This window comes from Notechis scutatus, chromosome 5, assembly GCF_049901735.1.
Source record: "Notechis scutatus isolate UNSWTSFEM ecotype Mainland chromosome 5, rNotScu1.2, whole genome shotgun sequence".
Lineage (NCBI taxonomy): Eukaryota > Metazoa > Chordata > Lepidosauria > Squamata > Elapidae > Notechis > Notechis scutatus.
The window spans coordinates 55,522,476-55,639,461 of record NC_142013.1 but is presented as its reverse complement, the minus strand read 5'-3'; the positions used below and the strand labels follow the sequence as shown (position 1 = coordinate 55,639,461).

Here is a 116,986-nt window from a genome sequence, read left to right as displayed (position 1 = left end):
CATAGAAATGGTGCATGATTTTTTTTTTGCCTATTTTTATAACCCCTAGGTTCTAAAAACTTTATGTTTAGTAGAAATAAATGACATGTTGAGGTGATTTGTAGATTGGCATGATAATTCACATTCTATAAATTTAGAATGGGGAATTATATTAAACATATTTTTAGTGAACAAATTTTAAGTGCCACCTACTGAATTATAGTGGAATATAAACTATTCAGCTGTAGGGCGATCTCTTGGATAATGTTTCTAATTTTTGATGGAGCAGAATATTCCCACAAGGCTGATATTAAAGAATTAAAAGAAATAGAATAATTTATTTTCAGAACTCAGCCTGATTGAATAGACCAATATATCGTGACCAAATGATTTCAAGATTCATCGAGACTACAAATCTCAGCCAGCACGTTATAATTCTAACCCACCCAGAAAGTTCCAAGTTTGATAAGGCTGAAATGAAGAATGCTCACCTAGTTTTCACTGAAAGTGGCCTGCTGTCACTGAGTGATTTATTGCAACATTTGTTTGCACAGTATTTTTTTTTTTAGGGATGAATAAGTTTAGGGATGAATAAGTTTTTTTTAGGGATGAATAAGTTTAGGGATGAATAAGCAAATAAATAATATTCCTGGGCTGGAAACAATTCCAGTGTTACTATTATTCTCATTTTTCATATTGCCTTGAATCACTTTATGAATTGTAACAAAAATGGCAGAATCCATAATTCACTATAATTGCACAATGTACCCAGTAAATTTTTTTTTGCTTTACATTTTTCTGAATCCATCACTCATGACATCCAGACAGCCACATTTAAGCAAAATATAATGATCACCACAAAAACATTTGTCATAAAGAAGCTCAGACATTTCTATTAATTAGCAAATCTAAACAGATCCTTAATATGTAAACAAGAGTAGATAATTGTAATTCATATAACAGAAATTTAACATCTGGAGTGCCCTCCCTGGCTTATCATGTAAAGCTGTAGTTTCCAAACCTGAAATTCTGGTACCTACTGGCAAGATTAGAATTTCACAATAAATCAGGATTTACTTTTTCCTTTTCAATTCAACGCAGAAAATCAATTTTTCCATCAAACAAGACCAAAAATATTATTTCATTGGGTCTCTAAATTTTTTTCTAGTAGCTATTTGACTGCTATTGAAATTTCTAAGCTTTATTTCATGTAGAAGAAACGAAGAACATGATGGTGATGATATGATGATAATGATTCATTCTCTGAGGCAAGACCAAGTCCAATATTGTTGTCCCAAATCTATAATTAACAAGTATTTACAGCAAGTATATATTGTAAATACAAGCATCATTACATGACATCTGGAAGACAAGGGAGTTGGGAAGGTCTGACTTGTAAGACAACAAGTATTACGCAGGGGTGGGATTCAATTTTTTTAACAACCGGTTCTGTGGGCGTGGCTTAGTTGGTGGGCATGACTTGGTGGTCATGTTATTGGCTGGACGTGGCCAACTCAATATCACTCACACTGAGGCACGCATCTCCTCGCCTGGCCTCTCATGACTGTGAGGATGCTGCAACAGTCGTAAGTGTGAAAAATGGTCATAAGTCACTTTTTTTCAGTGCCATTGTAACTTTGAATGGTCACTCCACACAAGCAAAGTACCAGCAAAGGAGGGAAAAAAACTCCAGAGAAGTTCCTGAGACAGGAAGTCTAGTCCTGCCAAGAATGTAATAAGAGTTAACGGAGAGGCAGTTTCTGTAAGCAACACCAGAATGTTTCCTTCCTGCCTTCCTTACAGGATTAGGCCAGTAATTTCTTCTAACAACCGGTTCTCCGAACTGCTTAGAATGTTAACAACTGGTTCTAGCGAATAGGTGCGAACTGGTAGAATCCCACCCCTGGCATTACGTCAGTGCTCCTTCAATACCTCTCTGGTGTAAAAACAGGAATAAAAAAAAATTCATAAACAGTTAATATCAGGGGTGGGTTTCTACTGGTTCTGTCCACCTCTGTAGAACCGGTAGCTCTGAAGAGCAGGAGACATAGAACCGGTTCTATGTCTGCTGATGTTTTTGCCCACCTGCCCACCCGGGCTCTTACCTGATCTTTATTTCCTGATTTTTCAACTTCAGCTGCCGAAGGAGGCACAGCTACACAGGTGCTAATGATGTGCTAATGACGATTTACAGGCATGCAGCTCACAGCGGGCAGGGGGTAGTTAACCCTGTCATATCCCACCCCTGGTTAATATAAGTGAAGTTACATTATTGTTCTAATGTTAATTGTAGACTTGATGATAATCTTTAATTTTACAGAAATTTTACAGAAAATAAATATTTGGAAAAAAAAATCAAATCTCGTAAGCTCTTCTCATATCACTTACCCCAAACAGAAGAGATTTGCAGCTGGGCCTTACTTTTTAGCACATCGCTCAATTGATTTCTGAGTTAATCCTATTCTGATTGGAAACAACCCACTCATTTTAAAAATAAAAGCTCACAAAGAACCTTGACATATCACATTATTTTTCCTACCTAATATATAACTTTCTTTTCACTGCAGATTGATCCCTATCTTTTTATTTTCTCCTTGACCTTCTGGTTCCCTTTGCAATCTTCAGTTTATTTTCTTTCATTGAACAGTCAGTTATATGTCAACTAGAGACTTCATTAAGATGCTATTGAATACTTCTGGAGGATGATTTATTGCATTCTTGCTCTTTAAAGTGCTAAGCCTTTGAAGTGTTTGAAGGCAACTAGATTTTAGCAGAGCATATTAAGTGCTTAAGCTTACCGTGTTAGTCAAGTTTGTACAAAGGCCACAAGCTTCAAAAACAGGTAAATGTAAACAGCAAAAGGAATGGAAATGCAAACATACTTTCCACTTTAGACAGATGAAAAAAGGAACATGGCTTATTTGAACAATGATTCCAAAAAACTGAAATGTGTCAAAGCATAGAATCACCTACTGGCTCAAGTACACAACAATCTCTTTCACATAAATGGTTTGTTTCTAACTTAGATTTCTCTTGCAGTTGTTCTTTTCCCAATTTCTGTTTCCTTGTATGCTTCTTTCTTCAGTATTTGTTTAACTAGTCTATCCTGCTTCAATGTTCAGCTGTTCTATTTTGCCTGATTCACAACTTTGGTTCTTTTTCCTGGGTTCTGCTGTTTCTATTCAACTGAAACACAGTAGGAGAGAGAGAGAGAGAGAGAGAGGGAGGGAGGGAGGGAGGGAGGGAGGGAGAGAGAGAGAGAGAGAGAGAGAGAGAGAGAGAGAGAGAGAAGTTTTACACGCTTAATCTTTCCCATTAAATAAAAGCAGTTGAATCCTCTTGATTTAAGGATATCCAAGGAGATGAAGATCACAGTCCTTTGGGTAGACATATTCTAACTTGGAATGAAATCGTTTATGTTCTTGCCTTAAGAAATTTTTTTAATGTAATCTCTGTCTGATCGGTACCACCATCTGGTGGCAACCATGATCACTGCAGGAGCAATTGTCTTCCCTGTTTCTTACTACAGGTAGTCGTGGACTTGCAACAGATCATTTAGTAACCATTTGAAGTTAAAACAGCACCGACAAAAGCAACTTATGACCATTTTTCACAGCTACAATCTTTGCAACATCCCCATGATCATGTGATCAAAATTCAGATTCTTGCCAACTGGTTTACACTTATGACCGTTGCAGCATCCCAGGGGTATATCATCCTCTTTTGCAACCTTCTGACAAGCAAAGCCAATGGAGAATTGATTAGTAACTTATCAACTGTAGTGATTCGCTTAAGAACTTGGGCAAGAAATGTCATAAAACAGGGAAAAACTCACTTAACAAATGTCTCATTTAACAACATAAATTTTAGGCTGAATTGTGGTCATAAGTGGAGGATTATCTGTAGTTCCCACTTTTGCAGGGAAAACAAATTCTTTTAATCATTTTGCCTCTCAGCTTTTATCAAGGAATTTCCTAGGAGTATTCTTCCTTTTGTTCAGCCTTGTCTTCCTGTTCATTGTTCATATTTTCACTCAGAAAGCCAAGCCTATGTTTTATACTAATGTTGTTTATAAGAAGTTGGGAGTAGAGCAGTTTAGTTTCTCATAGGAACCCTTCTTGGGAGTGAGGAGGACAGATCATAGATGCATTACAGATGGTCTTAAATTAAGAGGAACTCTTGAGAGCAGACCTCTGAAAAGAAACTTGGGCACAATTTGATGGAGATATGAAATGGCAGTTGAGATGGGCTTAGATTGTTCTATCTTTTGAGACAGGTTGCTCTAACATCTGCAGTTATGAAGACCTTTGAAAGGCTAGTGCTGGCCCACCTGAAAACCATCATGGATCCACTATTAGAGCCCTTGCAATTTGTCTACTATTATTCTTCTCATCCTTCCTATTACCTATTTCCTTTTCTACTTATGACTATAGCTTTGTTGTTCGTATCTTTATTATTTATATTGTTTAGTTTCCTAGTATGATTTATGTTGATTTCTTATTTAGTATCCCATGACTATTACTAAGTGTTGTATCTTATGATTCATGATGAATGTATTTCAAAAACATGGCCATAGGTGTATATTATAGGCCACCCAATCAAGCAGAAAAAATAGATGTCCTTTTTGCCAGCCAACTAACAAACATATGCAGGAAACATACAACAATAGTAATGGGAGACTTCAATTATCCTGATATCAATTGGAAAACTAATTCTGCACCAAGTGAGAAATCAAATAAGTTCCTAACCAACCTAGCTGACAACTTTGTTGTCCAAAAGGTAGAGGGTGAAACTACAGGGACAGCCATACTGGACTTAATTCTTACAAACAGAGAAAAAGTGATAGAGGAAGTTGAAACTGCAGGAACCTTGGGTGAGAGTGACCATGTCATACTAGAATTCAACATAACACAAACACAAGCAATAGAACATAATGACACCAGAGTCTTGGATTTTAAAAGAGCTGATTTCAATACACTCAGAGAGAACCTGGGAAAGATTCCATGGATGAAAATCCTAAAGGGGAAAACAACTCAAGAATCTTGGGAAACTCTAAAAAGTATGATCATAGAAGCCCAGACCAGCACAATACCACTGAGAAAGAAAAACAAGAAATCCAAGAAGAAACCAGCATAGCTGCACAAAGATCTCTCTGGCAAATTGAAAGAAAAAAAGGACAAGTACAAAAAATGGAAAGAAGGACATACAACTAAGGCAGAATATCAGCAGATAGCCAGAATCTGCAAAGACGAAGTCAGGATAGCAAAGGCTCAGAACGAACAAAGACTTGCAACAAAAGTCAAAGATAATAAAAAAAGTTTCGTCCATCATATAAATAACAAGAAAAAAATCAAGGAAACAGGTCCACTAAAGCACCGGTCCCCGGACTGTTACTGGTCCATGGATAATTTTTTACTGGGCCGCAAAGCTTGGGCGCCGCCATCTTGTTTTGACGGCGCTTCCGGGTTTTCGGTTGGAAAGTGCTTCCGGGTTTTCAGTTGGAAAGCGGCGTTTGGGTGCTCGCGCCTTAATTTCGTCGAAGGGGGGGGGCAGCTTCAAACGAAGAGCCGTCCCGATGGCGGTGGAGTCTCGCATTACTCAGGTACTGGTCCATGGAAGAATAAATAATCGTGAAACCGGTCCCTGGTTCAAAAAAGGTTGGGGGCCACTGCACTAAAGAGAGAAGATGGCAAGGAAGTAACAGGCAACAGAGAGAAAGCAGAACTGCTTAACTCGTTCTTTGCATCCGTCTACATGCAAAAAGAAACTATAGCTCAACCCACCAAAAACATAACTGTAAAAGACAGACCAGAGATAAAAGTTAAAATAAGCAAAAACAATAGTAAGAGAACACCTGTCTGATCTTGATGAAAACAAATTACCAGGGCCTGATGGATTACATCCCAGAGTTTTAAAGGAGCTGGCAGAGGCCATCTCATATCTTTCAAAAATCCTGGAGCACCGGGGAACTACCAGAGGACTGGAAAAGAGCTGATATGGTTCCCATCTTCAAAAAAGGAGAAAAAAAACAGACCCAGGAAACTATAGACCAATCAGCCTAACATCAATACCCGGGAAGATACTGGAAAAGATAATAAAAAACTGATCTGCCACCATCTAGAAACAAGTAAAGTAATAACTAGCAGTCAGCACGGGTTTCTTAAAAACAGATCATGCCAAACCAATCTTATTTCATTCTTCAACACAGTGACTAAATTAGTAGACCGTGGACATAATATATTTAGATTTCAGCAAGGCATTTGACAAAGTAGACCATAACCTACTTCTTAGTAAGCTAGAAAAAAGTGGAATAGATAGCACCACCACTAGATGGACTCGCAACTGGCTGGCAAACCGTATTGGGTGAAACCAGGCTCAATAGCAGTAACTGTGAGAGGGATCTTGGAGTCTTAATGGACAACCAGCTAAATATGAGCCAGCAGTGTGCAGCAGCAGCCAAAAAAGCTAATGCAATCCTAAGTTGTATTAACAGAGGGATACAATCAAGATCAAGTGAGGTACTAATACCACTCTATAAAGCCTTAGTAAGACCACACCTAGAGTACTGCATCCAGTTTTGTTCACCACATTATAAAAAAGATGTTGAGACTAGAAAAAGTACAGAGAAGAGCAACCAGGATGATTAAGGGACTGGAGGCTAAAACATATAACGAACAGTTGCAGGAACTGGGCTTGACTAGTCTAGTAAAGAGAAGGACCAGGGGTGGGGCTGCCACAGGGAGGAAGGGGTCAAGCTATTTTCTAAAGCGCCTGTAGGCCAGACAAGGAATAATGGATGGAAACTGAACAAGGAGAGATTTAACCTGGAAATAAGGAGAAATTTTCTGACAGTGAGAACAATCAACCAATGGAATACCTTGCCCTTGGAAGTTGTGGGAGCGCCATCAGTTGAGACCTTCAAGAAGAGATTGGACTGCCATTTGTCAGAAATGGTGTAGGGTCTCCCGCTTGGGCGGGGGGTTGGACTAGATGACCTACAAGGTCCCTTCCAACTCTGATTATCTTTTATCTGTTATATATGATGATTATGATGATTATGATGATTTATCACTTAAATCTTTTATGTACACTGAGAGCTTATGCACCAAAGACAACTTCCTTGTGTGTTCAATCACACTTGGCCAATAAAGAATTTTATTCTGTTCTATTCTGATTTGTGGTTTTAGTCAAGAAGAATGTAGGTTGGCAAACCTGAGTTAAATTGGACACTGTTTGAAGACTTCTTAGTTGGAGAGTTGCTCAAAGTCCCTAAAGCACCAGAGGGCAAGTTCAGAAGAGAGAAATTGCTGAAGACAAAGAGATGGAAGTGCTATGTGATTCATCTACCCCAGTGATCCCCAACCTTTTTTACGCCGCGGCCCGGTACCGGCATCAGCTGGGCGCCGCGGCCCGGTACCGGCATCAGCTGGGCGCCGCCATCTTTTTTAATGAAAAAGTGCTTCCGGTGACCTCACCGGAAGCACTTTTTCATCAAAAAAGATGGCGGCGCGCCGCGCTTTCGGTGAAATGGCTTTTTCAGCCTATTTTTGGTAGAAATGGCTTTCTAAAAGATGGCGGCGCCCAGCAAGCCAGCGGCCCGGTAGGACTTGTTCCGCGGACCAGTCCCGGTCCGCGGAGCGGTGGTTGGGGACCCCTGATCTACCCAATACAAATGCTTCTAGTGGAATGAAGATGACAGAAGATCACAGGTTCCTAGCCTGAGGAATGCCAGCTGTCAACCTGACTCAGAGGAAAATTACCACCAATATCTATAGACATTTCCTTAACCTCAAATGAGGAAATATGTAAGGCATAGAAATAAAGGAATGCCTACATACAGTACAAATTCCATATTGTAGTACATGTGCAGCTAAAAATACATTTATATTACATGCTATTCAGGAATAAAAGAAAAATCATTTATATAGTCTCATCACTTTAAGCTGGGGAAAAGATAGTGAAAACCACCTTAGCTGATATGACTGTAAATTATGCTTGCAAAGCTTGGCTGTGAAATCAAAATAGATGAATAGATTCCAGCTGCTTAATAAAATTGAAAAAAAAAATCTGAAATAAATTTATACTGAGTTTTGATCAAATCCTCGGAATCCACAGAATCTCCTGTGATAAGTCAGATGGGAAATAGGTTGATTGGGCCATGTGATGTGAAGGTCACTAAATGGTTTCAGTGTGTATGGGGAGAAAAACATGGGAATTCAGATTCGGGTTTTCCCCAGAAGTGCCAACATGACTTCTCTAATAAATTCTTACTTTGATGGACTTTGTCTCGGAGTTCTGAATTGCATTGAATGTTTCCTTGGACTACTGACAATATGGGGAGAAAAGAATCCTGACTTCCTGACTCCACCTCTATCCCCCATTGTAATACAATGATTAGGTAAGACACATGTAAATAAATTTATATTTTCTTCCCGGGGAATCAGCTGTACCATCTACTTAAGATTTTGGTTTGGTAGTGGCAGTCAAATTTACTCAGAAGGGTGGGCCATAGTAATTAGGAAAGGAAACATTATATCATCCCAGGTACTTTAACCATTCTAGTCTTTAGGTTTTCTATCAATTTGAACTTTTCATTGTATGACATTAAGTAAGTATTGTCTCTTAGCAACCACCTAGTTTAACTTCCTGTAAGATGATCTGTACCCAATCTGGCCTGTCATGTTCTCCAATGATGTACTCATCACTGCTGTAATTTTTTTTAACCCTCTTTCAATTATATACATACAGTGTGTCAGTTGGTTACAATCTTTTGTGCTATCCTTTTCTTTAACATTACTCACAAGTCATATAAATTCTCACCTTATCAATCTAGCTTGTGCTTATGTAATATCAATTATTAAACATTCATTTGACTAAACTATTTTTCCATCATTTTATACAAGATATTCTAATTTTCATTATGATTTAATCTTATACATTCATCCAATGATTATATATTTTGTATTGTATTCTATATCAATCTATTAACTTTTATTGTAAGGCTTATTAATCTATTTCTTTACCATGTATTTTTATCTAACCATTGATAAAATAAATCCCATATCATATAAAATTGTTTATTTTCTTGTTCTCTAATTTCAAATGTCAATTTACTCATTTCGGCACAGTCCATGATTTTCTTAACAATTTCCTCCTGCATAGGTATTTTTTCATTTTTCCAATTCTTAGCAAATACAATTCTAGCTGCTGTTAAAACATTTACAATCAAATATTTCAATTCTTTACAATATATTTACAGTACAATTCCCAATAAAAAGATCTCTGGTTTAAAGTCTATGTGTTGTTTTGTCATTTTTTCCAACCATGTGTGGATTATAGTCCAATATCTTTTTGCATCCGAGCATGTCCACCACCTATGGTAATATGAGCCAGGTATCTGATGACATTTCCAACATTTATCCAACTTATTCTTGAACATCCTGGCAATTCTCGTTGGGGGTAAGTGCCACCTGTAAAACATCTTATACAAATTTTCTTTATATGCAGTTGACATTGTCATTTTATAATTTTGAGACCACAATTTTTGCCATTTATCTAAGTCAATCCCATATCCAAAATTTTCCCTCATGCAATCATTGTTTCTTTTACTTGTTCTTCCTCTACTTTAAACTCTAGCAAATGTCCATAAAGTTTTTTGATTACTTTTTCATCAGTACCTGTCAAAATTTTATCTAAATCAGTCAACTTATCATAGATACCTTCTGTTTTAACATCTTTATCAAATCTAGATTGTATTTTCAAATATGAAAACCAATTCATTTTTACACCTTGTTCTTCCAACACTTGCATAGATTTAAGTTCACCCTTTTCATTCAATATCTCACTATATCTAACTGTTTGTTCTATTTTATATATTATTGGATAGGAAAAAGCTTCAATAGTAGATAACCATAGTGGAATTTTTAAATAATATTGCTTTTTTATCTTCTCCCAGTTTAGAAACAATGCTTCTTGAATATAATGTCTTCTAAAATACCCAGTTTAGAAACAATGCTTCTTGAATATAATGTCTTCTAAAATACCCCTGCGTTTTAGTTCCCTTATACCAGAGGAAGGCATGCCACCCTAACAGCAAGTCATGTCCTAAATTCAAAAGTCTAGTATTCCTTAGTGTTATCCATTCCTTTACCCACATCAGACTCATTACTTGGTAGTATAATTCCCAATTGGGCAAAGCAAATCCTCCTCTTATTCTTGCATCTTGTAGCAATTTAAGTTTTATTCTCGCTTTCTTCCCCTGCCAAATGTATTTTAGCACTATTTTGTTTAAATCTTCAAAAAATTCTTTCCCTAATCTGATTGGAATTGTCTGGAATAAGTATAAGATTCTAGGCAATACATTCACCTTATAATTGTAGATATTCTCCCAATCAGTGATAATTGTAAATTTTCCCATTTTATCAAGTCTGTCGCAATCTGTTGTTTAAGATAATTATCCTCCTTAAGTGTGCTACATCTTGGTGTTATGTATATTCCTAAATACTTAATCTTATTTGTGACCTGGATCCCCAAAACTTCCTCCAATTCTTTCTTTTGTCTTACTAACATGTTCTTTGCTAAAATCTTTGTTTTATCTTTATTTATTTTCAAACCTGCTACTTTCCCATACTCTTCTATCTTTTCTATCAGTTTAGGTGCTGACTCCAATGGATCCTCTAATATAAATACCCGGTCATCTGCAAAAGCTTGTAATTTATACTCTTCTTTTTTAATTTTCATTCCTTTTATTTCTTTTTCTTCTCTGATGTTCCTATTCAGCACTTCTAGTGTTAACACAAACAACAGAGGCGACAGTGGACAGCCTTGTCTAGTTCCTTTTCTTATATCTATAAAGTCTGTTAACTCTCCATTTATCATAACTTTTGCAGTTTGTTTATGATATATCGTTTCTATGGCTTGAGTAAATTTTTTACCAAAGCCCATTTGGTCCAATTGTAACAGCATAAAATGCCAATTCACATTATCAAAGGCTTTTTGTGCATCTAAAAACATCAGAGCCATTTGTTTTTCGGGATGTGCCTCATAGTATTCCAGTGTATCTAAAATTATCCTCATATTATCTTTAATCTGTCCCTTTGGCAGAAATCCATTTTGATCAAAGTGAATAAAATTGTTTAAGTATCTTTTCAGTCTTTCTGCCAGAATTGAAGCAAAAATTTTATAGTCTGAATTTAATAGTGATATTGGTCTGTAGTTTTTAACTTGCTGTGGGTCTGTGTCCTCCTTCGGGACAAGTGTGATATATGCTTCAGACCATGTTTTGGGTATTCTCTTCTTTGTCATAGCTTCATTCATAACTTCTAATAAGTGAAGATTCAATGTTTCCTTTTTAATGTTTTGCTTTTTTTAAATGTTTTGCTTTTTAAAAGCTTCTGTTAATTCCATCATTGTTATATTACTCTCTAACATTATTTCAATATCTTTGGGTATCTGAGGCAAATTTGCTTCCTGTAAGTATTGTTGAATTCTTTCTTCCTGAACATTCTCTTGATGGTACAGTTTTCCATAATAATCTTGAATAATTTTTTTTCTTCTCCACATTTCCATAGCATACATGTCCTTGTTCATTTATCAATTGATTTATTCTTCTCGAGTCTCTTTCCTTTCTCAATTTATGTGCTAACCATCTGCCTGGTTTGTTTGCATCTTCAAAATAGTTCTGCTTAGCATTTTTAATTTTTTGTGCTATTTCTTCTTTTTCCATTAGCCCCATTTTATGTTTAGTTATGTCCATTTTAATTTTAATGTCCTTTTTTTGTGGAAATTTCTGTAGTTCTTTTTTCAACTTCTTGTAGTCATCTTCCAATATTTTAAAAGTTTTTTTTCTGTTTTATATTTCTTTTCCTTGTATAGTCCATTATCAAGCCTCTTGTATAAGCCTTCATCGTGTCCCAGAGGTTCTGTAATGATGTATCCTCTTTTGTGTTTTCTTTAAAGAAAAAAGTCAATTCTCTCTGAATTTTCTGTTTAAAGTCTTTTTCCTTTAATATCGTATTATTTAAAGTCCATCTAGATCTCCTTTTTTGTCCTTCCGTACAAGTGTCATTGGATTGTGATCTGCCCAGGTACTTGCTTCTATTTCAATGTCTTCTATGTTAGAAAGCAATTCTGTTGACATCCATATCATATCTATTCTAGACCATGATGCATGTCTATTTGAATAAAAGGTATATTGTTTATTTTCCACATTTCTCTCTCTCCATGCATCTTTTAAGTTTATCTCATCTACCATTTGAAAGAAGGATTTTGGCAATGTCTTTCTAGCTTTCTTTGCTGTTTTTTGTGTTTTATAGTCCAATTTGTCATGTTTATTATTCCATTAAAATCTCCCATCAGACAGATATTAGCATAGTCCAGTTCAATTATTTTCTTATGTAATTTCCTGTAAAAATCTTCTTGGTTATCATTTGGAGCATAACTTGCTATTAAAAGTATCTTTAGATTATTGTCCATTAACTCCACCATCAAAATCCTTCCGTCATCATCTGTATATATTTGTTCCGCAGGGATTGTATCTCTAATGTATAACACCACTCCTCTCTTTTTACACTGTGTCAACGCTGTAAATAATTTCCCTAATTTTTGTTGTTTCAATATATAATCATGTTGTTTTTTAATATGTACTTCTTGTAGACAGATTATATCAAATTTTAATTTCTCTAACTTATGAAATATTTTTCTTCTTTTAGTAGATGAATTAAGTCCATTTATATTAATTGTAATCAGTTTTCTCTCATCCATTTTAGACTTTATAAGATGGATTTGTTGCTCTAGTAGATTTTGGTTCTCGTTGCTCTCTGGGTACACCACCTACGGCTCCTTCTTCTTTTTCAATTACTGCTATACATTCCTCTTGAAATTCAATTAACGACTCTTCTTTCCTTGTATCTTCCTCCCTTCCTCTGAAATATTCCAGATAGAATAACTCAGCTTTTTCAACTGTATCAATTCTGTGTCTTTGTTCCTGCCAGGTAAACATGAGACCTTCTGGTATCAGCCATCTGTAATTTATTCCTCTCTTAAGTAACTCTTTGGTCAAGAATAAATATTCTCTTCTTATCTCTCTCACTCTTCTCGGTACCTGTTTCAGTACCATTATTTCTTTATCTTTGTACTTTAGTGTTTTTTCTCTTGCCGCCTGCAGTATTTGTGATTTAATTATTTTCTTAGTAAATCTGATATGAACTTCTCTTGGCAGTTTATTTCTCATTGCATATCTTGTATAGACATGAAAAACCTCGTCCATTCCATCCATCATCTTCTCTTTAGTTACCTCTAATGCTTCTGCCAGGAATTCTGTCATCATTTCAGCAAGGTTTTCACCCTTTTCTTCTTCTATATTTTGAAATCTAAGATAGAATTCTGATCTATCAATTTCCCATCCCAATGATTGCAGAGATCTGCCCTTATCTCTTTCCACTTCACTCAATCGGGTATCCATATCTCCAATCTTCTTATCTCTTTGTACATCTTGTTCTTCAATTTTCTTGATTCTGTCCTCGTATTGCATCATCTGTTGAATATTTTCAATTTCCTTATCTGTCTTTTCAGTTCTTTGTTCAATATTCTCCTTTCTCTTTTCAATATTATCTGTTTTTACTTGTATCTTTTGAATTCCTTACATAATCATCTGCAGTGTCACTTCTTTCTCCTTCTCTTGTTGTAACATCACCTGTATTGATCATTGTCCTCCAGATGGTGAGGAGAAAGAAGTTGGGATTGAAGAAGCTGAGGCTGGTATTTTTCTGCTCATCTTAGAATACTTAATAGGAAAATTGAGAAGAAAAAGCAAGAGCAGCCAACTGCCACTCCAATAAAAAATAAATAAAAGCAAAAAATAAAAATAAAAAAGAGAAGGGAAAATTTTTTCAGGCACTTGAATACCTTAATCCAATTGGTTGCAATTAAGTAGAAAAAAAGAAAAAAATGGAAAATGGAAAAAGGATGAAAAAATAAAAAAAATTAGGAAAAAATTTAAAAAGACAGAAATCTGTATATTCCCCTTGCTAAAAAGGTAGAACAAAGGGAGGAGGGAGGGGAAAAAAGTAGTCTTATTCCTGCATCGAAGGACTCAAGTCCAAATATGAAAATCCAACTGGGGGTGGGAGTAGAAAAAAAGAGAAAGAGAAAATGCAATTCTGTCAGTAAGCAAAGCACTGCCACTAAATGCTCAAGGCTCTTTACTAAATCAAAAAACAAAATTTCCAGTTCTCTTTTCAAGGTCACTTCAATTTTCTTTCTTCAATTTCCAATCCAGACTCCAGCTATCAGTAGTTCCACAGAAGAGCACCTGCAAACAATCTACATGCTCTTCCCACTATCTTTTCAATGAAAAGCACAGAGTCCTTGAATGTAACACCAAATGTATCAACAAGAAAGAAAGGAAAGGAAAACAATGTATCCAAGCCTCCAGGTGGCAGCACTACTTATTTCCCTTTCCCTTCCCCTCTAATATTAATACCAGGAATAAAAAAATAAAAAGAGTCTAAAATTATTAAAGAAAAGAAACAAGAGAAAAAAAAACTTTTCCAAAAAGTTATTTTGAAAGGAAAAAATTAAAATTAAAAAGGAAAGACCAGTCCAGTTTAAAAATTGAAAAGTTTTTACAAAAATCCAAAGTTCCAATAAAAAGAAAAAAAAACCTTCAGGTTTAATTTGTGCTTAATCTTGCTGCTTGAGCACTTTTATCTTCACTTTTAAATTTAATTTTTAGTCTTTTAGGGTATTCGCTCCAGAAAAAAATAAGTAGAAAATTATCTCACCAAACTGACACACTTTCTTTCCAGCTTTCTTCCATTCCGGAGCTGTCCCAGCTTCAGCAGCTTTAACGGCTGCCTCTCCGCCGCGGGAAAAAAGGGCTTCTCCTGGATCTACCAGGGACTTTGCGATGTCCCTGGGATCAACAGGATGTGCCCTCCTCAGTCACCATCTCTACGGGATGGTTTAGGTCCGCTGGGACCGTCCTGCTACAGAGATATCAGCAGCGATCTTAGAGCTTAAAGATCGCATGCTGTACCACCGTGATGCCAGCTCCGCCCTCCATCACTGCTGTAATTGAGTTCATCCACCTTCTTGCTGTTCTTCTCTTCTCCTGCATTGTAAAGAGCTCCATTGTGAAGAAACCCAATGGATTAAATATGTTGAGCTGTGAGCTAAATCAACTGGCATAAAACAATTAAAGGACATAAGTAAGTAAATAAGTAGTTTAATAGAGATAATACCACCCTGTCTTTTCAAAAATGCACTTATAAACAAGAATAAAATCATTCAAATACATCCAGGTAATTCTAAGGTTTCAGAGACAAATACATAAGGATTCTTGCGAATGTACTATCATGAAGGTATGAGTTTTACACAATTCAGTTGGATGTAGAGGCCATTTTTGCATAAACACAATGAGAAGGAAAGTCCCAGTAAGCCAATTGCAGATAAATCTCCCAAATGTATCAACTTTGGATGTCAACAATATCAACTAGAAATTTGGTTCAGTGTTTGTGAATTTACTTTATAATGTTTTCCAAACATGATTTAAAAAATATCTATGGGAGAGAATAAATACATCAGCTGCAGTAACTATTGAATATTACTTTAAAATCAATTTCCATTTTGATCAATTTCAAAAATCAAGCAGGATAATAGATATTATCATTCTGAAATGCCTTGAAAGTTCTGTTAATACAAGTTATTTGCTTGTAATTCACTAATCAGCTATATGAATAATCAAGTTCAATATTTAACTGTACAATGAGAAATATTAGTAACATTGGACAATAGAAAATGCTGAATATTCTTAACAGGAAGTATTGCATATTCAATAGTCAATTTTTTAACAAAAAGTAAACATGGCATAACAGGACAGACATCTGAGTCCACATTTTGCTCATTTTTAGTACATTCCAAAATAGTATCTAGAGTTAATTATTCCCTTCGCTTTTTGTCTTCAATCTATATATTCTCTTAAAACATGAGAGCAATCATGTAATAAAATATTTTGACAAAGTGAGGATAAAGGCACACTTTTCTTTGGCTCAGTTCTGCTATGTAGAATAGCTAGGAGAGCCTTTATATCACATTCCCTATATTAATGTGCAAAGTTAAGAGGGGAGCTGCGAAGAATCAAAATTCTGATGTCTAAAAACAACTGCAAGTTTTTCAGGAAATGCGATTTGCATGTAAATATTATTTCCAGGGATATCAGCAATCCAAATAAAGATGTGCAATGTTGCCTTTTATACAGCAGCTTTCTTCTCAGAGGGATCAAGTAGGATCTCCGCATTAACCTCTTTAAAAATAATTGTTTTAAATAAATCTCCTGACTAAAAGTCAATGCTCCTTAAACCTACAAAAGAATGGAAATATCAGAAAGTGAAAAACAAGAAATCTTATCAATTAAATTTATGTATTTATGTAAAGAAAGATATATAGATATTTAGGTTTCTCATATCAGGGCTTTAAAAGACCTGGGTGACCACTGGATAGGAACAGATATACAGGTAGTTCTTGATTTACAACCATTCATTTAGTGACTGTTTGTTACTACAGAACTGAAAAAAGTGACCATTTTTTCCCCACTTAAGACCCCATGGTCACATGACCAAAATTCAGATGCTTGGCAACTGGCATGTATTTATGACAGTTGCACTGTCCTGGGGTCATATGATCATTATTTGTAACCTCCCAACTTGGAATGGGTCAACTTGTCACAGCCAACTCTCTGCAGCCATCTCACCGCGGCCAACCCGGCATGGCCATCTCACTGCAGGGCAACTTGCCATGGGACAATTCCACACAGAATAATTCAATGCAACAAATGTTATCTGCCACTGTTTCGTCAATATTATTTCCATTGACCAAAATCAAAATAATGTAAAGGAAGCAGTCGCAGAGAACATTTATTGTGATGATTATCCTGCAGGGCTTGGTGAGTTGTCCTAGTCCTGTGATGGCGAACCTATGGCACACGTGCCACAGGTGGCATGCAGAGCCATTTGTGCCAGCACGCAAGCCACAGGCAAACTTACCTCACTGCTCACAGCTGATTTTTTAGCTGGTTTGAGGCCTTTTTTGGCTTCCCAGAGGCTTGAAAAAAGTCTCTACAGGATGAATAATAGGCCCATTTTGTCACTTCCTATAATCCTGGAAGTGACTAAATGGGCCTGTTCAGCCTGCAGAGGCTTTTTTCAAACATCTGGGAGGCCACAAAAGGCCTTAAACAAGCTGAAAATCAGCTGTGAGGTACAGTGCAGGTAAGGGGGGACAGAGCGGATTGCGTGCACATGCACAGGGGGCATGGGGGGGGGGGCACGCATTGTCTTCTGGGTGTTGGCATGTGAGCGCACGCATGCCAGCACGCATACAATTTTTGGCACAGGAGCCCAAAAAGGTTAGCCACCACTGTCCTAGCCTCTTCCCAGCTGGCTTCCAACAAACAAAGTCAATGGAAGAAGCCAGATTCAGTTAATGGCTACACGATTTAATTAATAACTGCAGTGATTTCCTTAACAGCGGTGGCAAAAAAGGTCATAAAATGGGGCAAAACTAATTGAATAATTGCTTTGCAGGAGAAATTTTGGGCTGAATTGTGATCGTAAGTTGCAAACTGGTGTCTAGAGCAGGGGTGTCCAACCTTGGCAACTTTAAGTCTTGTGGACTTCAGCTCCCAGAATCCCCAGCCAGCAAAGCTGGCTGAGGAATTCTGGGAGTTGAAGTCCACAAGTCTTAAAGTTGCCAAGGTTGGACACCCCTGCTCTAGAGCTTTGTACCTTGTACTATATACAGTAGGGCTACAATTGTCTTTTCTTAAGCAAAAGAGCACACAGAATAGAGAACACAACTCCAGAAATTTAAAACAAATATGGATATCTTTATAAAAATAGCATTACATGTAGAAAAGTTAAAATGATTTTAAAGAAATAGAAATGAAAGAAAAAAAATGAATTTATTTATAGGAAAACTGTAGCAAGTACTTTTTTAAAAAAAAAAAAAAAGTACAGCATTTTTACACCTCTTTTTGTAAAAGAGGTGGGAAATTTGTGGCTGAATACAATTCTTAGCAGGGCGCCCAGTATGGCCTCTGCTGAAGATATGTCGCAAGCTGTTCTGATTGAGAAACAGAATTCCAAATAACAAAAAGGGGGAAAAGTGGTAACAATGCTCTGTGAAAAGACACATAATACAAAATTAATGTTAAATAGGCCATAATTTTTTTTTAACCATGCAGAAACTTACAAAGTCTGGTCAAGACTACATTGAAGTTCCTTTCGTATAAGGCGGAGTAAAAACTGTAAAAATGTTTAAAAATAATTAAATGTAAAATATTATGAGCAACAAGAAGCAAACAACAACAAAAGAATTAACGACATCAATTCTTCATCTAAATAGTGATTTGATTAATGTTAAGAGAACACCAATTTTTCATTTCAATCTTTACAGAAAGGCATTTGACCACCTGGATGTGTGTGTGAAATTAAAAGGAAGCATTCAGAAAACAAACCTTGGGAACTTAGCAAGATTTAATGCAAAATAATAGCAATGAAGAAATAGAAGGAAATAGCATATTACACTGTAATGTCAGCTTTCCATTTTAGTATACGATTTCATATGACCTAACTGGCAAGATTTTATAAATCTTTCATTTAAATTTCAACACTGAATATATAGATGATTCCTGGTAACTCATTGATGTATGACATTTTAGGTTTATCTCCTTCTGACCAAAGTGGAGAAATTTAGAACAATCTTCAGAATTATTTCAATAAATCCAGTAAGAATAAAACTAGGGCCTAACAATGTAGCAGCGTAAAATCACTACCATGTGATTGTGAATGCAAATAGCTCTCCCCTGTGGAAATTTATTTCAGGCCATAAGGAAGAATTAGATTATCACAGTATTGTTTTAGTTGTTGTTGTTGGGTGTGCCTTCAAGCTAGTTTTTGCCTCCTAGAAATTGCCTGGATTAATCTCTGTGGTTTTCTTGGCAAGTTTTTCAAAAGCTGTTTGTCCTTGCCTGCTTCCTAGGGCTGGAGTGACTAACCCAAAGGTCATTCAGCTGGTTTTGTGCCTAAGGAGGGCCTAAAATTCATGGTCTCCTGGTTTCTAGACTATGCCTTAGCCACTACATCAAACTGGCTCTTATATTTTAGTACTGCAGGAATAATCTCTGTGATGCTATTTGAGGAACATATTTTTAAATATCCCTTTTTAATGATGTGTTCATTAATGTTACTGTTAGCTAACATACAAACTATGCTATGACATCTATTTGTGAAACTTATTTAAATAAATGTGTGGTAATATATTTTATTAATCATTTTATCATTTTCTGTAAGGCCTTTGTATAACTAGCAGTAAGTCTAGGAAGATGTGGGCATTCTTGGTGGGGGTAGGAGTATCTTTGCTCAGAGTGCCTCATTCTGTTTTGATTCTGCCAGTTTAGAAGGAACAGGAAAATGGGTGAAAGTTCAAGGTACACAGTTGTGCTTTCTCATGGGACTTTCCAAACTTTCCCATGAGACTTTCCGTGGCTGTATGATCTCATCCTAGCAAGGTAACATCTGGGACTTTCCAAGATTGTGTGTTCTCATGCTGGTGAAGTAATCTCCTGTTGAGGTCATTGTTTTCTGAATATGCATACTGTATATTTTGCTTGTGTTTTTTCTCAATAAATACTGCTACCTGAGTTCTCTCAGGGTTGGCATTTTCTCAGAGACAGTTCCCTGTGTCTCATTTCAAATGTCAATCCACCATAAATGGTGACCCCGACGTGATAGCTGGAAGGCTATACGTTTCCCGCATCCTATACTCATCGTCGCGGACGTCGACTGGGCCCTCATCTTCTTCGCTGGACGAAGATAGATTCTTTTCGTGAGTATGGGGGAGATCTCTCGAAGGCTCAGAAAGAGCACATCAGGGAATTGAGAGGGATCATTGGGAATAGTTTTGGGTTTGGAATTGGCAGTAGGGGTTGTGCTGTAGGAAAGAAAGAAATTGAGGACTTACTACAGTATGTTTGGAAAAATATTAAGTCATATCCAGAGGGAGGTAGTATTAAAGTAGAGTCCTGGAAAAAGATAGGGAAATTTTTGCACGAGGAACCTCGTGCCCCTTCTTCAATTTTGTTAACCTGGAGGGTGATTATGGATGCGTTAGCTACTTATGAACAACCGCTCCTAGCACCCCCCGAAGAAGGTTTGCCGCTTTACCATGCGGTACGTTTGTTGCCGCCGACGGCACCTCCAGATAAATCTGGGGGACTGTCCGGCGCTAGAAATACTTTGTCAGAGGATAAGAGTTTACCTTTAAGGGTTCAGGTGGATGCAGTTACTGCAGCTATTCAAGAAGCAAAGAATAGAGGGGAACTATCAGGAGATGATTTGGTGGAGTTTGGAGTAGAAGTTCAACTTAATCCAGTGGAAATTGTCATGGATGCTGCATTAAATCCGCAGCGGGAGTGGAAGCCTTTACAGCTCAGAATTTTGAGGGAAGTTAAGCAAGCAGCAAAAGAATATGGTGTTAGAACGCCATATACTCAGGCATTGTTAGAAGCAGTTGGTTATGGAAATAAAATGATTCGGCTGACTGGAAAGCTCTGTTGAATATGATTTTAACTCCAGCTCAATATTTGGTGTTAGATCAGAAATGGAGACAGCTGGCAGTCCAGAGGGGAACAGCAAATGTTACCCCAGATCAGCTTTACGGAGCTGGTAATTTTACAACAGTGGAACAACAGAGAGATGGTATGCCTGAGGAAGGGTTCATTCTTCTCCCACAAATAATTTTTCAAGCCATAGGGTCTCTCCCTGACGGCGAAGGTGGTGAGAAGACCTTTACTAACATCAAACAAGGGAACAATGAACCCTATGAAAATTTCATTAGCAGACTGAAATTGGCTATAGAAAGACAAATTGATAATCAATTCGCCCAGAAAGAGTTGCTTTTAAGTTAGCAGTAGAACAAGCTAACACAGATTGCAGAAAGATTTTAAATCCACTTATAGCAAGTGGAGAGCGAGAAATCGCGGATTTGATTAATGCATGTAGAAAGGTAGGGAGTCAGTCTTTTAACATGGAGACTTTAGCTCTGGCTTTACAAACAGGACATGCTCAAAAGGGGAATTGTTTCAATTGTGGGAAGCCTGGACATTTTAAAGCGCAATGTCGGGCTCCTGGAGGAGGTCAAAGTCAGCAGAATAAGAGATCAATGGGACAGGGTGTTCGTCCTAAATCAGTGTGCCCAAAATGTAAGAAAGGATACCATTGGGCATATCAGATGCTCCTACAGTTTTTACTGATGGAGGGAAAGTTTTTGGTGCTTGTGTTTGGAAAGATAAATCTGGAATTTGGCATACAAAAGTGACTTCAGAGCAGAAGTCTGCCCAGCAGGCAGAACTTGCTGCTGTAGTTTTGGCTTTTCAAAATTTTCACAATCAGGATTTTAATTTAATAGTGGATTCATTGTATGTGTATAATTTGTTACCCTTTGTAGCAGGTTCTTATTTGTCTCCTGGAATATCACCTGATATTTTAAGATTGCTTTTGCTGTTACAAGGATGTTTGGAGCAGCGTGTGAATGTGTGTTTTGTTGCTCAAATGCCACGCTCAAGACCATGTTGACTAAATTAAATAAAAAGGAGGGAAGCTCCTGGGGCTTCCGGCGATTCAAGATCAATTAAATCTAGCTTTGTATACTTTAAATTTTTTAAATTTGTCTGGTAACCCCCCTGCAAGCGCGGCCAGCAGGCATTTTTCTTCTCCTTCTACAGATGCGGTGAGACCTCGGGTGTTGGTGCGGTTCCTTCCGGATCCGGCATGGGTTCCTGCTGAGCTGATAACGTGGGGACGTGGTTATGCAGCAGTTGAACATCTTGGTCAAATTCGTTGGGTTCCTGGTCGGTGTGTTCGGCCTGATCATTCGCAGGCACCTGTGAAGGAAGTTTCGGAACAGCAGGATGGCGCATCTGTGGTTCCTGATCCTGTTGATTCTGCCTAATCTGTCCTGGGCTGCTCGGGTGCGGAGAGAGCAGCGACAGCATGTTCAGCGTGCCGGAGATTTGGGCGATGATTTGTGGACCGATAATAATTACATTAAAGATTTGCGCACAACTGCCAAAAACTTGAACATCACCAATTGTTGGTTGTGTATGCACCTTCCTGGGAGAGTGGGAGAAGGACTAACATTGCATGGAGTGCCTTTTGAGGAAAAAGATTTAATAAAGAATGCAACCTGGAGAAAACAGTTGTCTTGTGCTACAACAGAGCAATTCCAGATCCTAACCATGGGAGGTAATCTATGGACACAAATTTCTCGAGGTCTTATCCCGCCTTTGGGAATTGCTATGAACTATAGGGATATTCATATTTTAAATAATTTTACTGTTGTTATGTTTAATGATACTATAAAGAATATTAAGATGATTAATGTAGAAATGTCTGAAATTCGTAAAGTTACTTTGCAAAATCGATATGCTTTAGATATTATGTTAGCTGCCCAAGGAGGAGTTTGTGCTTTAATTCATTCACATTGCTGTGTTTTTATACATAATTATGAGCCAAACATTACAAAAACTGTTCAGGACATGGAAGATCGTATTGCTCAGCATCAATCTGGAGCTGATGGGTTTAATGCATCATTCTGGGACAGTCTGTGGTCCTGGCTTCCTGATGGATCATGGTTTCGCTCCTTATTGCAAGGGGTTGTTATTATTATTGCTATATGTATCTTATTATGTTGTTTTATTCAATGTATTCCTAATCTATTACAAATGTGTACCTCAGTCTTCCGGCGTGTGGGATCAGGTCATGAGGGAACTGTGTACTATGCCACTAAAACACCCCCTATCTTTGAATAAATAAAAAAGGAGGGAATGTGGTAATATATTTTATTAATCATTTTATCATTTTCTGTAAGGCCTTTGTATAACTAGCAGTAAGTCTAGGAAGATGTGGGCATTCTTGGTGGGGGTAGGAGTATCTTTGCTCAGAGTGCCTCATTCTGTTTTGATTCTGCCAGTTTAGAAGGAACAGGAAAATGGGTGAAAGTTCAAGGTACACAGTTGTGCTTTCTCATGGGACTTTCCAAACTTTCCCATGAGACTTTCCATGGCTGTATGATCTCATCCTAGCAAGGTAACATCTGGGACTTTCCAAGATTGTGTGTTCTCATGCTGGTGAAGTAATCTCCTGTTGAGGTCATTGTTTTCTGAATATGCATACTGTATATTTTGCTTGTGTTTTTTCTCAATAAATACTGCTACCTGAGTTCTCTCAGGGTTGGCATTTTCTCAGAGACAGTTCCCTGTGTCTCATTTCAAATGTCAATCCACCATAAAATGTACTCTATGTTTCCAGTAAAAATATTTTAACAAGCATATATTGTATAGAAACAGAAATACAATTAGCCCAGCATGTATCCAAATGCTCTTTTAGATAAAAGTGCCCACACTGCTTTTACAGAAGCATTAACAATTGATTATACCACATTTCAACAAATAAGGCAGCAGCACTACAGTACAGTATGACTTACCAGTAAGGCACAGGCATCTGCTATCATCAGCATGTAAAAGACATTGTTCCAACCAGATGAAGAAAGAAGACCAGCTAACAATGGTCCCAATGCTGCACCTAAAATACCATGCACATAAATTAAATACAGTGCAGGACCTGAGGCATATAATACTTCAGAATGAGCTTGAAAACTCACAGCTGGATGGATTTGCAAGCTGTTCTGAATGATAGAAAATTCAGCCCATTTTTCTTCCTATCCTCACTCATTTCCATGTGCAAATCAGAAGCGGAATCACAGAGCTGATGGTAAGCTAGTCCTCTTGTGACATTCACTTCACTGGGTTGTAATTAGTGTTATGGGAGTGCTAGCAGAACATCATTTTCAAGATTCACAGCTTGGGATCTTGTCGAACTTACCAACTTTTTATTAAAATATTAATGTACTAACATATTTACAGCTACAGTTGGCGCAGTGGTTAGAATGCAGTACTGCAGGCTACTTCTGCTGACTGCCGGCTGCCTGCAATTTGGCAGATCGAATCTCACCAGGCTCAAGGTTGACTCAGCCTTCCATCCTTACAAGTGGGTAAAATGAGGACCCAGATTGTTGGGGGCCATATGCTGACTCTGTAAAACCACTTAGAGAGGGCTGTAAAAGCACTGTGAAGCAGTATATAAGTCTAAGTGCTATTGCTATATTTGCATAAGAATTCCACCACTGCGCTGCATTGCACGTGTGTGTGTGTGTGTGTGTGTGTGTGTGTACCTTCAAGTCAGTCTTCATTCCTGGCAATTAAACATACAAAAATTATCTTGGCAACATTTTAGGAAATGGTTTGCCACTACCTTCTTCCTAGGGTTGGGAGAGAATGACTAACCCAAAGTCATTTGGCTGGTTTTGTATCTAAGTGGAACTAGAACTCACAGTCACCATTGAAAAAGGATGATGATTTATAACTGACACACACACAGACACAGGGTGCATCCCTACTGCAACCTTTTTATAAAGTAATTCTCACACTGGTAGAACATTCTCAAAATCTGGAGAGGACCAGGCTGGGAAAGGCTGATCAAGAGTTTCTTATCAAACTTTTCAACCTTTCGTTCTTGAGGATGATACCATACCATTCTTGATACCATACCATACCTATGGAGCCTGTTCCGTCAATGATGGCTGTAACAGTTGAGAGAGCTTTTGCATTTCCATGAAGACTTTTATGGGTACCCTTTAAAAACAAAATATTCAGATAGAAATAATTAAACACAGAGAAGAGAGACAGTGATAATCTTCATCTTACTTATATTGTAAATCTTTCTCAAATTATTTGATGTAACACTGAAAAAAATGTAATAATATTGCTACTGAATATTACTAATACACAATATATTTTCCTCCTCCTCTAGAAATTTTGTTCTTAATTTTTATATGTATTTATTAAAAATAATACAACAAAAATACTGTAGCAGATAATAATATGCTGCTTATAGAACAGAAAAGGACTCACCAAGTCAGCAGAGACAGCTGTCGTGATCAATGAGTATGGACCATTTACAAGAGCTCCACAGATGAGCAACATAACTTAAATTTAAAAATAAAAGTTGTATGTATTTAATATCATCAATAGTCAGCAGACGCAGAACCTGTTATTTAATTTTCATCCAACACTGGAAAACTCATACTAGTTTGCTATTGAAAGGAATAAGCACTAGGAAAATATATGAGTAAATTCTGCTAAATTCCATTTCTAATTTATTTGGAACCTGTAAACTATGCAAGGTGTGCCTATTGAAGCACATAAAGGAAACACATGGTGCAATCTTTTTAAATATAACTTTCTAAAGGAAGTATCACTAAGGCCGATGATGCTCATGCCAATTATTGTAATGAAAAGAAAATTTTTATTGCAGTCATTAAGCAGCAGAGCTATTTATAACACAGTACATAGTGACTTGTACTTTCACTTGGTTTATTTGTTAGGTTTTTATCCTCCCTTTATTACTTTATAAGTAACTCAAAGTGACAAACATATTTCTCCCTCCTCTTGTTTTTCCCACAACTGTAACAGCCCTGTGAAGCTAAGAGAGAGTGACTGGCTCAGAATCACCCAGCTGTCTTTCCTGCTTAAAAGAGGACTAAAATTCACTGCCTTGGTGTCTAACCCAGCCCCTTAGCTGCTGGATAATAATCAGTAGTTAATAAGCCATAGCCAATAACTATGGGCAATTAAACAACTGATAAATGTAAACATTGTAATGGTTTCCTGATACACTACTATCCACTAAAAAGCAGGGGTGTCAAACTCGATATCATTGAGGGCCGCATCAGGATTGTGTTTGACCTCAAGGAGCAGTGGTGGGATTCAATTTTTTTTACTACCGGTTCTGTGGGCTTGGTGGGCGTGGCAGGGGAAAGATACTGTAAAAACTCCAGTTAGAGGTGGTATTTGCCGGTTCTCCGAACTACTCAAAATTTCCGCTACCAGTTCTCTAGAACTGGTCAGAACCTGCTGAATACCACCTCTGCCAGGGAGCCATGGCAGGCATGGCCAGGGTGGGCATGGCCAGCTTGACATCACTTGTGTCAGGGGCGCCTGTGGTGGCCTGAGCACTCTGTAATGAAAACAGGCTCCCAAGTTCCATTTTTGGCTGCGATGGCTTCCTCAACCCTCTGCCAGCAAAAACGGAGCTCCATTTTCACTGGCAGAGGCACCATGGTCCTTTGCTGTTTCCAGGGCAGCCTCACAGGCCAATTCCGGCCCCCAGGCCTTGAGTTTGACACCCCTGCACTAAAGCAATGACCATAGTTAGAAAGAATCAGTATTGTTTCTTTCTTATTACCAAGCTAGAGAAATGGGAAATATTTTATTGAAGAAGAAAGCTATTTCTTTTCTTTTTACCATACATACAATCCAAGCTTCTATTCCAGTATTCTTAGACAATAAGTTGAGCATTGGTGAAGGAAGAGGAGGAGAAGAAGAGAGTAGGAAATGACAGTGATCTGGTGATGTTTTCAGCTGGGTTGGGCTACAATACTTGGGCTACAATACTTGATAAATGCTTGTGGGTAACACTCTGTTGGTTAGCAGACTTCCTTTATGAAAATAGGAGCTGTGAAAACTATTTTATTCTATCAGTTTGTTTGATTTAATTGTCTTTCCTTAGTTGTTGCAAAGCACGATCTGATGAGAAAAAAAACAAGGTATGGCCCAGATCATTGCTGTTGCTATGAGTATTACTGATCTGAAAAACAGAGATTCATGAATTATCCTACTCTTATGAGTGAATAAGGGAAACAGAAATGAAGTGAACGAAACAATATAATTATGAATTACAGTTTTAAAGCTGTATTCATTAGATATAAAATGAATGTCTCAATTTCCCCCACAAAACTGCCAACAAGTTTTGCAGATACACAGCTTGATGATTTCATCCCTTGAGAAAGTCAGCAAAAAAAGAAAGATGTAGAGAGGGCTGATGACATAACTTGAAGTGGTATCACTTAGAACATCAAGATCTAGTATCTCTAGTTTTAGAGAGCATTACATGGAATTATAGAATTTGCAAGAAAGTACATTATTATTGAATGTTAGACAATCCTTTTTATCAGTACCAGCAATACCAAAAATAATGAGTTTTGGTAGAGTCTTCATCACTGAATGGGTTAGCCATTTTTCTGAGTTGCTTTACCTGGTTCCATGCACTGAGTTGGCAGCTGAACTCAATGGCTAAATGGCCTTTCCCATCTATTATTAAGCATGTCATATCTCTTATTATTAATAATACTTATTCTTAGTATTATTAATATTCTTATTATCATTAATATTTCTCATTAATATTAATGATTAAAATAATTATTAGTTCTCCTTATTATGCTTATTATTAAACATATCATATCTCTTCTTCTTCTCTAGGAAGAATTGCCTGTTACACAGACAACCTAGCCCAGTCTTATGCTTTCCAATTGTAATCCAGAAAACATCTAGAGGGCACCTTATTGAGGACATTTTCATTGAAACACATCATTTGAAAATTATTTGTTTTCCGAATCTCTCCTTCAGAATAATTTATTTGGCCTTAACAGAAATTATCTCAGTGTGACCCAGACTGTTAATTTTAACCATAGAAATTCCAGTGTTAAGTAAGAATTGCAGTGGATTTATATTTAAACAACCCAAATGAAGGGGGTAGGGAGAAGGAAAAATAAAGCATAAAACTTACTTATTGTGGCCTCAAAACCCATTTTGCTGATTGCAGAAAATATATATAGCTAGGACAAATACAAGTAGCAGAGTTAGTTCAAATCATTCTGTAATAAATCAGTCTGTCTTGGCTACATGTCATTTATAAAATTAGCATTATTTTTCATTCTAGAATTCTATTTTCATTTGTCATTATTCAAAATTGCAGAAATGGGTTCTAGGGAAAGAAAAATGCTTAAATGCCCACAATACTAGGGTACAAAAATGCAACTCTCTTTCATTAAGCCTGCTTTTGTTTATACATTATAGCTCAAAGAGCCATCAATGCTTTCATCATTGTCATCATCATCTTCATCTTCTTCATCATCATCATCCACCATCTCATAACTTACAGTGGGTCCAGCTATCAACAGCATCATGCCACAAGTTGTAGCCCTTTTTTTGAGTCGGTCTGATATTACACCTGCTAAAATTCCACCTGTATAAAAAAAGAGAGGTGCAAAATGTAGCAACATTCTTTGTACATTCACAACTGAACAAAATAACACTATAAAAGTAATTTTTCCTTGGTTTTTAAGAAGTGCCCTTCAGTATATCATCCACAAAGCTATGATTACCATTAATTCTGCAGTGAAAAATCTCCTCTATTTACTCTTCAACTGACAACAATGAATATTTGTCTGTTTTTATCATCCTTTCCAATTCTAGCCCAGTCACCCACTTCATCTTTTCTACTGCCACATAGCAATACTGAGCAAAAATACCACTTCACACCAAGCTACTATAGATGTGGAAAAAATAAAAAAAATATCCTTCACTTCCGACCCTTACAAAATGGAAATGACTCACTTGCATCTCCATCATAACTTTGTTTATGTTGCATGCTTTATTCGCAAATATGATCAAAGACAGCTGAGCACTTCCTATGAGGATTAAATGGAAAACTCTTATATCATTTTTCCCTTGAAAATCTTGCTAGGATCAAGGAAGGATGAGGGTGCCTAAAAATGATGAACTAGAAAGAGCAGCAGCATTTCAAAAAATAATTTTATTATGTTTTGAAATACACCATAGCTGAGCCAGAAGTAAATAAATTCAGTTCTCATACACACTAAATAAATCATAAATAACCAGAGCTGGTTTCAAAGTGATGGGAGTTTCTGTACAGAAATCACATTGCTGAACCCTATAAACGTTCAATTTCTACTCTGTCAACAGTAGTATTTGTTCCATGACTTCAGTTGTCACTGTTTGCTCCCAAGCATATTTTTCTTATCTACTTGATATAATATGGTATGCCATTATATCTTTGCCAATCTTTTACTTAATATGGGAGGGATGATATTGTTATCGAATCCATTCATAGACTTTTCAGAACTATTTTTCTACATCAGTTTTGAATGCTGCAATTTCTATCCAATTTCTAAGAATATATCCCAAAGATGCCTACTTTTCTTGCCCCATATAAACTGTTATTAAATATCAGAACCACCACTCTCATCCAAAACTTCCGTCAGAACTGCCACCTCACACCTGTGCTCTGCTATCACTAGTCTGCCATGGACCCTGGGGGAAGGTGGAAGGGATGGAGAATGCTTGGGGAAAAGTAAAATTAATGGAGACAACGTTTCAAAGTCACTCTGCTATGTGAAGAATGCAATGGGAAGTGCCTAAGGGGGAAAGTTACACTTGGGGATTTGGCACACAAATTTCAGTTCTGGCTTTGCTCTACTGTATTTCACTTGACCTTTAGTAAACCTTTCTCAACAACTGGAGTCAAAGATTGTTCTTACTTAAAGGTTCAAGTTGAGGCAGGTCTGATAGCTCCGTTAAAGATACTCTCCAATAATTTTCTCAAGTCAGCAACCAAGCTTTAATTATCAGTATCTACTCCCTGTTTTAAAGTATTTCTTGTCTCTAATGTTTCAGAATTTGATTTAAAAATCCGAAGACTCATATATGTGTAAGTTTCAAAAATAATAAACAGGTCATAGTTGCACACTCACCAAAAATTCCTCCAACATCAAATAGGGTAGAAAGATCACCTGCCTTTTTGGCATCAAGATGCTCTACCAATGAAAAATAAAAATATATCAGTTAACAGTTTAAATATTTTCAAGTGCCATAATATTTCCCAAGAAAGTAGGTACAGCATGTCTAAATTACTTTTTTGGAACTATAATAAAGAGAAAAAAATTATTGGATCATTTGGAATCATATTGAACTTTTTGCATCCCGTCTTGTACCTAGTATTAAAGTAGAAGAATCTCATATCATCTCACATAATTGATATTAAGCTATATGAAAGGAAAAACCCCTCTGAGATAGAATTTAGTTTGTGATTTTTAGTGTATTTCTTCTTCTCTTAATAAAGGATTGTTCTATTTCAACATGAAGTATAAATAATGGATTCTATGTTTTATTCTTACAAATACTTTAAAAAATTAAGTTTCTTTCTCCTATAATTAGTTTCTCATAACTTTTACAAAATGCAAATGAATTAAAATAAAATACTAGACATCTCATACACCATTCGAACATTGTTTCAGAAATGCAGGTAGTCCTTGAGTTACGAATGTAATGGAGCCTGCCTATTCCATTTGTAGCCCAAGGATTCGCAGGAGTAAATCTTGTACAATGAACATGATCACTCCCTCTTTTCGGCCATACATTCGCTAATCGAATGTGCGGCTCGTTAAGTGAACATGAGATATCTCGGGATGGGGAAGGCTATGGGAGGCCTAGTAATGGAACAGGTCACCTACTTCAGACCACCCAAGGCCTCCCCTACCCACAGATACTTTCCCTCCCTTGGGTCCTCACAGCTGCTTCCTCCCCCAACTTGCCATGCCTGGTGACTTACATTATGAAGATCTGTCTCCTCTCCAGCCTCTCCTCTCCAGCTTGCTTCCTCCTTTCTCGTCAGTAAAGGGCTTGAAGAAGGCTTTGGTGATAAAAAAGGAGGAATGGAAGGCCCCGCATGACCCTCCAGACGTTCTTTCCTACCTCCAGAACCCTCTTCAAGCCGTTCGCTGGCAAAAAATGTGGACTGGAAGTCCCCACAAACAGCTTGAAAAAGGCTTCAGTTATGAAAAAGGAGGTGCGGAAGACTGTGTGCAGCCCTCCAGGCCTCCTTTCTCACTTTTCAAGCCATTTGTGTGGACTTCGAGTCCACATTTTTCACCGCTGAATGGCTTCAAGAGGACTCTGGAGGTGGGAAAGAAGGCCTAGAGGCTGCACAAGGCCTTCCACGCCTCCTTTTTCATCGCTAAAGCATTCTTCAAACCATTCACAAGCACTTCCAGTCCACATTTTTCACCACTGACCGACTTGAAGAGGGCTCTGGGGAGTGAGAAAGGAGGCCTGGAGGGCAGTGCACAGCCTTCCACGCCTCCTTTTCATCGCCAAAGCATTCTTCAAGTCTGCATTCCGGTCTGCATTTTTCGCTGCCGAAGTGCTTGATGGTGGGGGATAGGTTGGGTGAATATTGCAGAGCCTCTGCAGTCATTCATAAGAATGAACAACTGCCATGGTGCTGCAACATTCATAATTTTGGAACTTGTTCACAGACGCTAGGGAGCACTTATCATGTAACTTTGAACGTTTGCTAAGGGAACACTTATAACCTGGTGATTACCTGTATTTCCTCATCTAAACAGAGAAACCAAATGACTATTGGTTGGCAAAAAAACCAGTGGAAATAACTTTGGACTTCTTGCCAGCTGCCATATTGAGTTTCCTTTTGGGAAGCTGGCAGGGAGCTTTGGAAAAATTCCTTCCTTCCTTCCTTCCTTCCTTCCTTCCTTCCTTCCTTCCTTCCTTCCTTCCCATCCTTTTCTAGTTGGCAGGTAAATGGCTGTGGCTGGATAAGGGTGAGAGCAAGGGATTACAAGACTGGCTGGGAAACATATGTCCTAATTTTTGTCACACACACCTCAGTTTCCTGTATCTCTCTGTTTTTTCTTACTCCAATCGGCAATTGTTATGAGTAGATATTTAGCTGATGAAATCATTATAGAACATACACGTTTTTAGGAAATGGTAGTTTATATAATTGGATATAATCAAGCTTTTTGTTAACTTACAAAAATAACTTAATTCATCACATCTATTAAGTCCAATTCTGATAAATGTTTGCCTGTTATTATGCTTTTTAAAACCACCACTCCCAAAGGACTTAGTTGAGTAAAGTTGTGTCTCTAAATTTTTAATAGCATACTTGGAAAAAGTTTAACCATATTGAATTCTTTCTTAAATATGATTTGTGGCAATATTTTATATGACCAGCCTTCCATAATTCTTTATGTAAGGACTAGGACTTTAAACTAGGACACTTACCTACATTAGTGATGTATAGTGGTAGCCAGAAAAGAAAAGTGTAGCTGACTAATTTGGCAAATAATAGGCAGAGAGAAAATTCTACCACTCCCTACAAAGAATGGAAAATAACATTAATTTGAAAAGGAAAAAAACTAAGCATTTTACTTTGGGCTAATTTTTGTGCAAGGATTTCTGTACAACATATAAGTGTTGAATATTACACAGATATAGTTAAATAATAATATAGGATCATGCATAAACAGCCTCTGTTCAAGGAGTAATCATTGATACAAAGGGTCTGCAGTTATATACCCTCTGTAAGATTGAACCAATAACATTTATTTCAATATATGGGATAATGGATCCATCGGAAATTTCTATAGCAAATGAGCCTATAAGGTAACATCAAAAAAATCTCTTTCTTTTGCTATCATTTAAGAGTGACTATGATATTGGAATCTTTTGAACTTGGGGGTTGGGGGGGGGAGGAATCTTCTTGCATAGTCCATTCTAATCCCTCCTCTCTTTAAGTGCACAACCCTTTTTGCTAATTGAATGTTACATCATCTAGAGTGTGTCAGCCCCCCATCCATCTTGAATCGGATTCAGAGCTGTCACAAGGGAGGATGGGTAACTGTGGGAATGAAAGTAAAGTGAGAAGGGAGGATAGCTGCAACAACATTCTTTCATCAGAGCTCAAGGCCGAGTCCCTGGAGTTTGGAGGGGAGTGACCGGACTTGGCTGGAGTTCAGAATGGAGGTGGATTGGAGAGTGTGACTTGAGGGTCATCAGTAAGGGGGCTGGGTGTGAGTTTAATATAGCAGGAGAAAATGCGGGGTTTCAGATCCGGGTTTTCCCAGATGTGCCAATATGACTTCTCTAATGAATTCTTACTTGGATGTCATATTAGTCTCTGAGTGCTGATTTGAGATGGAGTGTGTGGTTGGAACACTGACAGAGTGTTTTCTTCTCTGGAATAATGCCCATGAATGGTAATTCCAAAGCCATGCATTAACAACAATCCTGATGGTTTTCTAGGGATCTATAAGATTGGTTCAGGTTTCAGTTTAATTAAACCTTCTCCTTTCAAATGAATTATTGTTAAATTGTCAAGTTCACTTAGTGTGTTGAATAAAATCAGGTGCTTTCAGTTTGATTAAAAAATCTTGCACATGCATATACATACTTTGATACAGTAGAACTGAATCTTGAAATCAAAGAGATTCAAATCTGACTGTAAATTCACATTAGAAATTGGTTGATTGACATATGTCTAATGGTTTTATTCTTCATAGTCCCCACAATCAAATTAGAATTTGGCTGCTGGCCTATTTCCAATGATCCCCCACTACCATTACTAGAGAAGCTGGCATACTCACAGGTATTTGCAAAGCACCAGTAAAACTTATAGCAGCATTTCCATTTCCAAAGTGTTCGTATCCTCCATTAAGATTCAGTGGCTTTGTGCAACTTTCATTGCTCCGTAGCAGACAATGCATTTCTGGATCCTATAAGAGAGACCCCATCAAACTTAGTGTAGGCAGTATGTCTCTTCTCTTTATAAACTAAGCAACTGAAATATTGTAATGTACAGTAAAAAAAAAAGATATATTGATATTTATATACTGAATATTAAGCAAGCATTTCATGTTCTATGTTGGGGGGGTCAAACTGGATTTCTTCGAGGGCTGGATCAGCATTATACTTGTCTGCAGGCTAGCGCGGGGTAGGGAGCGGGAGTGAGATAAGACAGCCACCCCCTGCAGCATCCTACCAGCCAAAATGTGTGGCCCCCACGCAGCCCATTTTCAGTCAGGAGAGTGCTGCTGGGGGCCGAGGAGGCCAAAAATGGGCTGTGTGGGACTTTGCAGGACCTCCACGTGGCCTGTTTTTGGCCGGCAGAGGGCTGCTGGAGGCCAGGGAGGCCAAAAACAGGCCACGGGGGTGCATGTGGCCCCCCCACAGCCCGTTTTGGCTAGCAGAGGCACTTTTATATTTCCAGGCTGGACCTGTAGGCCAGATTTAAGCACCCCACAGGCTTGATGCAGCCCGCAGGCTTTGAGTTTGACACCCCTGTTCAGGGGTGGGATTCAAATTTTTTAACAACCGGTTCTGTGGGCATGGCTTAGTTGGTGGGTGTGGCTTGGTGGTCATGTGACTGGGTGGGCGTGGCCAACTCGACATCACTCACGTCAAGGAGCGCTTTTCCTCGCCTGGCCTCTCATGACAGCGAGGATGCTGCAATGGTCGTAAGTGTGAAAAATGGTCATAAGTCACTTTTTTCAGTGCCTTTGTAACTTTGAATGGTCACTAAATGAACTGTTGTAAGTCAAGGATTACCTGTACAAAAATACAAAAATCTTTGCTTGCAAAAAGCTGCCCTAAATACCAATCATTAGATTAAAAATACCTGCAAGCTGGAGTTACAAATCAGGCACAGTGTCAGAGCACCTTGAGGAATTAAAATAGTTAAGTTGTCAGATATTGTTTAAAACATCACTTTACTTACAGTTGATGATTTTACTGTACAGTTTACATCCTTAGGATCTGAAATTATGCAATAGGAAAAGAATTAATTAACATGCATATGGCATTTTTTTCAAAATGTTGCCAACTGCTATAATAAAAAACTATTATTATGAAAGGGCACAATAATGGAAAATTGTTGTAAGTATGAAAGTTTTGTTAAACCTATATTTAAACTTGGAGATGGGCTAAGGTTACAGATTCTGTCCTATCCTGGATTCAGTTCTACCTTTTAAAGGTTATTTTGTTATTTGACAAAGAAAAGCAAGGAGATTAGGTTTTATTTTATCGCTGTGAATAGCACTGATTGATTGACTTTTTGTTTGATTCCAAATGAAAAAATATTCAGAATCTGAATATGTGTATGTATTTATGTGTACATTTTTATACACATACATATACCTATACACATTTTACATATATACACATATATAAATCCATTTTACCATAGGTACTTACGTTCAATAAGAAACAGGTAGCATATAATCCCCATTAAGGATATTATAATGCCAGGTACCACAAAAGACAAGCCCCAGCAGATAGATACCCAGTAGCCAGCTATTAAGGATCCTAAAATATTTCCTACTGAAGTGTGGGAATTCCATATCCCCATTATCAATCCTCTCCTACAATGAATGAAAAAGAAAAAAAAAGGTTAAAATTCTCACTAACATTAACTATGTGCAGTGGAAATATTCGCATATTTAAAATTTGGGTGGTCCTGTGACTGGGTGGGCATGGTCAACTCAATGTCACTCACATTGAGGGGCGCCTCACCAGCCTCTACTTGCCCCTCCCCTCCCAGATACCCCTTGCCTGCCTGCCTGGACTCCTTAGGGCCCCAACAGAAAGCAGTTGTTGGAGCTAAGCAGCCCCCACGAGAAAGAGTTGGCAAAACAGCTGATGTTTTTTGATGAAGCATTATTTTATTAGAATTAAAGAGAGAAGAATAGAGAATTTACCTTCCTTTTCCAAACCAGTTGCTAATGCAAGTGACCACACTGGGCCAGCCAGTAGTTTGTACCAATCCATTAGCTACCTGAAAAGTTTTTAATGGCAAAGGTTATCCTGCAGCAAAATGTTTCATAGCTACAAAATACAGAATAATAAGCTAATATTTAATACAATATTTAAATTTATGGTACACATTCCAGAAAAAATATATTATGATTGTTCATTAGCACAATAAATCAGCTAGATTTCAAGTCTCATCCTTGTACTACTCTTTTCTGTCTGTACTACATCAAATTAGCCATTATAATTTGACCTCTCTGGGTCATTTGAAACATATAGAGTAACTGCTGTGCAACAGAAGGGCATGTACTATGTGATATTTTTATTCTCCATCTATTTAACTGAAGGAGTTGCAGTGTCAAAGGTGCAAAAGCAATAAAAGTGAAAGGAGTATTGATTTATGCGTGACCCCTGGAGAGAATAAATAATCAAGCATTATTTAGTTCAGAAGCAGATAGCAATCCTCTCAGTTGTTAAATAGTAGAGCTGACAGAAAATGCAACATCTTTTGGAATATACTAGGCATCTTCTGCTTTACCAAAGATTTATGTTTCTCATTAGGAAATGTGTACTTTGGAAGAGTAAAGAATTGAAGTCAACATTTTCTTTTTTTAATTACCGTATTTGCCAGCGTATAAGGCGACTTTTTGCCCTGAAAAGATGCCTCCAATTGGGGGTCGTCTTATATGCCGGGTCGTCTTATACGCCGGCAAATAGTAATTGGGAAGCACTGCGGCTGCCCGCGGCTGAGGCACTTTGCGCACCGTGGAAGCGAATCCCGTGAAGCCGAAAGGAGCAGCCAGCCTTCTCCCAGCTCCCAAGGAAAGCGAGGCTCGCACCGCCCGAGCTCCGCTGAGGTATCCGGCTGGGGCTGTCAGGAGTTGTTACCGCTGGCGTGGCTCGCGCGGCTCCAGTCCAGCGTTGCCTCGGGAAGGGAAAGGCAAAGCCGCGGCTCTTCCTTTTTGCCTTTCCCTTCCCGAGGCAACGCGGGACTGGAGCCGCGCCAGCGGTAACAACTCCTGACAGCCCCAGCCGGATACCTCAGCGGAGCCCGGGCGGTGCGAGCCTCGCTTTCCTTGGGAGCTGGGAGAAGGCTGGCTGCTCCTTTCAGCTTCACGGGATTCGTTTCCACGGTAGACAAAAGTGCCTCAAAAAAAAAAAAAGTGCAAAAGTAGAAGGCGTGCGGAAGAGGGGCGGTATATAACAAACTATATTTTGAGTGGAAATGTTGGGGGTCGTCTTATACGCCAGGTCGTCTTATACGCCGGCATATACGGTATTTATATATTGTTTTGGAAATAGACTCCTACAAAGTACATAGTACAACATATGTTTGTTTTGTTTCAATGCAAAATCCAGCTACTTTCAATGAAATATCCAACTTTTAAAGGCAGATTTAGAAATTAGTTTGAATTCTTCTATTTCCTAACAATCAACTGCTCTTAATCAATAGTAGTTTAGACTGTTGTTTTGAGCTGCAAAACAGATAAACATGAATTATAAAATTTCTCCTCAGAGTAAAAATTCTCAGAATAACTACAAAACAGTTAAAGTGTTAAAAATGGGTTTATCTGTAGAAGGAATAATACAAACTTTTATATCAAATAATAATAGAAACTCTTTTATCAAAGAAAAAAATTATACACACCCACCCATCCACCTACACACCATGTTTCTCCTAAAACACGACCCACTCCAAAAAGAAGGCCCAGCACTGTTTTGTGCACATGTGTTAAAATTAAGTCCTACCCCCAAAATTTAGCCCTATTTAAGCACATGCACAGCTGGTCCCCATTTTCTCATGTCGCTTGTAGTGCGGACAACACTGAGGAAGCAAGGGGGGAAGAGTGGAGGGAGAAAAATATACTATGTATGTATGTATGTATGTATGTATGTGTTAGCCTTGGAAGCCATATTTTATTTAGAACTTCAAGGCTGCCACTGTCAACTCGTAAAGCATTCCTGGCCTGCTCTTGAGTTGCCATAGCCAGGAGTGGGGAGAAGCTCGCTTGCTATGACTAGAAGCACATTCCACGCATACCTTTCTCCAGATTGCATCCCAGGTTACTAGAGCTAGCTGGAGAGGCATGTTTTCTGCAGTCCACAAAGTGCTCCGTTGGAGAATGTGATTTATGAGAAACCCTGGGAGGAAGGGAGAATAGGGTCATAGGTGGGCAGTAAATTTCATGGGGCAGAGCTGACTGCACTTACATGTTGCTCCTAATAAATAATTGGATTTCTTTTGAAACTTGGCTCAAAGCTCATGAATTAATTAGGGCATCCGTCAGAACCCTGACAGCCACATTTAGTGCCTGGGAATTTGGGAGAAGGGATTTCATAGAGAGGTGGAAGATTAGACACAAGACAATCTTTTCATAGAGTCAAGGACAAGTTTCCATGCACCTGGAGAAGTGTGTCTGGGGGAATGTCTCCAGTTGGGATGATGGTTGATGGGATGGATTGGTTGGTACAGGGGATGGGCTTTTGATTTTCAGTTAGGAAGGGAAAACCCAGATCTCTCCGATTTGGGTTTTCCCAGATGTGCCAATATGATTTTTCAATAAATGTTTACTTGGATGAACTTTGTGTCTGAGTGCTGAATGAAATGGGGAATTTCATTGCAACAAATTGGAACCTTTGTGTGTGTGTGTGTGTGTGTGTGTGTGTATTTCTATAAAAGAAGAGATTTTCCTTGGTAATTTTTACAAACTGTACTACTTTTGCTATGCAGAATATTCAGTGAAAGCAGGAATCACTAAGAAATGAACTGGAGAAATGTAATCATAGTACCTTTATACAAGCCTAAAATATGATCACATTTTGGCATGTTATACACTGGTTTGGTCAATGTACTTCAAGAAAGCATGGGCCTGCTCTGCAAGAGGTGGGTATGGATTTGTCAATGTTAAACTGGGGGGGAATAATATGTGTTTTGGTCCTTTTAAAAAAAATCATATTATTTTCAATGTTTTTTTTAGCTTTGTTTTGTCTTTGTTCAATTTTTCTTCTGGATTTGGATTTTAATTTTTGAATAAAATAAAAAAAGAGAATTAGATGAGCCAATGTAAGACTATATAATCAATAGTTACTAGCCACAATATTTAATAATAACACTAAAATGCCTCCAAACTATGGTTGGGATACATCAACAAGAAAATGCGGCACCATAGATGCATTTATATTCTTAGGCTGTACTTGAAAGGTTTCAAAAAATAACCTAGTATGCTTACCTGAGCAATGATGTAGTACCACAAACTATGTATATTACAGAAATAGCCAATTCCAAATAATGCAGTAAAGAATCCACTGGCAAGCATCCCACCACTGAGATAGTATCGAATAGGCAAACGTTCTCCTATTATGCCACTTTAAATTAAGGTTAAAAAGATTAATTTTGAATGCATATTGAATTAAAACTAATTATAATCATAGCTCTCTGAAAACCAAAACCTTACAAATTATTAAAAATCCTCAAAATATAGATTTCAAATGTAATTTCAAGAATATTTTGCCAAGATTATTAAAATGTCTCCAGTATAATCAGGTCCAACATATGTATCTATGATACCAAAGGATAGCTTGTTGAATCACTATTCCCAACACGAAGAGGTAGGAAAGGGACACAGAGGCTTTGAGAAGCTCAGTGAAAAGCAAATAACAGGATGACAATTATTTAAAATCATTAAAACATAGGTTTTTGAATGGCCTAAACGAATACTTCTTGGTGGACTCTATTTATGCATGTAGATAGAAAGTGGCTTAAAGTGAATTTATACAACCCAAAATAGTTTTCTTACATTTCAAAATGAAATACTATAGCTTAGCAGTAGCAGCATGAATCACTGGTATTTGAAACATTTTGGGGTTTTGCAGAGAATTGAATCAATGTCAGTTTCTCACATTTCTTTCAATTTTAATTACAATAAGAAATATTTCATGTTTTGATTTGGTTCTTTCAACATTTCTCATTCAGTAATATTCTCTTTGCTTCCCAGAAACCTCTAAGCAAAATGCTGACCAAGCTCAATGATAGAATAATATTCTGTATTGATGCACTTAACTTATGAAACAAGAGTAAGAAAACGTACCTCAAATACATTCCGACAGCATAAGCACAGAGAAATGAATAATCCAGGGCTCCCAATAACTGCTTGTAGTTGCTTTTATCTAGGAAGACAGACAGACAGACACACACTTCAAGGGACCGAATTGCTTAAATACAAATAACCTTTATAAACAGTGATTATCTGTTCATATTTGTGTTTTGTATAAAAATGGCTTCAAATAATTTAAAGAGAAAATCGTTTTCTCCAAGATCAAATTATAGTAAAAGAAAATGTACCTTTATGGTTAAAAGTACATAACTTAATAATTATACCATTATACAAATGGAAATTATGCAGTTTAAAATGGCCTTTCATATCTTAACTGGCTGAGGAATTCTGGGAGTTGAAGTCCACAAGTCTTAAAGTTGCCAAGGTTGGACACCCCTGGTCTAAATAATACCGTCCCTGCATAACACGTTCATATTCAGTAAATGCATTGGGGAAAGAAAGGCATGTGCTGGCTTGGTATATTCAGCTAAAACTGTGCCAAGAACAAAGTGCTTAAGCTGTATTTGTACTATCTGTCAAAGGGGATGCATAATACCATCCACAAAATCCTGGAGATGTGATGAAGGGTTGCAGTCATTATGTCTCCCTTTCACACTTACCCTTGAATATGTCATGTGAACAACATTGCTAGTATTTGTGCTGCCTAGCAATACATTTAATACTGAACTGGGAAGGAAAAAAGAATGTAATTAATTTTAAACTTCTATATCACTAATCTTTACAAGATTCAGGTCAAATAATGTAGCTTGTTTTTGTTTTTTTTTACATTACACATAGATATCAAAAAAATGCTTCACTGAACTTCTTAATGTTCCTGACTTACTTCAAAAAGTATTTTCTTCTTATAAGATTAAAAAGTTCAGATAAGGATGTGTTTAGAATAAAATTGATGGAGAAAAATCTATCTATCTATCTATCTATCTATCTATCTATCTATCCTTTTCCGATTGTCCTATTTCAAGCAGTGTTTTACTTCAATTATTTGTTTGCTAATCTTTTCGAATTATTATGGTTGCTTGCACAGTCAGATAGATGGCTAAACTGGATTTGGCCTTTTTATGCACCAACTGAGTCCTTTCCAAGGATCTGGGATTAGGTAGATGTTTTTGTCTGATGGTGATAAAAGGATGTAAGATAGTCCAAACAAAGATGCTAATTGCAATTGATAGACAGTGATTTTTGTCAATTCCCATGGTGTTCTATTATTATTATGGTTTGTTACAATCAGCCAGATGTTTGGACTGGATTTGGCATTTTTGTTTGCTTATCAGGTCCTTTCTCGAGGACCTTGGATAGGCAGATATGAATGCTTTAAGGTGTTACAGATACTTCTAAGTAAAGCTACCTTTTGACTGAAGGTGAATTTAACAATTCCAATGGTGTTCAAGTGGTGCTCCGATTATTTTGGGATTGCACTCAAGGCACATTATGGTTGGTCACACACTCTTCGTTATTATTATTATCAGAAGTAGGGAGACCTACTACTCACCAAAAGGTTCCCAGCCACAGCGAGAATTATTATATAATGTTTTAACAGGTGGAATGTGGATGCCATTTTCTTCATGGGTATCCCGCTCAATAATTTGAAGAGTAGTACAGTGTTTATGCAGCTCTCCCTAAATTAAAGTGGAAGAGAAGGGAAATGCTGTTGAATATTTTATTTTGTTGAGTCTTTACCTTACTGGAACAAGCTATCAGATACTGGAAATGAAGTTAAGTAAGTTATTTTATATTATATTATTTCAAAACTTGATAAGGCTACTTCAAACTTTCAAATTTTAGGCAACATGCGTTATTCAGTTTAAAATTTATCTGGCATAGTATTTATTATAAAATTAAATGTAAAGTTAAGCACCCCATTTCCTGATTCTATTAACTTCTATGGATTATAATTTTCTTGACTGCACATATTTACTTTTTTATTTTTATGCTTGTTCACTGCCCAGAATCACTTGTTTGAGATGGGTGGCCATACAAATCGAATGAATGACTGAATGAGTTATCTTACTCTGTATTCTTTTAAAACCCGATAAAGTTAATTCAGACAGATTATAACTTTTATGTTTATCACAAAACTTGATAAGGCTAATCAGCCACAAGTAAAAGTTAAATGAAAACCATAAAAAGATTTGGACAGCTTTTAAGAGAATATCCAATATAATTTTCCAGATAAATTCATCACAACATATCTATATCCTTACAAACATCCTAAATGCATATTCAAGTGAAATGAAGCCCTTTTAAGATGCATTCACAAGTTTTACATATCTTTGAATACAGCATCTTTGTAGAATGTTAACCAAATAATAGTTTGTTATCCATATTTTATGTAGTTTTATTATGGTACATCTATCTAGTTCTAATTGTCATCCAGCATTTTTATAGAACTACTGCACTGTCATGCGCAGTTACGCTTTTAGGGAAAATAAACACATACTTCCTTGTTTGACAGCATCAGGATATAGAAAAAAAGTTACTTCCTTTTTGCTTACCTTAACTATACTGATTGGCTTCCTTGATAAATGAAAACTAACATACAGCAGGAAAGTCAAGACAAATATGAAAGCCCTATACCTGTAACAAAACAAACATTTCATGCTTTGCAGATATATTATTTGGCAGAAATATATTAGCAATTATTTTAGGTTATTCTATTATATCCACATTTCTTTTCTCTGTACACAGCTAATTAGTAACAATGTGAAAAATGCAGGTAAAATCAGTTAAGTAAGATTCCATTTGACTTACACAATTTTCAAAATGTAACAAGGAAAAACTACTTTGTCATTAAAATAACCAGAAGGGTATTTGGCATTGATTAGGGAGTTACATAAAAACATATTTCATGAGTACATTTTCCCAAAGATTAATAATTTAAGCTTTGGCAGATCTTAGGTATAGTTGCATCAGAAATTTGCATCAGCCACAAACACTGCTGGATAGGTAGAAAAATATTAAAATAGCTTCCAGTTGTTCTGAAAGTTTTCATGGCCAGGGGTGTGATATCTATATCACAAATAAAATGTGCAATTTTTCAATAAATTTCTATGGGTGTGATTTTTCAAGATATTGATTGTCTAGTTGTAAACATTATCTAATCTCTAGGATATGAAAAATTTCATTTGTGTTTGGTATATCAAGACAGTAAAGATTATACGACTTTCTACCGAGTTAACCGACAAATCTTATACATACACTCAATGGTTCTGATCTAAACCCTCCCCCTCCCAAGTTTATGGATCATGCCCAACAATTATATTAAAGCACTTGTTAGAAATACAGTATATCCACAGTATATTACTACAGCCAAAAAAAGTATAAATACAGAGAAAACAAATACACATTTTAACAATAGATATTCTGAATAAATCTATTTTAATGTAGATTTGTTAAAAAGGAAATCAAAGCCAGGTTCCTTTTCAAGTAATAATAGACCACAACTTACCATTGGTCTTTTGTAAATGAAGTGATCAAACGAATCCCAGGTGGAAGCTCAGCCATTTACTTGAGTACCAAGTTTAACTTTTTGTTACTCAGATGCTTCAGATTTTTGTTCCAAGTTTGCAGTAAACCAAAATGTAATGCTGACTACATTTGTTCCTTGATGTTACCAATCACTGAGGGGTTAAGTCTTTTCCCATATACCTAACTTTATACAAATAGAATATTTTCATGCCATCAGTTTATGCATTCCTTTTTGAATATAAGCCCATTGAGTTCTTTTGAACCAATTTTTAAGTAAGAGTTCATAGGATTGCAGTTAAAATCTTAAATTAAGGATATCAGCTTTATCATAAAGATAAATATAAATTCAAACAAATGCATTATCTTTGTATTTCATTCTGTGGAAGAAAAATGTATTGAACAAAAAGAATCCTGAAAAGTTATGTGTTATCCCAGGGTTAGCTCTTTTTTCAAATTCAAAGCCATAACCAACATACTATATTAAAACGAATTATGAAGTGATGGAATTCTGTAGTCCCAAATTATTTGATTCTATAGATGTCAAGATATTCAGATTCATTTTCTGGAATTTGAATACTCCAACTTGCCATTCATCCAAATATGTGAACGTGAGTCACATACCTTGCAACTGTGAAAGAAATAGGTGGTATTAAGGCCATATGTATATTTTTTACTGAAAACCTTATCATTCGATGCTGCTTTATTTATTTTAGGCCTGTTTTCAATCTACAGTCTACAAATATGCATAATTTCAAAGATTATACTTTCAGTTCTGTATACTTGATATGAAACTTTAAAAAATTATTTTATACCTATCAGTTTTTTAGGGATATTGGAGGTGGGGGGTAGAGTGCTCTCCTTTCATGAGTGATTTGTCTATTCTCTAGTCAATTTCACAAACCTACAAGTTACCAAATTTTATAGTTCTGTTTTATTTTCCTAATGTTTGATTTTCTATATTCACGTAAGTAAAATATTCTTTCTGCTAGGAGGTCATGCAAAACCAAAGATTCATGCAAAATGTTTAAAAAAAAGAGGACAGATGAGAGTACCTATCTTATATTTTTCAAGAGAGGGATTCGGCGTATTATGGGTTATAATAATCATATAGCACTGTCTTTAGTTGTCTTGGAAACTAAATATGAAGAGGATGAAATACAAATGTCAAAGCAAAACTTAAACAACAATTCTTCCTTAATTGTAGTGCTTGGCCCATTAACTTTTCTGGCACAGCCCTGGATATCTATAAATTACAAGACTGATTCCCCATTGTGTAACAAAAGCAGCCCCAAGTATACTCTCTTTCCAAAATGATGCTACTAAAATAAAAGCAAGAATGGTGGACCTAAGAATTTCTTGGTTCTATGATATGAATAATATTTGGATCCGCTTCCTTTGGACCACCATTGAGATTAAGCAATGATTTGTTGTAGAAAAGAACTTCATCTTTTAAAAACTTAAATAACAGAACCAGCTAACTAATTGACATCCATAATAATGGTGAAAAAGAAAAGAAGAAAGAGTGAGAGAAAAGGAGGAGGAAAAGGTTATGGTGAACAGCACCAGTTATCACACAATAATGGTAGGTCAGGAATGGATGCTGCATCTTTTCACTTGCTTGCTTCATCACCTGTCACTTTTCAAATGAAGTTTAAGACTGCCAGACTCTGGCTATTCTACAATGTCCTTTATCCTAGGCTCTGTTTTGTAAATCTTAGAATTCTAGTAAAAATAAAACAGTTATTGCATGTTTGAAATCTGTACTGTTGAGTTGACAATGAGCCTGAAGGATATAAGACATGTGTGACCTGAAAGCTTCTGGTTTTTTATATAATCACAATTTATAAGATAATTGTAATCAAGAACTTGGCTTTTGAGCCATCAAGATTAAAAATAATTTCCTGAAGATAAAATTAGCTAAAATTTGGGATTAAATCAGAATTTGTAAAAGGCATTAATATTCTTGATGCTAGTGTACTGCATGGAAAAAATGCTACTGTTGAATGAATCTTTCTAAGCTATGTAAAAAAGCTTCTTTTGGAAGACATTTGAAGATTGCAGATTTTTATTGGGGGGAAGGATGCCAATAAAAGCAACTTGTTAATAATTCTGCTGTTTTCAATTGGCTTCGTTGCTCTATCTGAGATATTTGGGATTGTTAGAGAACATTTCAACCTTAATGACAAACTTCCATGCATGAACAATTTTTACCTGAAATTGAGAACCTGTTGTAATGAAATTGTTTGTCCTACCTAGGACTGACTTCTATCCAAACTGACTTCTACATTAAATCTACAACCGAAGGATATTGGTCAAGCCTACTGATCTTATTAAAGTGCCTCAATCATTTGTAATTATTGTACCTGTCAGCCATAACTATCATGAAATTCAGTCGGTAAAAACATAAAACCAAACTTTTAAATCCTGAGAAAACAAGCATTATATTTTTGCTCTGGCCATGCTAGCCACCCGGAAAGGAAACTCATTCAGAATGAAGTTGGGTTCTTTCAAGAATCTCGGTTTACCGGATGAGACTGATCATCTAGACTAAGGGATTTAGCTTTTGAAAATCTGATTGACAAAACCAGTCAAGAAACTGCTGCACAACCTGAAAAATCAGCCCTATTCATTTAAAGGGAAACGAACAGCCATCGCACAGGCTTTGGGGTTGATGGGGGCTATCTCAATACCCATAACCTATATCCTCCTCCTCCTCCTATGGCTACTTTAGGAATATATCTCGGAAAAGCATACAACCAATCAAGAGCAACACATGTTTAAACAGCACAACCTAACTAAACATTATTTCGTCTTTGGAGATGTGTTCGAAACGGTGCATCGATGTCTGGGAAAGAGACTGGGGCCAACAGAAGGGCCCCAACCTGCTATCTCCCCGCCCCCGCACACCCTCCGTTCATCCGCCGACCCCCTTCAGTTTGCCGCTCGGTTGGTTTGCCCGGCATCCGTCACAGGTGCGATAGGCGGCTCTTCTCCCCCCCACCCTCCCCTCAGAGGAGAGTCTCCGCTCGGCCAAGGCAGAGCGCGCTACGAAGCTGCCGCTTCCCCGAGAGCCCCTTTCCCCAAAGCTCCCGCCTGTTTCCTCCCCACAGGCTGATCTCGGAGTGCGGCAATTTACCCGAAGCGAGAAGACGGGGCGGTCGCCGGCTACCGAGTCCCCTTGGAAAGAGACGCTCCCGGCGCTACAGGAGACCGTTTCCGACAGCTGCCCTGGTCAGCGACTTCCTGCTTTAGGCGCGGCGCAGGGCGAGGATAGCCGAACGGGGAACCTGTCTAGCTAGTTCAAGCCTCTCCTCTTCCTTCGGGGGCAAGAAAAGAGAGCGCAAAGGCGTAGCTGGAGGTGGCAAATGTCAGACCTGGAGGGAGGGCCGAACACGTATTGCTTCCTCAATGAACTAATTATTCTACCTTATCCTGAAGCACCGTGTTTTGTAAACAGAGCAGGTCCTCGACTTAGAACCACAATTGAGCCCAAAATTTCCATTGCTAAGTGAGACGTTTGCTAAGTGGATTTTGCCCCACTCTACAACAATTTTTTTTTGCCCCAGTTGTTAAGTGAATCACTGCAGTTGAGTTAGTAACAGGTTCTGAAGTGAAGCTGGCTTTCCCATTGTCTTTGCTTGTCAGGTTGCAAAAACCGCACTGTAATCAATTGGACAACCCACAGATATGCCTACAGGTATTTAAACTAACTTTTATTTGTATTAAGGAGTCCCATATTTAATTAATGCATTCAGCCAAAAAACTAATTTTTGGATAAATATATAATTTTCTAATTTATAATGTCTTATTTTCTGCTTATACATTTATGCACTACAGAAATATTTACAACTTATGAAGTGACATATTTTGTCTGATCCATCTGGGCTTCATTACATTATCCCAAGTATTTTGTATGGAAAATGAAGCCCAATTAATTTAAGGGCCAATATAGTCTCAGGCAGGTAGTCAGTCTCTTAGAGAATCAGAAGACGAATACTATAACAGTTTTTTGTTCTGAAAACACTATTTTTCAGTTATTACTAGCAAGCTAAAATGTTCAGGGAAGACATTCTAAATAAAGTTGCTATTTTGGCTGTTAAGAACTCAACAGTGAGACATTTAGGTAAGCCTTTCCTTTGCCCCATCAGTTTTTCCTTTAGAGGCAAATTGTCCTTATTGGACTTTGATCTGCTATAAATAGTCTTTTTGTAGCAATTTGAGTTAACTGGGAGATGATGAGTTCCAATTTAACACAAAGCCAACTGGGTGACCTTGGGCCAGTCACACACTCAACCCTGGGAAGGCAGTAATGGCAAACCATTTCTGAATAATCTTGTCAAGGAAAACTGGTGGCACTAGACCAGGCAGTAGCCAGGAGTAAATGCTGACTAATAAATAAACAATCCACTGGCAGAAGTGCTGGCTTTAGTTTTTAAAGGTTACCATCCCGTGCATCATCGGTAGAAAGTTAAGTATCTCTGGATATATAGAAGGATTTAATAGTAAATAACTTGTACAGGTTTGCACAATCTCATGCATGTCTTGGAGTAGGCATGAAAACATTTCAACCATTAAAAAGAAAGAGCTGGCTCTTAGAGAATCAGAAGTGGTAAAATTGCACTTTTATCCAGGACTGCAGTTAATCATGCCCTTCCAGGTTATATGTTATTAATGTTGTTCCCTCTTCTCTTTCTTCCCTATTTCCAGTCAGTTAATTTTCTATGCTGATTTGATTTGGAGATAGGTCTCTTTTAAATGCATTGCTATTTATATTTCTACTAAATTTGGGGAACTCAAATTTACAGCTAATTTGCTATTGTGCACGGATGTGGTATTTCATTTATATTAGTGTTTACACAGAAATATTATACAAATGAAATCTGATGATATCATTTATCTAACTAAAATATCTCCTTATCTCCAGGGAGCAAACTTTCTTCTGGAATCAAGCTAGTTGCCTAGACCTGGAGGAAAGTAAAGAGAGGAAAAGAAAACAGTACCTCCTCCTTCACAGTTTGCCTATTCTTGTTTTGTTTTGTAAAACAGGAAAACCATAACCATAAGAAATAAATGCTTATTTTGATAATAACAACGAACATTACAAAAGATATGCTTACTGTGCTTCCTCTACAACAGGAGTGTCAGACTCACACCATGGCTGCATCATGTGACATATCGGGACTTTCCCCCCTTTGCTAAACTGGGTGTGGGCGTGGCCAGAGCGTGATGCATCCGGCCTGTGGGCCAGGAGTTTGACAGCCCTGTTCTACAAGAACATCTCTAAGCTGTTTTACTGGATTTTTAAGCTGTGTATCTTTAAAAAAAATCTGTACTTAACTTACTATATCATATCTCAAGACCTAAAATGGACACCTAACATCAAAAACATCATCAAAGAAGCACAGCAAAGAATATTCTTTCTGTGCCAACTTAGAAAGCTCAAACTGCGCAAGGAGCTGCTGACCCAGTTCTACAAAGGAATTAATTATTGAGTCTGTTATCTGCACCTCTATAACTGTCTGGTTTGGCTCTGCAACCCAACAGAACAGTCACAGATTTCAGAGGATAATTAGGACTGCAGAAAAAAACAATTACTACCCACCTGCCTTCACTTAAGGACCTTATACTGCACGAGTCAAAAAGAGGGATGCAAAAATATTTATAGACTCCTCACATTCTGGACATAAACTGTTTCAACTCCTACCCTCAAAACAAAAAAAAAAAAAGTCCCCAACTTTGCGATGCCTCAAGCCATGGGGGGGGGGGGGGGGGGGGGGGGGGGGGGGGGGGGGGGGGGGGGGGGGGGGGGGGGGGGGGGGGGGGGGGGGGGGGGGGGGGGGGGGGGGGGGGGGGGGGGGGGGGGGGGGGGGGGGGGGGGGGGGGGGGGGGGGGGGGGGGGGGGGGGGGGGGGGGGGGGGGGGGGGGGGGGGGGGGGGGGGGGGGGGGGGGGGGGGGGGCGGGGTGCGATGCTATAGAGCACTGCATACCAGAACAACTAGACACAAGGACAGTTTTTTCCTAAACACCATCCCTCTGCTAAACAAATTCCCTCAACACTGTCCAACTATTTACAAAGTCTGCACTACTATTACTATTAATCTTTTCATCACTCCTTATCGCCCCTTCCCCTCCCACTTGGGACTGTATGACTGTAACTTTATTGCTTGTATCCTTACGATTTATATTGTTTCCTAGTATGATTTGATTGCTTATTTGTACCCTATGACTATCATTAAGTGTTGTACCTTATGATTCTTGATGAATGTATATTTTCTTTTATGTACACTGAGAGCATATGCACTAAAGACAAATTCCTTGTGTATCCAGTCACATTTGGCCAATAAAGAATTCTGTTCTTCTATTCTTCTATTCTATAGCACATCATTCATCTGATGAAGCTGAATGTCATACTGAAAACATGCCAAAATAAATTAGTCTAGACTTTAGACAATAAATGTTTATTAGGAGGACACCTATCAGTACTGACATCCACCCAAAGAAAAGAGTGTGTCCACTGGTTTCCTCAAATAGAAATAATTATGCACTGGTACTTTATATGTCATTGGCTACAACACCCTATAACAAAATTGCAAAATTGCATTACCATTTCTTGGGAGAAAATATGAATAGATATATTTGTGATAAATTAGGTGATCTTTGCTGAAGCTACAGTCTTTGGTGGAAATATGGCAGTCAGTGTACATCATGGGATGATGCAAAATTTTCTAGGCAAATAGCATGATTTGCAGAAGGCAGTATTTTTCAGGGCAAACCAACAATTACCACATGCAAATTTGTCTTCTGGAAAAACAAAATCTACCAACTCCCTGTTCTTGGAAACAAGGAATGGGGGGGGGGACTGCTCTGAACTTCCCAATGTGAAGCTAACATATGAGCATGTGCTCCACACAAAGAAGATGTGATAATTTAGGAAATTGAGGGGCAGAGAATAGACTCTGTGAAGTATTAATAAGGAGATAGAAAGTAACCCTGTGATAAAGTACAGTACAGAGCAGAGTACACAGTACAGTACAGTACAGTACAGAGAGGAGCAACCAGGATGATTAGGGGACTGGAGGCTAAAACATACAACGAACGGTTGCAGGAACTGGGCTTGGCTGGTCTAGTGAAGTGAAGGACCAGGGGAGACATGATAGCGGTCTTCCAATATTTGAGGGGCTGCCACAGAGAGGAAGGGGGTCAAGCTATTTTCTAAAGCTCCTGTAGGCCAGACAAGGAATAATGGATGAAAACTGAACAAGGAGAGATTTAACCTGGAAATAAGGAGAAACTTTCTGACAGTGAGAACAATCAACCAATGGAACAGCTTGCCCTCGGAAGTTGTGGGTGCGTCATCAGTTGAGACCTTCAAGAAGAGATTGGACTGCCATTTGTCAGAAATGGTGTAGGGTCTCCCGCTTGGGCGGGGGGTTGGACTAGATGACCTACAAGGTCCCTTCTAACTCTGATTATCTATTAAATCTGTTAAATAATGGGTTAGGGAAAAACAAAAAAGTGGGGAAGGGAAAGCACAAAAAAGACAGCTTTGGTTTAATATATTGAAAGAAATACTAATCTGTTCACATTTAAAGCCCCCCTCTGTTAAAAGTGGAAGAAAATTAGTAAACTCTTGAATATTCTGAGATGATACCAACCCACAGTTTTTTATTTATATTTATATTTGTGTGTGTGTGTGTGTGTGTGTGTGTGTGTGAACAAAGGTTTCTAGAAAATAGGAATTTATTTTAAATGATTTAAAATTCTCTGGAGGATTACATTTTATAAATCACCAAGTCATACAGGCAAAGCAAACAGCATTTATTAAGGGGGAAGTTCAAATCTTTTATAGGGTATAGAAACATATGTAGGAACCCTCCTCCCAGAGAATGAAATATTTTGGGGAATATTAAGATGCAGAATATTATAGTTCCCCAAAGGAGAAATGGAGAAACATGTTCTTAGAGGCAGAAAGCAGCCCCAGTCTTTCTTAATGTGCCTATTCACAGTCAAAACACCTTCACCTCCAGTGATGGGATTAAAATTTACATCCTTCTCCACCCAAATTCCAAGAACATGACATGAACTTTAGGACATAATAGGGTGAAACCATCACCATTAGAATAGGAAAAGACACAGAGTTCACTATATTGCACAACCCCTAGAGGCATTTAGACATTGCACAACCCCCAGCATCACAGAAACCTATAAACATTCATCCACTCATTCAACCAATTGGTCAGCTGCCCCAGAACCACATGCTGTTGGTGGTTCTGCTCATCAATAAACAGAATCCTTCTTTTCAATCAGAAACAAAGTGATCAAACAGTAAAAGACAATGATTACATGTAAGGCTTGAACAGCAGAAAACATTGATTCTATATAACATTTCACAAGTAGCCAATTTGTGGGCTACATTACTCTTTCCCAACTGGGTTTGTATCTTTCTTAAAACTTGCAAATGTATTCAGGAACTTTCAGAATATGCTCTTTATTGTTTAATGCTGACAAGTTCTTTCATACCAAAAGAATGGCCTTAGCTAAGAAAACAATGTTTTCCTGAAGTTAAAATTGGGCCTAGACACCTATATTAAAATGCTAATAATGAAGTCTAAATTTTCAGATAACAACACAGAACAAGAGGGGAAAAATAGAATTCAGTGTAAAAAAACTCACAATATTAAGGTAACTGCAGCATCATGAAAGTTTGAATAAATCTTTTTAATTCAGTGGGACTTAAACCATAAGACTACGTATGTGAAACAGAACTGGAAATCAGGCTAGGTTCTAGCCTCTACTTCTTGGTGCTTTAGTTAAACCACTCTTAGCACTTACAGATTCATGTATTGTGTTAAGCTATAATTTGCTTAAGCATGCTTAGCTGACCCAATTACTATTCCATAAATTACAAGTCATAATTGTGGGGTTTACACAAGCCCATGCCATTATGGCTTAATATAATGAATGATAGAGGAAACCTGCCACTATGATGATTCTTACTTTAATTGCTGTTAGAAGGACTACAATTGGAAAATATGCATGAAAGGCTTTTACTGGAATTTTTAAAGTCTTAATTTAGGTGAAAGAGTCCCTTATGAGACAGGTCAGCCTGTGAGTCTGCACTTAGTTGTTGAAACGATTCCGAGGCACAAATCTTAAATACAGCAAGAAAAGGAAACAAGACCTGTTTACACAGACTACCATTTAGGACTGAGCAAACCCTTTAGGGATTACACTGAAAACTCAGCAGTACATAGCTATTGCCCTTAGTGGCGTGGTATCGAAGATCCTCGCTTCTTGACTGAATTACAGAGAAACTGCAATGGGATGCAATGGAGAACCAGCCGTGCGCGGGAACCGCGCTAAACGATTTGACAATGCTTAGCTGTAATTTGCGCTGACAAATTTCTTCCTGCTGTCTATCAGAAATACAGGAGTCTGCAACCTTGGCAACTTTAAGCCTTGTGGACTTCAACTCCCAGAGTTGAAGCCGGAGCAAAGCTGGCTGAGGAACTCTGGGAGTTGAAGTCCACAAGGCTTAAAGTTGCCAAGGTTGGAGACACCTGGCGGCGTAACTGACACAGAAAAGGGAGTGGGGGGTGGGAACGTCAACCAACGACCTGGTTGCCGCGGCGAGAGGTTCCGCCTCCTTGGACGCCGGGAAGGGGGCGTGTCCACCGGGAACGCCGTATCCATGGTGACACAGCTGGATGCAGTATGTCGGACCTTGGATCAGAAGAGATCGAAGAAGAGGCAGAAAATGATTTAGGGGTCAGTGGGGGTTGTGGGGATGGGATGGGGGGGGAGAGATAGATGAAGAGAAGGGACGGGGCTGTCTATAAATGACAACGAGGTATGACTGAGTCAGAAGTTGCAAACGCGAGGCTCTTCCATGGGAACGGCTTCTTTGAACTGGACATCTTTTCAGCTGATAATTGTTCTGGATGGATGTTTTTCTACTAGATTCGTGCTTATTTTTTTATGATAGTAACGTTTGGAAAAGGCAAATACAAGTCATCATAAATCATGAATGAAGCTTATTATAAACCAATGCAGAAACAATTAAAAATCAGAAATTGGGGTGGCAACAAGTTGCCAAAATATTATATTAAACCACAGAAGATTCAATGAAACAAATTCTTTTTTAAAAAGTGCTATTAAAATAAAAGAAAGTTGATTATTTTTTCTTATTTTTTTTAAAGATTCAAATAAGGAAGCCGATATGTATACTTCACATTGCTTTTAAATTGGAAAGAGAACTGTATTCTACCTGCAGAACACATTAACTGCATGCTTGAAGGTCTTGGATTAGAACAGAGAACAGAATAGAGAATAGAGTAGAGAATAAATAGAGAATAGAATAGAAAATAGACTAGACTAGACAGTTGGAAGGAACTTTGGGGGGTCTTCTAGCCCCACCCCCTATTCAGGCAGGAAAACAATTACAGACAAACAGTTGTCTAATCTCTTCTTAAAAACTTCCAGGGTTGGAGCATTCACAACTTCTGGGGACAAATTGTTCCACTGATTAATTATTCTGACTGTTCAGTTCCTGGCAATAGGAACGATATCTACTTGAAAACCCTAGAAATTTCCAGAGGAATAATATTGTTTTTGGTAGCAAAAGCCAGTGTGATCTTGCAAGATCTTAAAAATACCAACACTGTTTCAGTGTAATAATAGCGTAGTACTGAACATTGTAGTCTCATAACAATGTAGTATTGAGCCAATGGTCTGACTCACAGTAAAGCAACTTCATGTATTCCTATGAAACATTTTAATTCTCTAAGCTAATGTTTAGTATAGCTAAGCATTAGCTAAGTAATGATTTTGGTGATCCTATAGTAGCTAGAATATTGGACTATGATCAAGGAGATGGGAATTCAACTCCCCATTTGGTAATGAAGCTCACTTTGCTCAAATCAGTATCTCTCTGCTTCTTCTGTCTGCAAGGTAGTTCTTAACTGATAACATGAAGAAGCCTTCATGGCTGAGCAATGGAATGTCATATAGTATGGTCATTATTGTTACTTACCTAGGAATATGAAGGTGGACGTAATGAGGCTGGTGAACGGCATGGACATGGGAAAGCCAGATTACCCAATGGAGATACCTATGAGGGAGAATATGCAAATGGTAAAAGAAATGGAAAGGTAAGATTTAGTTAGAAATAATTTGTTCATTATATACGCTAATGAAAAAATTTAACTGCATTTTCTTAGCCAAAATAGAACAGGAGGTAAGGACCAATAGTTTCAGGAAAACTCACAGTTTGCTTATTTATTTATTTATTTATTTATTATTTACTTATTTATTTACTTAATTTAATTTGTATACCCTTCTGACTTCCAATGATTATGTTTGCAGACTTTTAGAAGGGGAGTCCCTTAATTGCAGAGCTAGGGGGAGCCAAAAAGTCTTGATGGTAGTCAAGGGTAGTCACATGATTGAAGCTCTGCCCTTTTGTGCACGAGATGTGAATAAAGCTTTGATCACTCTATCATCTTGGGGTTTTGTTTACTTCCCCTGTAGATAAAAGAAATACAGAGTTGGAAGTAACCTTGCAGGTCTTCTAGTTCAACCCCCCCTACCCAAGCAAGAAACTCTGTAGCACTTCAGATAAAGGGTTGTCCAAGATCCTATAGACAGAAGAATCCCAAAAATCAAATAAGATCTGAGCATGCTCAGTAAGCTTAGAATGCAACTGAAACACCCCTCCCCCAAATGAGATGGGATACAATGGCATGACTGGGGCGGTCTGTTGTATAATATTTTACTGTATGTCTCACTTATTTTGTGTTAGGCCATTTTTCAAGTATAAGCATTGCAATAAAGCATTTCTGCAATGTATATGTTTCAGGGGCTATACAGATTTAAAAATGGTGCAAGGTACATTGGAGAATACATTGAAAATAAAAAACACGGCAATGGGACCTTTATTTATCCAGATGGATCTAAATATGAAGGTACTTATATTTTTGTCATTCAAATAGTGCCACATCATAGACAGAAAATTATTGAAGATGTAGCTAATAATGTTAAATCGAAGGAAATATGCCTAAGTATAATTAATATGCATGTGAAAATAGATTTCTTTATGATTTAGTTTGCACATTCCCTAAAGCCAGAATATATATTGTTTGTCAATAATGTGATAAAGGGGTGGGGGAAAAGGAACAGGGATGTTCTAGAACAGTGGTTGCCAACCAGTGGGCCGGGGACCACTGGTGGTCCGTGAGAAAATTTTGGTGGTCCGCAGAGAAATGTCACCCCCAAAGCACCCCCCAAAGAAATTAATCCAGACTGCACAGGAACATAAGGCTATGCCGCCCACATGGCCTGCAGGAACACAAGGCTTGCGTCACTTGCATTGTGAACAACACGAGGTAGTGAGAGGAGGGGGAAAGGGTGGAGCGGGTGAACTTGCCCCATGTACCCCATGTGCCTCGCCTAGCCATTGGGCTGCTTCTTTCCGCTTCTTTCTTTTTTTGCCTTTGGCTGCATACAAGGAAAGCAGCAAAAGTCTTTCTTTCTCTCCCCCAAGCTCCACTAGAAATGAGTCTTTGGGACCCTGCAAGGCATCCTGCTCCAAGAGGCTGCACCATTCTGGCAGAGTTTGGGGAAGAGAAAGAAAGACTTCTGCTGCTTCTGCTGCTTTCCTTGCATGAAGCCAAAAGTCTCTCTTTCTCTTTCTTTCCTTCCGAGAATGGAGCTGGAAACGGTATCCTGCAATACCAAATAAAGAATGATCGATCGGTATGAAAATGGTGTACGGAATTTTTCTGCAGACTTTTTGGGGGATTTTCCCAGGGTCTCTGCTGCTTCTGCTTTTTCTGCAGAGACCCTGGGAAAATCCCAAAAAAATTCCAGGATGACCAAAGGGCCAGGCCTGTGACTACTGCAGCTCTGGAATATTGGACCGACTTTCCCACCATCAGCAAGCCACTGTCCCCATTTTCTTAAAATTTTCTTAAACTGCTTATCAATCTCTTTATGTAATTCCCTGAGAGACAGCCACGGTACTAAAGTAAGAATCTAGAAATACTTTTGAATAAAAAAGAGCCAAATTACAGATGACAATCATCACCTGTTCTGCTCTTAAATGCAAGATATTTTAGAAACAGTTACCCTGGGTGTCCCAATCCATATTCTGATCTCAACAATGGGGTGAAGTTGCAGAGACAGGGCCCTAGTGGTTTATGAATATTATTTTTTGCTTTAGTAGTAAATGTACATTAGGTCTCAGCAGATTAGGTCCACTCATCTATTATCATCTGCATGTCAAAATGATTTATTAATTAATTGTTTAGAAACTAATCATAGTTTTTTTAAATAAAAGATTTAACTAGCAGTTTGGGTATCCTGGGTGTCTCAGAAATAAAAAATTCTGCTGGTCAAAACAATGTTATTAAGAGATGTTGCAACTGTAAATATTGCCATATCTGATAGGTGAAATTTGTTTCTTGGTAACAGTGTATGTTCAAAAGTCATCCATACCATCTATCAATTGATCCAAAGTCAATATCCCCACTTTCATCCACTTTTTCCATATTGCCTTCTTTCCCTCAATTTTTAATGTTAGATTTCCCCATGAAGTCAATTTAGCATAGAAAAAGGATCACATCTTTTTTTAAAGATACTACATTCCATGGCTTTCTAACTGATGTCATTGTAGCCAGGGGAACTAGAGTTCTATTGTATTTAGAGCCTAGAATGTAACCTTACATTAAGATAGAGTTTGCTCATCTGGTTGGCCGTCCTATCTGGTCTACCTCACAAGAGGGACATTAATCTTGCAAGTCTGAAAGCACAGTTCTTCCCTGTCTCTTTTACAACCCAAGAAACTAGGGAGGATCCCTTTCTGAACCCCTGAACCCACTTATCCTGTTGCAGGCTAAGTTGTCTTTCATCCGACTGTTCCCTTAGCAGCATGTCTTTTTTTCTGTATCCCACATACCATTACAACTTCTGAGATTGATAAGAGACATTTTATGGGGGAGAGGGCCAGATAAAAAGTTTGATAAACAAACTAATTAATACTCTGTCATTACTTTCTTATATCATTTCTATAGGATTTGTTTAGTTCAGTGTGACCTGGCTCTCTCAATCATGATAATAAAATTTGGATTGTTTTTATTACTGCATAATTTCTGTGCACATTTCTTTAAAGTAATATAGATATTCAAATTAAAGACAACACTATGGTTTATAAAGCCTATTCATTGCAGGAGACTGGGTGGATGACCAAAGACATGGAAATGGAGTTTACTCTTATATAAATGGAGACACATACACTGGAGAGTGGTTCAATAATTATAGGTTTGCTTCTTCTAGTTTCACATTTCTGTTTTACTTCTTATAAATAATAAGTGTAGCTCTGTGTTCTCCTCTACAAATGTTGTTAAAGTTTCTATCATCTTTTGAGATTGTGGCTGTATAATTAGTTTGTTTATTGTGAGACTAATAGATTGTAGTAGATTAAAATGTTCTCAGTGATTTCCTAACTAGTATGGGTTGTGCATTTTCTACAGCCCTAATAATGTTAATAGAGGGACCATTGACATATTCATTGTTGTTTTTTTCCTGAGCAACTGATGACATAGAAATCTCATTTAACAACAAAAAAAGTCATAATTCTAACCAAAATATTTATTATTAGTTATCTTCTTTTCTTTTACTATCTCCTAGTGTTGAAAATGATTAGATTTGATTATGATTATAGTTTTTACTATTTTACACCATTAGCCATCCAGAGAACAGTGTTATTGTACAGTCACATAAAGATAATAAAGAAAGGAAGAGTCTTTTTAGCTGAAAATCAATATACATTACCAGCTGTAGCAATCCAGTGATTTGCATTCTTCGTGAAAATATATCTGTATCTGTATAACACATACAGATTTCAGTGCAGGTAATTTAATTTAAACCAATGATTTAAATCAGATTTATTCTAACACTTAATTACAGGTAGTCCTCAACTTACAACCACAATTGAGCCCAAAATTCAAGTTTTTAAGTGAGAAATTTGTTAAGTGAATTTTGCCCCATTTTATGACTTTTCTTGGCACATTTGTTAATGGAATCACTGCTGTTGTTAAATTAGTAAGATGGTTGTTAAATGGACCTGGCTACCCCATTGACTTTGCTTGTCCGAAGGTCGCAAAAAGTGATCACATGACCCAGGGACATCGCAATGGTCATAAATGTGAGTTAGTTGCCAAGCGTCTGAATTTTGATCATGTGACCATGGGAACACTTCAACGGTCATAAGTGTGAAAAACGGTCATCAGTCACATTTTTCAGTGCCATTATTACTTTGAATGGTCACTAAGTGAACTGTTGTAAATTGAGGACTGCCTGTATTTATTTTGCCTTGATTTAAATTAATTGATTCCTTGACAACGTGAGGAAGATTGTATGCAGGATTGAGGATAAGATTTTCTTCTGTCTTAATACAAAACACCTCTTTTTCCCCCTCTCGAATAGACATGGGCAAGGTACTTATTTCTATGCATTAACTGGTTCTAAATATATTGGCACTTGGGCAAATGGGCAACAAGAAGGAGCTGCTGAACTTGTTCACCTAAACCACAGGTTCCAGGGAAAGTTTGTGAATAAAAACGTATGTATGTATGAAATTATATTGACGTCTGAAAAAAATGTACATTAGGCATAGAAAATAAAAGATTTTCAGCTTCTTTTGTATCTCATCCCATTTCAGTAATGATAGGTCTAATATCTAGAAGCTCATTTTGTACAAAAAAGTCCAGTGTTTGCACAGTCGCTTAGATGAACAAGTATTTTTTAATCATTATTTTGAGGGAGCTTTAGGGAGATTTTGACTAGGAAGAACATATTTGTTTTATTTGCATACAAATTTCATAGTGGCTGCAGCAAAAGAAACTAAGAATCTGGACCATATTAAAAAACACATTTATTGTTGCATAAAGTTTGGGGGCTTAAATTTGGTAGAGGCATGGTATATAAATGAACACATAGAAAAATGTAGAAATTAAGTTAAATGAAAATGAAAGTAGGTTTCATGAACAATAGGGTAGCAACAATCTTCAAGTCAGGAGCAAGAGACTTTGCAAGGTTGAAGTGTTTTCTTGCTGATTTCTGAATATAGTCCTTTCTGAAATTTTGTTTTCTTTATAAACTAAGCTGTTTATTCTTATACAACCCTGAAGATGATAGATGCCATGTATGCTCAGCATAATTGTGGAAATATTTTGTGTTTTTAGAATACGAAACTGTCAAAATGCTACTAATATAAGTTCCTTTGTTTATACAGCCTTTAGGTCCTGGGAAGTATATATTTGATATTGGATGTGAGCAGCATGGTGAATATACTCAGGAGGTAAGTGCTACTGGATTACGTTAATCATATTAACAACCAGGAAGCTCAGGATTATGATTTTATTTTACTTTATTTAATTCTGTCATAGTTAAGTAATAAAGTAATTACTGTTACAACAAACTGTATATTTTAATTTACACGTACTTTTTCAAACAACAAGGCAAGGTTTTGAGAGCTAACACTGCTAAAATGACTTCAACCATTTGCCTTGTTTTTTCTAGAAGAGAAAGTGATTTTGGTTTTCTTTCCCTCCCCCACCTTTCTTTTGTCGCAAGACTTGCCTTGAATCCACACTGATCTTGGCCAAATAGGGTGGAAGAGAGTTCTGTGCAATATTCACTTTTCCCTAACTTTGCAAGGTCAGTGGAATCACCTAGTGTAGGGATGTCATACTCGCTATGACACATTGTCATCACGTGGCGTATCGCAACTTTCCACCCTTCACTAAACTGGAGATGGGCCTGGTCAGCGTGTGATGCATCTGGCCCGTGGGCCGTGAGTTTGACACCCCCGACCTAGTGATTGCATTAATTATCATTCATTAAAGGAAGATTTTAAGAACTTTCCTGTTGTCACCGTGATGTATCGATAGTTTGCCCAAATCAAAAGTAAGTTTTACAATTTTGTTCAGTTATTGAAAATGGATTGCCATGTATGCAAACAGGCCACCCTATCGTTCTTGAATTTAGGGCTCCTTTATGCACAAAGGAATTAACACCAGAGGTTTCATTCCTCCTCCCCCCCCTTTTTTTGATGTCTTGATTCCATATAGAATTCACTTACCTATGATTTATCAATTCGCTTATCTTCAATGCAAATCTGAACAAGTTATGGCATTCAATATTTGCTATAAAAATCCACACAAAAAGTTATTTTGTTAAACAGATGGCAAAGAACTGCCTTATGTTCAAAGCAACGAGATGCTACTAGCCACTGACACAACATATTACAAAATATGTGAGACCAGATGTCTTGCTTTGTACATACTCAAATTTGAAGTTTTAATGTTTTTATTGTTTACTGTTTTTATTGTTTTATTGTTATTAAGATTTTAATTATAATATGTTTGTGAATTGTGAGGTCCTAGAGTTGTTTGCTGAGATGGGCAGCTATAGAAATCAATCAATCAAATAAATAAATGTAAAGCAAGCATACCTAGTTTTCAGACACACATGACTGTTAGACATTTTGAACTTTTGAACTTTTAAACTTTTGCATAATAAAAATAACATTTCATTTCATTCTTTTTGTAATTTGCTTAGCTCATACAGTACCGTGCAAACCAAGGAAAAAGAAGGAGTAACAAAGGAAATGCCTTCTATTCAGAATTATGAGAAACATTTAGCTATTGAAACCTCTGCTTTTTCAAAAGAGGTGCCATTTGGCTTCGAAATAGAATGATTCTGTATGATGTGACCAGTTAGAAAGAAATGTGGGGTAAAAATTCTTTTGGTGTATTAATTGGCATTATAACCCCGACATATCCTAAACAGTTATTTTAACAATTTTTGCTTGCTTGCTTGTTTTTGTTTTAATATGATGGTTCACTTTTATTTATAGAAGATTATTTTTGCAATTTATGTTGGCAGAGAAAATACTTTACTTCCTAGGGTTTCCAGATGGTTGAGTGAACTGTGTTGGATTAAGGTGAATTTTAGGGAAAGTGCAACAGAAATGGGACTTTGTTGTACTGCAAGACAAATCAATGGTAAATGGGACGACCTATAGTTTTCTTAAAATAAATTTCATGAAATACTGCCTGGCAAATATATCTAGCAGCACTTATATATTTAAGGGATGGAGTTTGTGCCACAGTACATGCTTTGTCATGTGATTCTCCTTTAATTCTCCATGCACCTAGGGCAAAAATTCTTGAACCATCAAAAGTATAAGAAAACACCAGGATTCAGTCTTTACATTTTTGTTGTTGTTGTTGAAGTACCTAGTATAGGATTTCTTGGTAAATATTTCCAGAATGGAGACTGGATTCTTTCAGCATCATTTTAAGGATAATGAAATAATAGAAGCAATGCACAGATTAAAAAATGGAATCTGATTAATTAGACTTAACGTAGCAAAGTGAAAGAAATATTTCAAACCAATTAGTCAAAGCAAGAATTGTCATTTAATAGAAGTGATAAGGTCATAAATATAGATTTAGACAAAACTCTCCCAGCAAATAGTTCCAATGTTTAAATATAGAAGATTTTTGAGAAAATAGTCTGTTTGAAGACCCCTAACAATGAAGCAGCAAGGAGGAGTGGACCTACAAGTACTTCTGGTAGGTCCAAAAACTGTTTTTGTTTGTATTTGTGTTATGATCAAAAATTGACCAGCAGATAGCTTACCTTTTGTAGTATTGCTCCTTACCTTTGATCCTAACCAATAATTAGGCTGTAACATTCTGAAAACCTATCTGAGGTTTTTAGACAATTTTAAACAGCACCGATGAGGAACATGTTTTATTAATCCAGATTTGGCGAAATATCTGGCTCTGTGCATTGTTGAGATGCATGAGGTCTGTTATGCATGGGTCTTCATAAACTCTCGAGAAAAGCTTTTATCACAAATAGATTGGACATTTCCTTTTTCATTTCTATTATTGTATTATTATTCATCTTTTTTTAGGAGAAAACAGAAGAAGAGGAAGAGGAAGAGGTTTTGGTACCAGTGGCTCCCAAATGGAAAGCCACAAAAATTACTGACCTAACACTGTGGGTACCTGAAGAACCACCTCCTCCAGCAGCAACTCCAGCAGCTGCAGAAGGTCTATCAGCTGAGGAACCAGGAGTTCCTGCAGGTTTGTATTTTGACTTATCAGTAATCCTTTGTGCATCCATGAATCTTCATTTATTTCAGGGGATGCCAACTTGATAGATCAGTTTTGCACATTCCCAGAAAGATATACTGTTAGGGGAAATCCAGAGTCCTCACTGTCATTGTTTGTATTGCCAAAAATCTGTATTATCTGTAAGGAGTAGTTCTTACCAGTTTTTGCTAACATAACAATTATATCTTTTTCTAGATAGGTACTGTTTAGCTACAGTTGTTCAGAGGCTGCTTACCTTATGTATACTGCAAATTATTGTAATGTGATCTATGTGGAGTTAACCTTACATTTGATCTGGAAACTGCCATTGGTGTAGAAAGTGAAAGCAACGTTGTTGATAGGAGAAACTTGGCTATGCGTATTTTACCCCTGTTGAAACCGGTGTACTGATATTCAACCACCAAAGAAATAGTTAACCACCAAACTATATTCAAGTTTTTAACTATGACATATAAGACACTAGTTGAAGATCAAGATATTAAACTGACTCTTTGTAGAACTATTTGAGTGTTAAGAGAAGCACAGGAGGCCCTGCAGTATGTTACTGGATCGATACATGTTATTTTATACTCGTGTATGGATCCTGTAATAATGCCTGAATTTTAGAATGTTTTATCCTTGAAATCATATCTTTTGAAAATCTGCTCCTTCAATGAGACCTTTTTATGGATTTTGATGGCAGTGGGAGAAGAAAAAAGCAAGACTACTCTTTTTTCTTTAATGCTTTTACATTGTTTTAATCAATTGGTTTTCTTTCTCTGTGTTAGGAATTTCTATTGCCATCTTTGTCTTTCAAGGAAAAAGACTTTTGTCATCTGTTTAGAAGGAGAATTTCATGCCATACATTATTAATTAAAAGAAATAACATGGAATTAAGTAAGGCAGATATTACTTGCTTTTCTAATTTTTCCTTCCCTTCTCCATACCTTCATTTCAGTTGGTGAGGAAAGTGCTGCTGAAGGGCCCTCAGAAGGTGCTGAGGCTGCTGCAGAAGCAGGAGAGGCCACTTCACCAAAAGATGTGGAGGAAGAAGAGGAGGCAGCTAAAGATGACCAAGCAGATCAGGGTGAGGGGAAAGATCAGGGTGAGGGGAACACAAAGTGAATAAGTAAGCTGGTTACTCAAAAGGGACTTCTGCTGCTTAAGTATTTATATAATTTATCTCCTTTTTTTTTTATTAAATGATCTACAGCACAATGTCTACTCTAAGATAGGATAGGCTTCCCTTTCACTTGCCTGTCCAGGACTGCTGACAATGGGAGTTAGTCTTTCTGTCAAGAAGACAAATCTCTTATTAGCATATTTTCATGTTGAAAGCAAAAAAATTAGGGATAATCCACTGTGAGCTAGCAACACCCAACAGAGAGAAGAAAACCGAAAGGCAAAATTAATCCAAAGGCCACATCTGCATGCTACATTGTCTTTGTGCAGTGATCTTTATACATTATAGACTTCGTGTGTGTGTGTGTGTGTGTGTGTGTGCACTTTTTAAAAGATTTTTTTCACCTTTATTATTTTCATAAATAACTCAAGGTGGCAAACAACATATCTTTCTTTTCCTATTTTCCCTACAATGACAACCCTGTGAGATGAGTTGGGCTGAGAAAGAGTGACTAGCTTAAAGTTACCCAGCTGGTGACTTAAAATGCCTGAACATGGTAGAGACAGCTAAGATTTTTTGTAGTTTTGTGGAAATGGCAGAACATTCTTACTGTCTTAGAATCTCGGGTCTCTAAGCCTGGGCACACAACCAAGTTTTCATGGCCTTATGAAAAGCCAATACAGATAGTCCTTGAATTACAAATGTAAGGGAGACTGCCAATTACATTAGTAATTTGAGGATTTGTAGGAGTGAATCACATAACTTGACCGCAATCACTCCCTGCTTTTGCCCACACATTTGCTAATCTTAACTGCACACGAGGTATCTCAGGGTAGGGAAGGCCATGGGGTGGGGGGAGGGTTGTGATGGAACAGGCCACCTGTTTAGGACCATTCAAGGCCTCCATGATCACTGAAATACCTCATGCTTTCCACGATTGCTTCCCCCCTCCATCCTACCATGCCAGATCACTTACCTTGCAAAGATTGAATGAGCTGTCTCCTCTCCAGTCTCTCTGCCGCATGAGATCATCTTGGGAAGCTTTTTGCTGTTTACAAAAAAAAAGAAGGTGAAGAAACTGCAGTTTGGGCAAGGGCAAGATCATATGGTTGTGCCTGCCATGTTGAGTTTTTTGCTTCTCCTTCCTGCCCCCCCACCACTTTGATGACTCTGTTCATGTAATTCAGGACTGTATTGTTTTTGAATGGGATGAAGGAATTAGACTTTCTGTTCCTGAATCGTAGTTTTGGAATGTAGCATTGCACAAAACTGCCAAACCAAATATTTATTAACAATGGATGATACAAAAATCTTTTTTAAAAACCTTACAAATCTATGATTGTATACAATTCTCTTTCCTTATAATCTGTATTTAATCTTCACATTCCTGCTTTCTCCAAGATTTTCTTAACATTTTTAAACCTATTTTTCTCCATTCTTTCTTTCCCCTCTTGTAACATTGTCTATGTTTGCTTTTAGTTTAAGACACTCAAGGAACTGTTTTGGTTTGAACAACTACTTACAAAACAGAGAGTTGCTATTTTTAATATTAGTTTGTTCTTCTTCCCTCCAAAACCATAGCTGAAGAAAAGGAAGAAGATGCAAGAGAATCTGAACTTCAAGAATAATGGATATAAATTACAAGAACATGGAAAGAAATTAATTTTAATTCAGTCACGTTAAAGTTCAATAATTGAGAATTTGAACACATATTGAACTCTTTCACTGAAATCATTGGTTAATTTTGCTGAGTATATGACTTTTATTTCTTTAGTTTATTAGCTGGTTTGCTTGCTGAATGTTTGAAGCAGCAGACTTGTTTCTTTTCTATCTGAGGTAAGATTTCCATTTCTATCTTTACCCATTCCTGTCCCTTTTGTTCCCTCCCCATCCACTCCACCAAAAAAAATTAAATGCTATATTTTCTGTATAATTTTCAACACTTTTATAAAGTTTGTTATGCATAGTTTAAAGAATCAATAAAATGTACATTGAGTAAATTTTATTAACTTGTTTTTTCTCCTAAATAATATTACGTTTTTTTCATTTTCTTCTAGTCCAATAAAATTTCAAGAAAATTATGTTCAATTTTCTGTATATCCCTCCAAAAGATTTTCTACAATTCCAAGCCAAACTCTTCTGCTAATTATGATTCTAAGGGAATTAAAATTAAACATAGCCAATTTCAACCAATGCTTTAAAATGGTTGGAAGATGATACACTGACTGGAGGGAAATAAGCATTGGAACAAAAACCAAGATATCTTCTTGCCTATATCAACATTCTGCCTTACTCCAGTCACATATTGCAGCATATTCCACAGGCCTTACAGGCAACCCTTAATCCAAAACAGGTAACCTGTCCATTGCAACAAATGACTCTGGACAAAGTACATCCTAACAACACAAAACAATTGTAACAATTTAAAGAATACAAAATAAATATATATGGCTGCTAAGTAAACACAATACTCATAGTGTTTAAATTCATTATTCTAATTTTCATAATCAGAACATTTGAAGTAGCACTTTTGTAGCTGGGAATTAAAATATTTTGCTTACCCTATTTATTGGAATTTATTGGAATTATATGTTAAGTATGAAACTAGAACTTCTAAAATTATATACAGTATATAAACATTTTTCAGTTAGATGCTTATGTGATTTATAATAGCCAATTTTGTAGCCGATTGTAGAGAAAAGAGCCAAAAAGTTAATTATATTTTAGTTATAGCCTGCTTCAGTAATATTGAAGAACAACATTATGAATTTTGAATGTCTTTCCTACCAAGTATGGTACCCAATATAGCTATTGTTTGAATTCTATAAAGATGATTGGATTTCATATTTAGAGCAATATTGATGTCTTGGGAGAAGTAGGTTAAATACTGATTTTCAGAAACAAATATCAGAAGCATGCTGTAAGGACCTGCCTCAGCTATCTTCTCAAGAAAATAAAACTCTTCAAGCAGTTTGCATCTCAAAAGGAACTTTTACTGAGAGACAGTGATTGCAGAGAAGTCAGGCAGCTATGAAATTCACACGTGAAGCATTAGGCTAACTTTCCTTCAACCCCGACTCTAATGTCCCATGTCCATTTGGTAGCCAATAAAATGCTGCACAGGTGTTTTGAAAATTCCGAGGTGGGATGGTGAGAAGATGTCTTCATTGGAGCACCTTGAATACCAGACTGGAATCAGCTGAGAGGCAGCCTGTGTAGATGGCTGGTTCTCTTCCCTCAAACTCCCAAGCAGTTACAACAAAAGCAAAGCATGCAAAGCATTCAACCCACAAAGCCCCCTCTCCGCCTCAGAATGGCAGCGTTCCAACAGGAACCTGACATGCTGCCCCCCCCCCCTTAAAAGCAGGAGATCTGCACCTGGAAGAGAAAAAGGGGAAGAGAAAGGAAAGCAAAGAAAGGTTACAGTCATGTTGGTTTGTCAGGATATTGACCATGAAAGTGTTTAGGTAACTTAGGGGCTTTGACATGACATTTATCATGACAAATGATTTGTTTGAGTCTGGGTGTTTTAGCGCTGGCTCAGCAGAGAAGACTGGTCTGAGCTTTCTAAATGCCACCTGGCACTCCATGGTCCATTTCAGTGGTTGGCTCGAATGGCAGCATTCCCATTCAATATTTAGCAATAAATAGGACAATTATCTGTGCATTTGTAGGAAATATAAGTTTCTTGGTCAATTATACACCTGGTAGGCTAGCATAAAAAAACCTCTATGAAAAACAGCTCTTGAGTTTTGTGTGATTGCAAATGAATTTTCTTCTTTAAATCAGCAGGTGCTATTTGTAATAAAACCTACTAGGTGTCACACAAGAGTGTTGTTTTGCTATTACATTAAAAATTGGGAAAATAAAAATGGAAACAAATTTCAAACGTATGGTACCTGCATTTCTTAAACAAGGCTTTTATTCAACAATTACATTTATTAAAAACTGAATCTTGGGAGTGTATACATGTGATATTCCCTAATTTCATTTGTAATTCTCTTGTTCTCCATCTCACCCTTCCTCTTCCTCCTCCTCCTCCTCCTCCTCCTCCTCTTTTTTAATCTGTTAAGGGAGGGGTGGGGAATATGGCCATGCTGGCTTGGGAATTCTTGGATTTGAAGTCCATAAGTCATAAAGGGACCATTGTTCTCCACCTCTGTGTTAAGGAGAAAAATGCATAAAATCTTTTTGTTGGTAGTCCTAGAAAGCTGCAGATTGGAAGGACTTGTTTCTTAAAGTGTTTCTTTACAGTCCTTCTTTTATACATATTCCTCCAATCATCCAAGGAGAAGAAATGTATATAAATTGCATTGTTATGATGGCCATACTCTATTTACCTTATTATCAAGGCTGACAACTGCTACTGCTCTTACAAATTTAACATAGGACAAGTTAAGGAAAATAATATGTGTGTTCCCCTAGTTTTGTCCCTTCTTCAAAGAGTTGTCTCAAAGGTTCAAGAGTAACAGTAAATTGGTGTCACTCTCCTCCTCTGAGTCTAGGACTTTTCGTCTCCTACCCTTGGCCGCACCCCTTTCTCCACCAGTGTTCCTCCTCAGGTGATTCTCCTCTGACTTTTCTCCTCGGCTGACACCCCCCCACCCATTCGCCCTGGGCCAGGCCCCTCCGTCCCACATGTTTCGGCATGGCCGATTTGCCGAAGCATGGTACGTCCTGGGTTTTTCATCACCCAGGACAGTTAGCCACCAATCAATCAGCTAGCTGCCAATGCCAGCAGCCACAAGCCACGGTGCAGTGGTGGTGGTGCTTGGGGGAGGGGCTGCAGCCCAATGGCTTTAGGAAAGCCAAAAGCTTTTTAGGAGAAGGAAGGGGAGGGGGTAAGTAGGTAAGGGTAGGGAAGAGCAAGGGGGGGATAAACACACTGGCTTCATCCAAGGTGGGAAGGGGAGAGAAAGAAAAGAAAGGAAGGAAGGAAGGAAGGAAAGAAAGAAAGAAAGAGAAAGAAAAAGAGAAAGAGGGAGGGAAGGGAAGGGAAGGGAAAGTGAACGAGATATGAATGGATGGCGGGAGGGAGGGAAAAAGAGAGGAAGGAAGGACCACAAACACCTTGCAGCTTCAGAGGATACTTTGAAACAGCACAGCAATCCAGGGCTGGAAGGGACCTCAGAGGTCATAGTCCAACCCGCTGTTCCAGCAGGAGACCTTATGTCATCTGGGTTATTTTGGTATCTCTAACATAGAGGAGAAATTTCCAGAAAAGAGAAAGAGTTTACTAGGCAAGGCTGCCATGCAGAGGAAGGCAGAGATACTCCTTAATTTATGACAACACTTGAGCCCAAAATTTTGGTTGTTAAGCAAGAGCTTTCACCCACTTTATGACCGGTCTTTCCACTGTTGTTAAGTGAGTAGTTGCAGCTCTTAAGTGAGTAACACAGTCGCTAAGTAAATCTGGCTTCCCCAAATCTCCGTTGTAAAGTGGGTGAAAACTCACTGAACAGCTGTCTCACTTTGCAACGAAGATTCGGGGAAGCCAGATTCACTTAGTGACTGTGTGACTCACTTAAGAGCTGCATCTACTCACTTAAACGGTGGCAAGACTGGTCGTAAGGTGGGTGGAAGCTCACTGAACAGTTGTCTCGCTTTGCAACGGAGATTTGGGCCAATCTGACTCCTTATTTTTTCTTCCACAATGCAACTGTTGTGGCCAAAATCCAACTAGCTACAATTTGCTTTTTACAAATTATTTCAGAAAATTAATTGATAAATCCACACAAAAGAAGAACAATTATTCCAGTACAAAAGGAGAACAATTGTTTACTATGTACGTCGTTGGTATTTTAAGAAAATGAAGGAGTAACATTTTAGATTGAGATTTGAGAATACTGCTGCTGCCAAGGTTATGCCCAGAAAACAGTTTCAAATGCGTCAAGATACAAAACCTTGTCTGAACAGTATAAATAATAGACAAGAGAGTTGTGTACATTCATCAAAAGCATGTCCTGTACAGCAGAGGTCTCCAACCTTGGCAACTTTAAGACTTGTGGACTTCAGCTCCCAGAATTCTCCAGCCAGCTATGCTGAAGTCCACAAGTTGAAGTCCACAAGTCTTAAAGTTGCCAAGGTTGGAGACCTCTGCTGTACAGTGCATTTCCACTCATTTTTCTGTCAGTTGTCACCTACAGCAATCATTCCACCAGAGGGCGCTATCCCTCTTCTTTTAGGCTTTGCAGAAAGTCCAACTCCATTTGGCTCTCCCTTCAGGGTTTCAATCCAGATGGACTGTATAATACCTGTGACTTAACTTTCACAAATACTGTACTGCCTGAATTTTCAATTATTCCTTTTCTGCACTGAGCAATGGATGGAAACTAATCAAGGAAGGAAGCAACCTAGAACTAAGAAGAAATTTCCTGACAGAATCAATGGAAAACTTGCCTTTAGAAGTTGTGAATGCTCCAACACTGGAAGTTTTTAAGAAGAGATTGGACAACCATTTGTCTGAAATGGTATAGGGCAGGGGTAGGGAAACTTGGCTCTTCTATCACTTATGGACTTCAACTCCCAGAATTCCTGAGTGAGCCATAAAAGTTTCCCCATCCCCGGCCTGCTGGTTTTTCAGTTGTGGGGGAAATCAATTTTTGACTTGAATGGGACTGTTTAATATACAAATGTAGGACATATAAAGAATATGTTTAATATACAAGTGTAGGACATATAAAGAATATGTTTAATATACAAGTGTAGGACATATAAAGAATATGTTTAATATACAAAGGTAGGACATATAAAGAATATGTCCTACATTTGTAGATTAAACAGTCCCATTCAAGTCAAAAATTGATTTCCCCCACAACTGAAAAACCAGTAGGCCAGGGATGGAGAACCTTTTATGGCTCACTCAGGAATTCTGGGAGTTGAAGTCCATAAGTGATAGAAGAGCCAACCCTACCCCTGTATAGGGTTTCCTGCCTCAGCAGGGGGTTGGACTAGAAGTCCTCTAAGGTCCCTTCCAGCTCTGATTCTATTCTATTCTATTCTATTCTATTCTATTCTATTCTATTCTATTCTATTCTATTCTATTCTATTCTATTCTACTTTTGATTATAAGACTGTATATAGAGATTTTCTTTTTTTTTTAGTTATGGTATGTAATGGTATGTAAATTAAATTATTTTAGGTGTCATATGAATTCCTATCATATCAGGAAATCTCCAGCAAATATTATATGTCAGCTTAATTTTTATCAGCACCATGAATTTTAGAACAGCAAAACAGTGAACACTCATTGTTCAATTGTACTGCAAAATACAAAACAATTCTAGCATCTTATCATTACTAAAATGATCTAGTGGAAACTAAAGCATAGCCAATTAAAAAAATGACATAAGCATCATTCTTCATTAATTCCAGACATCTTTATTTTAGATTAATTATAGTTAAAATGTACATTCTAAACTTTAATTTAAAGTTCAAATATAGTTAAAAAGTAGACTTTGTCCTTGTCAAGGAATTATTTTAAAATGAAGGGGGAAAATCTTGTCAACCTGGAACTTGTCAACATTAGAACTTGATGTTCCAAACAAAAATCTTAGTGAGGCCTTTCTTTCTATTAAAGTCAGTTCCTGAGTTCAGAACAGATTTGGCTGTTAGCCCAAGAAAGCAGTCTTTTTGGCTATGAGTCTCCAGATATAAATTCAATTATTGTTCAATTGTCCAAAATGATGTGTTTCCAGTTAAATGCAATATTGGCTCCATGAGTTAACATTTCAACTGGTGGATTAACCATCTGCCATCTTTTCTCCTCTTTCGTCTCTCTGCAGGAACACATGGCCAGAGATGGTACCTAATAAAATAGAAAATTCAAGATGTGCATGAGAAGGGATACAATAATTTGAAGAGGAGCAAAAAGAAGCTCTATATATGGCAACATGATAATACTATCAAGTAGTTTTCATTATCTTTCCATTTGAGTTAAGGATTAGGCACTTGAGACTTTTTAAGGATCCCTAGAAGGAAGAGAGAAACTATAACCTTGTTTCTTGCCCAATAGTTAAGAAGATTGAAAACAAGAAATCCAGAATCCTCTGAGGTCTACATATGGATCATCAATGTGAAAAAGCACCATTTGAGTGGCTTTGATCTAATCACTCTCTCTCAGCACAACTCACCTTACAGGACTGTTGTTGTGGGGAAAATAGGAAGAGGAAGAAATATTAGGTATGATTTGCTATCTTGAGTTATTTATAGAAAACGAAGGATAAAAACAAGTAAATACATTTGAAAAACATGAATCAGGAACCTATGTCAGCAATATAAGGCAGGTCAGATCTTACACTGGTCTCCCTGGTTTATTTTCATGTGTAGTACTGTATTAAAGATACTGCTATCCAGCTTATGTTGTTTCCATCCCTTTAAGAAAAAGGGACTTTGCTTTACTTCAGAAATTGCCAAGGGTAATGCCTGATATTTCCTAAAAGGTAAGATAAGGAATCATGAGAAAAGCTCTACCTGAAATCTTTGAAATTTCTTGCAGGATGGTTAGGTACCTCAATCTAGCGCAGGGCTGTCAAACTCCCGGCTCATGGGCTGGATGCATCATGTGCTGGCCATGCCCACACTAGGTTTAGCGAAGGGGGAACAAGTCTGCTGTGACAACATGAGTTTGACACCCTGCTCTAATGCAAAGCAGTTGTTCATATTTTGAAAAAATAAAAATTGAAGTTCTCTTGGCCCTGGTTAAGGCACCAGGCTAGAAAGCAAGAGATCATGAATTCAAGTCCTGCCTTAGCCATAAAAGCCAGCTGGGTGACCTTGGGCTAGTCATTCTCTCTCAGCCCAACCCATCTGACAGGGATGTTGTGGTGGAGAAAATAGAAGAAAGAAGGTGTGTTGGATATATTCCCCCCTTGAGTTATTTGTAAAAATAATAAAGTTGAGATAGAAATAAATATGAACCTAAAGACTCCACAGGTATCTAGACTAGGAATAATGCAAACTCTAATCATTCAAAACCTTTAAATGGTGCCTAGTTGGTGAAGTTTGAATAATAGATATAAAAAGATTGACTGACAATGTTAAATTATGAAGAACTAAGAAAAGGCAAAACTAAATATGACAGTTATAATGGCAGTGTACAATGTCTTACCCTTTGAACAAAGTTAGCGAGTTCACTGCTTTCCCTGGTAGGCAGACCCAGTAGCGGCCGAGTGAGGGAATCCAGAGATGAGCAATGACCAATAATCAGAATGGTGCCTGCAGGCAGAAATGGGATTTCTTGAGGTGTCATATTAAGGTATTGAATATGAACTCTTCTAGACCTGTTTTCTCCGATCTGTGGTGTAGAAAAATATTGGGTGTCCTGGCTAGGCATTTTTGAAATCCCAAATTCTAATCCATTTATACCTTTTTAGCAACTGTGGGTCATATTTATTTTTCAAAGGCTGGAGGTTTAAATAGTGCAGTATCAGCCCCACTCAGCAGACTGGACTAGGGAATCAACTAGAGGAAGGCTAAACTACTTTTATTCAGATTGGCTGTAAAAGCAGAATCTTGCAAATCTGATTGTGTTGCATCTCATCCCTTTCTTATACTTTAGTGATTCAGGGTGAATCCAGTCTGCCTGGGCTATCTTTGAATGTTATCTTATTCTAGACTTTAAAAATGCTCCAGGCACCCTCTCCGCAGGCAATGGGTTCATGGGGCTTGTGAAAACTTGGAGGATTTTAACTCCTTTCTTTCTTGTTTCTTTCTTGTTTTCTTTCCTCATAGTTCTAAATATGTCCAGCATTTCTTTCATTTTCTTCTGTTTCCTGACAAAAACTAGAAGGAAACACCCTGCTATCGTTGATGTACAAATTTTAGTGGTGCCCAAAATTTAGGCACAGGAAGTCAGAGATAGTTGCCTACCCCAATAGAGAAGAATTTTCTACAGCAAAGGTTTGTTTGCATTTTAATCACTGACTGAAGAATAATAAAGGTTTACCTTCTGATGAACAAGTATCAGTGATCTGTTTTATACTTGAAGAGCATCTGTTAATATAGTCCTCATAGCTTTCAGACGGCATCAAAGAAGAAGAAGGAAAGTGACATCTGTTAACAAAACAATCCACTTGGTTAAAATTTGATTTATAGCAGGAATGGATAATTTTAAAAAGCTGCTGATAGAGAGAAAGAGAGAGAGAAACTGATTGTCCTACTGAGATCCTATAGGATTTGCTTCTGAAAATTAGCAGCACAACTGTTTGCCATTTCAGTTGTTTGCCTCACTATACACTTAGAATATTTTTTATAATTTTTAAAAAAGTTTTATTCATTTTATTAATATAATATATAAAAATTCAATTTCAATCAAACAATGTGTTGTCTGGGTACAATTGTTTTTAGGTGATCATAATCAATATGTTTACAATGGCATTTATCACAATAACATTAATACTGTGGTAACAATAATACTTTGTCCATTTTAACAAATTTCCATTTTAACATTTATCCTTTTTATGTCCCTTTCTTTCTAACTTCTGTTTTTATTGTCTAGTCATCGATAAAATGAGTCCCATGTCAAAAAGTATTTAGTTTCTTCTTTATCCTTAATAGTAAGCATTAGTCTATCAATTTCTGCATATTCTAGTATTTTCTTAATTACATTCTCATTCGCCAGGAACTCATCAAACTTCCATTGTTGAGCATATACTATTCTAGCTGTGGTTAGTACATGTAAAATCAAGTATATCGTCTCTTTATCATATTCTTCTGGTAGAATGCCCAATAAGAATATTTCTGGTTTCATGTTTATATGCTGCTTTATCATTTTTTCCAACCAGGTATGTATTTTCGTCCAATATTTTTTAGCTTGTGGATATGTCCACAACATATGGTAATATGAACGAGGTGTTTGATTACATTTCCAACATTTAGTGGATCTATCTTTATGCATTTATGCCAATCTTGTTGGCGCAAAGTGCCATCTATAAAACATTTTATACAAATTTTCTTTATATGCAGTTGACATAGTCAGTTTTACATTTCTATACCACAGTTTTTGCCATTTGTCTAGTTCTATTGCACATCCAAAATTTTAGCCCAATCATTGTATCCTTTATCTGCTCACTTTCAAGTTTAATACCCAGTAAATAACAATATATTTATCAATTTTTCATCCGTTCCAGTTAATATCTGGTCCAATTCTGTTAATTCTTTATTAAAACCATACATTTTAGCATCTTTCTTATATTGAGATTGCATCTGCATTTGTAGCCACCATGCAATGTCTATCCCTTGACTACTAACTTCCTGTTTGGTTTTTAATTCCCCCTTTTCATTCAAAATATCTTTATATCTTACAATTTTTTCCATATTAATAACATTTGGATGTATCAATGCTTTCATTGTGGAAAGCCAGACCAGTGTTTTCAAACAGTGTTGTTCTTTAATTTTAAGCCATACTGATAGCAGTGCATTTCTAACATAAAGTCTTTGAAAATAATTATGTATCTTATTCTTCCTGTACCATAGGAAGGCATGCTAACCTAGTTAAAGATTGTGCCCCTCTAAAGTTAATAATCTTTTATGCCTCAAATTAATCCATTAACCCAAGTTAATATCGAGGCTTGGTAATACAATTCCCAATCTGGCAGCCCAAAGCCCCTCTTTTTTTAGAGTCTTGCAACATTTTCAAACATATTCTTGCTTTTTTCCCTAGCCAAATATATCTTAATATTATCTTAATTCCTCAAAATATTCCCCCCCCCCTTTTATTGGAATTGTTTGGAATAAATATAATAACCTTAGTAAAATATTCATTTTTATAGTAGCTATTCTTCCTATTAATGACAATTGCAATCTTTCCATTTCTCCATATTTAATTTAATTTGTTGTATCAGTTTCATATAATTATTCTCTTTAATTGTTGCACATTTTGTTGTTTACTATAATCCTAAATACTTCACTTTTTTTGACTATCTGCATATCAATTCTTTCCATCAACACTCTTTTTTGTGTATCTGTGAGATTTTTAACTTGTCTTTATTTATTTTCAGTCCAGCAACTTCCCCATACTTTTCTACCTTTTTAATTAACCTTGGTCCAGTTTCTAATGAGTCTTCTAATATAAAAACTAAGTCATCTGCAAACACCTGTAGCTTGTATTCTCTTATTTTTATTTCCATTCCTTTAAAAAAAAAAACTTTTTATAAATTCTCCCTCTGAATCCCCATGCTATTCTCTTATACAATGTGGTTTTGAAATATTTTGGATCATCACTCATCCATTTTAGGTTATGGAGCAAGACTTAAATCTTTGCACCCCACCCATAAAACAACGCATGTTTTTTGCTTGTAGCAACTATTACATTTGGATCATTTGAATATTGTTGCTGAGCTCTCATTATGGCTTGTAAAGTCATCCTAGTGGCCAAACTTAATTTTTACCTTAGGACCTTGCTTCAACCAGAAGAACAAAGAAGTGCCAGGAGTCAGGAAAAAAATATAGATTTGGTGTAATTTAATTTATATAGCATTTAATTAACATTCAGCTACATTTATTTTAAATACAGTTAATACTCTCTTATCTTTTTATTACAGCATGTTAAAGATTGCCAATTTGGAAGGACTCTGGTGCTGTATCTGTGTCTTTTAAGGGTTGTGTGTGACTGATGCTGAGCTTCACATTTACATTTTGTGTCCTTCTTGATGTACAGTACATATGGAAATCTCATACAAGTGGGCTTCCTTAAAGGAAGCAACAAATGAATTCCCGTATGTCTATGAATGAAGGATTCTCATCCACTGGATGATTGGACTGCTGCACTGGCATAAAATCCAGCTTTTGAAATTGGATTGGCTCTCCTGAAATCTAAGATGCATGGAAAATTATGATCCAATTTCTTTTTCTTTTTTACAATATATTGAACTTCATAATGATGTGGTCATTTCCTCCCCAAGTTCTCATTGCTATAACCTCTTCAAATAGCTCTTCCCCATTGGTTAGGAGCAGATCAGTGAGAGCTGCTACTGATGACTCTCCTTTAGCCTTTTGGAAAATAAGGTAAGAAGAACAGTGAAGAATTGCTGGGATCTTGCAGTTTTGGCCTACCTGATTTTCTTGGAGATGCTTGTAATGTTAATTTAAATGTAGTTGAAGTCTCTCATTATTACTATGTTTTTTTCTTACTTGAAAGTTCTATAATCTGGTTCGGAAGGATATTCTCTAGGTCTTTTGGCTGGATTGTTTGTACCCTACAAATATGCCTTTATTTCTTCTTTCCTTATATTCCAACTCAAATGCTCCATCTAGACCTTTTGTGCTCATAACCCTGAATCTCAAAAAATATGTGCACTTCCTTCATATATAATTCCTTTTATCCAATCTAGTTATACACTTCATTCCTTACTTTTCATTCATGGGCTTGATCCTATAACATTTCAACAATATCTACTAAATCATGTGTACCTTGCTGCATTAAAACTCCCAGTTATTCCTGATATAACTTGACCTGCTTCTTATTATTCTTTACATACTCATTATTGGGTGCCACCCTTTGCATATGCCTCCCAGTTCCAGTATATGATGTCACACTTTTTCCAGAACTTTCTTATCACAACCCCAAGAATTCAGTTTAAAATCCTCTGGACTGTTTTGCAAATCACCTTCCAAACACGTTTTTCCTCTTTATGTGAGGTGTAGTCCATCTCTTTTGTATCTCACCTCTTGCAGCAACTGCCATGTCAGAAATGTGTTCTAGGATCAAAGGACCAAACCATTCTAGTTGCATCCTCTGACAATCCACTTGTTCAGTTCTAATATTTTATCTCCTGCTTGATCATGTCTTTGGATAGAAAGGAGGGGGGAAAAAGCAATTGTATCACCTTTCACTCTTCTGCCCAGAGCTTCATAATCCCTTGTAATATCTTCAAATACCTTGTATTTGTTTCCACATGGATCAGTAAAAAGGAATATTTGATGAGGTTTGGAAATCTTTTTGGTACACTCCAAATTGTCTGCTCCAGGAAGGCAGCAATTTCCTTGTGATGGATTATCTAGCCAACATATTGTGGCTTCAACCCTTCTGAGCAGGGAGTCTCTGATTATTGCCATCCATTACTCCCTATTTTGGGTTTAGGGCAGGAATCCTTCCCTTTTTGAAGCTTATATTTTTCACTCCCTGAGGTCTGCGGCAGCTGCTCTTCATCCATGCATCCATAAACATCATCAGCAGGGAGGTCCTTAAAATTATTCTGAACCTCCAAAGTGTAAGAGCAGCTGTGTGACAGCTTTGAAGGTTTCTGCCGTATTCCTCAATTTCTTTCACTTCCTCTGTCTTCCTGTAGGTGTCTTGGTGTTCTTGTCTATATAGAAGTGCTTCCTGTCTAATCCAAGAATTCTCCATCTTCCTTGATAAGCTAGGAGGTGAACACTGTTGCCTTTAGCTTCTTCACCCTATCTCCAGAGCAACAATCAGCCAACCCTTAGAACATGTATAGTTCTTGTCTTCAGGAAGGTCACAAAAGCACTTTCCTCCATCTCTATGTTCCTCTGATGAAGAACAAGAAAATCAATTCCTCCCCTTGATCTCCCTTGCCAACTAGCTATTGCACAAAAGCACAACCAGCATGTAAACAACTAACACACAGTTTTGCTCTACCCAACATTATTTTAATACTTAAAGATCATATATTTATAGATATGTTTGGGGTATGGTGGATATGTGATTGCTATGTGATTTAATATGTAGATATTTAAAAAAAACAATGTGAAACCTTCCATTATTAGTTGCAATCATGAGAAATATTTATTCACTGAAATATGCATATGCTTTGGAAAGAAATATCCAATTGGTACATTAAAAAAACTACAAAGGAAGTACAAACATAATTTTAATGTCATATGTAAATTTGGCACTGAATTTTCAATGCTAACGACAAATGTCAAGAGAAGGTAACAGCATTTTCAACTATATCCTGTCTATTTCACACTCCTTATATAGTTTCAGAAGATACAATAAATATTATTTCAGAAAATATTTCAGGTGGCATCATTGTTTAAAATACCAGTATCATTTTGACTAAATAAAAGCAAAATGCTGCTGCTAACAACCTTTCAGAGGAACATAATTCACTGCAGAAGTTGTCTTTCCCTTTGCAATACATGCTTAAACCAACAAAACCTCAAGTCACTTCTGTCACCTAAGCAGTTTTCATAATTTCAGCATCGATATAAGAGATATTTCAAACTCTGAAGTGTACTTTGCTGCAATCAGTCAACGGCTAACATTACTTCCTGTTCTCTTTGTGGGTTTGCAAATGTTTGCAAAAACTGTACTGAACCACAGAACTAAGTTGCTGTGGAAAATAAGGAAACAGTATGGCTAGTTGTAGAAAGCAAATAATTTCTGGCTGGACTAAGTCCATATCAACATATATGATAATGAGTTATTATTTGTCTGAAAAGTGCCTTAAAAATAGAATCTAAGTTGTGTGCTTTTTAACTTAAAAAATCTTGTTGCGTTGTTCAGTGTGGCTCTTGGTTTTATTCCCAAAGTTGCTTCTTAATTGTTTTTTTAAAAAATCCTCACAGAGGCTACCTAAAATAGCATAATAGCTTTGTATGCCCCAACGAGAATTATTGGCACATGCTGTTTTCAAATTGAACTTTGATTTATGAATAATGCCATTCATTCCCTTGCATAAAGCAATTGCCTGCTCACAGAAATCATTGGCATTGCTGCTTCATCAGGAAGGCATTGCATTGGCTATTAGAATAAAAACTGCATGCATAGGAGTAGTGTATATAAGCTCCAGAATCTAAGATTTTGAAAGTTCAGATTGAATGCATTTTTCACATGACATCTGTTTCTAGCTATTACCAGTGCAGTGCTTTGGAGAAATATGTACATAAGATATAAGCCTTCTTGTTTAACAGTTTACCCCTAGTCCTCAGTTGCATAGAAACTAGGGATAATTATGTCATTAGCTTCTGTACTTAAACACGCAATAAGCAAAACTAGACTGGATTCAGCTTCTAATCAATGTTGTAACTCTGACTGGTCAGGGCATAAATCCAGGAAAATCCACTAAGGCGTCTTCCAGTTATTGACCACGAGTAGCAGCTGATTAGAAGATCAGAAGGGCATTATTGTGCTAGAGGGTGGTGAGGATAAGCCAAGAGATTGTATTTAAAGTTAAATGTAAGTTTTAGCTATCTGGATTTGTAACACACCACAAGTGACCCCACCCTGATTAGTTTTATTTGACAAGACTTCCAAAACTTTGGGTGGGTAATTTCCCTTTAGTTACTCCCCATTACACTGACATAGTCAGCATATGAGAAACATATTCTGAACAGCAACACCTACTTGTATGTGGTATCTATGCTGTAACCAAGCTCATTTAGTTCTTCTTCTGACATAAAAGATGGAACAGTTGTGCTTGCCTCCCACTTAGTCCATTCAAACAGTCCAGGTTCTATCCGAATTTTAGCTTTCTGTTCTATCCGAAGCCCTGTAATCGGAAAACATAAAAATAAAATGATCTGATTCCTTCATTCAATAAATATCTAGTTTATTTAGCTTATAAATTCAAATTAAAAACAAAGTAAACATTAAATCTAAGAAGGAAAGAAAATCATAGATGAGTATGATACTTAAAAGGTGTAGACTTGATCTAAAATGGATCTTATTTGAAGCAACCGAAGATAAAGCAAGATGGTTTTGAAAGTTCCCATTTACTCAGAAGGGCAGAGAGAATTAGAAATAATTAGTTAAAAAGGACATACTTCTGTCCCCTTCCCCTATAAAAGGAAAAAGGGGAAGGGGGAAGGGGAAAGCATAGTTTAAAGGCAGAGCTTCAGTTACAATGATTAGGAGGAGAAATGTTTAACAGATGTATCAAGAATGCTTTTTTATAAGCTGCTTTTATTGGCAGCCATATTAGTGGAAGAGTAATGTGAATTTCTTGTCCAAACCAGAGGAATAACTTCCTTGAATTCCAATCCTTTGAATACCAACATTAATGTATCTTTGGAGATGGCTGGGATGAGGGTACATAAATTATGCTAGGTAGGAAAAAAGGAAATTATCTTGTAGTAACAGGAATGAAAATTGGTAGAGCAGCAAACCTGGACTATTCAATAAAACAACTGCTTATACTGAAAAGCCTTACCTTCTAATATATGAAAAGCAGTTTGAATACAGTGTAATGCTGGAGAAGAGTATACACAGCCAACAATCACTTCTTTTCCTAACAAGGCTTCTCCTAGTAGTAGAAAATATTAATTTTTCTTTTCTTTTTTCACACAAAAAGGGGATGGGTGCAAATTAATACATTTTCAAGAATATCAGTTGGAATTGTTTCAAACAATCAAACTGCAAACATTTAATCAAGTTCTGTACAGTTTTAATGTGGTCCCTTAGTGGATTCCATCCTCTTCTTATATTCAAACACTCTTATATACAAGTACCCACCCACAACCCCTTTCAAAATGAAAAGAAGCTATTAGAATCTTCATGATAATTTGGTTTTAATAAGTAGATCATTAAAAATGTAAAATGTAAAAAATGAGTATTAATTCATAGTCTATGCAATATGAGTGTGATAGAAAATCATGATTCCTTTACATTGTTTCTAAGGATGGTCCTAATGCTGTTCAGGCATTATTCTTCCATAGGTAACTAAATATAGAATTAAAATACATTTCCCCAAAATATACTGACTTTTATGACCAAGACTTTTCTCTAAGATTTAATGTCAGGTGCATCCAGTTTAAAGAGGCTTACAATTATGACTTACGTATTTAAAAAAATAAATTTGTATGTACATTTGTATGGGTGTTATATCAAGAAAAGCCAAATAATAATTTCTGAGATTTTAAAACTCCTCATTTTTCTTCCTCAGCTGCTGATTAATACACTAAAAAGCTTACCAGTCAGTCTAGATTGAAATGTGCCACAGCACGACAAAGGAGGATCATATTTATAGCGTTTAATATAACCATCTTGATTTGGTAAACTGGAGGGGAAATTGAGGTCTCGTCGATAATATTTTCCTGAAACAAGATGACATTAACCTTATTTTTATTTAATTTTGTTAATTATCCAGCTGATCTTAACATGCTGCTCTGCCTAGTAAGATTATTGCTTAGTTTTTCTTCAGAATTATTGAAGGAGGAAAATGTTTCCAATTCAACGTTCTCCTATTTGGCCTACAGGGGGGCCCTGCAGAAATAATGCAAATGATAAACCAGATGTTGCATGAACATTTATACAAAGGGGTTTTGGTTTATCTTGATGATATTCTTATCTACACGGAGACTCGTTTTGAACATGCGAAACTAGTGCGGTCAGTTCTGGAAAAACTTCGAGCTGCTGAACTGTATGCAAAGTTGTCCAAGTGTGAATTCCACCAGGAAAAAATTGACTATTTAGGCTATCGCATATCACATGATGGCATAGAAATGGATCCGGGGAAAGTTTGTGCCGTTTTGGAATGGGCCCCTCCCCGCACCAGGAAACAACTTCAAAGTTTCTTGGGATTTGCTAATTTTTACTGTCAATTTATCCCTGCTTTTGCGAAGATTGCAATGCCTATCACAAATCTCCTAAAAAACAAAGGGGAGGTGAAACTGAAGCCTAGTAAACCACTGGAGTGGTCTATGGAGTGCCAAGCTTCTTTTGAGAAGCTGAAATGACTGTTTGCTGCTGAACCAGTCCTCAAACACCCGGACATGGACGCTCCTTTTGTAATCCAAGCCAATGCGAGTGATGTAGCAGTCAGGGTGGTGTTACTACAAGCAAACGAGATGGGGACTCTGCAACCATGTGCATATACTTCCCGTAAACTAACTAAAACCGAAAGAAGATGGGCCATATGGGAAAAAGAAGCTTTTGCAGTTCGCTGGGCTCTGTTAATCTGGAGGCATTTCCTAGAAGGGGAAAAACACCCATTTGAGGTGTGGACGGATCATAAAAATTTGGAGGCTTTGAAAACGCCTCGGAAGCTGCCTCCCAAGCAAGTTCGCTGGGCGCAGTACTTTAAACGCTTTAATTTTTCATTGAAGTACATTCCAGGGGGGAAGAACTTCATGGCGGATGCTTTATCTAGATTACCTCAATATAATAGTACTTGCCAAGAAATGGTACGGCCTATTGTCCCAACCAAACAGTTGGTGGTTCCAGTGGTTACCAGAGCCCAGAAAAAGAAGGAAGTCAATTTATTTTACATATCTACAGGTTACATGGGGTTCCTGAACGCATAATCTCAGACAGGGGTGTCCAGTTTACCTTAAACTTTTGGAAGGAGTTCCTGAAGTTATTGGGCCCAGGGCTTAAGCTTCGCACACCACCTACAAACCAATGGGGCTTGTGAGAGAACTAACTCGGTATTGGAATGTTATAGATGTTATATAAATTATCAGCAAGATGATTGGGCAGACCTACTGCCATTCGCTGAGGTGGCATATAACAATTCAGTATATAGTAGTACTATGGTTTACTCCATTTAAAGTGGCTTCGGGACAAGACTTTGTACCTATACCCGAGCTTCCACAGGAGAAACCTAACATTCAGTCATTAGATGAATGGATAACACTGCTCCAGCTTACCTGGCCGGTTACCCATAAAGCATTAGATGATGCTCATCAAGCCCATAAAAAAATTGCTGATAAAAAGAGAACTCCACAAAAACCATATCAAGTTGGTGACAAGGTCTTTTTATCCACCAGATATTTGCAGACCACACAAAGGTTAAAAAAGCTTGGACCTAAGTATGTTGGACCTTTCCCAATTGAACAAATTGTGAACCCTGTGGCAGTCCAACTGAAATTACGTAAAACCCTCCGACGGATCCACCCTGTCTTCCATGTTAGTTTATTAAAACCTGAACATACCTCCGACTTGAGGCCGACTCAAGTTGATCCCCCTGTGCCATTGCTAATTGAAGGTGAACAACATTTTGAAGTTAAAGAAATTGTGGATTCTCGAAAACAAAGGGGTCTACTCCAATATTTGGTTGTTTGGAAACATTTTCCTCCTCAGTCCGAATGGGTGAATGAGAAGGATATTAGAGCTCCTAAGCTTATCAAGGCATTTCATACTAAATATCCTGATAAACCCTAAAATATAGTATTATATTGTTACATGTATATTTTCTGTTATCTTCTATTTTTATCTTTTATAGGACTAACGCCTGTTTTGCAGGAGGGCCGAATGTCAGCCTTCAAGATTTTCTTCCTTTACTTTGCATCTTTCGGCTGTCATAAGTAATGGGGGGAGGAGGGGGGACATGTTATGGGAAGCGAGCTGGAGGTGTTACAAAACAAAACTGTATAAGTTGGGGGGGGAAGGTTCTTGCTTAGGCTTCTATCCTATGCTATGCACAGCCGCAACTCTTTATCAAAATATGTCAAGGTCAACGGACAGAGGCCTCATCACCACCTGGAGATGCCCACATGATGCTATACGCAACTTTTAACTGGATGAGCCAATTGAACTATTGGGGGTGGGAACGTTGCCATCACTTTGTATATGTGATTTACGCGCTCATTTTCTCAGATTCAGAATTCTTTTGTTGCTACCACTTGACTTCCAGTAAAATATATCTTTTCTCTAATTAATGGAGTCTAAGTATTTCTTTCTTGGATTTTGAATGGAGCACCATTTGACATTTATAATCCCAATCCTTTCTCCAAATGTAAACTATCATCAAAATCTCCTGGTGAATGGAAGTTTTATAAATTTACATGAAAACTGTTTTAAATCCCCAGTACATTTGGGAACTGATAGGAAGTTCAAAAAGTTCAAATACAAAATAGATGAGTCATTGTTGTTTTGTTCATTTCTGTTCACATAATCCACTGCTTTATATCACACATGCAATATTGGATCTCTAAACCTTTACTTACCATCTGGTCCAAAACACTGCTGTATCCAAGATTTCCCAAACACCTGGTCTACCCTTTCTCCATGGCAAATCACCAACATGTCTCTCTGGTTTGTGGTTTGTGCTGACAACTGAAAGAAATTATGTTACAACTCTGCTTATTGAAATTATTGAAAGAATAGTAGTTCAGATGAACAAAAACAAATTCATATAGCAACTAAATTGATGAGATTTGATCAGCGTTTTTCAACCTTCACAACTTTATTGGTTGGGGAATTTGTGGAGTTGAAATTCCAAGGTTGAAAAGTTACCAAGGTTGAAAAATACTGCATTTGATTGTACTTTCGGTTTTATATTTATGCAGCGAAGTTGTGACATTCAGAACAGTATGGATAATGTAGCATGTTTCATGAAGCAAAAAAAAATTGCTTGAATAAAATCTATCAATAATAGCTTTCTGTCTCAAGAAAAAAATGTCGTTATAAGAAGCTCATGAGTAGGATGTGATGTTTGGTTGTAGCCTCTGTGCTGGGGCATCTACAGCAAGCTACAAAGTGATGAAGTAAGCCTCATGGCTTTGCAATATTTGGTTGCAAAGGGCAACTATCCTTTGCTGCAGAACTTCTGTGGATACATTGAAGATTTAATTAATATGTCACATAGTTATTGAATATTTAAACATTCGCTCACTATTATTAAACTGTTAAGAATACAGTCTAGGCTATCTTTTCCAAAATGCCACCCCCCCCCAAATATTAGATTAGATTACAGTATCCATCATTTTCAAACAAAGTGCTATGCTATGAAATGATGAGAATTAAAGGCAAATACCTCTGAGAAAGCACCAGATTGGAAAAGGTTGAACTTAGTCAATTGAGATACTTTCTCAAAAAATTTGCAGGAAGAATTTATTTATGTACATGCTATAGATTTACATAGAATGAAATCTTTAGGGTAACTTTTTAAAAAAATTGATTGACTTCTGAAATTGTCCTTTGGCAATTTTGTTAATGTTACTCTTTCATCTAGAAATCCTGAACTAAAATTTGAAAACTGGACAAATGTTTCCTGTATCTAAATGTTTAATACCTAAACTTGTCTTCCTCTTCATTCTCACACATATCCATAGATCAAGATCCCTGAATTTCAGTTTACCTGATGAGTAAGCAATTTGGCTAAATTCCTTGGCAATGGATTTGGAATCTTTGTTTTAATGCAAGTTTTGATTTGGTTCTTAGGAAGTTGGCCTGCATCTGCAGATAAAATATATTCTCTGAAACATAAATAGCAAAGAACAAAACAGAAAACGGTGAGAAAATTTGGAATCACGTATATCTTTGAACTGAATGTAAGACAACACATCTCAGAAGAGTAATTTCCCTCATAAATGGAACACAGTGATCTTACCAAGAAATCTGAACCTATACAAGACTCTCTCCTGTGACTAAAGTGGGAAGTAGGAATTCTAGTACTCTCTAGATAATTACAATTTTCATAAACTCACTCAGTATAGTGAATGGTCTGTGATAATGGGAGTTGTATTTGAAAATAGCTTGGTGTTGACAATAGGGAATAAGTAGAAGGAGAATTATGGACTCAATGTACTAATCAGTAAAACTGAACCATTTAGTGACAAGGATAGAAAGTTCAGAAGCAATATAGTTCAGATAGCCAAGATGGCACCGACGACGGCTGCCTCGGTGGAATGCTCTCTAATGGTTTCTTTATTTTTTGTTATTATCTGCAATTCATTATGGATTTCATACTCACAAGACCATCTGCTAAGAATTAGGCAATGTTTCCTTAAGGAGCAGTTTTCTGATTCCTCACCACCACCCATGTCTTTGCAAATGCGGAGGAGATTCTAACTAATTCCCCAGTGCTATGGATTACAACAAACAAAGGAGAAAAGCAGTAGTGCCGAAAAAGGATATGAGGTAAACAAGCAGGAATTTTAAACAGACTAAGGAAAAGGGAAAAAAAAAACCCTCTCTCCCTTCAATCTTTCTGACTAATTTACGCTCACTTGCTAACAAGATGGATGAAATACATCTCTTAAATAGATGGAATTCTGATTTCTACAATTCTGCAGTTCTTTGTTTTACTGAAACCTGGCTTAATCCACAAATTTATGGAGACAACACCATATACATCCCAGGATTTCAGATATTTAGATCAGACAGAATTGAAGAGACATCAGGTAAAACAAAGGGTGGAGGATTATGTTTATATATCAACAACAGCTGGTCTCAGGATATAACTATAATATATAAATTCTGTGATGAAAGCTTAGAGTCTTTACATATCAACTGCAAGCCATTTTATTCTCCATGAGTTCTCCTCATTTCTCCTAATAGCTGTGTATGTTCCTCCACAAGCTTGTGTAAACAAGGCATTACGAACTCTTGCTGATCAAATTATGGAGGCTGAAGCCAAACACGCAGATTCCCTTCCCAACATTTTGGGGGATTTCAATCAAGCAAATTTAAGGCAAGAGCTACCAAAATATTTCCAGCATGTAAATTGTCCCACCAGAGGCAAAAAATACTTTAGACCACTGCTACAGAACAGTAAAAGATGCTTATAGGTCTTTACCACAAGCAGCTGTGGGACACTCTAACCACTGCATGATTCACCTTGTATCTACCTACAGACAAAGACTTAAAACCATGAAACCAACAATTAAATCAGTGAGGACTTGGTCTAATGAGGCAAAGCTGAAGCTCCAAGCTTGCCTTGATTGCACTGATTGGAATGTTTTTGAAGATACCTCTACAGACCTAGATGAGCTCACAGATACTGTAACATCATATGTCAGGTTCTGCGAAGACTTATGTGTACCAACAAGGAACCTGCAAATATATAGTAACAATAAACCTCGGTTCACAGCTCAATTTAAGCAGCTATGTCATTCCAAAGAGGAAGCCTACAGAAAAGGTGACAGAATGCTATACAGTCAGGCCAGAAACATATTAACAAGAGAGATCAAAGCAGGAAAAAGAAGCTACTCTGAAAAGTTAAGGAATCAGTTCTCAACAAATGAACTAGCAAACATGGAAAACTCTTAAAAACATCACTGGCTACAGCAAACCTTCCCAGGCAGAAGGAAATCAACACCTAGCAGATGACTTGAATGTGTTTTACTGCAGGTTTGAAAGGAAACTACAGCCACCTATCTCCACAACCCCCACCTCAAACACACCAACAACAGCCAAGCTTCCTACAACTGGCCCCAACCCATTGGGTTCACAACCTCTGGTGATCACAGAAAAAGAAGTACAAGATCTGTTACACAGACAAAAGCCAGCAAAAGCACCAGGGCCAGACAAAATAACTCCTTCTTGCTTACAAGTCTGTGCTGACCAATTGGCCCCCATCTTCACCTGAATCTTCAATAGACCACTAGAGATGTGCTACGTTCCTTCCTGCCTCAAACGCTCTACCATCATCCCAGTGCCAAGGAAGCCCTCCATCAAGGAACTGAATGACTACAGACCAGTTGCTCTAACATCTGTAGTTATGAAAATCTTTTAAAGGCTTGTGCTGTCCCACCTGAAAACCATCACGGTTTCGCTGTTAGATCCCATGCAGTTTGCATACTGAGTAAATAGATTGACAGATGATGCTGTTAACATGGCTCTGCATTACATCCTACAACACCTTGAATCTCCAAATACCTATGCAAGGGTCCTCTTTGTAGACTTCAGTTCAGCATTCAATACCATCATTCCAGACATTATTCTAAGTAAATTAAACCAACTAGCGGTACCTGAACACACTTCTAAGTGGATAATAAGCTTCCTAACAGACAGGAAGCAGCAGGTGAAGCTAGGCAGAATAACATCTGATATCTGTACAATTAGCACAGGGGATCCCCAAGGCTGTGTGCGTTCTCCACTTCTCTTCTCCCTATATACCAATGACTGCATCTCAAATGATCCATCTGTTAAAATACTGAAGTTTGCTGATGACACAACAGTGATTGGTCTCATTCGAGACAACGATGAATCCGCATACAGACAGGAGGTTATACAATTTACCTCATGATGTAACCAGAAGAATCTGCAACTGAACAAACTCAAAACCGTAGAAATGATGGTACACTTTAGAAGAAACCCTCCCATACTACCACCTCTTACAATACTGGACAACACAGTATCAACAGTAGAGACCTTCAAATTTCTAGGTTCTACTATATCACATGACCTAAAATGGACACCTAACATCAAAAACGTCATCAAAAAAGCACAACAAAGAATGTTCTTTCTGTGCCAACTCAGAAAGCTCAAACTGCCCAAGGGGCTGCTGATCCAGTTCTACAGAGGAATTACTGAGTCTATCATCTGCACCTCTATAACTGTCTGGTTTGGTTCTGCAACCCAACAGGACAGACACAGACTTCAGAGGATAATTAGGACTGCAGAAAAAACAATTACTACCAACCTGCCTTCAATTGAGGACCTGTATAATGCAAAAGTCAAAAAGAGGGCTGCGAAAATATTTACAGACCCCTCACATCCCAGATATAAACTGTTTCAACTCCTTCCCTCAAAATGACGCTATAGAGCACTGCACACCAGAACAGCTAGACACAAGAAGAGTTTTTTCCCGAAAGCCATCACTCTGCTAAACAAATAATTCCCTCAACACTGTTCAACTGTTACAAACTGCAGTACTGTTACTGTTAATCTTCTCATCAGTCCTTATCATCCATTCTCCCCCCCACTTGCGACTGTATGATTGTAACTTTGTCACTTGTATCCTTACAATTTATATTGACTGTTTCCTAGTATGATTTGATTGCTTATTGTACCCTATGACTATCATTAAATGTTGTACCTATGGTTCTTGATGAATGTATCTTTTCTTTTATGTATACAGAGAGTATTTGCACCAAGACAAATTCCTTGTGTGTCCAATCACGCTTGGCCAATAAAGAATTCTATTCTATTCTATTCTATTCTATTCTATTCTATTCTATTCTATTCTATTCTATTCTATTCTATTCTATTCAATATTCCATTTTCTTAATATTCCTTAGTGGTATAATTAAAACTGCATTTTATGCAGAGTAAACAACATATTTCCCCTTTAGAGCACATCTATCTATTTTGATGCTTTTTAGCATCTACAACCAAAAGTGCCTCCATAGCTATTTTAAGCAAAAACCATTAAAAAAACACCCTTAGCTGTCAAAGACAAAGAAACAGTTGTACAAGGCAAGGATATCCCTTGTTTCCCCTATTATTCATACTGACACTGGAAGTATTAAATAGAAATGTCAGAAATACAGAGATAAAAGGTATGGAAATAAAAAAAGGAAAAGTATAAATTACAAGCATTTGCAAATGATTTAGTTTTTATTTTGGAGGATCCACAAGAAACAGGGCCCAGATTAATTTTTAAAAATAGAAGAATATGACGAAGTGGCAGGATTGAAAATAAATAAAGAAAAAACTAAGATTTCAGTGAAAAACCTTATAGATAAACAGAAAAAAATTAAGGAAGAGAATAGATATTGAGTTTACTAAGAAAGTAAAATACTTAGAGATTCAACTGACAGGAAGATGTGTAATGATTAAGGAAGATAACTATTATAAATTGATGCAATGAATTAAAACAGATCTGGAAAAATGGGGAAATATGCAACTATCATTGATAGGAAGAATAGCTACAATTAAAATGAGTATGTTGCCGAGACTATTATACTTATTTCAAACAATTCTGATAAGACTGGGAAAAATACTTTGAGGAACTTAATAAAATAACATTAAAATATATCTGGCACGGGAAAAAAAGCAAGAATTAGCTTTAAAATGCTTCAGGGTTAAAGAAATAGGGGAGGTTTCAGATTACCAAATTGGGAATTGTATTATCAGGCAGCGGTATTAACATGGATCAAAGAGTGGATTGCATTGAGGCATACAAGATTATTGACTTTGGAGGGACATGACCTGCAACTAGGCAGGCATGCTTTCTCGTGGTTTGGGAAAAGTAAGATCAGAGGTGGTATTCAACCGGTTCGCACCTACTCGGGCAAACCGGTAGCGGTTATTTGGCATAGGTCGCCAAACCAGTGGTGACCCCTGGCTGGCCACGCCCCAACCCGGTCACCCGGTCTCTCACTTGCGATCGCTCTCCTAGTTTTCCGTTCCCCACATCCCCTTTCTTCCCGGGGGAAAGTAAGAACGGCATGGACGCTGCAAGTATCACTTTCCCCATGTGAATTAAAGTGTCTGGAGTGAGAAAGAGTGTGGTCTGACAGAGGGGGTGGGGGTGAATTGAGCCTTGGAGCACTTCTGCAACATAAAAGAAATGCATTTTGGAAGCAGTAGGTCCTTTAAAAACTTCTCCAAGGATTCCCTATGGATACTGCAAGTATCGCTTTCTGTGTGAGTTAAAGTGTCTGGAGTGAAAAAGAGTGCGGCCTGACAGAGGGGGTGGGGGGAATCCACTCCAGCCTTGGAGAAATTTAAAGGAGCTGCTTCCAAAATGCTTGTCTGTTAAGTGCTGTGTGTGTGTGTGTGTGTGTGTGTGTGTGTGTGTGTGCAAGAGAGAGAGAGAGAGAGAAAATAGGAAGAGAGAGATAAAACTGTGCTATTATTTTTAATTGTTCCATTATTTATCATGTGTTAATATTTTACACTGTCCCTACACCTAAAGTGATTTTTCTGCCTTTCTTTTGCTCAGGGCTACCACATATTTTTCAGGCTTTACATGCATTCAATGTCAATAGTCCAGAGCATAAAATACACATGTGTTTAGCAAGAGTTGAAAAGGGACCTTGGAAGTCTTCTAGTCCAACCCCCAGCTCAGGCAAGAAAACTGAGGGTGCCAAACTCTGAGTAGAAATCCTGGGAAAGGTGCCAGAATAATACTTAGAAGGGACCTTGGGATGAACCCTATACCATTTCAGAGAAATGGCTGTCCAGCCTTTTCTCAAAAACTTCCAGTGATTGAGCACCCAGAACTTCTGGAGACAGGCAGTTCCACTTGTTAATTGTTCTCACTGTCAGGAAGTTTCTCCTTAGTTTTAGGTTGCTTCTCTCTCTGTTCAGTTTCCATCCATTGCTTCTTGTTTGCCTTCTGCTTCTTTGGAAAATACATTGTTCCCCTTTCTTTGTGGCAGCCCCTTAAAAGCCTGTTGCCTATCACACTCTTGGGTAAAGCATGTGAGCCATTTTCCCTTTTCAATGGTCCATGAAAGTACATCTATAGTATGCAGATAATAAAGTCAAAAAAGGGTGAACAACATTTTTATAGAACTATAGATAAGTTGAGGCTGGGTGACAAGGAATGGCTGGGAGGGGAGGGGCCGGGTGAGGCCCCCCTTGATATGAGTGACATTGAGTTGGACACGCCCATCCAGTCATGTGACCACCAAGCCATGCCCACCCAGTCACATGACCACTAAGCCACACCCATCCAGTCACATGACCACCAAGCCACGCCCACCAAATAAGCCATGCCCACAGAACCGGTAGTAAAAATTGTTGAATTCCACCACTGAGTAAGATACATGGTTACTTTCAAAGACATTACATAAGGAATGCACTATTGTAAATATGGGAGAAAATTAGAGAGCAACACTATTTGAAGTTTGGCTTTCAACAATGGAAGCACTGATTCATCCAAATTTTATTAATATGGGAAATATTGTTAGATAGAAAGATGTTTTGAATGAAAAGGGAGAGCTCAAAACTAAACAAGAACTGAGTGATCAAGGGATCGATATGACATGGTATTAGCAAGTGCAGATACATTCTAGACATGAGAAAGATGCTAAATTATATGGTTTCTATAAAGAACTAACAGAATTAGATATTAACAGGGACAGAAGAAAGATTGATAAAGAAACTGTGCAGCTACTTATTGAGCATTAAACTGGAAGAGTAACAAGTGAAGGAGACAATGATAGCACAGGCAAAAAAACTTTGGTTACACAATAGAATTAGATAAATGGCAGAAATTGTGGGACAGGAATTATATATTAACAATGTTAACTGCATATAAAGAAAATTTATATAAAATTTGTTTTATAGATGGCATTTTGCACCGGCGAGATTGGCAAAGATGTTTAAAGATAAGTCAGCTAAATGTTGGAAGTTCCACCAGATACCTGGGTCTTATTATATGTGGTGGGCATGTGCAGAAGCAAAAAAAAAAAAAAAATACTGGACAAAAATACACACTGGAAAAGATAATAAAGCACTGTATTGACTTAAAGCCAGAAATATTTTTGTTGGGGATTTTACCTGAAACTTATAGTAAAGGGAATGCATATTTAATTATCCATCTGTTAACGGCAACTAGAATTGTTTTTGCACAAAATTGGAAAAGTGAAGAGATTCCTACGATTGAGAATGTGATTAGGAAAATATTAGAATGTGCAGAAATGAATAGATTACCACTTGCAATTAAGGAGAAAGAACAAACTGAATATTATATGACATGGGAATTATTTTATTGATGGTTGGAGAAGAAAAATGGAAGTTAGAAATAAAAGAAGATTAGTGAAATATAGAAAGTATGTTAAGATAGAGATGTACACAATGTGATGACTGTTATTGATACGACTATTAGGTTTACTATGTTTAATGTTATTATTATATTCTTATTAGAAAATATGTTAAGAGAGAAATGAATAGGTTTACTATATACAATATTATTTTTGTAAGATTGCAAAATTAATACCAATACAATGTATACTGTTGTAAATTTTGATTGTTACTGCACAGAGATATTTATATCCAGACGACACGTTGTTTAATGGAAGACAGAATGCTTATACTAATTTTTCAGCAGAATCTCATCTGCCATCATCAGGCTTCTGTATAGTGTTCGTCTGTGAGTCAGACTTTCACAGCTGTTTCTGTTTTAAATTTGGTGCTAGCCTACTGCTGTGCCAGAATGGTTTTTTCTTCATCCTGATTGATTGGGAGTCTTGGTCTGTGTTTATTGGTCTTGGGGTTTGCTGTGTTCTGCTTGATTGGTGTTTCTAATACCTTCTGTCTGTTTTGTAGCTTTTTTTGTCTTGATTGGCTGGCAACATTGTGTTTCCTGTATTGGAGGCTTTTAGTGCGGCTTAGCTCCAAGTAAATGGATGGCTATCATTTATTAGGAAGCTAGGTTTCATCTGGGTGCCTGGTTGGGGTGTGTTTGAGCTGGAGGTATCGGGGGGGTCTGTTTGTGCCCTGGTGTTTGCCTGGCTTGTGGTGTGGATATTTTTTTGTTTGAGAGTGCAGGCTTCCAGATAATTGATCAGTTAAACAAAGATCTCCTAATTCTACACCTGGAATTGAGCCACAAAATCCACCCTCTACTTTGGGACAAGATAAAACAACTTACAACTTGGAGAGCTGAAACTGAAACCACTTACAAAAATGACAAACTCCTGAAGAAACTAAAGAAATTAGAACATGACAAGAAAGCCTCCAACAACTCACAACAACACCTGAAACAATTAGTATACAACGTTTCCAACAGAGAACTCACCAAAACAGAAACAGATGTCCTAACCAAAGGATTCAATTATGCTATAGCACCCAAAAAAATCCCCACAGAATCCATCATATGTGGAGTGGAATCCAGCCTAACTAAACTAAATACAAATGAAGCTGACAGAATAAGACACCAAGTCACTAACATCCTATGCACAAGCAAACCACCCAAAAGCAACTTGCACAAAGAGGAACTAAAAGCCCTGCAAGCCCTAAGGAATGACAGCAGCATACTTCCAGCAGATAAAGGTAATGCCACAGTAGTAATGGATAGAAAAGACTACGAAACAAAATTGACAGACCTACTCCAAAACTCCACATACAAACCCATAAACACGGACCCAACCACATATCTGGAAAAAATAACCAAGAAGAAAATTATAACCAGCCACATGAGCAAAGAGATCCAACAAACGATCATCCCAAGAGAAAAATCTTTCAGATGCCCCAAACTACATATCTCCCAAAAATACACAAAGAAGGCATACCTCTCAGACCCATAGTCAGCTCCAGAGGAGCACCACTACAAAACCTAGCCAAATACCTAGCAAAGCAGCTAGAGCCCCATGCTGAAGCAGCAGCTTCACATGTACAAAACTAATACCACCTCTTGGAAATGATCAAAGATCTACATGTGGAACAAGAAGATCTGCTTGTAAGTTTCGACGTGGTTTCACTATTCACTCAAGTCCCGATAAAAATAACTCTCGAAATCATCAGAAATAAATACCAACCACCCAAACACCTCATGGAACTAACAGAACACTGCTTAACCAACACATATTCCATATACAAAGGACAAAGATACAAGCAAATTGAAGGAGCCCCTATGGGATCACCACTGTCACCCATCATTGCAAACTTGTTCATGGAAGAATTCGAATCTAGAACCCTAGCCAATGCCACCCACAAACCCAAACTATGGTTAAGATACATCAATGACACATTTGTTATTTGGCCCCATGAAAAAGAAAACCTAAACAATTTCCTAACACACCTAAACAGCACACACCCCAAAATGAAATTCACCATGGAAACAGAAACAAACAAACAACTACCATTCCTAGATGTACTAATCTACAAAAAAACAGATGGCACTCTAGGACACACCATATACCAGAAGAAAACACACACCAACCGCTACCTCAATGCCCAATCCCACCACCACCCAGCACAGATAAACTCTGTGGCCAAAATACTAATTGCCAGAACCAAACACCTGGCAGACAAGACACACATAAAGACTGAACTATGCACCCTGACTAAAGTACTGACAGCCAACGGCTTCTACAAAAGCAAAATCACTGGCTTGATCCACAAAAACACACTGAGACATAATGGAGACCTAGAAGATGAACAAACCTATGGAACAGCTGTCCTGCCCTACATAAGAGGTACTACAGACAAAATCAGTAAGATACTACACAGGCATCACATCAAGACTGCCTTCAAAACAGACAGAAAAATAGCAGCCATCCTAAGAAACCCCAAAGATAAAATTGACCTGGAAAACCAAGGCATATATGTAGTCCCCTGCACATCATGCCCTGCCACATACATCGGACAGACCAATAGAAGAATAAGTACCCGCCTGGATGAACACAAAAGTGCAGTAAAAAAGCTGGAACACACTTCCTCACTAGCCCAACACATGAAAGCCATAGCATCGACTTCAATGGCACCAAAAACCTAGCCACTATAGAAATCCCCAGCTACGGAATTATCAGAGAAGCCATAGAGATTGAAAAAAGTCCTGAAAGCATGAATAAAAGAGATGACTCCACCAGACTGTCAATTATCTGGAAACCTGCACTCATAAACAAAAAAATCTCCACACCACAAGCCAGGCAAACACCTGGGCACAAACAGATCCCCCCTGATACCTCCAGCTCAAACACACCCCAACCAGGCACCCAGATGAAACCTAGCTTCCTAATAAATGATAGCCGTCCGTTTACTCAGAGCCAAGCTGTACTAAAAGCCTCCAATACAGGAAACACAATGTTGCCAGCCAATCAAGACAAAAATAGCTACAAAACAGACAGAAGGTATTAGAAACACCAATCAAGCAGAACACAGCAAACTCCAAGACCAATAAACACAGACCAAGACTCCCAACCAATCAGGATGAAGAAAAAACCATTCTGGCACAGCAGTAGGCTAGCCCCAAATTTAAAACAGAAACGGCTGTGAAAGTCTGACTCACAGACGAACACTATACAGAAGCCTGATGATGGCAGATGAGATTCTGCCGAAATGTTGCTACAACTTTAAAAGCACAACTATAATGACGTGGAAAAATACCCCAACAAAGCTGAATACCATACATGTAAGTACCCGCGAAAACTTAAGAAAACACACACGCACGCACACACACACACACACACACATACATACATACATACATACAGTATATATAAAAGAAACAGTTGTAAGATTATCTCTCAATCTAATGGCCATGACAATATATTCATTTTCATTTTGATTTCATGAGTTTGTCTTGCAATGCTAAAATAATAGATAGAAAGCTGAGACCCAATTCTATACATTGGCTGGGTTGCTCATATTCCTTGAAGTGCAATGATATAACTTTTGCCTGTTACATGTTTTTATGTTGATTTGCATTTAGATAGGGGTAGCATTGGTAAAGGTCTCTCTTTCTCTCTCTCTCTCTCCCTCCCTCCCTCCCTGCCCCCTCCCTCCCTCTCTCTCTCTCTCTCTCTCTCACACACACACACACACACACAAGCATGCACACATATGCGCACAAAGCTGGGATGGGGAAACCTTCAGCCTATGAGCTAATCACCAGACTGATCTATCTTGTGATGCTGCAAGTGAGGTTTTGTCTCTAAAATGAAGAGTTAAGAAATCTTCAACCAACTAATACTAACCTGTGTTTTACCCAGGTATCTGACTCATTGGCTTTTTCTGTGTAATTTTCAGGAAGAAATCCGCGGCATCCAGTTTGGTGAGATATACCAATTGTCCATCCATCACATATTTTATGTTGCTGTGACCGATCAACATATATAAGATCCCCTGAATTCAACATTAATTCATCAATATTTTGAGGCTTGTACTGGAATAAGGCCCTCAAAACCTTAACAGAAGCCAGTAAAAAAGTCAGTGTTAAATTGAAAAATATTTTGCCAAATCCAAGAAAAGTTACATTTGCATATGTTTTATTTGATCCATTAACCTGATTCATAATGTTGAAATGCAATTGTTACCATAGCCTTACATCATTAAGCATGTCCTTCACTTGATTAAGAATATTTCCAAAATTAACTTCAGAATTAAATCCCACTGATTTCAATAAAATTTATTTAACAAGAAGGATATGGGATTTGACTGCTGGAAGATCAACCACATTATATTAATAGTAGGAGAAAACATGGGGTGGACAAGGTAATGCTCTTGAACTTTCAAGAATGTGATAATCTGATTGTGTGAAACGTTATCATGGAAGGAACACTTGTATTCTACAACACAATTATCAATGACAGCCAAAATAGTTGCTCAGTAATGTACAGTTATTATGGTTAAATCAAACTTTTTCAGATCTCTATGATTTTGCACCATGCTTATTTTTATGTGTAAGATTCAAATTTTAATTCAGTAAGAAATTCCTCAATAAATAAATTGAGAAGTATGTTTTTGATTCATTTGTTTAATTGGATTGTTTTTATCTACTTTTCACATTTGTGTGGTGAATGGTGATCATGTTTTAGTTCATATTTATGCAGAAATATTGAAAATTTAAAAGGTTTCACAAACTCTTAAGCACTGCTCAAACTTTCACAGATTTTAAGGTTAAGAGATTTAACAAACAGAGCATGCAAATATGATAGAAAAATTACTTTGGTTTACATTTTAGTGAAAACTTATCAAGTTTGTATTTCATGAAATAAAACTCAGTTCTACTGTGTTCAACGTTTTCAAAATTATATGATGCAGTATTCCCATCTAAACTATGTATGAGTTATAATGATTCGAGCAAAAAGTGTACAAGATTTGTATATTAATGAAACAATAGAAAATGGCATTCAAGAATATTGCTTTGAATAATTCTTTAACAGATTCAGAGCAGATTCAATCCATCCATATATCAACAGATTCAATCCATCCATATATGAGTCTACTGTATGTATGGACATTAATATGTCTTTTTGAGTGCCATTTTAAAAATCTATAAAAAGATACAAAATGTAGAGTTGTAATTGCAGGAATGTCCTTATCTTGGATGGCAAACCTCAGAGAAAGAATGTTTCCATGCAAATACAATTCAAGCAAACAAAGTTACTCAGCTAAAGGAGGATTAGAGAGAGGAAGTGAAGATATGTTGGACTTTGACTAGAGATCGTTAATTGTGTTAGTTACTATGCTGAACAATAACGAAAGTCAAGCAGAAACCAAAGTTAACCAATGTTGGAGGATAACTAAAAATGTGTATAAATGCAAGACTAAATTCCAATAAAGATCATCATGATTCAGTTGATCACGATCAAACACCTTGACTGCCTCGTCATTACAACAAAAAAGGGTGAACTTAGAAACAGAGCAAGCCGGAAGTGGATGGATTCCAGGTAAGGCACCTACCTGATAATGGACGAAGCGCATATCCCTAGAATAAAGGGCTGCTACCCACTGACAACTTTGCATAGGGTTGATTGATTTGGCCAGTCGTTCCAGTGTCTTTTGATGATGAGGATAAAATTTGTGGGCTAAAGTGAGGTGGAGTTGCTTTACTGAAGGCTTCACACAGCAATCTACAAACAAAACATAACCAAACTGTACCTATGAGGCTGTATCAGGTATTACTGTATTATTCTCAGGCTTGCATTTGAAAAAGTATTGCAGCACTGAACTGATACACAGAGAAATCATATGACTAATCCTTCAGAAAATAGCCCCCTTGCTTTCAGTGGTGTACGTAGATTCCTGTATTCTTAGAAGTTAAATACATACAGGCAAGCATTAGAGCATATTCCAATACCCACAAAGCTACACAGAAGGGGCTGTTATATAGAAGGGGAATGTAAAGGACAGTTTCCCCTCTCACAAACCTGCTTCTCTGCTTGTAGACATTATGACTTCTGGATTATTGTTACCTGCTAAGACTGTGGCCTCTGCAGCAAAAGCAGCAGCGAATGATTTGATGACATTTGCAGGGCCATCACTAAGAAAGAAGCCAATGTAGGTGCTGGATGAATGTAGTGATAGGGAAATCGTCACAGGAAAACTTCTTGAAAATTGGCTACCGGCTTTTTCTAGAGCTTCATATAAACCATCAACTTTTTGGTCTTCACACTGGAAAAAAAAAGCTCTTGAGTTACCAACAGCTGTGTTAACCATTGAATGTAGTATAATATACAAACTAAAACCTTTAAAGTAAAGATGAGAAGGATATGATCAATAGCAACTGAAATAAGTATAGGTCGTTTCCATCCAACTATTTGCTTCACTTCTGAAATCCAAGACACTTTTCACACTGCCACAAGTCTCCTGACCATTTTCTTGATGGCAATTGCTCAGTTCTTCTCATGAACAAATTGGAACTCTTCCAGCGGAACACCAAGGTGGTACAAAAACCAGCGTTCCACTCTATTCTACTGCATTCCACTTTCTCTGTTTCTCTTGCAGCATTTTTTCTTGCAGCAAGAGAAAAAAAGGAGTTGAAAAAGCACAAGAAAATACTGGCAATAGTGTCTTGCAGGGGCTGTGGAGAGTTACTCAGTAGAAAATGTTGAGGAGGCAAAAATGCTTGCCCATTAAATACCTGCCCAACATCTCGGGGGTTAACACTGAAAAATAAACTTCGTAGTATTTTCTCCTGTACTACAGATGAGAATGAAGTTAATAAGCTCAGCTATGGAAAAGCGCCACTGGTATAAGAATCGTAACGTAATGTGACACAAATCCCAGACACATGCAGAGTGAAATTACCCCTGAGCTTAATCTTTAGCTTAACCCAAATAGTGGGCTAAGCTTTACACAGCAAGGGAAGATTGCAACAATAAGAGATACCAGAATGTTATTTGAGCCATTGTCACCTCACACACAAAAGCAACTTACTGTGAAGAAGTCAGAAAGTGTAATGTGTGGGAAATTTTCATGGGCTTTGTTTTTTCCACACTGGCATTTGCTTTCTCTCCAAAACTCCAACAGAACGTCATTCAAGGGGCCTGTTGGACACAAATAGAGGGCATATTCCTGAGGAATGGGATCTTCTAAAGAAGGATCATTGCAGTGAGAATGCAACCTGCAATTAAAAATTAGAATGGATTAGTTGTTGTTTTTGCATTTTTCAACCGCAAAGAAGATTTTCAGAATGCAAAGAAGAGTGATCGAGGACTAGGTAAGGTCTACTGGCTTCCCTTCTGAGAATGGAGAAGTCAAAAATTAGGCAACTATTTCTTGCATTTTAGAATACTTTTAAAGGAGAAAACAGCTCTCTTAAGCCTTGTAGATCCTTAAAGTACCCACTCCACTTCTTAAAAACTGGCTAATTCTGTCAGAATACATGCTACTCTCAACCTGTTTTAAAGTATGGCCCTTCACATGTTTCATAAAGCCTAGTTAATCTCTCAACTTGTCAGAAATTGCACATAGAAATGTAGAATGGGAAAAGTGGTAACACAATATTACTTTTTTTTTTAGTCAGGTCAAGTTGTGCTAAAGCTTTTCAGGCAGATGATTATCTGATGACCTCCACTGAAGGGAAACAAATTACTTTGTAAGACAATTTCACTAGTTGAAAATTTATCGTCATGTTTATGGAGATTTTCTATCATCCAGATCATGGTTTCCCCAAAGTTGCTTTTTCAAAGATGTTTTTTTATTGTCATGAAAATCCTCATAGTAACCTAATTTAAATCCATAATTGGTTTTGTTCCTGCCTTATGGAGCAACAGAGAAAAGCCAACTCACTCCTCTGTATGGCAACCATTTAGATTTCTGCTGTCATATCTTAGTCTTCTCCTCAGCAAACCAGACATGCCCACCTCCTCCATTGTTCATCCAATGAATTGGTTTCCAAGTCTTTTACTAACTGAGTAGCCCTTGCCTTTGCTTGTGCCAATTGGTCAATGTTCCTTCAGACTATGATACCAAAACTGAACACATCTCCAGAACAGAAATGTTAAAACTACAATTCTTGTTACAAAAAAAATTCCACTGTAATTATTCTAGTTTAAAACTACCCTAGGATCATCCTTCTCAAGATTAAATATCTTTCTTTGAAACTGTGAAGAATGCATTCTGGATGAGAGGAATGAATAGGGAGCAACAGCCTATTTCATGCACTCAAAAATGAAATGTGGTGGAGAGGAAGATCCATCAGCAGCACTCCTCCTCTCTCCTCAGTTAAAAAAAAAGTTCAGTAACAAAGATTTTTATTAACTGAAGGCAGTTACAATCTACAATCAAGATTTGCATGCCTGTTTGAATATCACTATACAATAATTTTAGAATGTTTATCAGTAAGTAGAGATCAGAAAGGTTTACATTCATCTCCCTTAATCAAGTGTTTTAATGCGGCTGGCATTAATAATAACTCTGTAATTTAAAAAAAATTGTTGTTATTTAGCTCCTTTAAGTACTAAGTTAAATATTTATACTTAGTTTTAGCTTTAGCAGTCCAAAGCAGTTTAAGGTTTATACTGAAGCTTCATTTCTGAGACAGGAGTAGACAGCCTGGTTTACCTGAGGTGCACCTCCCAGTATCTCTGGAAGCCATGCCCCGAAACATTAGAAATGCTGAGTTGTGGTTCAGTAACAGCTAAGCCTACAATAAGATCTTTGGTATAGATTTTCTTAAATAAGCCCCAATTTCAGAAGCATATTTTGGTTGTATGCCAGTCACAGTCATTTGTCTGTGAGATGGGCAGCCATATAAATATTATGAAATAAATAAGAAATAAATATTTGTTCTCAGAACTGTAAATGTTACAACTTTTACACATTTAATAATCACAGTTTTAAAGAATCTGATCATGTCAGTTTCTGGTAGTTCTGATTACAAAGCAATCTTTCCTCACTGCCAAGTTAAATAGTTGTCCAGCCATCCATGAGTCACTAAAAAATAGTGCTAGCATGTTTGATTTTTCCCTTGGCAGATTCCTATCCCACCTCTTTTGTTTCTATTCTGAATGGCCATATCCATTTTTTGAGTGTGTTGCTGCCTTTTGTTTAATTTTCTGGTGGTGTTGCCCTCTGTTATTTATGAGGGATTCCAAGCTGGTGGGAAACAGTCACCAATCCCAATAATAATACTGGAGTGGGACAAGAGGTGGTTTGGGAAGGTGATACATTTAGACAGGTAGCATGACCCTCCTTTCCTGCTTTACCTTGCAGAGCAAAGCCAGAGGAGATGAGATTACATCTTAAAATAGGAAGCCCACCTAAGAACTACTAGAAGGCTTGCTGAAACACCAGATTTTGAAAGAGTGTCAATTCAAAACCATAGAAGCTGACTTGCCAAAGACTGCAGTTTTGAAATATCACATTAGCTATGTCACGTTGGCTGCTTTTGAAAGAGATACATTTTTTTCTCCTTTTTCTCCACACACGTTTTCAAGTAGGTACTGTTCTTTCAAATCCATGTACTTCCTCACCTTTTTTAAATGGGGAGGAGAAAAATGACAGCAGAGAAGATTGCCGAGAAAGTGGAAAGAAAAGTTATGTTCACAACATCTTGAAATGGCCAATGAGTTGATCCACCCTTTTTGGATCACTTGATTGAGCCGTGTCAACAGCATGAGCAGTGAAACATGTCATTTTGAAATTGTTAGTGGAGGGGAAACAATACAGGAACAACTAAGAATGACTGAAGATTACCTCAGTCTTGGGCCAAGGATGAGAAGACAATTCTCAAGGAGCAAAAGAGCAAAGAGATTATCAGGAGATTTCATACCTTGATTAGATATTAGTGGGAAAGGCTCCAAGATAGGTAGGCCAGGTATTGAAAAAACACTGTACAGTACTCCTTGCATATAGTCATGACACCAACACATTCTGAGAACCTCTTTATCAGCCATATCTCCCTGAGGTAACTTTAATGAATATCCAGATCCAAAGCTCTTCTTCCAAATCATTTTTGAAGTGTATGCAGCTCTATTCCCCAGAACAGTGTTTCTCAGCCTTGGTCACTTTAAGATATGTGGACTTCAACACCCAGAATTCCCAAGCCAGCATAGCACAGTTGGCTGGGGAATCCTGGGAGTTGAAGTCCGCAGGTCTTAAGTGACCAAGGGTGAGAAACACTGATCTAGATAACATAAATGAAAATCAGGGCTCTTCACAATGGAATTATTGAATCGGAAAAAAACATTCAAAATTAATTTCTGAGCAGCAACATGCCATACTACTTTATTTAAGACATTTAAATAGTTATCCATTTTATATCAAATTCTGGGCAACTCCCAATCAGTAATTAATACCACATCAAAACTTACCATTGTATTGCTGCTTCTGCTGTCTTTTGTCCAGTAGCTGCCAATGCCTTTAATCTAAGGAAAGAACAATATATTCATTTTGAGCAAAGAAAGTGATAGATAACATTTAAACAGTGTGACTAAAGTTTTGGCTTTGCCCTGTGTATAGCTATTGCTCTAGTGGTTAAAGCACCGGCTAGTAATCAGAACATCAAGAGTTTTAATCCTTTCCTAGTTAGGTATGAAAGCTGGCTGGGGAACATTTTTTATTTATTTTATTTATTTTGTCAAAAGCTTACAGTACAATAGAAATAAGAATAAACATAAGTTTAAATATAAGAATAGGAACTAATAATTGGGGACAATAGGACAGGGACAGTAGGCACGATTGTGCGCTTATGCACACCCCTTACAGACCTCTTAGGAATGGGGTGAGGTCAATAGAGGTTAGTTTGAGGGTAAAGGAGTGGGGGTTTGAGCAGGTGACAACAGAATCAAGTAGTGAGTTCCAGACATTTACCACTCTGTTGCTGAAATCGTACTTCCTGCAATCAAGTTTGGAGTGGTTTACATTAAGTTTATATCTGTTGTGTACTCTTGTGTTGTTGTGGTTAAAGCTGAAATATTCATTAACTGGTAAGATGTTGTAACGTATGATTTATGTACTATGCTTAAGTCAAATCTTAGTCGGCGTAGTTCAAGGTTGTCTAAGCATAGAATCTCAAGTCTGGTGCTGTAGGGTATTCTGTTGCAAACAGAGGAATGTAGTACTCTTCTGGTAAAATACTTCTGGACTCGCTCAATTGTATTTACGTCTGATATACAGTGCAGATTCCAGACAGCAGAGCTGAATTCAAATATTGGTCTAGCAAAGGTTTTGAATGCTCTAGTTTGCAAATCAGTATTACCAGAGGAGAAGCTTCATAAAATTAAATTTACAACTCTTAAAGCCTTTTTGGCAATACTGTTGCAGTGAGCTTTGGCGCTCAGGTCATTCGATATGAGAACTTCAAGGTCCTTGACAGAATGAGGGTTATCAACAAGGTCATATCCACCTAGCTTGTATTTGGTATATAGATTGGTGTTATGTCTCACCTTTACAAGGAAGATGAGAAGTCCAAACTCCGACCAAATACAAGCAGGCAAGAAGATTCAGTATTTATAGAGTTAATTCCTTTGAGCTGGCAATGTTCTTGGCAGTATCACGCACGCTGCCTGCCAAGTCCGACAAGATAACAGAAACATTAATCACGAAAGCTTTCAAGACACAAGATACACCGAAGCTCCACAGAAAATTCACACTTTGTCCCATACAGAGTTCCCAGAGAAAACACACCCACTTTTATTCCCTGTGGGGTGTGTCACTAACTCAACTGTCTCTGATTCGTCCACGTCTCCTGCGTTGCAGCTCACACTTTTTCCTGCGACGCTGCCTAGCATCAAGCCAGCATTCATCTGCTTGATTCTCTGTCAAAGGTTGCTCCGATATGCCCTCCTCCTCCTGATTAGCCTCAGGCTGTCCCTCTCAGTTATCTGCCGAAACCTGAGGCACAATCAGGGAGGAAGGCATTGCCGAAGAGGAAGGTCCTGGGGAGGAAGGCATTCCCAATTCCACCTCCTCATCTTCCGAGTCCTCTTCCTCTAAGAATGCAGACTCAGGACTCGGAGCCACAACAGATTGGTATATATATACATTTATTTATTTATTTATTTATTTATTTGATTTGCCAATTATTTACAAGATAATAAGTATAAGTGTATACATAGTTGTGAATACATGAAATGGGTACATATAAGAAAAATAAAAGAAGAATAAGAGAAACAATAGGACAGGGACGGTAGGCACGTTGGTGCGCTTATGCACGCCCCCTACAGACCTCTTAGGAAAGGGGTGAGGTCAATAGTAGACAGTCTAAGGTTAAAGTTTTTGGGGTTTGGGAAGAAACTACAGAATCGGGTAGAGTATTCCAGACATTGACCACTCTATTGCTGAAGTCGTATTTCCTGCAATCAAGTTTGGTGCGGTTAACTTTGAGTTTGTATCTATTGTGTGCTCTTGTGTTGTTATGGTTGAAGCTGAAGTATTCATTGACAGGTAGGACATTGCAATGTATGATTTTATATACCATGCTTAAATCAGACCGAAGATGGCGTAATTCAAGGTTTTCTAGTTCTAGAATTTCAAGTCTGGTGGCATAAGGTATTCTACAACGAGTAGAGGAGTGGAGAACTCTTCTTGTGAAATATTTCTGGACTTTCTCAATTGTGCTAATATCAGATACGTAATGTGGGTTCCAGACTGATGAACTGTATTCAAGTATTGGTCTAGCAAATGTTTTGTATGCTCTGGTTAGTAGTGTGATATTACCAGAGAAAAAGCTACGTAGGATTAGGTTAACAACTCTTAATGCCTTTTTGGCTATGTAGTTGCAGTGGGCTCTAGCACTTAGATCATTAGAGGTGAGTATTCCAAGGTCCTTTACAGAGCTTGGGTCATCAGGAAGTTCTTGACTATTCAGCTTGTATTTTATTTTCTGATTTTTTTTGCCAATATGTAAGACAGAGCATTTATTTGTTGAGATTTGAAGTTGCCATTTGTTTGACCATTCTGATACATAGTCAAGATCTTTTTGTAGGGTAGCAGTATTGTCTGTGGTATTGAACAGCTTTACATCATCAACGAAAAGAACGCAATTGCTCTTAATATGATCACAGAGGTCATTTATGTAGAGTATGAAGAGAGTTGGTCCTAGAACACTGCCTTGGGGGACACCACTATTGACAGGTACAGAATTTGATAGGACGCTCCCAATTTTGACCATTTGTTGTCTGTTTGCCAGGAATGCTTCTATCCAGTTATTCAGTTGTCCAGAGATACCATAGGATTTTATTTTTAGGAGTAGTTTGTCGTGTACCACTGAATCAAAGGCTTTACAGAAGTCTATGTAGATTGCGTCTATTGCTTTGCCCTGGTCGAGTTGTGTCGTCCATATGTTTTTGCAGTGTAAGAGTTGCAGTTGGGCTAAAACCCTATACAGGTAGTTCCTCAACTTATAGCAGTTCACTTAGTGACTGTTCAAAGTAACAACAGCATGAAAAAAGTGACTTATGACCACTTTTCACGCTTATGACCATTGCAGCATTCCCATGGTCACATGATTTATATTCAGTTGCTTGACAACTGACATTTTGGGCTCAGTTGTGGTCATAAGTGAAGGACTACCCAAACTCTCAGCCCAACTCACTTCATAGGGTTATTGTTGTGGGGAAAATAGGAGAAGGAAGATTAAGAAGATTGTTACTGCCTTGGATTATTTATAAAAACAAATAGATAAAAAAAAATAGAAAAACAACTAAGTTCAAACCCTGGTGCTAAAAATATTGTTGTACATACAAGCATTTCAGTAAGGCATTTCCTTTTTCCATCTTGTCAGCTGATCTGGTATAAGGATGGAAACTGTCTTGTTAGCTATAACAAGTTAATGTGCATACAATTGTCGGTGAATCAGCAGTAATTCAGGACCTCCAGGTTTAAAGATGGTTTTTACACATGATAGGAACCACCAATTGGACATTTCCTCTTGTAATTATCAGCATGCAAGAATTAGACGGTTTAGAAAACCGTGGTTAATTGGAGAATTAGATTACCTCTTCTTAAGAGAAAACTTAGTGCAAGTAGTCTTTGACTTACAACAGCTCATTTAACGACTCTTCAAATTACAATGGCACTGAAAAAAGGTGACTTATGACAATTTTTTACATTTCACATTGCAGCATCTCCATAGCCACATGATCACAATTCAGATGCTTGGCAACTGATTCACATTTATGACGATTGCAAGGCCCTGGGGTCAAATGATCACCTTTTGCAACCTTCTGATGAGCAAACTCAATGGGGAACCCAGAGTCACTTAATAATGCTGTTAGTAACTTAATAATTGCTGTCAATCACTTAAGAACTATGGTAAGAAAGGTTGTAAAATCAGGCAAAATTCACTTAGCTACTATCTCACTTAGCAATAGAAATTTTGGGCTTAACGGTGGTTGTAAGTCGAGGACCACCCATACCTGCCAAAATTCTACAATAGCATCAAATTAGGCATTTTAAAAAAAAATTATTTCTTCCTTCCCGGTAAGTTTTTTTTAAAAAAAAAACTCTATTAATTAGGAGAAATAGGACAGTGCAATGGCACAGTGGTTAAGAAGCTGGGCTTGTCGGCTGGAAAAGTTTGAAGCCCAAGTGACATCAGATGGGGTGACTGGCCCCAGCTCTTGCCAAGCTACCAGTTTGAAAGCATGCAAATGCGAGTAGATAAATAGGTATCACTATGGTGGACAGGTAACAGTGCTCCGTGACATCATGTTGATCACAAGACCATTGAAATGTCTTTGGACAGTGCTGGCTCAATGGCCTTGAACGGAGATGAGCGCTTGTCCGAATATTCATGAACTGGCAGAGACATGGTAACAAGGTCAGCCAATGAGACCTGAATTAGAAACTGAAAATGAAGGAGTCAGGGCATAGCCCTACAGCTCAAAGTGCTGTGCTGAGAACTGAAACTAATCTGCTCTGAGCTCTGAAGCTGCTGCTTGTGTTTTGCTTGTAACTACTTACCACTTTGGAAGAATCTACTATTGGTATTGTACATTTACTAGTATATTATTATGTATATAAAGAAGTTAATGAGTCCTGCTGAATCAGTCATCTGTGTGTGCTTTCTGGATTTGATTTCTGCAATAAACTCTTAACAGCACTGCCCCCCTATGATCGGCAATAACTAGCAGAGTAGTCCTCAGGGACTCCTTTACCTTTTACTTTTTAGCATAAATAAGCTATTGTTAGCTTAGATTCACCCCTTCGGTGATATAGATTAGCAGCTCATTTGTAGGTTTGACTGGGAGAGAGAAGGATGCAATGGATCCATCAGTACTCTTAGTATGTCCTTTGATATGCCTCTTTAGCCCTTGTTTGATGTTGGGCCTAATGTCAGAATGAACCTGCTTTAGAGGTTTTCATGCTGCTGAGTTTGTCCCTCTGAAGTTGGAGCTGTCTCCCCACCTTCAGAAGAGAAAAACTAAAGAGGCTTTTATTCAGGGATGGGATCTGACCGGTATAACTACCAGTTCTGTCGCTCTGTGTCGGGTGTGCATATGCGTGCGCAAGTCATGCGAGTGCAATTTGCGGCCTGTTGAGCTGCCCGGACAGCTGAGCAGCAGTGCGTGCAAGTGTGCAATGGTTGAAAAAGCCCTTTTTTTCCTGCTTTTTCAACCGCAGCTGTGTCGCACAAAGCAGCTGCAGTTGAAAATGCAGGAAATAAAGGTCAGGTAAGAGCCCAGGAGGGCAGGTGGGCCAAAACAGCAGCAGACATAGAACCAGTTCTATGTATGCTCTCTGTTTGCTGCTTTTCATAGCAACCAGCTCTACAGAAGTGGACAGAACCGATAGAATCCCACCGCTGCTTTTATTCCTTAGATACCTTACCAGGAATATTACGGTTGTGGCCTACATCAATTGTCATCCAAATATTGCAGCTCTCTTGAATTGTATTTATTTAGAATCACACCGTATCCTGCTATTCTACTGCAAAAAGCTGAAGGTGACTAGCAGCAACTGCATTAATAAGCAAACTGTTACATCCTATACAAAAATAATCATAGAAACCCAACAATTAAACACATATTGATTTTTAAAGATACAATGGACATGGCCAATGGACAAATAAATGTTACAAGCTAATTTAAGTTGTAGTTAACTATAAGCTAACTAAACTAATTTGCACGCTAATTAAAATAATATCTCCCTGCCAAGGGAAATAATCAGGAAATGTTTTTGTGGCCCCACTCAGAAAAGATATGAGTGCATGAAGTCCTCAGTTTATTTAAGTGAATGAGAAATGTAAATGTTTTTCCCCAAGTCTGCTCCTAAATCTTTGAATTGAAATTATTCCTAAAATGTTATTTGCTTGAAAGAAGTAATTCACCAGAGCAAACTCATTTGAAAACAGCCGGAAAAAAATTATTCATATGTTGCATTCTTTGAATGCCTAGTATGCTACATAGCGATGTAAAAGCTAGCACTTTTGGATTTAAATGATAGAAATTGGCTACTGAAAAACAAAATAAAATCATTCAAAGCACCCCTAGAATTCTAAAATCAGAATACTGGAAAAGACTTTGTATAGTAGCTCATTTAACTTAGTTAGTTGCCTGTTTGCTGTGGGAAATTCAAAGCACTCCAAACAAGTGGTTGCCTAGTTTTTACTGTGCCTCCTAAGAGTCCTCACAAAACGACATATTCAATAATTCATTTGCTTACTATCACAGAATTTTAAGAGCTTCCAGAATTTTGTCTCCTTTCAGAATTTAACTTCAATAAATCCCAAGCAATTTCCAGTTTTAATATTTTATTTGCTTTGCTTTGGTCCAGGATTACTTTATATTGCGATTGAATTTTACAACATTGCCAAATAATCTTCCCCAGCAGATTAACCTGAAAAATGCAGGCATATTCTTTGTCGTATCCAAGAATTGAATTTGCTTTGTTCCCAAAGGAGATGCTGTGCTACAAAGGAACCATTGATGACTCCATGTGACCTTTTAAATTGTTTATTTATTTATTAAATTTATGTACCGCATTTGAACTTGGGTGTTGCTGTAAATTATTGCATATACCATGGATTGTCAGGGCAACCAACATAGAGGTGCTAAACTGTATAAAAGCAGACAACTCACTAGAAGCCAAAATCACAAGACTACATCTGATTTACTTTGGTGATGACATGTGTGCAAATTCATTGCAGAAACCAGTGATGCCTGGAAGCTAGGAGTAGACCAAGAAGAAGGGCAAGCAAAGAACTCTCTGTCCTGATACCATCAAAGCTGATACAAAGATGAACATCGAACAACTGAAAGAAGCTGTGCTGGGTAGCATGGAGAGCACTTGCATATAAAATTGACAAGAGTCAGACATGACTGAATGGTTAAAACAATAATACATCACCCATCTCACGATTGAGTAACTGGGTAGCTTATAACACAATAAAAACAAAAATATATAAACATTAAAACATTGAGAAACATTAACATGTTAAAATTAACAGGAATTGGTAAACTGGGAACCAATACATAAACAGGGTAGGGGTGAGATGTTTTTCTTATAAGCTCTTTTCATGAGCTTTTCTAAACATAAAAGGGTGGATTTCTGTGACAGTGTGACAATAACTGTACTTACGCTGTATGTACAGAGAAACCAGTGGCCAAGAGAGGCTCCAGCAACGAATTGGTACTTCTGTTTTTTCTCTTGTTTAAGACCTTTGAATAGAGCTGAGTCTCAGCTGCCGCCATCTCTTCTTTTCCTTCTGTAAAAGTGTGTATAGAGAAAGAGAGGCAGAGCCTGCTGAGATAAAATCAAACCCTCAAAAACTCCTTCAGTCTTTTTGACAAAAGCTGATATCCTGTTTTTACAGAATGCGGTGGTTCTTACAATATTACAGTGGGCAGACTACAAAGAGGGGGAAAGGAAAGCAGAATTATTTGTGTGTGTGTGTGTGTGTGTGTGTGTGTGTGTGTGTGTGTGTGTGTAGACAGATTCAGTATGTCTTATATTGACTTTGAGTTAGTCTTGGGTCATGGAGACTGCCTGGATTGGTATCTACATGTTCCTTGGCAAGATTTTGGAATGGCTTGCTGAGAGAGAATGACAGGCCCAAAGTCACTCTCTCATGCCTAAGACTAAATTATAGGATGTGGTTGGTGGTATCTTTGCTGTCTGCACCTAACTGGCTCTCTTTCAGCAGGAATTACCAATGAATTAGCCATATCCCATATTACTGCATGTCAGTGTTTCCTGATTTGTAATTTTTTTTTAATTGAACTCTATGGCAGTCCAGTTTCAATTCCCCAAAGATGTTCAGGAACACAAATTCAATATATTGTCTGCCTGCAAGGATTTAAAATATCTGCCCCTTTCCTGAAGCCATGTGGCATTGGCAGAGCACAGCCAGATTATCCTCGGAAAAGACACCATTGCTTTAAAGAGCTGTGAGCAGGTATTACATTTTATCCCTGTATGTTCTAAATCATATTTTTCAAATCAAATCCAAATTACTGTGGAGTCCTATTCATTTATTCAAAAGCAGGTTTAAGCCAGCAGGAACTATATATTGTTTGTTTCTATTAAGCAATATAATGAGAGATGGACCATTTATTTTGATTTTTTATTACTGTAGTATACTCTCCTTTAAAAAATGAAGTACATAACTTATATAAAAGTTGTTACGTTTGGAGAATAATGGAGACCAGACATCTGACCAGGGACTTCAACTCTTTAATAACAGTAATATAGAACAGAACAGAGCAAAACTATGGGCAGCAGTAGCCCCTTTTATAGGGTTGGCTGCTACCCTATTAACCAATACTAGTGCATCAAGTTCAACTAATAACCAATAAGAAGTGTCCTAAGTTTAGCCAATCCTTGTTCGTTGTTTAAGGACCAATCAAATGTGCAGGCTTCCAAAACCTGCTTTGCATTTAGGCTTAGTAATTTTTATTCATTCACAACACCCCTCCCCCTTGGGTTCCGTTTGAGGGGAGCTGTAACAAAATCTTCAAGATAGACAGGCCGTTTGGTCTGTCTGGATGATTTCCGTGGCTCCACCGGGTTTGTCCTCAAGTCCTGTTCCGGTGGAGCGTTTGGATGATCTTTATTAAGTTCCGTTTCGCTGCACGGTGATTCCGTGCTGCTTCCGTTGTTGTTGTCTCCGCCAATCAGTGTTTCTTCGGGTTTTCGCGGTTCGGTTTCCCCGTGTTCAAGTCCCATGGAAAAGTCAACTCCTCCCCGCTTCAATCCCGGTACTTGCTGGGCCGTAGGGTTTCCGTTGGCCTGCTATCCATCATATCGAAGTCAATTTCCTCGATATTTCCTCCCCTCAGTTGGTGAACCCAGGGAGCCATGGGCGCTGGGTAGTAATCTCGAACGGAGTTGGTCTATGTGGTGTTTCCACACCCTCCCATCGTCTGTTAGCAGGCGGTAAGATTTAGGCCCAGTGAGGTGGGTAACGGTTGCGGGTATCCATAAAGGGTCGCCGGAGAAGTTTTTGGCAAAGATTAAATCGCCTACCTTAAATTCCCGGCATTTGCTGCTAGAGCCGAAAGGCTTTTCGGGTGCGTATGCGGGTGGAGCCGGTTGAGGTGCGATCGTAGTTTCCGCCCCATAAGAAGTTCGGCGGGCATTTTGTTGGTAACGCTGTGGGGCGTGATGTGCTGCAACAATAAAATTTGATTGATTTTCTCATCGATGTTTCCAATTCCATTTTGTGGAGGGTCTTTTTACAAACTGTACCATGCGCTCTGCACGCCCGCTCGCCGCAGGGTGCGCGGCGAGGTTAGCGCATGGCGGATGACCCGGTCAGCAAGATATTGTTCAAATGGTAACGCTGTGAACTGTGGGTCGTTATCCGAGACGACGAACGTCCGGAAAACCATGTGTGGCAAATAACCTGTTTAATTTGTTGATAACTGAGTCCGTTGTAGTTGCGTTCATTCGATGGATCTCGAGCCAATTTGAATAGGCGTCGACTGTAATAAGGAAAGTGTGCCCTTTTGTAGGCCCCGCAAAGTCAATATGGATACGGGACCATGGTCCTCTCGGAGTTTCCCATTCGGTTGGGCTTGCTTTAGGTGGGGCGTTGCTGACGTCTTGGCAACGTTGACAAGTAGCAACCCAGGCCTCGATTCTTTTGTCGATTCCCGGCCACCAGGCGTAGCTCCGTGCGAGTGCTTTCATCCGCACGATGCCCGGATGTCCGTCGTGCAATACTGCTAAAACAGTTTGTTGCAGTTTGCCCGGGATTACGACTCTATCGCCCCACAAGATGCAGCCCTTTTGAGAAAACAGTTCGGTTTGGCGGGCTTTAAAGGGCGCCCATTCTGGTGATAGTTGTTCTGTTGGCAACCACGCTCAACCCAGCGTAGGATGTGTTGCAGGACCGGATCTCGTTTTGTCTCTGTTCGGGGCGGCGATGAGCACATCGTCGAAATACGGTACGACCCCTCTTATTCCTTGCAACAGCCTTTCCATTAAGCTCTGAAAAATTCCTGGAGCGACGCTCACCCCGAACTGGAGCTGGTTGCATTTAAATGCGCCCCTATGCGTGACGATAGTTTGCGCCTCCGCGGTGGCCGGATCTACAGGCAATTGTTGATATGCCTGTGCTAGGTCTAGTTTAGTGAAAACTTTCCCGCCGCCCAGGGAATGTAGCAGGTGTTGCACTACCAGCACTGGATACGCACTTTGCTGAAGTGCGTGGTTTAGGGTGGCCCGGTAGTCTCCGCAAATTCTCAGTGACCCATCAGGCTTGATAGGCGTCACTATTGGGGTTTCCCACCGGGCGTGGTCGGTGGGTTCCAGCACGCCCTGTTCTACTAGTTTATCGAGTTGTTCATCGATTTTAGGTTTCAGGGCGAACGGCACCCGACGCGGCTTAAGGCGGATGGGTGCTACCTCAAGTTAAATGGGTTCAAGTTAAATGAGATCGGGGTCCCCTTGTACTTGCCTAGTCCGTTCGCGAAAACGTCTTGGAATTCTTGCACGAGGCCTTCCTCCCAATCGTTGCTCTCGGCACGGTGGACTCTGGCTACAGTGATTCCAAGCGGTCTGAACCATTGAAGGCCTAAAAGACTAGGCCGGTCACGGTCCACGACAGTCAGTGGCAGTGCGACGGTGCGGTCCTTGAAAGAGACCTGGAATCGGCGGGACCCGACAATGGGAATTCGGTTACCCTGGTAATCTTTGAGTATAACTCTTTGAGGGTTTAGGTCTTGGCGGCGAATCGTCGGGATGAGCTGTTGAAGCGTCTTCCAGGACACCATCGAGAGAGATGATCCTGAGTCCACCTGCATTACACAAGGTTGGTTTTCTATAGCGACCTCTACTCTGATTTTCCCGGCATCAAGGGATGTAGCGTGGCCTATGGTAATTGTTTGGTGGGTCTCTTCCCGCCTGGTTTCTTCACGCCTGGTGGAAGTGGTGGACGGTTTGTTTCTGTAGGAGTGGCTTCCCCATTGGTGATTCAGTTTGTTTCGGGGTGTGCCGAAGAATTCTGAAGACTGGCATTCGGCCTGTCGGGGTTTTGAGTTTTGTTTGCTTCTGCAAACCTTTGCAATGTGACCTCTTTTCCCGCAAACGCTGCAGAGTGCGTCGAGGAATTTGCAGCTGGATCGTGGGTGATTCGCCCCGCATCCTGCACAAGGTCGAGATGAGGGTTGTGTGAACTGGTCTCGTTCCGTTCGGAATCGGTTGACCTCTTCCTTATCGCTTTCTGATGGGGATTCTAGGTCTTCGTGGTGAGTTGATACCTGCTGTCTCTCTGAGCGAGGCGAGGTATCTTTGGCGAGTTGACGTAGCGGTGCGCTGGTGCGGCGCATTCGGGCTGCCGACTTTTTCGTTGCCTCCGCTGCAGAGGCTTCTTTAAGGGCATCAGTGAGGCTGATGTCCCCCTTAGCCATGATTTTGCTCTGGATTGTGCCGTCTTCTAGGCCCAGAACCAGGCGGTCTCGGAGGGCTTCTTCTAAATCAGAGAACCCGCAGAGGCCTCCAAGGTTTCGGAGGTCTGCGATGTAGTTGGCAAGGCTTTCGCCTTTCCGTTGGTCCCTCTGGTAATATTCGTGTCTTCGGACTAAGGTTGGCACGGTGGGCGCGTAGTGGGCCCGTAGTAAAGGCTCGAGGACGTCCCAGTCCATCTTTTTTACTTCGGCTGGCTTGGCAAGTGATTTTGCCATTTTAAACACGGTAGGCCCGCAGTGGGTTAGAAATATAGCTCTTTTTTTGCTGGTTGTTGCGTCTTTCAAATTGTTGGTCTCCAGAAACATCTGGAACTGATCCATGTATGAGTCCCAGTCTTCGGTTTCTGGGTCGAATGGAGCGGGTGGTACGGCACCCCTGGTCATGTTGCCGTTGATGGTGCGTGTTCGACCACGTGCTCTGTTGGTTGCTCTGTAAATCAGTCAGCTCTTCGGTCTCCGAATCCCATCCTCGTCGCCAGTGTTACGTTTGGAGAATAATGGAGACCAGACATCTGACCAGTGACTTCAACTCTTTAATAACAGTAATATAGAACAGAACAGAGCAAAACTATGGGCAGCAGTAGCCCCTTTTATAGGGTTGGCTGCTACCCTATTAACCAATACTAGTGCATCAAGTTCAACTAATAACCAATAAGAAGTGTCCTAAGTTTAGCCAATCCTTGTTCGTTGTTTAAGGACCAATCAAATGTGCAGGCTTCCAAAACCTGCTTTGCATTTAGGCTTAGTAATTTTTATTCATTCACAACAAAAGTGAAATAAAATATTGGCAATTTAAATGAAACAAAAACCCAGTGAACAAGGGGACCCTGCAAAAAAAAAAAATCAGTTTACAGAAAACAAGGAATGTGTGACTGCAGTCTTACAGATAGGAAGCTCATAACGAGTCTTACTAAAATCAGTAGAACTTTTTTCTGAAATAATACATTGAAGGATAATGCTATAAGATCCTTATGGGCTAGCTCCCACTTAGTGTTCCTAAATGACTTAAAGTAGAATAGAATACTTGGAAGGTATGTACTGCTATCTTGCAAATATTCTTGCTGAATGTTTCGTAGTGACACTATAATTAAGAACCACTGTTGTTCTGAGATTATTTAAGGCATAAAACACCCTTCTGACAATTCTTGGAAAATGGACAATGGGTGTACTCATCAAAGCTAATGTAAGGTTTCCTAGTAAAATTAGAATTAAGTCAATAATCTTTCAGCAAAAATGTAACTTCATCCAAAACATTATGTCCCCTTAGAGTAGATAAGTAGATAAGTGTTGCATTCCTTGTATCATAATCTTATTTAGATTGTTTTTTTGTTTTTTTGTACTCTTCCCACTCTTTTACACCATACATTCTATGTTCAATCATCATTTGTAATTAAACTCAGGAAGTTGATTTATGGTAGATTGGAATCTGCACGTAGAATCTCCAGATGTTCTGGATTCCTCATAATCTCCATCCATTAATTTTGCTGACTGCCACTAATGGAAGTTGTTGGCCAAGACATATGGATAAACTCAGGCTGGAAAAGTTTAATATTCCCTGATATGACAAACTGCTGTCCAGGATTTTAAAAAGGAGCATTCTATTGCTGAGCAAAAGTTCTTCTGAAAATACTGGGTCAAAATCTCACTTATGAATTTCAGGAAAAATACTATTTCATCCCTGCTGATGTGCTATTGGTAATAACTTTTAATTGGCATATGAGAATTCAATTGTGCTCTTTCCTGGACCAGAAGGCCTTGCTCACAGTCATTCATTCCTTGGTCACTTCCTGTTTGGATTACTGCAATGTGTTCTACCTGGGCTGTCCTTGAAGACCATCCAGACACTTCAACTGCAGCATGCACAATAGTGTGTGTGTGTGTGTGTGTGTGTTACATCTGTCATGACAGACAGACAGGAGACAGACAGATGATAAACAAACTACATCTTTGGTTGCCAGAATCTCTTTATTCATGTCTGTCATACTTGTGGGGTAATGTAATAATCATCCTATCAAATAGAACAGTTGTTCAATTTGGTTCTGCAGCTTTTGTTGATGTAGTACAAACAGAAACCTTATCACTCTTGATTGCCCAGTTTAGTCATTGAACATTTCTGCTGGCACCCACTGAGGTAAATAATAAATGTCCTTCTCTACAAGACAAAAACCCATTGTCTCAAAGGATTTTTTTAAAAAACAAAAACAAAAAACAAAACATACAGTCTCTA

At 37.9% G+C, this 116,986-nt stretch overlaps 3 protein-coding genes and 1 long non-coding RNA gene across 6 annotated transcripts; 2 read left to right on the top strand and 2 right to left on the bottom strand.

The window, feature by feature from the left end:
* Positions 1–15,189: 15,189 nt before the first annotated feature.
* SLC37A1 (solute carrier family 37 member 1) lies at positions 15,190–46,564 on the bottom strand. 3 transcript variants are annotated; one of them, XM_087967549.1, is made up of 19 exons: positions 46,277–46,564; positions 43,121–43,768; positions 42,168–42,249; positions 41,165–41,291; positions 39,649–39,727; positions 38,791–38,926; positions 35,509–35,585; positions 35,006–35,172; positions 34,530–34,567; positions 33,400–33,528; positions 32,039–32,129; positions 29,707–29,769; positions 28,093–28,178; positions 27,720–27,768; positions 25,007–25,080; positions 24,649–24,727; positions 23,521–23,618; positions 18,229–18,281; positions 15,190–16,339 (listed from the first exon to the last, which is right to left on the bottom strand). In XM_087967549.1, exons 2-19 carry the CDS (start codon positions 43,174–43,176, stop codon positions 16,324–16,326), a joined length of 1,500 nt encoding a protein of 499 aa, XP_087823675.1. In that variant the 5' UTR covers positions 43,177–43,768; positions 46,277–46,564; the 3' UTR covers positions 15,190–16,323. The 3 variants fall into 3 exon arrangements, with proteins under 3 accessions (XP_087823675.1, XP_026529791.1, XP_087823676.1); XM_026674006.2 differs by having other exon boundaries at positions 43,121–43,324; positions 46,277–46,467; XM_087967550.1 differs by lacking the exon at positions 43,121–43,768.
* A 6,249-nt stretch (positions 46,565–52,813) lies between these two features.
* Positions 52,814–65,429, top strand: RSPH1 (radial spoke head component 1). The gene is made up of 9 exons (XM_026673962.2): positions 52,814–52,908; positions 54,177–54,290; positions 54,998–55,103; positions 57,366–57,456; positions 58,624–58,759; positions 59,432–59,497; positions 62,126–62,297; positions 63,265–63,393; positions 65,011–65,429. Exons 1-9 carry the CDS (start codon positions 52,855–52,857, stop codon positions 65,055–65,057), a joined length of 915 nt encoding a protein of 304 aa, XP_026529747.2. The 5' UTR covers positions 52,814–52,854; the 3' UTR covers positions 65,058–65,429.
* Positions 65,430–70,791: 5,362 nt separating this feature from the next.
* On the bottom strand, positions 70,792–110,651 carry UBASH3A (ubiquitin associated and SH3 domain containing A). Its single transcript, XM_026673960.2, has 14 exons — positions 110,429–110,651; positions 103,219–103,272; positions 99,839–100,025; positions 98,875–99,073; positions 98,363–98,532; positions 96,655–96,863; positions 85,416–85,533; positions 84,283–84,391; positions 81,307–81,429; positions 80,547–80,639; positions 79,742–79,886; positions 73,376–73,482; positions 72,539–72,645; positions 70,792–71,236 (listed from the first exon to the last, which is right to left on the bottom strand). The coding sequence occupies exons 1-14, from the start codon at positions 110,539–110,541 to the stop codon at positions 71,099–71,101; spliced, it is 1,872 nt and encodes a 623-aa protein (XP_026529745.1). The 5' UTR covers positions 110,542–110,651; the 3' UTR covers positions 70,792–71,098.
* Positions 76,166–83,990, top strand: LOC148130484 (uncharacterized). The gene is made up of 2 exons (XR_015749942.1): positions 76,166–76,434; positions 83,559–83,990. It is a non-coding gene; the product is annotated as an uncharacterized LOC148130484 (long non-coding RNA).
* Positions 110,652–116,986: the final 6,335 nt, after the last annotated feature.

What these genes read in the sequence shown, in the direction of transcription:
- SLC37A1 (XM_087967549.1), bottom strand. Translation starts at nt 43,176, where the DNA reads ATGGCTGAGCTTCCACCTGGGATTCGTTTGATCACTTCATTTACAAAA. An exon ending in CTACCTGTTTCTTATTGAAC is followed by an intron (nt 34,568 to 35,005) that starts GTAAGTACCTAT and finishes GCATAATTTCAG; the next exon opens with ATCCTAAGGATGTAAACTGT. An exon ending in TGACGGAACAGGCTCCATAG is followed by an intron (nt 23,619 to 24,648) that starts GTATGGTATGGT and finishes ATGGTATTTTAG; the next exon opens with GTGCAGCATTGGGACCATTG.
- RSPH1 (XM_026673962.2), top strand. Translation starts at nt 52,855, where the DNA reads ATGTCGGACCTTGGATCAGAAGAGATCGAAGAAGAGGCAGAAAATGAT. An exon ending in AGGCAGAAAATGATTTAGGG is followed by an intron (nt 52,909 to 54,176) that starts GTCAGTGGGGGT and finishes TTACTTACCTAG; the next exon opens with GAATATGAAGGTGGACGTAA. An exon ending in GAGTGGTTCAATAATTATAG is followed by an intron (nt 57,457 to 58,623) that starts GTTTGCTTCTTC and finishes CCTCTCGAATAG; the next exon opens with ACATGGGCAAGGTACTTATT.
- UBASH3A (XM_026673960.2), bottom strand. Translation starts at nt 110,541, where the DNA reads ATGGCGGCAGCTGAGACTCAGCTCTATTCAAAGGTCTTAAACAAGAGA. An exon ending in GCAGAAGCAGCAATACAATG is followed by an intron (nt 100,026 to 103,218) that starts GTAAGTTTTGAT and finishes TTTTAATTGCAG; the next exon opens with GTTGCATTCTCACTGCAATG. An exon ending in GATACCTGGGTAAAACACAG is followed by an intron (nt 85,534 to 96,654) that starts GTTAGTATTAGT and finishes TTTATGTTTCAG; the next exon opens with AGAATATATTTTATCTGCAG.